General features: G+C 48.3%; 3 protein-coding genes and 1 pseudogene across 7 annotated transcripts; all 4 read left to right on the top strand.

Moving 5' to 3' along the window:
• Nucleotides 1–4,119: 4,119 nt before the first annotated feature.
• MTARC2 (mitochondrial amidoxime reducing component 2) lies at nt 4,120–42,236 on the top strand. 2 transcript variants are annotated; one of them, XM_030302653.1, is made up of 8 exons: nt 4,120–4,421; nt 10,325–10,498; nt 14,973–15,135; nt 16,106–16,246; nt 29,854–29,915; nt 30,003–30,074; nt 31,836–31,966; nt 41,341–42,236. In XM_030302653.1, exons 1-7 carry the CDS (start codon nt 4,135–4,137, stop codon nt 31,960–31,962), a joined length of 1,026 nt encoding a protein of 341 aa, XP_030158513.1. In that variant the 5' UTR covers nt 4,120–4,134; the 3' UTR covers nt 31,963–31,966; nt 41,341–42,236. The 2 variants fall into 2 exon arrangements, with proteins under 2 accessions (XP_030158513.1, XP_030158514.1); XM_030302654.1 differs by lacking the exon at nt 30,003–30,074.
• Nucleotides 42,237–48,289: 6,053 nt separating this feature from the next.
• MTARC1 (mitochondrial amidoxime reducing component 1) lies at nt 48,290–80,527 on the top strand. Of its 4 annotated transcripts, none has more exons than XM_030302394.1 (7): nt 48,290–48,704; nt 51,957–52,130; nt 57,795–57,957; nt 58,915–59,055; nt 63,296–63,357; nt 63,473–63,544; nt 79,330–80,527. In XM_030302394.1, the coding sequence occupies exons 1-7, from the start codon at nt 48,418–48,420 to the stop codon at nt 79,337–79,339; spliced, it is 909 nt and encodes a 302-aa protein (XP_030158254.1). In that variant the 5' UTR covers nt 48,290–48,417; the 3' UTR covers nt 79,340–80,527. The 4 variants fall into 4 exon arrangements, with proteins under 4 accessions (XP_030158254.1, XP_030158255.1, XP_030158252.1 ...); XM_030302395.1 differs by lacking the exon at nt 79,330–80,527 and adding an exon at nt 65,517–66,794 and having other exon boundaries at nt 48,291–48,704; XM_030302391.1 differs by lacking the exon at nt 79,330–80,527 and adding an exon at nt 70,032–71,148 and having other exon boundaries at nt 48,294–48,704.
• A 2,827-nt stretch (nt 80,528–83,354) lies between these two features.
• Nucleotides 83,355–83,470, top strand: LOC115505760 (annotated as a pseudogene).
• A 40,350-nt stretch (nt 83,471–123,820) lies between these two features.
• On the top strand, nt 123,821–130,093 carry HLX (H2.0 like homeobox). Its single transcript, XM_030302768.1, has 4 exons — nt 123,821–125,581; nt 126,319–126,498; nt 127,309–127,493; nt 129,238–130,093. Exons 1-4 carry the CDS (start codon nt 124,981–124,983, stop codon nt 129,718–129,720), a joined length of 1,449 nt encoding a protein of 482 aa, XP_030158628.1. The 5' UTR covers nt 123,821–124,980; the 3' UTR covers nt 129,721–130,093.
• Nucleotides 130,094–141,445: the final 11,352 nt, after the last annotated feature.

A 141,445-nucleotide genomic window follows, 5' to 3' on the forward strand; every position in this document is an offset into this window, starting at 1 on the left:
AACCAATCTCATTGGAATCATTGGTTCAGTCGTGATCATGTGCCATTTGACATCACATACTACTCATATCGCAAGACATCGCTTGTTTATCAAGTTAAAATTGGTTAGAAATGTGTCCTCATGTAGTGGACCACTCGCAGAACAAGCTACTCGCAATCCAAGGCTTTATTTTATTTTCTTATTTTTAGAAGATGCTCAAATACTTATAAATATCATGATGTCTGCAACCCATTTTGAAATGTTTTAGGAAAAAAAAAAATATATATATGGAAAGAAAGAGAGACAAAGAGAAATGCGGCAAGTTAACTACATATAATGTATACATTTGTTTTGTTTTATTTATTTTTCAGAGAAAGAGAGACAGAGGATGATGGGGGAGGGGCAGAGAGAGACTGGGGAACACAGAATCTGAAGCAGGCTCCAGGCTCCGAGCTGTCAGCACAGAGCTCAACGTGGGGGCTTGAACCTGTGAACCACGAGATCATGACCTGAGCCGCAGTCAGATGCTTAACTGTCTGAGCCACCCAGGCACCCCTAATCATGTATAATTTAGATGAAGGATTTATGTAATTTAGATGAAGAATTTCGATGAAGGTAGTTGTACCATACTTCTAATTTTTCTGTAGGTTTTTTTTTTTTTAAGGCATCTCTACACCCAAAGTGGGACTCGAACTCATGACCCAGAGATCAAGAGTTGGACCCTTCACTGACTGAGTCAGCCAGGCGCCCTTTTTCTGTAGGTTTGAAATATTTATAAATTGTAAGTTGGGATGAAAGAGAGACAGTGATCATCGGGGCAAAAAACAACTACCAGGTCCTATAAAAGCAGAACAGGGGAGAGAGGGACATGTACGTTGGCTTGGGAAGGAGCAGTTCAAGACGTTGTGAGGATGGAAGCCAGATTGTATGGAGTAGCAGGTGAGGGGTGAGAAAGACAGGGTCTGTAGACAATCCATTCAAAAGTGTGATTGTAAACAGGAGGGGAAGGGGATAGATCAGGGAGTGTTTGTAAATGATGGAAAATCCTTCTGTGTGTTTAAGTCAATGAGAGAAAGCTCCTGAAGGCTCAGGAGAGAAAGGTGATGATGCTGAGTCAGTAGATCCCAGGGCAGGCATGGGATCCCAGGCGCCAAGGCTGAGTGAGCCTCAGGCAGCAGAAAGCACATCCGACCCACCGAACAGGAGAAAGGGGAGAAGGGGCGCACAAAAGGGGTGAACGAGAGTGTGTACATTTAGGGGCACAGAGGGGGGGAGGGAGGAAGCCTTTTCTGATGATGCCTTCTGTTGCTCCAAATCTGGAAGCAAGGTCGTCTACTTAGAGTGAGACAGGGAGGAAGACAGAAAAGGATTTGAGCAGAGTGGAGCATAGTGGGCCCAAGAAATCACTGCTCAGAAACATGGGGCTGCTGGAGATTTGTTCAGTGACCCTCCTTTCCTGCGTGCACCTCCCATTTATAATTTCTTAGAGCTCTAATTGGGCCCCTTTGTGCTATCCAATAAGGACTTTTCTTGCCACATAAGGTCTTGGATCAAATCACTTCATAGATGGTTGGTTGCCTTACTGTTACTTCTGGTTTCATGGTCCGCGTGGTAAAGATGGATTCCTTCAACACAGGAGGCCCATGTAATAGCACGTTTGTATAGAAATAATCCCGAGGGGGCTATTTTCCGAAAGAGGCTCTGGGCGCTGCACCAGCACGGGTAGAGAGTGCTCGTGTTATCAGTTCCAGATTCACCTCTTCTGGCTGGGAACAGATAGACTAGATTTCGTATCCCCTCCTCCCTCTCTTATCCAGCTATACGACATCTGCGTGAACAGCCCTGAACACCGTCGAGCCTCTCGGCCTCTCTACTGATGTGGCTGTGTGCTTGGATGGGGGTAAGCAGAAGAGTCGTGCACTACTTCTAGGACCACCCCGTATAAAACCTGTCTCGCAGGGGCGCCTGGGGGGCTCAGCTGGTTAAGTGTCTGACTTTGGCTCGGGTCACCATCTCACAGTTCGTGGGTTTGAGCCCTGCTTCAGATTCTGTGTCTCCTCTGCCCCTCCCCCACTTGTGCTCTGTCTCTGTCTCTCAAAAAAGAAAAAAAGTGTTAAAACCTCCGACTCCAGAGCCTTGTTTTCTTTCTCCTTTCACTGGCTGAATTCGGAGGTCGTCCAGGGTCTAGATGAAGGGAGAGCAACAACCCAGAAGGTGCCTGGGTCCTTGAATGGCTGCATTGACTAGGGCTCCAGTGCTGGCCTGAAGCGAACTGGGATCTAAGCGAGAAATAAATTTGTACTTTATTAGACTGTTGAGATTTTTTGAAGTTGCTACACTATTTTAGCTTGTCTCACCCATAAGACCTGTTATAGGAGTTGAAGGTTGATTATCACCACACTCGATCATCTGATTTGCACATCTCCCCAGGAGAGATGTACTACTGGGTGGCCCTAATTAATATTTCTGTTGGTTGCTCTGTTGGCTGCCGGGAACCCATCTTCCCTTCGAGGGGCTGGCTGGACAAGGGGAATATTCACCTTTTAGACTCTTTTTTTCCCCCCTCTGCTTCCTGGGTCAGTACTCTAATCAACTGTGTTTTAGATATAGATATATCTATAGGTATAGATTTAGATATATATTTGGAGAGGGGGAAGTTCAGGTGGGGTTTGACTTTCACTTTCACAAGGAACAGTGAGAGGGAGCCTTTCTCCTCCAGCTCCCTTCCCTTCTCCAGCCTCTTCCCACCGTGGAAGGTGGCCCTCTTCCCCGGAGGGTGACTGATGCAGATTTGGGAGGTGGTTCATGGTTGCCTTCTTAAATGTTCCCAGAACTGTGCCACAATTTAAGAACCTTTTTTTTAACTTTTTTTTTTTTTTTTTTGAGACAGAGACAGACAGAGCATGAACGGGGGAGGGTCAGAGAGTAAGGGAGACACAGAATCCGAAACAGGCTGCAGGCTCTGAGCTGTCGGCACAGAGCCTGACACGGGGCTCGAACTCATGGACCGAGAGATCATGACCTGAGCCAAAGTCGGACACTCAACGGACTGAGCCACCCAGGCGCCCCCCTCCCCCCGCCTTTTTTTTTTTTTTTTTTATAATAAACAGCCTCAAACCTGAACTAGTCTAAGAAAATCCTCTGTTCACTAAATAGCCTGCATGAATGGAGTTGGTCAAGATGAACTACAGCCAGACATTAAAGCAGGGAAAACAAATCTTATTCAGTAACTAGTGACAGGAGGGTAAAGAGCTGAGATCTAGTGCCATTTGGGCAGAGGCGACTGGGCAGGTTAAAGGGAGAAGGGGGGGGGGGTGTGGCGCTCAAGTGAAAAATGACAAAAGGCTGTGTCTGCCAGCTGGCAATTATTGAAGACAGGATTCCGTCCTCCCACAGAGACCGGAGACAAGCCCTGTCCTTCTCGACAACTCTCTTTCAAAAGAAAGGCTCTCAGGTCCCTGAGAAAGACATTTCTGAGTTGCAGAAGATACATGCGCATCTCAGAGGGACAGAGGAAGGATTCCCACCTGTGAGCCCTTCTGAGCGAATGTTCTAGGACCTGGAGGTCAGGGGTGTGCCCTCAGATGTGGGCCGGAACAAGCAGTGAAGCGTCCTTGCAGCAGGGAGCTCTGTCTCGGGCAGGCATTTTATTGGAGGTGGGGGGCCGGGGTCACCCCGGGGACCGGGCCTCACCCTGCCAGAGGCCACGCTGGCCTTGGGTCCGCTGTCGGTGCAGAGGTTTCCGGGGAGCGGGTGGGGGGGGGGGCCCAAGTCCCGCAGTCCCCGGAGGGATCCGCCAGAGCAAGTAGTTGCTAAACGTTTCACAACCTCGCGCTCCTCCGCCCGCGGTTTTGCTTCCCGGGTTCAGTTGGGAGCGCGCGACCCGGCCGCCGACGGGCGCGCGCGAAAAGGGGCGTGGAGAGCGCGGGGGCGGCCCGAGGGGTGGTCCTGCGCGGGGACCGTCGCGGCGCAGGCAGGGGGCGCGCGCAGCGCGGGGAGAGCTGCGGCCTCGCGTCCGGTTACCGCGCGGCCGCCTGCCACCTGGGCGCGTGCTGCAGGGACTAGAGGGCCGGCGACCCGGCGACCGCGGCTCGTCCCGCGCGCCCCGAATCTCCAGCGCCCCGGCCCCGCGCCCGCGCCGGCTCCTGCTCCGCCATGGGCGCCGCCGGCTCGTCGGCCCTGGGCCGCCTCGGCCTCCCCGCGTCGCGCCTCCCCGCGCAGCCCCGGCCCGGCTGGCTCGCGGTGACCGCGCTGGGACTGGCCGCCGTGGCGCTGGGGACCGTCGCCTGGCGCCGCGCGCGGTCCAGGCGGCGCCGGCGGCTGCAGCAGGTGGGCACCGTGGCGCAGCTCTGGATCTACCCGGTCAAGTCCTGCAAGGGGGTGGCGGTGAGCGCGGCGGAGTGCACGGCCCTGGGGCTGCGCTGCGGCCACCTGCGGGACAGGTAAGGCCGAGCCGGGCCGAACCGGGCCGGGGCTGCGCGATACCTGCCGGGGATCGGGTGGGGGCCCGCTCGCGGGAGGGAGAGTAGAGGTTTGCCTCCGGCGTTTCCTGGGCTGCTTGTTGGACGCCTTGCCTTTGATCCTTTACCTGGGAAGGTCGGTTCCTGTCTTGTTCAGATTTGGAAAGGTAGGTAGGTAGGTAGGGGCAAACCCCTGCCCCTCTCTGGATGAGAGGTTCCTCCTTTGTAGAAGGACGGGGCTGACCTCGTCGTCTCCCAAGTCTCTTGCTAGTTCTGAACTTTCTGATTCTATCTTAGGTCTGTAGCACAGTGGTAGAAAATAAAATGCTATGAGCACTCGTGGGCGGACCGCAGCAACGCTGAAACCAAGTCTTGTTCAAGGACACTGGCTTTGGGCTTGCTGGAGTTTGTTCCTCACACGTCTCTAGTCCTGGGGAAGGTGCCTAGGAGACCCAGGAGGTGGGGAGATTTGACCCGCTTTCATACGTAATGAGCAGAGTGAAGTTTTGTGTTGGGGAGATGGGGTATGGGGGGCTGCAAACGTAATATTTGCCATTAAGGGAAGAGTGTGTCCCCTCTCTCCAGAGGCAGAGTGGTCCTCAAGGAAGAACTTTGGGTAAAGTTTCCACCCACATAAGGTCTGGCGCATAGAAATTTCATTTCTCCTCTCTCAGAAAAGAAAAAGGTATCCTGTCATTTAACTCATCCCAAAGGTGAGGCTACAGAAACATACTCCTTGACACAGAATTATGCAGGCTATCTGGAAGGCTCGCTCGATATGGTGAAGGATGCTAAACTCTAGAAAGAGTGAACAAGGAAGAACAGAATCCCCGTCTTTTGTTCGTTTCAGTTAAGATGCCTTCCTATCTGGGATGGTTTTGCTGTGGTCCTCTCTGTATAGGGAGGAGGAGGTTTGCGAGGTGATTGTTCAAGGAATCTTCTAGTAGCGGCCGTCTGCTGCCCTGAAGTCCCTCTACGACACGTGGATTCACTCTTCTCCGAAGACAGCTGTCTTTAACAAATGTGGATGCTCACAGCTTTGAAAAACTCCACACCCTGTCCTAGAGAAATATCGTGTAACTCTTTGGGAGTTTCCGTCCACCTCCTTCCGGATTTCTAATCCTGGAGAGATTTTTAAAACTTTAATGTCCTGGGAGTCCCATCCCAGACCTATGGGATCAGAATCACCAAGAGTGAAGCCGTCTCAAGTCGTGTCTAGATCTCCCCTGGGGAATCTGATTCTGTGATGAGAGGGTGGTGTCTGGGGGCCAGTAAGGAGAAGAGCTTGGTCGCAGCTTGTTCAAGCGTGACCGATTAGAAGAGCCTTCTTACTGCTGGGAAGACCACTTCACTTTAGTGATACTGGACACACTCCAAAAACAGCGAGGAGCGAATTCTCATGATGCACATCCAGAGAAAGTGGCTGTGCTACTTCCTTCCCTGCTTGAAGGACCGAAGTGATTTCTCAAGAGGGATTTCCGGTTCCTATCCGTGTCTCTTTTGATCGTCTAATGACTGTTTTCCCACTTCTGGATGTCACTGCTTTGCTGTGATTATTGCACTTTCAAAACAGCCCCTTTCTTCCGTAAATGAAAAAGAAACAACAACTTTGTTTTGAACAACAAATGCTTGGGGTTGGGTGCGGTGGTGGGGTGTGGAGACTGGGATGAGACAGGGCAAGGCAGGGGAACATTGACTCAGTGCATCGGATGCCTCAGACCCCGAGCTGAATCCTGTCACGTAGATGATCTTATGCAAGCCTCATCACAGTCTTGTGGGCTAGATATTATCTCCACTCTGCAAAACAAACAAACAAGCAAACAAAAACAAAACACAGTATCAGAAAGAATGAGCGTCTCACCCAAGATCACAAAACAGTTATGTGCTGGAGGGATTTGAACTCAGAGCTCTGTGGGTGCAGCAATCACGTCCTTTTTTCTGAAGGCAGTGTGATTTAAAAAAGCAAAGGTTGTACTGAGCCTCAGGAGACCCGGGCCCAGTGGTCTAACCTCCCTGCACCTCATTTTTGTTTTTCATTCACAAAAGAGAGGGGTTGGACTTGACGGTCTCAAAGAGACTATTTAATCTAGGTTTCATTTATTGAAGGATAATCGAAAGCAAGCTGGAAAGAACTCTGCTAAGTGACCGCTGTTCTCTCAACCTAAGACTTTCATAACGAAACTACTACTAGCCTTTAATGCAGGAAAAGACCTCTCGTATTTAATTCCATTTTGAACCTGTGTCTTTGGAACCCTTCTGAGAAGCTGGGTGGGTTCTTCCTCTCTAAAGGGCTCTGTGTCTCCGATTTCTAGAACTGTTTTGTTCAGAGCTCTGAACAGATCTGTGAATGTTTGGCTTGGGCAGCCTGAACTTTGAGCCGGTTTAGAGGCCGCCTAGCAGAATGCTGGCCTTGCCTGATTGGCACAGACAGGGGGAGGGTTGGCTGCCCTCCTTGACCTTGTAAATCCGGCTCTCTTTAGTGGGCATATATGACTCAGTCTTTTGTGCATCTGCTGTACCCCTGCTGAAGCCAGCCCTTTATGTTTTGTGCACAGACTGTGATCTCCTGGAGAAATGAGATTTCTAATTTATTATCCTGAGTGTCATTTCCTCCTGACTTTACCCTCCTGCTGTCACCGGGTCCCTGCTCCCCCCGCCCCCCCCCCCCCCCCCTTTTCAGGCTCAGGCACTTCCACTTCCCAGGCCAGTTTCTAAGTTTAGAAATAAGGTTTTCCAGCTGTCCTGGGCTCCGCTCTCCCACCTCTGTGGCTGTTCAGGGCACCGCTGGGGTTTTTTTTTTTTTTGGAGAATATGAGCTGCAGCCTCTGATTGATTCTTACACCACACACCCATGCTTTATGCGTAAAGGAAGGTGTTCGTTTTGGGACAACTTGGTCATGAAGAATCCACAATCCAGACTTAACGTTCTTTCAGATCTGGCAGAACAGAGATGATTGTTCATTCACTGGGCATCGTTTGTGTGCAAGAGATGACAAATGGCATTACCCCAGTGGACAGGGTAATGAGGGTGGTCGCGGTATGTTACAGGCAGCAGCGTTTTATCTTGGGTCAGTGTCTCTGTCCCGTCCCGGTGTTAGACTTCCTGCAAGCTGCCACTTGCCTTTCCGGTTGCAGCAGGTGGCGTAAAATGTCCAGCGCCGCCCCGCCCCCTTCTCACTGTGAACACCCAGGGGTGACCTCCTGTGCTGCAATACCACCGGCTGGAGCGCAGGGCGGCGCCTGTGAGCCCGAGGGAAGGGCTAAAGTGGAGGTGGATGGGGAAGGGGGGGCAGGATGAGAAAACTCAGCCCAGCGAGGGACTCGCTGTCAGAAATAACCTGCAGACACCTGTTGGGACATGGGTCTGGCTTGTGTGCAGATCTCAGAGGGAGTCTTGTTTGGTGCTAAGACTTGTGGCCAGTTCGGAGTGCCTGCGGTGGTGGGGTTGACCAGAGCAGGGTCACCCAGAACTCCGCACCCACGGATGAGGCTGGAAATAGGAACAGGGCCCAGCCCAGGGGGGAATGGAGCTGTAACGGAGGAGCAGGGATTCCCTTGGCCACAGAACCCCATAGGTGAGTAAGCCAGACAACCCTGGGAACCTTCTTTACCTAGATGGAAGGAGGCAGCTTCTCAGAGGGACAGAGCCTGCTACTGCCCAGCGTCACCAGCTCCGGGATGGGAACAGCCGAGACAGTTCCTAAGATGCCTTTGCACGGTCCTACCTCCCCTGCCATACCTGGACACCAACACGCATGCTGGTTAACAGGGCACAGGTGCCAGCGAGGGGGGAAGGGACACCACTAGGGTCCGGTGAGGGCAGGGACTGAGGTGTCTGCACTCTGAGATCAGACATCCTCATCAGGTTCTTGCAGGCGTTGCCACTTGGTTCCAGTCATATTTGGAAATGTCTCTCTTGGAGGAGCTGCCCCTCATTCTGGAAGGCGCTGTCCTTTTTGTCCTACTCACGTTTGGAAAGCCCCAGCTTTCAGCTGCTGCTTGTACATCAATGCCCGCAGAGTTCCTCACCCGCTGCACTTGTGTTCTGTCTAAAATGGGTATTGAGGGGCGCCTGGATGGCTCAGTCGGTTAAGCATCTGACTTTGGCTCAGGTCATGATCTCGCAGTTCGTGGGTTCGGGCCCCACATCAGGCTCTGTGCTGACAGCTCAGAGCCTGGAGCCTGCTTTGCATTCTGTGTCTCCCTCTCTCTCTGCCCCTCCCCGGCTCACACTCTGTTTCTCTCTCTCTCAAAACAAGTAAACATTAAAAAATGTTGAAAAAAAAGGATATTGAAACTTACTCTCTAGAGGGCAGAACGCTTTTTAAATTTTTTTCTTTTTTTTTTTTTAGTAATCAAAGAGTGTGTGTGGAATAACCCAAAACATATGCACTCTGCTGAAGATCAAAGCTTAGGCGACCTCCCCGGACCAGCCTCCCTTCCCCTTTCCAGCTTACCCATTCCCCCCACCCCCACCCCAGATAGGATGCAGTGTGAAAACCGAGGAGGCCGGAATAGCAGCTCTCTAGAGATGAGTCGAGTTCTGATCTAACTTGTGGTTTGTGAGAATTTTCATTCTCTGAATCAGAACATGTGCACAAGGAAGAAAGGCTAATTGGGGGTCTCCTGATGACAGATCTGAGGGCCATGGGAGGTTAAACAGAGCGGAGGCCCGTTTGCATCCTTCGGAATCATGAACATAACAAGAATCTGTCTAGGGTTCTAGATGACTTGGGCCAGCAGTTTTGGCCCCATCTGGTTCCACAGTGAAAAGACCTAGAAGACATTTCGCTTCGACCAGGGGCTCGGGGGAGTGTTGAACAGACACAGGGAAGTTTCTGACCAAAGCAAAGCCCCAAACTGAGCACCATAATTACTTAAGCGGTGAAGGGAAGGTCCCTAAATCAGCCTCATTTTCTGGATTTTTGGAACTGGGGATTTTCTTTTCTTCAAAAAAAAAGTTTTTTTTAACATTTTAAAATTTATTTTTGGGGGGCATCTGGGTGGCTCAGTCGGTTAAGCGCCCGACTTCAGCTCAGGTCACGATCTCGCGGTCTGTGAGTTCGAGCCCCTCGTCGGGTTCTGGGCTGATGGCTCGGAGCCTGGAGCCTGCTTCCGATTCTGTGTCTCCCTCTCTCTCTGCCCCTCCCCCGTTCATGCTCTGTGTGTCTCTGTGTCAAAAATAAATAAACGTTAAAAAAAAATTAAAAAAAAAAAATAAAATTTATTTTTGGGAGACAGAGACAGAGTGCCAGCAAGGGAGGGACAGAGAGAGAGGGAGACACAGAATCCAAAGCAGGCTCCAGGCACTGAGCTGTTCAGTACAGAGCCCGATGTGGGGCTCAAAGCCATGAACCATGAGATCATGGCCTGAGCCAAAAGTTGGACACTTAACTGATTGAGTCACCCAGGTGCCCCTTTTTATTTATTTATTTTTTTGATGTTTATTTTTCGGAGAGAAAGAGAGAGAGAGAGAGAGAGACCATGTGAGTGCACAAGCAGGGGAGGGGCAGAAAGAGGGGACAGGGGATCTGAAGTGGGCTCCATGCTGACAATAGCTTCAGTGCAACAAGCCTGATGTGGGGTTTGAACTCCTGAACCACGAGATCATGATCTGAGCCACCAAAGTGCCCCAAGAACTGGGGATTTTCACGCATTGGCCACATGTTCTCTCCCAGGGCTGTTTCTTGTAAAGAAGCTCCTTTTGGAGGCACCATGTTTTGGACCCAAAGAATTTGGCCAGGTCTGGATAATTGTCTGGGAAAAAATGGTTGGATCCTGAGTGCGGGCAGGGGGAGGGTTTTGGTGAAATAGAAAGCTAGACGGAAACCACTGAGAAGGGGGAAGAGGCTTTTCTGAGTGTGTTCTCATCTGTTCCTTGGCAGGTTTTGGCTGGTGATTAAGGAAGATGGGCACATGGTCACCGCCCGGCAGGAGCCTCGCCTGGTGCTGGTGTCCATCACCTATGAGGGTGACCGCCTGATCCTCAGGGCTCCGGGCATGGACCAGCTGGTTTTGCCGGGCAAGCTGCCTTCTTCAAACAAGCTGCATGATTGCAGGTGCGCTGCCTGGGGCCCCCGGGGACCTGCAGGGGACTTGATTTTCCTGCGGGCTTCTCCCTGCACCCTGTCTTGTTACAGTGTCTATAGTAGCTGATGAGTTTGGTCAAGAAAATATTTTTTAAAGATGTTTGGGGGGGCGCCTGGGTGGCGCAGTCGGTTAAGCGTCCGACTTCAACCAGGTCACGATCTCACGGTCCGGGAGTTCGAGCCCCGCGTCAGGCTCTGGGCTGATGGCTCAGAGCCTGGAGCCTGTTTCCGATTCTGTGTCTCCCTCTCTCTCTCTGCCCCTCCCCCATTCATGCTCTGTCTCTCTCTGTCCCAAAAATAAATAAACATTGAAAAAAAAAAAAAATAAAGATGTTTGGTTATTTTGACAGCAAGAGAAAGAGAGAGAGGGGTGGGGGAGGATTCCAAGCAGGTTCCATGCTATCAGCATGGAGCCCGACTCGGGGCTCAATCCCATGAGCCCTGAGATCATGACTGAGCCGAAATCAAGAGTCTAATGCTTAACCAACTAAGCCACCCAGGCAGGTGCCCCGGTAAAGGAAATATTTAAGAGGTTTGTCCTGGGCTGGGATCAATCCCGTGGTCAGGTGCGAGTGGATGAGGCAGAGAGCTGTATTCAGGGTCCCTGGGATTTGTCTTAATCAGGTATGCTAAGGAGTGCAGATGTGGAAATGACCGTGATGTGTAAGGACATACAGATCCCTGGAAACAGGCGGCTTGGCATGTCATAGAGGGCCACATAGAGGGACCCCAGGGTTGGTCAGGAGGTGGGGGCTGAGGTAGGGTGGGAGGTCAGGGGGAACGCAAGCAAGAGCCTTTATTGTGGTTTCCACAGGAGGTACCGGGCACGGCAGGATAAACAGCTTTAGGATTGGCTAGTTTGAGTAATTCCAGTGGGCTCTGGGGCATAGAGGTCCTGTCCCTGTTTGTCTGGTACCTGGCCCTGAGTATTCAGGCAGGGTGACAGTGGCCTGGAACGTCAAAGCAGACAGGGGAGGAGGCTGGGGTGGGGGCTCTGGATGGATTGTCATGCACACGAAAGGCACCCTTGCAGGTGGGTCGTTTACTACCCGTAGGAACTGACCAGACTCGGGAAGGACAGTTCCTTCCACGTCGGCAAGATCCCAGGATGTCAAAGCATCAAAAAGACAGGAAATACGAAAGCGTGATTGATACATATGGGGGGGGGGGGGGCGGACACAGGGCCGGTCTTTAGAGTTTGTCTCTGTTTATTCAAGTCGGAGGGGCTTCGCTTCAGCAGTGGCAGCCCGCCCCCAGCCAGGCAGACGAGGCGGTGAGTGGAGACTATACCAGCCGAATCTCAGGGTTGGGTGAGACGGGTGCAGGAGCTTCTCGAGGTGATGTTGCAGCCTCTCAGGTCTGGGATTGAGACTGAGGCACCTGTTGCACCAGTCAGATGTGGGAGATTCCCACCTCTGGCCTCCTAGACAGTCTCCAGCCCTGGGCTTCCTTCCAGTCTGTAGGACCCCTGCAGGGCTGTCAAATGCCACGGCTCATGGGAGCCTTGTCCGGTGCTGCCCGGAAGTCCTAGAGGCTGGGGCACTTGTCATTTTCAGCATGTGGAAATTGAGGTTGTCCATGGGTTCCCAAGGCTCAGAGGACGGCCACAGAGTGCTCCCTGTGCCCTGATTGTATACTTTTTCAAGCAAAGTGTCTGAGCTTAAAACTACCCTTCGGGGCGCCTGGGTGGCTCAGTCAGTGAAGCGTCCAGCTTCAGCTCAGGTCATGATCTCGCGGTCCGTGGGTTCCAGCCCCGCGTCGGGCTCTGTGCTGACAGCTCGGAGCCTGGAGCCCGCTTCGGATTCTGTGTCTCCCTCTCTCTCTGCCCCCCTCCTGTGTGTGCTCTGTCTCTCTCTCTCTCAAAAATGAATAAACATTAAAAAAATTAAAAAGGATGATGGAACATTTTGTGTCAAATGTGGAAGAGCGTGGATTTTGCATAACATTCTGGAAGAATAGGAGAAGCCGAGGGGTTACCCCTCGAATGGCTGAGGGGTAGGTACCGCCTGCTGCAGGGATGGGGGAGAAGGGACCAGTGGAAGGGCAGCGTTCGGGAATGAGAAAGAGGTTTCGCTGTTAGTATTCTCTTACCGACCGGCTGCTTTCTACTTTTCAAAGTGCCCACAGTAGGCTCACCTGGGGGACGGAAGCTGGGGGGCAGAAGCGTGTGCTCATCCACGGGTGTTGCTGTGAGGGGTTGAGGAATGTGCTGGATCCAGGAGCAGGTGCTCTGGGAACTGATGAACAGTGGGGTCGAGTCTGTTCCAAGTAATTTGTTGTTTGAGGAGACTTTTAGGGGCAAGGCTGAAGGCCAGGAGGGGACCTTGAGAAGGCTTTGGGACTGAATTTAGAATTAATCAGAGGTCAAGCAATGGCTCCCTGAAGAGGGGTTAGAGAGAGAGAAAAAAAAAAAAAAAGACCAGGAAACTTGAGAGCAGCATGGAGATTCGACAGGGGGCTGGAGAGGCCATTTGAAAAGAAAGTGAGTCTAAGGGTCAGAGTGGGACTGGGGACATCGGAGAGCACAGGGCTTTTTTTAAAAAAAAAATATTTTTTTAACGTTTATTTACTTTTCATAGAGACAGAGTGCGAGTTGGGTGGGAGATTGCGGAGAGAGAGGGAGACACAGAATTTGAAGCAGGTTCCAGGCTCTGAGCTGTCAGCACAGAGCCCGATGTGGGGCTCAAACCCACAAACCATGAGATCATGACTGAGCTGAAGTCAAATGCCCAACCAACTGAGCCACCCAGGCACTCCAAGCATCTGACTCTTGATCTCAGCTCAGGTTTTGATCTCCAGGTCGTGAGTTTGGGTCCCGTGTTGGGCTCTGTGCTGGGCTTGAAGCCTATTTGAAAACAAAAAGTAGGGTGCCTGGGTGGCTCAGTCAGTTAAGCATCTGACTCTTGATTTTGGCTCAGGTTGTGATCTCACAGTTCATGAGTTCGAGCCCCATGTTGGGCTCTGTGCTGAGTGTGGAGCCTGCTTAAAATTCTCTCCCTCTCTCTCCCTCCCTACTCCCTGCCCCGCCACTTTTTCTCTAATCATGAGTATACTCTTTTTCTCTCTAAAACTGTCTCTGGCGGTCTAGTGGTTAAGATTCGGCACTCTTATCTCTAAAAAAAAAAATGTGGACTATTAAAGAAGACCTTAACCATATGTTTTTAAAATGGATGGGAGTGGGTGTCAAACCACCATGGCATTTGGATTCCATTGCATGCTTTCAGGGCATAATTTTATATATTTGTATATTAGTATACATAATACACTTTATAATAATTTTATTTTTATCTTTTTAAGTATTTATTTTGAGAAACAGCACAAGTAGGGGAGGGGTGGGGAGGGAGGGAGGGAGGGAGGGAGGGAGGGAGAGAGAGAGAGAGAGAGAGAGATTGAGAGAGAGAGAGAATCTCAAGCAGCGCACAGCTTGATGCAGGACTCGAACCCAAGAACCTCGAGACCATGACCTGAGCCAGAGTCAGATGCTTAACGGTTTGAGCCACTCAGGCAGCCCTGCAATAATTTTATTTTAAATGTCAATATTTATAACTCAATGGAACTTATACCTTCCACAACAGATTAAACTTACCATAAAAATAGTTTACATGTCCACTTGCAATTCTGTGAGGGGTGCGTAGCTTTTAAACATTTTTTTTTAGTAGTGCTCAAGCAGAAAAAGCACTGTGTTATCTAATGGAATCTGTGCCCGCCTTGTGGGTGAGTACTGTATTATTATCTCCAGTTTACAACCGGAAACACAGCATCAGGGGAGTTGAGTGCTTGGCGTGAAATCACAGAGTAGAGCACGGTGGAGTTTCAGGTGCTGCCAGACTCCAAGCTCAGGCTGCATCTGCCACACCAGAGTCCCTTCTGAGAGCATCCTGCATCCGTGCTCCTCAAAGTGTGGTCCGTGGACCAGCAGCTTAGCCGCCCCGAAGCCTGTCAGGCATGCACAGGCTCAGGCTCCAGTCAGACCTTCTGGATCAGCGTGTGCATTTTCACACGATCCCAGAGATGTGCAGGCATATTAGGCTTTGAGAAGCTCTTCCCTGGAGCACATTCTGCAGATTCCCCTCCTGCTTCTGTTCGGCTTTGGCCGTTGGCCTGAAGACGTGCGGTCCAGCTGCTCTGTCTTTACAAATTTTTTTTGAATGTTTATGTATTTTTGAGAGAGATTGAGACCGAGCACGAGCGGGGGAGGGGCAGAGAGAGAGAGAGAGAGAGAGGGAGACACAGAATCGGAAGCAGGCTCCAGGCTCCGAGCCGTCGGCACAGAGCCCGACGCGGGGCTCGAACTCACGCACCGCGAGATAGTGACCTGAGCCGAAGTCGGACGCTCAGCCGACTGAGCCACCCAGGTGCCCCCAAGCTGTTCTGTCTTTAGCGCTAATCTCTCAGGGTGTTGAGGCAGGAGAATAACTCTGGTGTTCTCTTGTGACCCTTCCAGGCTGTTTGGGATGGACATCAAGGGCAGGGACTGTGGCGACCAGGCAGCTAAGTGGTTCACCAGCTTCTTGAAAACAGAAGCTTTCAGGTTGGTTCAGTTTGAAGATCACATGAAGGGAAGGTCATCGAAGAAAATTTTCTCTACCCTTGTACCGAATTACCAGGTGAGCTTACAGAGAGCTGCCCTTGGCTTCTGCCAGTCACCCCTCTGTGTCGGGCTTCCTTCTTGGGATCCCAGTTGGGAGAGTGTAGTCATGGCCCAGGGGAGGAGGACGGAGGGTGCGTTCTGGGCAGGTGTTGGGGACGGAGAGGGAAGGGCCTCCAGGTGGAGCGTGGAGGATAGATTGCGGCAGGTACCGTGGAGGGAGAAGCTAGGGGTGACCCCCAGGGAGGTGGGGGCTCGGGAGAAAACAGGTTGGGAAGGTGAAGTGAGAGGTTCGTTTGGGACTGAACCAGGTTTCCTAAAATTACGGAAGCGGGCTTTCTCCCGGGGCTCCCTTGGCCATCAGTGTGGTGTGGTTATTTCGGGCACTGAAAGGGTATCTTCTGAAGGAGGCCACCTCTGGGCCAGCCGTAGCCCAGAGACCACAGCCTTTGATTTTGCAGTGAGAGAAGGTTTAAAATGCTAGCCGCTTAGGCAGCCCTCCCCTTCCTCCCTGAACTACAAGCTTTTTGAATGCTTTGTTCACCGCTGTTTCGCCACCTAGAACAGTGCTCGGTACAGAGCAGGTGCTTAATAAATGCACGTGGAGTGAATGGGTGCCACCTGAAGAAATTATGGGGACAGTGTGGTGGATTGGCAGCCTGTTTTACAGCAGTGCTGTGGGAAGGGGGTCACTGCTGGGCGCTGGAGTGAGGAGCAGGGGGAGTCCTGGAAGGTGACGCTGCCCTGAGCCCTGGCTGTTGCCTTGTGTGTGTGTGAGGGGCGCCCCTGCGAGGCCCCGCGGCAGGAACCGGCCTGGCACTGACTTTGGCTGTTTCCAAGACCACGGGGTCTTCTCCCCTCATTGAACACCACTGTCCCTCTGCATTGTGCCCCCTGTACACACCACTTCCAGACTTTGCTTAGCTTTCTGTTGGGCTGAGGCATTTCACGGGCCAGTGAGGCCTGATGGTGCCATGTTCTTGGCTCAGGTGGCCTACCCAGACTGCAGCCCGATCATGCTCCTCTCGGAAGCCTCCCTGGTGGATCTGAATACCAGGCTGGAGAAGAAACTGAAAATGGACCAGTTCAGACCCAGCATTGTGGTGACAGGCTGCGATGCCTTTGAGGAGGTAAGAGGCTCCTAGCTTCTGTGCATTAAGCTCTAACGTGCTGATCAAGACGCTAACGGAACTGCTGTTCCCTTTACCCAGCGCCAACTCAGACCCTCCATGGGGTCTCTTCTTCCCCGAGACTTACCTTAACCTTGTGGAGTTGTGTCCCTATTGCTGCCACCATCACCTTGCTGGCCTCAGGGGTGCGCTGCTCACCCTTTCATGCCTGGGCCCCAAAGTGAGCAATCAGATCTCCACATTGCATTAAGTCTGAAATGAGGCTAGGCTGTATCATTATAGCTCAGAGATCACTAAAAGGAAATGAAGATGAAGAGAACAGCCAGGAGTGCCCAAGGATTTGAGATTCCTGGAAGGCCCAGACCCCAGAGTGGAGGCCGAGAGGATACAGGAGATCTGCCTTGTGAACAGGGCCCTGGAAACATTGTATGCCATGGCCTGAGTTCTCTCCCAGAGGACCCACATGCTCTCCTGCATGGCTGATGGCAGAAATTTCCACCCTCTCCAGACACAGCCCCTTGTAGCCCTAAGGGGACAAGCACATCAGAGCCCAGCTGTCCTGCAGTCTGTATGGAAATACATAACTGGGTGTTGCTCTGTGCTAAGAAATGTTGGCAGTCCTGTTAAACATTGGGGGTGGGCTAAGCTTTATGGACCCTGGAAGTAATGACAACAAATCCATTTATTGGGTGTTTCTGGGTACCAGGCACCGAACTAATGTATTACTTCATATCATTTACTCATTTGATCCCAACGACAACCCTGTGAGGTCTGTACTATTGTCTCCTTTCTATAAGGAAATTGAAGCTGGGAGGTATTACCTACTTGTTGGTCATGTAATGGATGGTTCTGGCATTAGCACCTCAGACTTGTAACTCCAGTTTCTGAGGTGTAGGAGTCGTGGTTCCAATTTAGAAATCCCAAATAGCTGACTCTGAGGGGAGAGGCTCTCCATTCATTGCCCCCTCGGGTGGCCACATTTCCCTTTGTGTGAGTAAAATGTGCCCCTATTTGCTGATAAGTGTTGTCCTTTAGAATAAACCTTTGTATTGAGGGGCCCTTGGGTGGTTCAATCCATTGATATCAGCTCAGGTCATGATCCCAGGGTTATGGGCTCCATGCTGAGCGTGGAGCCTGCTTAAGATTCTCTGTCTCCCTCTGCTTCTCTCCCTGGCTTGTGTTTGCTCTTTCTCTAGAAAAAAGAAAAAAAAAAAAAAAGAATAAATCTTTGCATCCAGTGTAGTATAAATTCTTTCATACGTAGGCACTTTATTGTTTGGTAATTTAAAAAATAGCAGTATATACAGAAGTTTTCTACTTGTTGATGTTATCCTGTCATATGTTATCTATTTCCTATAATTTCTCTTTACATTCATTAAAATGTTTTTCTTTTAAAGTTTATTTATTTTTTGAGAGAGAGAGAGAGAGGGCACAAGCAGGTGATGGGCAGAGAGAGGAGGAGAGACAGAATCCCAAGCAGAATCCCAGACAGAATCCAAAGCAGGCTCCAGGCTCTGAGCAGATAGCACAGAGCCCTATGTGGGGCTTGAACTCATGAACTGTGGGACCATGACCTGAGCCAAGGTCAAGAGTCAGATGCCCGGGGCATCTGTTGGTTAAGCATCCTACTTCAGCTCAGGTCATGATCTCACGGTTCATGGGTTTGAGCCCCGTGTCACGCTCTGTGCTGACAGCGCAGAGCCTGGAGCCTGCTTCAGATTCTGTGTCTCCCTCTTTCTCTCTCTGCCCCTCCCCCACTTGTGCTCTCCCTTTCTCTCAAAAATAAATAAATAGACATTAAAAAAAAAAGTCAGATGCTCAACCAACTGAGCCATCCAGCTGTCCCCAAAATGTTTTTTTTTTTCCCCCAAATTGATAATCTATAATGGGCCAGGCACTGTGGCTGGGAGCCCTGGATACAGAGGTGAAAAGATACAGATCCTACCCTTCAGAATTCCCTGATATGAGCAGAAGAGCCTCAAGGCAATGACAGCTTGGTGTGAGAAGAACTGTAATGCACATGCTTAGCCGGTGCCTAGGATGTTTAGAAGTAGAACTGCCTAAGTCTGCCTGTCGAAGGGGGGTGTGGGGGTGGGTCAGATCAAGCCACCTCGAAGCCATGCTGTGTATGTGTATAGCTGTGTGTGCTGTGCTCTGTGTGCCTGCAAGGGTGAGCGAGGGTCGTTGTGGGTATCAGAGGCAGCCAGTTGAAGACCTAAAAGCACGCGAGGCCATGGCATTGAGGGGTGCCCGGGAGCATTTCAGAAGCACAGAACTCTGGGGGCGAGAGAGAAGTGGCGGGAGGAGGCCGGACCCAGAGCTGGCCGGAGCCCGCCAGGCCAAGGGCTTTGCATTTTATATTGTGGGTCTTGAAAGCAGGTGATGGTTTTGAACAAGGAAGCAGTTCGTATTTATAGCCCTCAAGCAGATGTTACTGAGGGGAGCGCCGTGTGCCAGGCCTGCTGTTACTCCGGCAGCTCTCTAGAATGTGCCCGGAAGGCAGGGAGACCCAAGACTGGAACACCAGTGCGGTGCTTAATCGCCAGAGGGTCTTTTTGAAAAGCTGTAGATTAGTGGGCCTTCCCTGGAGCCCGCGTGAAATTCGTGATAAGGCCCATGACCGTGCTGGAGGCCCCAGCCCTCGGGAGTCTCATGCCTGCGGCTACAGATGAGGCAGGACAGGAGGGGACCTTGATGCTCTTGGGCTGTCGGCACCTTGAGGGAAGAGTCTCGATTTTTCTCCCCAGGAATAAATCCAGATTTTGTGGGGCTTGGAGTTGATACAATCTGGGGGGCTTCCTTCAGAAAAGAAAATAGCCGTTAGGTACAGGGCCTAGAAGGGGTCTGGTGCAAGAGAGGGGCCTAGCCTGCCTGTTTCTCCCCCGTGGTCTAGTAGTGTGCACGAGGGTGGAGCCCTTCGACGCTGCATGCTCTGCGGTAACGCAAGTGGCCGGGAATTGGATTAGAAATTAGTCCGTGGGGACTCCCGGGTGGCTCAGTCAAAGTGTCCGAAGTAAGACACGATCTTACGGATCGGGAGTGCGAGCCCCACATCGGGCTCTCTGCTGTCTGCGCGGAGCCTGCTTTGGATCCTCTGTCCCCCTCTCTGCCCCTTCTCCGCGCTTTCTCTCTCTCTCAAAAAAAGAAAAAACAAAAAAGAAATCAGTACATGAAGCAAAAATTCTGTCACAGGAATCCTATAATTGCTCCATCATTTTCTGAGGAATTTTATTTTAGGGAATACAATTTTTCTTGATTTATCTCTACTGAAGATACGAATTAAAAAAATTTTTTTTTAATGTTTATTAATTTTTGAGAGACAGAGACAGAGTGCAAGCAGGGAAGGGACAGAGAGAGAGGGAGACACAGAATTGGAAACAGGCTCCAGGCTCCGAGCTGTCAGCACAGAGCCTGACTCAGGGCTCGAACTCAAGAGCTGTGAGATCATGACCTGAGCCGAAGTCGGACGCTTAACCAGCTGAGCCACCCAGGTGCCCCTGAAGATACTAATTTTAGTAAGATTTTGAGCCAGGGGAATGAGAAGAAAAGATACTTTTTTTTTTAAGTTTATTTATTTTGAGACAGAGAGTGAAAATCCCAAGCAGGCTCTGCGCGGTCAGCACTGAGCCCAACGTGTGGCTCAGGGCTCGAACTAATGAACCGTGAGATCATGGCCTGAGCAGAAACCGAGAGCTGGATGCTTAGTCGACTGAGCCACCCAGGCGCCCCAAAAAGATGCCCTATGGCCAGATTCCTGGCTAAAGATTTTTGCTTTCCTGGAATTTGCTAAGAATTTTTGTTCTCCTATAACTTGTCAAAGTGAACCTAAGGCTAATGAGCTCATTAGGATGAGCCTAATCTCATCCTCCTAGGCAATTTGAGTAGGTGGAGCTTTATTTTTTTTAATTAAAAAAAATGTTAAGTGACCTTGTGTTCTCTGTTTTATTCCTGCATGGTGATGGGCTTTCTGACATAATACCTAAGGCAGAATACTCTTTTTTTCTTTATTTTCAAATGTTTATTTATATTTGAAAGAGAGACACAGTGCAAGCAGGGGAGGTGCAGAGAGAGGGAGACACAGAATCTGAAGCAGGCTCCAGGCTCTGAGCTGTCAGCGCAGAGCCTGTGACGCAGGGCTCGAACCCACAGACCACGAGATCATGACCTGAGCCGGAGTTGGACGCTTAACCGAGTGAGCCACCCAGGCACCCCAGGCAGAATACTCTTCTTTTTCTAGAAAAGTCCTCTGATGGTACACATTTTAAAAAACCCTTGGTATAAAATGATGCTAATGTTGCCAGTTTATTCTGCCTGAAATTAAGAAGCCCAATAATTAAGGGCCTGATGCATTAACCTGTCTACCCGGTGCAGTTATACAACCATAACCTTTCAATTAGTGGGACCGTATGAAATATTAATGATAATATTCATAAATATTTAATAGAGCAACTAATAATAAAAAAATAGCAAATCTAAGCATGGTGCAAGAAGTCAGGCCATTATTTATCGCAAAAATCCAGAGCAATAGTAGAATGCATTGTGCAACATTTACTCTTTGTGACCCGAAAAGTACTTTGTACTTTTTTCTACGTATCTCCCGAATAGTAAGCACATTTTCAAAGGTGGTGTCTCTTCGGCCAGTGCAGTGCGTGAGGGTTCTGGGAAGGCAGAGCAGTGGAATTTAAAAAGAGGACAGTTGACTAATGCTTCTTATCTGTGTGGTTGGCCATTGCAGGGGTCAGTGTTTCCCGAACTTTGCTCACTATTCTGGTGAACAGGACTTGGCTTTTTTTTCTTTTTTCCCCAGAATATGTTGTTCATATCCTTTCTCACTCCGCAGTATGGAAGAACTGGGGAGAGCCTGCCAGAGATTTGGTGTGTTCCCTGTCACTGTCAGTCTGTCACTTCTGTTCTTCCAGAAGCTTCCAGAGAGGTGGTAGGTCTTGAAGCCAGGCGGCTGTGGTTGGGTCCTGACCCTCATCACTCCCTGGCTGTGTGGACTGGGGGCTCTCAGTACGCTCTCCTTTGCAGCTGCTGAAAAATAAAGTTTTTGCAAACCATCATCCCCCACATTTTCATTCCCCCAAATCTGATTTGGGACGAGTTGGGATTTTATCTGGGGGCTTAGATTAGAAGTCTCCATCCTGGAATAAGAACGTCCTCTGCCTGGCTTCCGGGATTCCTGAAGTAGCAATGATAAGAACACCATATAAAACAGGAACAAAACAACAGTAACCACAACACTCAAAATCCTCACATGTGTATTAATTAAGTCACAGGCACTATGCCAGAGGTTCACATGTGGTATCTGGTTTTTTTGTTTGTTTCAAGTTTATTTATTTTGAGAGAGAGAGAGAGAGAGAGAAAGAGAGAAAGAGAGAAAGAGAATCCCAAGCAGCTTCCAGGCTCTGAGCCGTCAGCACAGAGCCCAGCTTGGGGCTCGAACTCACGAATGGTGAGATCATGACCTGAGCCGAAGTCGGACACCCAACCAACTGAGCCACCCAGGCGCCCCTATTTTTATTTCTTAAATATTTATTTATTTTAAAGGAGAGAGAGCACACACATGCACTAGTGGGGGAGGGGCAGAGAGAGAGAGGGAGACAGAGAATCCCGAGCAGGCCCCACAGTACTGCCCCGACGTGGGGCTGGAACTCACGAACCGGGAGATCACAGTCTGAGCCGAAATCAAGAGTTGGACGCTTTACCAACTGAGCCACCCAGGCACCCCAAGACTTTTTTTTTAGAGCAGTTATAGGTTAACAGTAAAATGGAGAGGAAATTGTGAAGATTTCCCATAGACTCCCTGCCCCCACATATGCACAGCCTCCTTCATTAGCAAAGTTGCTCACCAGAATGATACATTTTTTTTTACTAAGGATGGACCTACACTGACACATCATGGTCACACAAAGTCCACAGTTCACCTGAAGGTTCTCTTTTGCTGTGGTACATCCTGCGGGTCGGGACAAATGTATAATGACACCCCCAACACTGTAAAACTTGCAAGTGTTTTCACTGCCCTAAAAATCCTTTGTGTTCTGCCTGTTCACCTTCTCCCCGCCCCACCCCCACACCTCTGGCAACCACTGAGCTTTTTATAGTCTCTGCAGTTTGCCTTTTCTCCAATGTCCCATGTTTGGAATCCTACAGTATGTAGATTTCTCATATTGGCTTGTTTCGTTTGGTAATACGCATTTAAGATTCCTCCGTGTCTTTTCATGGTTTAATAGCTCATTTCTTTTTAGCGCTGAATAATTTTCTGTTGTCGGAACGTACCGCAGTGTGACGTATCCATTCACCTACTGAAGGATATCTTGGTTCCTTCCGAGTTTCGGCAGTTATGAGATGTCATGTTTCACGTTGGTTCAGGGTGAAAAATGTTCGGTAGTCATCAAAGAAGGTAGTGTTTTCACCTCTCTTTTTTTTTTTTTTTTTTAAACTTTTAACTTTTATTTATTTTTGAGACAGAGAGAGACAGAGCATGAACGGGGGAGGGTCAGAGAGAGAGGGAGACACAGAATCTGAAACAGGCTCCAGGCTCTGAGCTGTCAGCACAGAGCCCGACGTGGGGCTCAAACTCACGGACCGTGAGATCATGACCTGAGCCGAAGTCGGCCGCTTAACTGACTGAGCTACCAGGTGCCCCTTCACCTCTCTTATGGAGCTGTGGAAGCTGAGACTCGGAGAAGTTGAGTTACTTGCCTCACGTCGCCTAACTGACCTGTGGCCGGTGACGATTTGTGCTGTGGCATAATGTTCTTTGGCAGAAAGAAGTTAAGCCCAAATCTCATGTTCATGGACTTTGCTAGAAGCAAGCTGAAAGCCCCAAACAGTCATTTTTCTTTCTGAATGAATGAAAAGCACCAAGACGAGGCCTGAGGAATGTGGGTGCGGATTCAGGGGCCACACTCAGCCCCCCTTAGGCGATTCCTGCTTGCCTTTCAAGTGAGGGGACCCATGCCCTCGTCTGGGCTGCTTTCCTGACCTGCCCATTTTGTTAGGAGCCTCAAGCAAGGCCCTTGCACAAGCCTGTCCTTATTTACAAAAGCCAAAATGATGAAAAGGGAGACAGGACTCCTGGGTAGGGGGCAGAGTAACCCACGTTTCTAAAGGATTTGCTAGTGGAGTCGGTACCTTTACTTAAGGAGAGCTCCTTATGCATTTGCCTTTTTGTTTACATCTCAGTAACTTGAGGCGTTTACTCTAGAGACGTTTAGGGTCCGGAAAAGGGGGAGCTGAAGAATGGAAAGCCAAATCCTAGGGCTTCAGCTCCTTTCTGATCGCCACGAAATAAGAATACCTCTGTGGGATTCCGCATGGCCCCACGCTGCTTCGTCCTCCCCTGCACCCACCGGGCAAATGAAACACCCCCTGGGAAGCCCATGGCCCGGAAGATGAGCGGATGTTGGCTAAGAAGGAATGTGTTGAGGTCTTCCTGGGCAGCTGTTTCCAAACTGGCTACACATCACATTGGAGGGGTTTACACAGGCCTGATGCTGGGTCCCTGGGGCGGCCTGGGCAGAGGAGCCTTTAAGGCCACCCTGATGATTGCAGCGAGCAGCCAGGCTGCAGAGCCCCTGGCCTGGGGTCTTCCTGGGAGCAAGGTAATTACAGGAGCTGCAAGTGGATGTGCAGACCAGGGGGGCCACTCTGTGAGCTTGACCTTACTCCTCTCTGAGCACTCTTTTCTGATTTTATTAAGAGTTTTTTTTTTTTTAACGTGTGTTTATTTTTTTAACAATTTTTTTTTCAACGTTTATTTATTTTTGGGACAGAGAGAGACAGAGCATGAACGGGGGAGGGGCAGAGAGAGAGGGAGACACAGAATCAGAAACAGGCTCCAGGCTCTGAGCCATCAGCCCAGAGCCTGACGCGGGGCTCGAACTCATGGACCGCGAGATCGTGACCTGGCTGAAGTCGGACGCTTAACCGACTGCGCCACCCAGGTGCCCCTAACGTGTGTTTATTTTTGAGAGAGAGAGAGACAGAGCATGAGCGGGGAAGGGGCAGAGAGAGAGGGAGACACAGAATCCAAAGCAGGCTCCAGGCTCCGAGCTGTCAGCACAGAGCCCGACGCGGGGCTCGAACCCACGAACCTCGAGATCTTGACCCTAGCCGAAGTTGGACGCTCAACCGACTGAACCACCCAGGCACCCTTTCTAGTTTTAATTTTTTAAGGAACTTCCACACTGCTTTCCACAGTGTCTGCACCAATTTGCGTTCCCTCCAACAGTGCACGGGGGTTCCTTTTTCTCTGTATCCTCGAAGAGTGGCCATTTGCTTTAAAAGCTACCCTAGAGAATAGCCCACAAATACAGATGGTGAGGTAGTGATGATGGAAGAATAGTGGAGGTAGGAGTCATCTGGGGGACTCCCCCGCTCCCCACTCATCCCCCTCTCTCGTCTGCTGGAGGATTGTGAGTCTCAGTGTGGGCCGTGGGTGCTGAAGAGCAGTTCAAAGCCCCCAGGCTGCTGCCTTTGGGAATGGAACCGGTGGCTGCTTCTCCCCGACTCTGCTGTTGGTGGGTGTGGGGCCCCTTAGCATCCGTCTGGAGCTGAGCCTGAGGGGAGACTGGGGTCTCTCACGTCCACGAGGCACTGGAAGCCTCGTGGTTCTCACCTCCCTGAGAGGAGCCTGGGACAGGTTCAGCCGCATCAGCCCCGAAGAGTATCCAACCCAGTGCGTGCACCTCAGAGATGCACAACAGCCAGGATTCAGGGTCTCCCCTCTCCACTCTCGTAGCTTGTGGCTTCCGTTGCTTCCGTTCGGCGGCCTCCAGGGAATGGAAGCTAGCTTGGCAGAAAGGCTGAGGCTTCCGTCCCGCCCTTCTGCCTGGATTTCCCCAAACAACAAATTCCTCCTGGCACATTTATTATGCATGGAGGTTTACAGGAGTGTGTCTCCTTTGATTCTGTAGGAACATACACCAGCCAGCGTGTAACAGGAGGAGACTTACGCTTTCAGGATAAAACGCACTGCTTCTCCACCCAGTGTTCTGCAGCATACACGAGAAAGCCCGGAGAGAATCTGGAACCCGGGCTGCAGAGATGGGGAAAGCTTTTCAATGATTCAATTCAAGAATCTTTTTCAGATAAAGTTAATTTTTTTTTTTTTTTTTTTTGGCACAAAGGTAATTTCTTAAGTGTGGCTTACTCTGGGGACGCCTGGGTGGCTCAGTCGATTAAGTGTCTGACGTAAGCCCAGGTCATGATCTCACAGTTTGTGGGTTCGGGCCCTGCATCGGGCTCTGTGCTGACAGCTCAGAGCCTGGAGCCTGCTTCGGATCCTGTGTCTCCCTCTCTCTCTGCCCCTCCCCTGCTCGCGCTCTGTCTCTCTCTCTCTCTCTCTCTCTCTCTCTCTCAAAAATAAATAAACATTAAAAAAAGTTAAAAAAAAAAAAAACGAACCACTTCCTCTGTGGTTCTGTATTAGTGTATCTTTGAACTCTGCAATGACTCACTTAGCCATTTCTTTGTGATTGAGCCTGTAGGTGGTTTTCCATTTCCCCTTACATAATTAATAAGCAGCTTTGTAAAACAGTCTTTGTCTACATTTCTCAACTGATTCTTAAGAAAGGCTGAGTCAGAATTTTATTATTTATTTGTTAAAAATACCGTTTAATGTTTATTTTTGAGAGAGAGCAAGTAGGGGAGGAACAGACAGAGGGAGACACAGAATCCGAAGCAGGCTCCGGGCTCCGAGCTGTCAGCACAGAGCCCGGCAAGGGGTTGGAACTCACGAACCATGAGATCATGACCTCAGTTGAAGTTGGACACTTAACTAACTAACTGACTGAGCCACCCGGGCGCCCTTAAGTCAGAACTTTCAAGGCTTTCCGTATATATTGCCAAATTGCTTTGCAGAAGCATACTGATCATACCAATTTATGTTCCCACAAGCTGAGCAGAAGAGCGCCTTTTTTCTTATGCCCCTGCCAGCATCAATGCCTGTAATCCTTACTAAATCTGCAAAGTGAAAAGTTGCATCTCATGTAAATTGCTAATTCCTAGTGTATGGCATCTTGTGTTAGTCGGTGAAGGAAGTTTGGCTGTGAGGTGGAGTTTTACTTCAGCTAAGGAAACTTGTTCCCTGCAAGTTTACACATTGGCCTAGATTCTGGAACACTCATGCTTGCAACACGTTTATCGAGAGTTTACTGGGTGCTCGTCTCTGAGATAGATGCTGAAATTACAGAAATGAAGTTACTGTGTCTGACTGTAGGGGTCTCAGGACGAAGCAGGATCAAGGGCTCAGTAGCTGGATGGTTGAGGTACAGATAAGGGCTGAGATGTGTAACCACACTCGAGGGAGCCCAGAGAAAGGGACACTCCGTGCGTGGTATGTGTGTGTGTGTGTGTGTGTGTGTGTGTGTAGGAAGAATGCCACAGGGTTTCTTTTTAAAAAAATTTTTTTAATGCTTATTTATTAAAAAATTTTTTTAATGTTTTTATTTATTTTTGAGATAGAGACAGAGCATGAGCAGGGGAGGGGCAGAGAGAGAGAGACACAGAATCTGAAACAGGCTCCGGGCTCTGAGCTGTCAGCACTGAGTCTGTTGCAGGGCTCGAACTCACAGACCATGATGAGGTCATGACCTGAGCTGAAGTCAGATGCTTAACCGACTGAGCCACCCAGGTGCTCCAATGCTTATTTATTTTATTTATGTATTTATTTATTTATGTATTTATGTATTTATTTATTTTTTGTTTTGTTTTTAATGCTTATTTATTTTTGAGAGAGAGAGAGAGAAGAAAGGCTGTGAGGGGGGGAGGGGCAGAGAGAGACACACACACACACAGAATCCTAAGCAGGCTCCAGGCTCTAGGCTCTGACCTTTCAGCACAAAGCCTGACACAGGGCTCAAACTCACAAACCATTAGATCATAACCCGAGACAAAGTTGCACGCTTAACCGACTGAGCCACCCAGGCACCCCTAATTTTATGCATTCTCAATTCACACTAATTTTAATAAGGGGGTCTTATTATTTTCATCTAAGAAGTGAGTTACTAATTACATTTAAACTTGCTTACTGTTTTTTTACTGTAAGTAACCCTTTGCACCCAAAATGCCAGCCATGATCAGATTAGGATGAGAGTGATGTTATTATATAAAGTCATTAATATTTTCATAGGTGATTAGAACTGGGGAGCCTCAGACAACTTCTGTGAATGCAGACAATATGTTATTCTAAACTGGGTCCTGCAGTTCTCTAAGAGTGAAAGAGCAAGATTGAATCTGTTTTATTAAGCTAGGAACCCCAGCTGAACTTTCAGACTTTCCTGCCTCATATCATAGTCATGAGGTAGAGTTTCCACAGATCTGTGGCTTAAAATATGAAATTCACCATCCCTTGTACGAAGGCATTGGAAGGGAGGTACTTGAGGGCGAGCAACCCGCTGGGAACCCATGGGCTCACATTCTTTGGGCCACAGCACCCTCGTGTGGCCAAGTGTGGCCAAATCCACCCTTTTGGGCTGCCCCCAGGCCAGGGTAGCACTGCGCCCGTCACTTACCTGTGCAGAGGCCATATTACTGGTCACGCTCCTGGTGGGGGATGGTGGTGGAAGGTGGGGGGAGTGGGGGAGGTAAGGGGGGGGTGGGGGTCACATTCTGCCAGGTGAGCCACCTGTTCTGATTGTCTTGCAGTTTTGCTGTTCGCATAGGGCGCATAATAGGGTACAGAGATTCTGTTTGTTACCTGGTGATCCTTGCCTTTTACGAGGGCTGTGTAGTTCATCCGTCGACTGCTGGTTTGGAACACAGACTTTATTTTTAAAAATTTTTTTTAACATTTTATTTATTTTTGAGACAGGGAGAGACAGCATGAACAGGGGAGGGTCAGAGAGAGGGAGACACAGAATCTGAAACAGGCTCCAGGCTCTGAGCTGTCAGCACAGAGCCCGACGCGGGGCTCGAACTCACGGACCGCGAGATCATGACCTGAGCCGAAGTCGGCCGCTTAACCTACTGAGCCACCCAGGCGCCCCGGGAACACAGACTCTATTTCCTCACAGCACTGCTTTCATAAATGGTGGGTGGGAACCCAGGGCATCCACAGAGACCGCTTTACGTCAGCTGTGCTCGTATCCTGTAGGAGATTTGTGAGGTGGAAAGACCCCATTAGGTACTGGAGTGCCTTTCCTGTGTTTGCTAAGTCACCCCGCTAGGCCTGGGCGGTTAATGCACCCCTGCAAGAGCGCCAGAGCATGACTGGAACCTGGTTATCGGGGTGGAAGAGGAAACATTACGTGTTAGTCCCTCCCCACTGCTCTGCCCTGCCTCCAGCAGAAACTCTCATGTCCCCTGAGGGGGAGTAAAGGACCAGATGAGACGAAATGATGCCTCATTTCCTTATCTGGAGACTGACTTCTCACCAAATCCCTTGGACCTATGGCTTCCAAACCTCACTTGGGTTGAGAGCAGGAAACAAGTTCTCAAGGGACATTCTTATCGCATGTGATGCAATAACAGATGGCTCCCTGTTAGCAAGAGAGTCCTATAACATGCCCTCGTTATACGTGTGTGCTGTGTGTGTGTGTGTGTGTGTGTGTGTATGAGTATATATACCTATGTATATATAATGTCATCTGTATGATATCCATCTGTGTGTATATACATGTACATATGTGTATGTGTAGACGGATGAATAGAGACAGAGATTGATTCACAGGCTGGGTGGTTAGAAGCCCTGCCCTCAGAATCTGAAGTTTTCAAACCTAGAGAACATTTTGCAATCTCTGCAGGTCTGTGTTTCTTTGTGCAAAATGGGGATCATAATAGTTCCTTCTTTAAAGTTGTGAGGATTTACTAAAGCCCTGAGGCAGGTGTCGGCACTACCCACTGTTCAAGGGCGGGAAAGCAAGGCAGGGCCCGTGACTGTGGACTCTGCCCACACTCCCCGCCCCCAGGGCAGGCTGCCTCTCCGTGGATGTGGAAGTGTTGAATGTGTGAATCGCATAACTGACTTCCCCTGGGTGATGTCCCACTTGTCAAAGAACCATCAGATTTTTTTAAATGTTTAATGTTTATTTATTTTTGAGAGAGAGAGAGAGAGAGAGGCGGAGGGGCAGAGAGGGGAGGGGCAGAGAGAGAGGGAGACACAGAATCCGAAACGGGCTCCAAGCTCTGAGCTGTCAGCACAGAGCCCGATGTGGGCTCGAACTCACAAACCGTGAGATCATGGCCTGAGCCGAAGTCGGATACTTAACCAACTGAGCCACCCAGGTGCCCCCAAAGAACCATCAGATTTTAACTTGGCTTCCACTGTAGCTTAGCTATTAAGGACAAAGTGGGATTGTCTTGCAAGTTATACATTTCTCATTATATAAGTTGCCCTTCTAGTTCACTTATGAATCTCATGGCCAACTGTCCCCCAAATAAGGTCTGTTCTTGCCGTACTGATAGAGTCCGGTTTCTGAGACCGGGAGTGAGGAGCTGGATCCTGGACTCACCGATGTGCTGTGTTCCCTTTTGTCCCTTTGGGACATGTTTCTTGGTGTCTTGCTCGCTGCCTTCTTCTTGTTTCATAGTTGGTAGCAGCCAAAGAATAAACTGCTTTGAAGACTAATGAAATCACAAGATGACCTATCCTTTCCTCTTAGGATACCTGGGATGAGCTCCTCATTGGCAACGTAGAGATGAAAAAGGTTTTGGCTTGCCCCAGGTAAGCGTTCTCTTGAGAGTCAACCTCCGGGGTGTGGCACGTTCATTGGCTTGTGGCTCTACCTAGCTCTTGGTTTTTGAATGACAGGTGCATTTTGACCACTGTAGACCCAGATACCGGAGTGATAGACAGGAAGGAGCCACTGGAAACCCTGAAGAGGTAAACAGCAATGTGTCCAATGTACTTTTAATATTATCCCCATCCTAGAATTACCTGTGGGTGTAGGTGCCCTGTGTGAGCACCTTTCACTCCACCTTCTGGTTGGTATGTGTCTGTTAGTGGAAGTTGCCTTCTCTTTTTTTTTTTTTTAAATTTTTTTTTTTAACGTTTATTTATTTTTGAGACAGAGAGAGACAGAGCGTGAACAGGGGAGGGGCAGAGAGAGAGGGAGACACAGAATCTGAAACAGGCTCCAGGCTCTGAGCTGTTAGCACAGAGCCCGACACGGGGCTCGAACTCACAGACCGTGAGATCATGACCTGAGACGCTTAACCGACCGAGCCACCCAGGCGCCCTGTGCCTCCTCTTTTTTTATGGACTAATCTTCTAGTACTTTTTGCAATTTTTTTTTAAGTTTATTTATTTATTTTGATAGAGCGCACAAGCAGGGGAAGGGCAGGAAGAGAGAGGGGGAGAGAGAATCCCAAGCAGGCTCCGCACTGTCAGGACACAGCCCGATTCGGGGCTCAATCTCACAAACCGTGAGATCATGACCTGAGCCGCTATCAAGTTTATATATTTATTTTGAGAGAGAGAAAGCCAGCAGGGGAGGGGTAAAGAGAGAGGGAGAGAGAGAATGCCAAGCAGGTTCCAAGCTGCCGGCACAGAGCCTGACGTGGGGTTTGAACTCACAAAACCGTGAGATCATGACCTGAGCAGAAACCAGAGTCAGACGCTTAACCGACTGAGCCATCCGGGTGCCCCTCTCACATCAATTTTTAATAACATTCAATATGTATTTCTAAATTAAGACCTCAAATACTGTAATTATTTTTGTTTATTAGACTCAACATCAAGGAATGTGAGACTAATTGAAATTGTATAATGAAATATTAGAAATACTGGAACACAATGAGTTGTCAGTTTGTTTATTGAGGAACTTCTCTTATGGCAGGGTGTTTTGATATTTAAGGAATTTGGGTTGACTTTAGTTATAAATGCAGAACGTGTTTTTAAAACTAAGTTAACAGTTTTTGGGGAGGTGTAGTCTATTTTGTTTCCCTTTGGTCTGTTTTATTATTTGTTTTCAATGGGTTTAAGTTAGAAGAAGAGGGTAATGATAGACTCCCACTCTTTGGGGTCTATTATTCAAATATACAGTTGTTTTTTGATTTTTGAGATTCAGTTAGTTTTCTTTAGATAGGGCTTTAAAAAAAAAAACTTTGCCAATAGTCAAGCCCCATGCCATTTTTTTTTTATTAAAAATTTTTTTAATGTTTATTTGTTTTTGAGAGAGAAAGAGAGTGAGTGGGGAAGGGGCAGAGAGAGAGAGGGAGACGCAGAATTGGAAGCAGGCTCCAGGCTCCAAGCTGTCAGCACAGAGCCCAATGTGGGGCTCGAACCTACGAACTGTGAGATCATGACCTGAGCTGAAGTCGGACGCTTCACCGACTGAGCCACCCAGCCACCCCGTTTATTTATTTTTGAATGTACTACTTATTTTGAGTTACACATATAAGTTTTTTCTTTTTGGCCTCAAGCTGAAGCCAGGGAAAAATTGGTTAGACTCTGAGGATGCTTCTTGAAAAACCAGGATTATGTGCGGTTTGACTAATTGCCCCCAGACTTCTCTGTCCAAGGAGCAGAAAAGGCTTGCTGTTTATTTATAGGTCACCTGAGGATAAAAACCCGAATTCTGTTGAGAGCACTTAGATTCCTATTTCACTTTTGTGCCTGACGGTGAATTTTTGCTTCTTTCAGCTACCGCCTGTGTGATCCTTCTGAGAAGCAGATCTACAAGTCGTCCCCACTTTTTGGGGTCTATTACTCAGTGGAGAAAGTCGGCAGCTTGAACGTTGGTGACCCCGTGTATCGGATGGTACCGTGACATGGTATGGGGAAGGGCCGGCTTTGCTGCCGGAACGCAGCGCCTCAAAGCCATGGCCACGTTCTCCAGTGTTGACATGTTTTTCTGTTTTGCTGCTTTAACTCTTAGCAGAATGAGCGGTCTGGGTCTTGCTCTTGGGAGTTGGAAAAGTGCCTTTTCTTTTTCTTCCCTCAGCAATCTGATTTAGTCCAACTGGGCTTCTCTCATACTTCCCATTCGCTTATAAAATGCTGACGCAGGAGCCCCAGCAGAAGACAGGTAGATGTTCTCAGTTCATTGAGGAATAAGGAAATAAAGGTGAGCAGGTCACCAGACTTCTGTATTGATTTTTTTTTCTGTCTCTGTTAGTGAAAGGAAGGGAAGTGCTTCATTATTCAATATCAACTTGGAGAAAAACATTGAATACTTTTTGTAAAATTTACTAAAAATTTTTTTTAAATTTATTTTTGAGACAGAGAGGGAGAGAGAGAGAGAGAGGCAGAGTGCAAGTATGGGAGGGGCAGAGAGAGAGGGAGACACAAAGCCTGAAGCAGGCTCCAGGCTCTGAGCTGTCAGCACAGAGCCTGATGTGGGGCTTGAACTCACGAACTGTGAGATCATGACCTGAGCTGAAGTCAGACACTTAACCAACTGAGTCACCCAGCCCCTAAAAAATTTATTTTTAAAATATGATTTAAAGTTTGAAAAGTATCAGTGCATCAAGGTGCCTGGATTCTGAATCGTGAGGCATAAAATAATGTTCTCACACTGATTTCATCAGGCCAAATAAAACCTTGATGCCTGGAGCATAATGCCTGACCCCCAAATTATAGAAATAAAGTCATTTGGAAGACTTTCTCAAATGACTCTTCTCAAAAAACCAAACTGAGTTTTGAAAGTTACCTCATGTCTGAAACTCTTGACCATCCTTCTTTCTAATTCTGGCCTGACCTTCTCACCTTCTCGCTTGACAATCATTTTTTTTTTTTAATGTTTATTTTTGATAGACAGAGCATGAGCAGGGGAGGGGCAGAGAGCGATGGAGACACAGAATCTGAAATAGGCCCCAGGCCCTGAGCTGTCAGCACAGAGCCCGATGCGGGGCTTGAACTTACGAACCATGAGATCATGACCTGAGCTGAAGTCAGACCCTTAACCGACTGAGCCACCCAGGTGCCCCTCACTTGACAATCCTTGAGGACAATGTGGGGCAACAGTCCAGACAGTCTAGATCCAGCAGCGGGTAGACTTGGGTTCATGATCCTAGCAGCTCCATTTCCTAACTTGGTTGAGTTATTTAACCTTTTAGCCTCAGTACCCTTATCTGCAAAGTGGGAATACAGATAGTTCTCCCTAAAACAATCAAAGTGATTTTGAGGATTAATTTACATAAAGTTGCAGCATTGCAACAGAAATGTGGGGCATCTCAGGTGGGGGCAGCTAGCATGGGCCAGGAAGGAATTTACCCAGGGAAGAACAAAGGAGGTAGAAGTTTATTGAATACACAGCAAGGGAGCAGGGGCGAGATCCCAAAAGAGGGACTGTCTGCCACGAGGTGGTGGTGGTGGTGGTGGGGCTATAGTTATAGAGCAGAGTGATGGAGTGTGGGGACATGTGGAATTTCCCCCTTTTTGGCAGTGTTAGGAACTGTGCCCAATTTTAAGTAGATAGTTAGGGCTTAAAGCTTAACAAGCCTGTTTGCATCCAGCTCCGTGTTCGATGGGGGCCCTTTTGCCTTGTTCAAGTTTCCATAGCTCAAGCCTGTTGCCTAAAAGCAGGCTCTACAAGAAACATAAGAAATGCTCAGTAAATATTAGCCATGATTTTTATTGTCATCATTGCAAAGGGCCTCCTAGGAAGACTGGCAGAAGTCAGCAAAGGGTAAACATTCTTACCAGAATCAGCTCTTCTGAATCTGTCTGTAGTGCCCAGCTGAGAGAGAAAAATACAATTTCACGTTGCCCCTTCCTTTCCAAATCCAAACCTGTTGTTTATAGATCCTTTCTCTCCCAGGGGTAACCATTGCCTTTCTGCTTGTCTTGTTTTGTTTAACTGGTCTTGGCTTTCTGCCTGTCTGGAATTTGGGGTTGTTGGTTCTTTCTTTTAGCTGTCCTTGAGACTGACTCTAGCTTTGGGGAAGGTAATATCCATTGCCCCCTCATTGAGGACCATCTTTTATCCAAGGGGGGTTATTCAGTACTGCCAGAAATACTTCATGTTTATTTATTTTTGAGAGAGAGAGAGCAAGAGAGCGTGGGGTGTGGGGAGGAGCAGAAGGGAGAGGGAGACAGAGAATCGGAAGCAGTCTCCAGGCTCCGAGCTGTCAGCACAGAGCCTGACACAGAGCTGGAACTCACAATACGCGAGATCATGACCTGAGCTGAAGTTGGATGCTTAACCAACTGAGCCACCCAGGCGCTCCTGCCAGAAATATTTAAAATTCAAACTATAAACCAAGAGGGAGAAAAGCAAATTGGGGATAATGTAGTTGGATGCATGGATCAACCCCTACTATCATTTAAGTTGCAATCCAAATTTTTTAAGGAATTGAAAACAGCTGTCCTTATCTGACAGATCTTTTGCAAAATACAAGTCAGCTCTAGAGGCAATTCAAAATTCACCTGTTCCTTTACCAATCCCAAAGCTGTTCCTGTCTATTTCAAAAAGCCTATAAATTATTGGCCTAAGGAAACAAAAGTCCTTGGCAGACCTTCCATTCTTTCTGTGTTCCTTAAAGTTGTACACGTCTTATCATGTCTTTGAAATTTAAGCATAGCCCACAATCAGGTACCTGAGACTAAGGGGAGAAAAGAAAAAAGAAGAGAGGCCTTTTTGAAAATATAAACTACTCTAAGGGCACTTGTGCCCAAACTCTAGCAGGCCTCCTTAATTCCAGACACAGATACAAATCTTAAAGCTCTTTGTCAGCAATACTAGTAACTCTAAGGTTTTTACATCTGTGTGTTTTGTGTGTATGTTATGAATGTGACATATTTTCCTACCTCTGGATGGTAGTGCTAAAATTAATTTGTAAAAGAGCTCCATTTGGTTGGTGTGAAGGCAAGCATTTGTAAGGATTGGACATTCTAGAACTCTCAAAAAGATAGAAACTAACCCAAATGTTTTCCAGCTTCACGTGATCTGAGGAAATATTTGGTATTAAAGCTAACCCAAGGTTGTTGGTCTATTAAAATAGACATGTCTTTTAGAGTTATCAATATTAAATATAAAACTTTTGTCCTACTTGAGTTTACTAGCTAAATAAGTACTTGTTATCACTTAGAGGATTTGTAAACAAAAGCATAATAGCTTGGGAGAATGAATGAGTTCTCCTCATGTCTCATAGTTTTTGTGGTTAATCTTTTTCTTTTTTCTGTTTATTAATTTATTTTGAGAGGGAGAGAGCATGAGTGGGGGTGGGGCAGAGAGAGAGAGAGGGAGAGAGAGAAACCCAAGCAGGCTCCACAGCCGTCAGCATAGAGCCTGATTAGGGGCTCATCCCATGAACCATGAGATCATGACCAGAGCTGAAACCAAGAATTGGACGCTTAATTCTACTCAGCCACCCAGACACCCCTTCGCGGCTAATCTATACATAATTGTTGGGAGCTGTTAAAAAACAAAGTTCAACCAAATAAATTTGAAGATCTAACTAGCTTTATCAGGCAGCAGCCCATCTAGCAAGTAGTGGGGAGCTCCGAGGAGTTGTTCAAAATGGAGGGTTTTTATAGAAATGGTGGGGGTGGGGGGTGGGCAAGAAAGTTATTAGCAAAAGAAAAGGATAGTTCCAGGCAGGAACAGGAGGTCTTGACATGCAGATCACTTCAGCTTCCTTTGGGGGATGGAGAGGGCCTAGGTGGTGATTCCTTGGTCCCCATCAGAAAATTCCTGACTGATTCATTAAGACTACATTTCTGGGGCAATTAGATTAGGTTTTAAGCCTCAGTCTACTGACTTGAGGCCTTACCCCACGTGATACCATTTTGGGCCTGTGGTTTTCTTTGTAACAGAGCAAATGACTTAGATATAAATTTGATTTATATATAAATTTAGATATAAATTTGAAATACGAGCCTGTAGATGCAATTTTTCACAACAGTTCTATATTATGGTGTGTGTACTTACAATTAGTCTCCCCAAATCTTTTTGTAAACTGAAACAAGTTTTGCTAAGTTAAATTTCTTGAGTATCTAGATTATTTCCAAATGAGATAAAATACTGGAACATTAATGATTAAATCTAGGTTTATCTACTTTGGCTTTCTTATTACAGAGAAACTAAAAATAAATTTAGGTCTGTTAATAAGCATGTTTGTGCTTCCTTGGAAGGCTGTACTTTGAAAAAGCACATCATGGTGTCTGTTGTCAATCGGAGGGGGGCCCCCAAATGCGGAACGAATGATTAGGTGGAAGCTGGTGGAAAGGGCCATGATCAAGAATTCACCTGAGGCAAACAAACAAACAAACAAAACAAAACAAACAAAAAAAGAGTTCACCTGAGGCAGAACAAAGGTACAAGTTTATTGAATACATTTCAAGGGGGTAGCAGGAAGGACAGCTGAGGAGAGATTGTCTGCAATGAAGCAGTGGGCTGGGGCTGTTTTTATTTATTTATTTATTTATATTATTTTATTTTATTTTATTTTTTTGCTGGGGCTGTTTTTATTTATTTATTTTTTTTATTTTTATTATTTTATTTTTTGCTGGGGCTGTTTTTTTTTTTTTTTTATTTTTTTATTTTTTCAACGTTTATTTTTGGGACAGAGAGAGAGACAGAGCATGAACGGGGGAGGGCCAGAGAGAGAGGGAGACACAGAATGGGAAACAGGCTCCAGGCTCTGAGCCATCAGCCCAGAGCCTGACGCGGGGCTCGAACTCACGGACCGCGAGATCGTGACCTGGCTGAAGTCGAACGCTTAACCGACTGCGCCACCCAGGCGCCCCTGCTGGGGCTGTTTTTAAAGGGGGAAGAGGAAGAGGTGTGGCGACATGGAATTTTTCCTTTTTCCCTTTTTTGGTACCTGTGCCTGGTTGTAAGTAGCCTATTGGTCAGTTAGGGCTTATGGATATTTCGAGGTGGGTCACCTGATGGGCCTGTCTGTATTCAGCCAGGTGGTCGCTAGGGACCCTTTTGTCTTGCTCTCTCATTCCTGAAAGTGGCCTCTAGGGGCACTTGGGTGGCTCAGTTGGTTAAGCTTCTGACTTTGGCTCAGGTCATGATCTCATGGTTCGTGAGTTCAAGCCCCGTATGGGGCTCTCTGCTGTCAGCACGGAGCCCACTTTGGATTCTCTGTCCCCTCTCTCTCTGCCCCTGCCCTGCTCATTTTCTCTCTCTCAAAAATAAATACACATTAAAATAATAATAATAATAATAATAATAATAATAATAATAAAAGGGGCCTCTACTCCCATGTGTCTAGAAATTAAAAAATGTATTGGTAAATTTACATATCTAAAGAACACTGGTGTAACAGTTCATAATTGCTTACTGCTTAATTTTAGTTAACGTTTCTAAAGGTTAAAAATTTGAGTTCATATATATAATTAAAGTTACTAAAATTAATAAGAGAACATCTCCATATGCCAGGAATGTAGGGTGTGTTTTCAGTAACAGAAGGTCTAAGAAATAGAAATCTATTTTTTTTGTTGAGGGAAAAGAAAATAATTTTGTCCTAAGGTGAGGCTCATTGTTTAAAGAAGAAAAACATAGCACAAAATCAAAATGTAAAAAATAATAGTAACGATAAAGTTGTAGAAGGTTTGTGGAAAAGGAGTCCTTGAAAAGGAATTTTAATGTGGTCAACCTGGCTAACATTAAAATTAATTTATTTACAAATAAGTTTTATTTATTTATTTAAAACAATTTTTTTAACGTTTATTTATTTTTGAGACAGAGACAGAGCATGAACAGGGGAGGGGCAGAGAGAGAGGGAGACACAGAATCCGAAGCGGGCTCCAGGCTCCGAGCTGTCAGCACAGAGCCCGACGCGGGGCTCGAACCCACGGGCCGTGAGATCATGACCTGAGCCGAAGTCGGACGCTTAACCGACTGAGCCACCCAGGCGCCCCTACAAATAAGTTTTAATATCAAAACTAAGTTGGTGCAAAATTAGAATTTGGGGTTCTGTCTGTTAAAAAGACAAAGTTTTTCTTTTTTCCCCCTGGACTTTTGGTCTGCTTAAGTCTTTTTGAGCTGGAACATTCCTAACAGATTTTCTAATAAACTAATTGGACTTATCTGATACGTCACATTACATGAGAAGCATTGTCAAATAAGCAGTAATACTAAGCCTTCTTTATGTTGCACTGTAAAATTGTGGCAAGTGGATGAGGTCCATTGTTCTTCTGGAAAAAAACAAAAAGGCCCCTCATTGCCAGGCTTTTGCCACCTTGACGTCCTTACAACATGGCAGCGGTCTGCTCCTGACGTAGGAAAATTAAGGCAGGCAGACAGTGGCTGTAGACAAAATGAACAGTCGGAATTATGGGAAACCCAAGAAGGCCGCTTGGTTCTCCCTGGCTCCCTGACCAGCCCCATGTTTCATCTTTTGCGTTCTTTCACCCACCATAGTACATTTAAGATGACTCCAATTACACACAGACGTTGGTGGAGAGACATCTATAAAACTGCAAAAGTCTGAAATAAAACAAAACAAAATGAAACCGTTTTCATTCCCAGAGACCCCAGGCCTCCCTCTCCTAGACCCTCTGCACACCTGTACCTTGGAATCATTCGACGGCCAGTCGGTGTGGGTTATCAGTATGCCCCTTCAGAAAAGGACCAAAGAGGATGATAGACTTGAAGTATGTAAACCTCGAGCGTGTGACTATCGCAGAGAAAAAGCAAAAACAGCGGATCCGTGAATGCCGCACAGAGGGTCAACAGAAGGTTCGAGAACTACAGAGCACAGCTGACAGTGGTGCAAATTCCTTAAATTTTGAGCACAACTCTGTTAAGCTGAGGGTCTGATCAAGAAGGGGGAATTGTAGGGGCGCCTGGGTGGCTCAGTTGGTTAAGTGTCTGACTTCGGCTCAGGTCACAATCTCACCGTCCGTGAGTTCAAGCCCCACGTCCGGCTCTGGGCTGATGGCTCAGAGCCTGGAGCCTGCTTCCGATTCTGTGTCTCCCTCTCTCTCTGCGCTTCCCCCGTTCATGCTCTGTCTCTCTCTGTCTCAAAAATAAATACACGTTAAAAAAAAAAATTAAAAAAAGAAGGGGGAATTGTTAACAAGAAAACCACAGCCCCACAATGGCTTCACTTAGGTTAAGGTTTCAAGTCAGTAAACCAAGACTTACTGTATAACCTGACTGCAGTTTCAACCCCCCAGGAATGTAATTTTTAACCAGGCAACGTGGAATTTCCTGGTCAGTAGCAGCAAATTGCTGGATAGACCCCTTGCCTAAACAGGCGCACCCTTGCCTAAACAGCACATTCCTTGCTAATAAAGTCATTCCCTCCCCTCCCCTTTCCTCCCCTCCCCTCCCTTTCCCTCCCCATCCGTTCGTTTGTTCTTTCTTTCTTTCTTTCTCTCTCTCTCTCTCTCTCTCTCTCTCTCTCATCTTCTCTCTGCCTTTAAAAACCTTCCTTTTGTTTAGCACAAGTCCCCTCTACTTGCTAGATGTGATGTTGCCTGATTTATGAATCATTTAATAAAGTCGATTAGATCTTCCAGTTCACTCAGTTAAATTTTGCTCTTTAACACATGCGTGGGGTGGACCGGAGCCAAGAGGGGATGTGAAGGGCCAAGCAGGGGTGACAGCGTAAGACGTACGCAGGGTGCACGCTGTGGGTGTGGTGAGGGATGTGTGAGTGCCCAGACCCTTCACGTGACAGAGATGCTGTTGGCCACTGGGCCCCAAGCTCCCTTTCAGCTTTATTATCCAGCACTGCCCCCCGCCGCCCGCCCCTACACACCGCAGGCACTTGTCCTGCCGTCCATACCCCGGAAGCATAGAGAACTTTCTTCTCTGCTGGGCATTTCTGTTTGGCTTTAAAAATAATGGTAACGTTACTTATCTACTTTGTGAGCCTACTATGGTTTTTGCATTCTGAATCCTTAATATGACAGGTTGATTAAAGCTTTACAAAAATAGCAGTTAATGTTTGCACTGGGGTTACTTATCCATTTAAAATTTAAAACTTAATTATATAAGAGTTTACCTGTTCCATTATGAATGCAATATATGTTCCTCATGGTGGATTTAGAAAATACCAGCAAAGTTGAGGAAAGAAATCACCCCGTGTCACTGTTTAAAAATTTTATTCTGGAGGCGCCCGGGTGGCTCAGTTGGTTAAGAGTCCGACTCTTGATCTTGGCTCAGGTCATGATCTCACGGTTTGTGGGATCGAGCCCCACGTTGGGCTCTGTGCTGACAGTGTGGATTCTGCTTGGGATTCTCTCTGTCTACCCCTGCCCCACTCTCTCTCTCATAAAAATTTTTTTTTTAATTCTGGTTTTTTTTTTGTTTGTTTAATGTAGCCATAATTTGTGTGTGTGTGTGTGTGTATATGTAATATGTACATATAATTCATAATATATGCACGTATAATATATATCATACAGATATATATTGTATATCATATATGTATGCAGATATATATCATACATATATGATAAATATATGCAGAAGTATGTATCATACACATTTCCAGAGACCTCCAGCCTTTTCAAAGGTCATTCTGATGGCTTCATAGCATTACGTTGTAGAAATAAATAAGCACCATTTTAGAGTATTTGACACTGGGACTACATCCAATTTTGTTGTAAATAATATTATATATCTTTGTATGCAGAGTCACTTTCAAATCAAGTTTTCTGTAAGGTAGATTGCTAAAGTGGAATTATTGACTTGTGGGAAACAGACATATTCTTTAACATCTTGACTAATGGCTTTCTTTTTAATGTTTTTAAAATTGTTGTCTTAATGTTTATTTATTTTTTGAGAGAGAGAGAGAGACAGAGTGCAAGCTGGGGAGGGGCGGAGAGAGAGGGAGTCACAGAATCTGAAGCAGGCTCCAGTCTCCGAGCTGTCAGCACAGAGCCCAACGCAGGGCTCGAACCCACGGAGCGTAAGATCATGACCTGAGCTGAAGTCAGACACTTAACCGACCGAGCCACCCAGGCGCCCTTTGACTAATGGCTTTCAAAAGTGTTCTTCCCTCGTGTGCCACCTCATGTCATGTGAGAGAGATCCGAGCTCTGGGCCCTTGCCAGAACTGGGCGAGCCACTCAGTCTTAATAGGCTGCTCTTTTCCATTAAGGTAATTTGGCCCGGGACAAACGGGTTCACGTTTCCTGCATTTTAACTATATTGAGTGACTGTTCTGTGAGTGTGTGAGTTATTTATGACCTGTAGGAGAAAAAACCAAATAATCAGAGGTCCTTGTCATTTATTCAGGTTTCCACGTCCCAGAGGCTTTGATGAGGACTCTACCGACAGCTGCCAACACCACCTCGGCACGTCCTGTGCTACCCAGCCCTTGACCGTCTTCACCCTGGACCCGAATCTCTTTGTAACTTTTTGAAGTTACGCATGCTCCACGTTAATGCAGGAGAAGTATTAGAGGTGATTCAGCAATAAGGAGGTATATAGATTGGACGTAATGAGGACTCTTTAAATAAATAAAATTGTCTATGAAATTATTTGGAATGTTGCTCTAGCGATGACACTTTTCAACCCCTGACGTTAACTGTTGGTGAGTAAAGAAAGTCTAAAGAATCAGTCAAAACGCCGCAGATTTCTTTTTCCCACGTGTTTACATCCTCTCCCCTGTCGTTCGTGTTTTTAGGAGAAATGGGAAACAAGATCATTGTTTTCTGATGTGCCTTATACGTGTTCCCACAAATCCTTGATGTTGGCCTTCACACGGCGGTTGAATCCTGTCAACATTTGCTCATGTGTTCTGGACCCCAAATTAGGGAATCGGGTTGTACTTGAGTATGGAAGTTATTTTGTAGATCTTGTTTTCATTTTCGATTAGGCCCTATATAAAAGCAATTTGTCTGTAACCACCAGGTCCACTGCCTGGAATTTCAAGTATGACAAAGAAAACATGGGCCTTTAAAACGAATGGAATGTTGAGAGCAGGCGTGAGGAGCACGAGCGCATTTTTTTAGGTGCAGATAATTTTTAGGTACAAATAATCCGGTGAAAAAAAAAAAAAAAAAAAGAGAGAAATGAACTATTTTGGTATGACTAAACAAAAATCCTCACTGAAGTAATGTGTGGATGCGTTAACCCACTTGCAGTGTTGGGGCTTATTATTAATAAATGTGAATCTCAGTTGTACTTTCCCTTTGGTATTTCTGAGTCTGCTTCCGTGGCTTTTTTCATTCTATATTAGAATTTCAGTCACTGTCATGCATTTTTCTTGACCCTTTTCTGAGTAGCGTGGCAGAGAGCTTCCTTGCAAAGGAATGAGTGGACTCCACGGACGTTTACCTCCTGTGGTTGGTGGGGGTCGGGGTGCATCGTGAACGACACGATACACCTGAGGCATGACGGCCAGTGACGGCGAGGAGACTGGCCAGCGGCCAGTGAAGAGCAGCTCTTCCTTGTCTGGGTTCTGGGACTGAAATGAACCTCCATTCCCAGCACCCTGTGAGGAGAAAGGGTTAAGTTAGCTCTTTCCCCGGCTAAGGTTTGGAAATGATGACGTTGAAAAATCGTGCCAACTGTAAAGTCGGCCATTGAAATGGAGAAGCAGATTTTTCCTTTTAAAGTTCTGGAGAGGGGCGCCTGGGTGGCTCAGTCGGTGAAGTGACTTTGGCTCAGGTCATGATCTCGTGGTCTGTGAGTTCAAGCCCCGCGTCGGGCTCTGTGCTGACAGCTCGGAGCCTGGAGCCTGCTTCAGATTCTGTGCCTCCTTCTCTCTCTGCCCCTCCCCCACTCATGCTCTCTCTCTCTCTCTCTCTCTCTCTCTCTCTCTGTCAAAAATAAGTAAACATTAAAAATTTTTTTTTTAAAGTTCTGAAGAGAAAAAAATTTTAGAAGAGAGGTGCTTGGTTGGCTCAGTCAGAAAAATACGTGACTCTTGATCTTGCGGTCGTGAATGCAGGCCCCACATTGGGTGTGGAGATTATTTAAATGAATAAATAAATACAAATTAAAAAAAATTATGTTTATTTTTGAGAGAAAGAGTGTGGGCAGGGGAGGGGCGAGAGGGAGGGAGACCCAGAATCCCAAGCAGGCTCCGGGCTCCGAGCTCTCAGCACAGAGCCTGATGCAGAGCTCTAACCCATGAACTGTGAGATCATGACCCGAGCTGAAGTCGGATGTTTAGCCAACTGAGCCACCTAGGCGCCCCAATAAATACAAATTTAAAAAATAAATTTCTGAATAGAAATCAGGGAGGGGGATAAACAGAAATACACAAAATTAGTGCCCATGAGCTCTCTCGTCTGTGGAGAACGCGGAGGATAGGGGTGAGTCCTGTGTCATGCCGGGGAGTGTTGCCCTTCACTCTATTCTCATGGCACACTTCACCATCAATCAACATTTCTTCGTACGAAGCTAGATTTACTGAATCCCCTTCTTCTTCCAGCTCATTCCTAGAAGGAGCAAGGTCATTGATGTACCGTTAACAGTTGAAGCAATTCTGACCTCTGTACTCTGAACACAGTTCCTGGCTTTCACTGGAGTCAGGGAGGGAGAGGGTGACTTGGGATTGGAAGAGAGACTAGGACACATCGAATCTGTTTAGGCCTAAATAACTATGGTGAAGAACAACGCTCAAGGACAGATCTTCCCAGAGCACTAAAGGGCCCCCAGTGTGTATTGTCAACTGGGAAAAAGGATCCGCTGTGCTTTGGGGACTCTCCCTTTATCGATTTAAGATAATCTCCATTCGTGTGGGCAGTTTTCTCTCCTTCTCTCTCTCTCTCTCTCTCTCTCTCTCTCTCTTTTTTTAATGTTTACTTATTTTTGAGAGAGCACTAGCAGGGGAGGGGCAGAGAGGGGGTGACAGGATCCGAAGCAGGCTCTGCGTTGTCAGCACAGAGCCTGACATGGGGCTCAAACGCACAAACCGTGAGATCGTGACCTGAGTGGAGTTTGGACGCTTAACCGACTGAGCCACCCAGGCGTTTCTTTCCTCTTCACTTCTCTTTTCTTTTTTTTCCCCTAATCTTTGACAATTCTGGTGGATCTTGAATTGTACCGTCCTAACCTGACAGTGCCTCTCTCCTTGACCAAACTAGTCAGGTTCCTCTGAAGCCCCTTCTCCACTAGGCCTCAACCTTGACCCTGGCCAGGACTGCATAGCCCAGTTTAGCAAGAATCCTGCTAAATCAGTTGAGAGAGCACCTTCACCCTTGATCTCTGATCACTTTCATTATTGGATTGAGTTCCTCATCCACCGTTGCTGTGGAAGACCTCGGCCTGCCTTCAGCAAGAATCCTGCGAACTCAGTTTATCAAGAATCCTCCTACCCTTGATGGTCCCTGTTAAGTAATTTTCCATCCACTGATCCCCGCTCTCTGCATGTTGGCTGTAAATCCCCACTTGTCTTTGCTGTGTTCAGAGTTGAGACCTATTGTAATATCTCTATTGCAATTGCCTTATTTTTAAAAAAATTTTTATGTTTATTCATTTTTCAAAGACAGAGACAGAGCACAAGCAGGGGTGGGGTGGAAAGAGAGGGGGGGACACAGAATCTGAAGCAGGCCTCAGGCTCTGAGCTGTCAGCGCAGAGCCCTACGCGGGGCTCGAACTCACGAACTGCGAGATCATGACCTGAGCCGAAGTCGGATGCTCAATTGACTGAGCCACCCAGGTGCCCCCTTTTTGTTTTTATGTCTTAATTTTTTTTATGTTTTAATTTTTTATGTTTACTCATTTTTGAAAGAGAGCACAAATGGGTGGGGCAGAGAGAGGGGGTAATTGCCTTATTTTTTCTTATTGACATACAACATTGTATGTAAGGTGTGCAGCATAATGATGTGTGTGTGTGTTATGAAATGATCACAGTTAAGTCTCGTTAACACCCATTACCTCACACAGTTACAAGTTCTTTTCTGGTGTTGAGAACTTTTAAGATTTAATCTCTCAACAACTTTTACCTTCACAACACAGCATTGTCAACCATAGTCAATAGACTGTATGTTACATCCCCAGAAACCCATTTATCTTACGACAGGAAGTTTGGGTCTTTTGACACCTTCACTTGTTTTGCCCACCTCCCCACCTCCTGCCTTTGGCAAATCAGTCTTTCCTCAGTATCAACGCGTTGTTTATGTTTTTGTTTTGTTTTAGGTTCCACATGTAAATGAGATCATTTGGTATTTGTCATTCTCTGACTTATTTCACTTAGCGTAATAGCCTCAAGGTCTATGCACTTTGTCCTGAATGGCATGATTTCATTTGTTTTTAATAAGGCTGAATAATATTCCACTGTATACACACACCGCATTTTCTGTATCTGTTCATCTGTCCAGTGGATCTTTATGTTGTTTCCATGTCCTGGCTATTGGAAATAATGCTGCAGTGAACATGTGGGTGCATAAATCTTTTCAAATTCGTGTTTTCACTCTCTTTGGATAAATACCCAGAAGTGGAATTGTTGGAATCTATGGTGGTTCTGTTTTTATTTATTATTATTAGTTAATTCTTTTTTAAATGTTTATTTTATTTTTGAGAGACAGAGTGCGAGAGGGGGAGGGGCAGAGAGAGAAGGAGACAGAACCCGAAGCAGGCTCCAGGCTCCGAGCTGTCAGCACAGAGCCGGACACAGGGCTCGAACTCACCAACCTTGAGATCGTGACCTGTGCCGAAGTCAGATGCTTAACTGGCCGAGCCACCCAGGCGCCCTGGCAGCTCTGTTTTTAAATTTAAGGATCCTCCATACTGTTTTCCATGGTGGCTGCACCAATTTGCATTGCCACCAACAGTGTACAAGTCTTCCCTTTTCTCCACATCCTCCTCCCCAACACCTCTTTTTGATAATAGCCATTCCAACACATGTGAGGTGATACCTCACTGTGGTTCTGATTTCCATTTCCCTGCTGAGTGATGTCAAGTACCTGTTTGCGATTGTATGTCTTATGTAGAAAAATGTCTAGGGGCGCCTGGGTGGCGCAGTCGGTTAAGCGTCCGACTTCAGCCAGGTCACGATCTCGCGGTCCGTGAGTTCGAGCCCCGCGTCAGGCTCTGGGCTGATGGCTCAGAGCCTGGAGCCTGTTTCCGATTCTGTGTCTCTCTCTCTCTCTGCCCCTCCCCCGTTCATGCTCTGTCTCTCTCTGTCCCAAAAAATAAATAAACGTTGAAAAAAAAAATTAAAAAAAAAATGTCTATTAAGTTTTCATTTTTTAAAAGATTTCATTTTTTAATTTTTATTAAAAATTTTTTGATGTTTATTTTGAGAGAGAGAGAGAGCAGGAGTGCAAGTGGGGGAGGGGCAGAGAGAGGGAGACACAGAATCCGAAGCAGGCTCCAGGTTCCGAGCTGTCAGCACAGAGCCCCGTGTGGGGCTCGAACTCATAAACCTGGAGATCATGACCTGAGCCAAAGTCAGTAGTTTGATTTAGCCACCCAGGCGCCCCTTTAAAATATTATTTTTAGGGGCCCCTGGGTGGCTCAGTCGGTGGAGCGTCAGACTTCGGCTCAGGTCATGATCTGGCGGTCTGAGTTCGAGCCCCGCGTCAGGCCATGTGCGGACAGCCTGGAGCCTGCAGCCTGCTTCGGATTCTGTGTCTCCCTCGCTGCCCCTCCCCCACTCATGCAATGTCTCTCTCTCTGTCAAAAATAAACAAACATTAAAAAAATTTTTTTTTTAATTTTTTTTTTTTTTTTAACGTTTATTTATTTTTGAGACAGAGAGAGACAGAGCATGAACGGGGGACGGGCAGAGAGAGAGGGAGACACAGAATCAGAAGCAGGCTCCAGGCTCTGAGCCATCAGCCCAGAGCCCGACGCGGGGCTCGAACTCATGGACCGCGAGATCGTGACCCGGGCTGAAGTCGGACGCTTAACCGACTGAGCCACCCAGGCGCCCCTAAAAAAATTTTTTTAAAGTTTTATTTTTAAGTAATCTCTACACCCAATGTGGGGCTCGAACCCGAGATGGAGTTGCATGCTCTACTAACCGAGCCAGCCAAGTGCCCCATGCTGCTCATATTTAAATTGGATTTTTTTTCTTTTGCAATTTAATTGTAGTTCTTCATAATTTTTGGATATTAACCCCTTATCAGATACATGATTTGTAAATAATTTTTCCCATTCTGTAGGTTGTCTTTTCATTTTGTTGATGGTTTCTTTTGCCAGACACCAGCATTTTAGGTTGACTAGTCCCACTTGTTTTTCTTTTGCTTTTGGTGTCTTGTCACGTATTTTGGTGATTCTTGTGTCTGATGTAAGGTAAAGGTGCAGTTTCATTCTTTTTCAAGTGTCAGGATAATTAAACTTTTTTTTAATGTTTGTTTATTTTTGAGAGAGAGGTAGAGTACGAGTGGGGAGGGGCAGAGAGAGAGAGAGACAGAATCCAAAGCAGGCTCCAGGCTCTGAGCGGTCAGCACAGAGCCCAACGCGGGGCTCGAGCTCACAGACAGAGATCATGACCTGAGCTGAAGTCGGACACTTAACCGACTGAGCCACCCAGGTGCCCCAGGAGCCCCAGGAGCCTAATACTCTTAAATCACCTTGACCCTGATGACTGACCTTGTGGTTTGAAACATGACCTGATTTGAAAGAGACAAGTCAGTGCCTGCAGCGCCAGTTGGACATTCCCTTCTGCCCTGTAGCCTCCGGATCTTGTGCCGGTACCAACCTTCCAAACCGTCGCCCCGGGGAAGGCTGCCGGGAGGAGCGCACTGCGCCCTAAGCCCTGCAGAGGGCGCTCTCCGCCGCCCAGTGCAACTCTGACCTGCGGCTCGGAGAGCCCGGGCGCACCGCCAGCTCCCCGCCAGCCCCTGTTCTCAGGCCCTGCGCGCCTGGTCGCATCCGGCCGCCCTGATTCCGGCTCCCGCAAGCTCCCTGGTCCTGCTTGGCAGGCGGGGAGGGTGGTGGAGGTCAGCGGATACTCCGTGCCAGCCCTCCATTATCCCCAAGACAGGGATCTCCCCGCTGCCTGCTTTCTAATTTAGAAATCACGCTTTGTCCTGCAAACTTGGTATCTGACCATTTTACGTTTAATAAAAACCCATAAATACGTAAATAAAGAGGTCACTTGTAGCGGTAGCGGTCGTGGGGCAAGGCGCACCGCCTTGCAGCCGCAGGCGGCGGAAGGCGGAGGAGGCGGTGGGGCGAGGACCCTGCAGCAGCGGGGCCACCCCCTCCCACCGCAGCGCCCCAGGGGCCACCCCTCGGTAGAAGGTCGTGCGATACTGCGAGCGGCCCGGAAGGGGTTCGGGAGCGGCCCTTCCTTTGGGCTCCGGGCCAAGGGCCGCACCAGGCGGCGACCGCTCTCTGGACCGGTGGCGGCTGGGCGTCCGCGGAGGGCCCGCAGGAGCTGTCGCCGCCCGCGCCCGCGCCCGCTCCGCCATGGGCGCCGCCGGCTCGTCGGCCCTGGGCCGCCTCGGCCTCTCCGCGTCGCGCCTCCCCGCGCAGCCCCGGCCCGGCTGGCTCGCGGTGACCGCGCTGGGACTGGCCGCCGTGGCGCTGGGGACCGTCGCCTGGCGCCGCGCGCGGTCCAGGCGGCGCCGGCGGCTGCAGCAGGTGGGCACCGTGGCGCAGCTCTGGATCTACCCGGTCAAGTCCTGCAAGGGGGTGGCGGTGAGCGCGGCGGAGTGCACGGCCCTGGGGCTGCGCTGCGGCCACCTGCGGGACAGGTAGGGCCGAGCCGGGCGGGGATCCGCGGGGAGGGCTTCGGGCGGGGGCGGGGGCGGGGGCGGTCTGCAGAGTCCGCCTGCAGATCCTTCCTTCCCTTTCGATGGGGCAAGGACAAAGAGAACGAGGGGCAACTACGTCCCAACAGCCGACCCCAGGGGCCCGAGACCCAGGGCCCAAGTGTCCCGACCCGCTTCCCCGAGACGGCTGCATTTCCACCTCCCACGGGCGCTTTCACGTCTGCGCTCCTGCCGGGCAGTGGTCGGGGCGCCCAGGTGTCTGTCGCGTGCCCGACAACTTCTTCAACCCCATCTAGCAGAGGCGGCGAGCTTCCAGGGATTGGTCCCCGCCACATTAGTTTCATTAAACTGTCTCTGGAGAACTTGGGGGAAACTTGGGGCGGCGGAGCGCGGCCCTCAAAGGGCGCACCCAGGTGGAGCGCCCCTAAGGACAGCTGTTGAAGCTTAAGCTTCTTGCGGCCGGAGAAGTGCTATTGCCTCTGTTTCCCTAATGCGCGCAAGCACTCTTTTTATGAACAAAGGAACTGGGGTTCCGCGCCACCCAGCGGGGGAGCCAGGACTCTTGTTTTGTTTAGCACGTGGGTGCTTTGTGAAGACTCGTTTTATTAATGGCCTATCAGGGTAGTCACGATCTGCGTGCATTCCTGGGTTCAGCGAAGGTTGCAACGGCCCGGAGCGAGCGGCTTTGTTCTCTTCCGGGTCTGGCGTCAGGCCAGCCCGGGGCCTCACTAAGGCTGCGCATCAAGCTCTTCCTTCCACACGAGCCCTCAGCTCCTGCAAGTAACCCAGAACTGGGCAGGGGGGAGGGCTGTGGCCCGCCCCCGTCCCTCCCCCCGCCTTGCAGCAGGGAGGCGGAGGGCCATTCACGACATATGTGAGTGGTGAGCTCTGCATCTTTGCTTCTGGAAGCAAAGCGAGAATCCTAGATATTTCATGGTTTGTACAGAGGTCACCAACTCCGAAAGACGGTCCAATGTATTGAATTTGTTTTGTAGGCCCCGGAGGCAAAGGGTGTTGTGCTGTACCGACTGAGAGTATTTTCTGAGCTCATACGATAATAAATAATTACAAGAGCTGGCATTTGTGGCAGGCGCTATTTTTGTCATCATGGTACCGGCAAGCCTGAAGGAGAAGTGAGGGGCATAGAGGACTCCGTGTGATCAGTGCCAGGGAGCACAGAGAAGGAGCCCCAGAAACTCTCTGGGGTGGCCAGGAGGGTAAAAACCCCAGACTTGGGGGGAAGGTATACTGGGGGAAAGGCTAGTGCCCTCTGAGGGAATGACCGAAAGGGACTGAAAACGGAGATACAAGTACACCAGCGTTCACTGCAGCATCACCCACAGTAGTCCAAGGGTGAAATCAACCCACATATCCATCCACAGATGACTGGATAAACAACATGTGGTATAGACACACCCGGGAATAGTGTTTAGCCACAGAAAGGAACGAAGTTCTGATCCACACTGCAGCATAGATCTTACAAGCATTATGTTAGGTGAAATAAGCCAGACACAAAAGGGCGAATATTATATGATTCTAATGATATGAAATATCTACAGTAGGCAAATTCATAGAGACAGGATGTGGATTGAAGTTTCCCAGGGGGTCAGGGGAGAGGAGAGAGAAGGGGGAGTTATTGCTTAATGGGTTCAAAGTTTCTATTTGGGGTGACGACAAAGTTTTGGAAATAGATAGTGGTGATGGTTGCATAACATTGTGAAAGTACCCAGGGTCATAGAATTGTGCACCTAAGATAGTTAAGAACACATTTAAGAAAACAAATCTGTTTTCTGTTGATGGACACTTGGGTTGTTTCCTCCATCTTTCGGCGTTGTGAGCATTGCTTCTGTGAACATCACGGTATGCGTATCTCCCCTGTTTTCAATCCTTTTGGATGTACCGAGGAGCATGCCAGACATTTAATGTTACATATATTTTACCACAATGAAAAACATTTAAAAAGCTGGCCTGCGTGAGGGCGCAGGGGGTTGTGAATGGCTGGTGAGCAGCTGGTTATGAAGGGCCTTGCCTGCCTTGCTGAAGATTCAGGGTTTTATCCTGAAAGCAGGAAACATGGAGGGATTTGTCATGGGGGGGGTGGTGGAATTTTCTAGATTTGTAGTTTAGAAAGATCAGACCGCCATCATCACCTGGAAGAATTTTTACACGAAGAAGACTATTCATGTGCTGGGAGCAAGGATCTGGGGCAGGGCAGAGCTCTGACTGGGTCCAGGATGAGGGCCGATAGGCAGGCGGTTCAGGGAAGGGCTTCCATTAACCTTATTTTTCTCGTGTAGCTGAAACATCTCAACCATGATGACCCACTGGGGGTGGCGCACAGGAGCTTTAATGCCCTAATGTATTTGCCGTCTTTTAATCTTATGTCTGTGGATTCCAAGAGCTCGAGCTCACTTCTATAACTGTAGTCACTCGACCCAGTGAGAAATGATCAAAATGTCAATATATTCAGCTTCCTAGGCAGCTGAGAAATAACCCGTAGGAATGGCTCCCCTCCCCCCCCCCCGCCCTGCCCCGCACCCCCAGACAGTTTCCTGTTGCTCTGATCTCTCCATGTATCTTTTTTTTCTTGGAAGTACCTCTAGGTCAGGAGTATTGGGTTAGAAGAAATATCATCCATGGTGACAATAGACCTTTGAGCAAATTGCAGCATCCACAGCCCTGAATATTGAAACATTAATGTTTTAAAAGGCGGGGGTGGATTTGGCAAGGTAGAAGTGGCCTCGTGTGCTTCTCTGCGGAAGTCCACGCTCTGAGAACAATAGAGCCACAATCTCGTTATTGTGCTTCCTTCCGTGTGCCCTTCAAGTCTTTCCGGGAAATCGTTTCCTGTCGTCTCTCGGGGCACGTTTAACGAAAGTGGTCAGACCTTCTCGCAGTTGAGATGAAAGTATGATAACGTCTTTGATTTCTGTGCCATCAAGGAGCTCCGCAGGTTCTGAAGAGATTATATACATTGGATGCTTGAGTGGTTACCAAACCCTTTGAAATAAAGGGACAGACTCAGCCTTGCTGTGCTGTTGAGTTGATGTTTAGGACAGACAGACAGACACGCACGCGTGCGCGCGCACACACACACACACACACACACACACACACACACACACCAGGCTTACGGGGAGGAAATGAAAGAGGATTGTGCATGACCGGAGCTCCCGCAGTGACTGGATGCCTTTCACAGTGGGCCACGCATCTCTTGGGTTTTGAACATGGCAGGTTTTGGCTTGTGGTCAACGAGAAGGGGAACATGGTCACTGCTCGGCAGGAACCCCGTCTGGTCCTGATTTCCCTGACTTGCGAGGGCGATGCCCTGACCCTCAGTGCAGCCTACACGAAGGACCTGCTGTTGCCCATCAAGACACCTGCCACAAATGCCGTGTACAAGTGCAGGTAAGGGAAAGGTGTGTCATACTCCTTGCGTGAGTATTTATTCACGCAGTTTTAAGGGAGCGTGAACTAGGAGGAGTCCTGAGAAAAAGACACTGGTGATAATTAACCATTGATTGAGAACATACTGTATGTAGGGCCAAGTCCTCAACATCATGATGATGTAAACAAAGAGGAACAAGGAAGCAGCTTCAAAAAAAAAAAATGAAAGAAAGAAAGAAAGAAAGAAAGAAAGAAAGAAAGAAAGAAAGAAAGAAAAAGAAGGAAAAGGGGCAGCTGGGTATCTCAGTCTGTTCAGCATCTGACTCTTGATTTTGGCTCAGGTTGTGATCTCACGGTTCTTGGGATCGAGCCCCACATCAGGCTCTGTGCTGCTTGGCACAGAGTGTGCTTGGGATTCTCTCTCTCTCTCCCTCTCTCTCTCTCTCTCTCTCTGCCTCTCCCCTGCTTGTGTGTGCACATGCACTCTCTCCCACTCTCTCTCTTTCTCAAAATAAGTAAATAAACTTAAAAATAAAAGGAAGCAGCTTCAGAAATGTGTGTTAGTGTGGGGCTGAGAGACAGAGAAGTCCTATGTAGAAGTCCTATGTAGAAAACCATGGGAAAAAAGCGTATTCACATGTCAGCGAGAGAGAAATAAGGATAAAGGACAAAAATGGGGTGGGAGTGACAGTGGAAGATGTCCAGGAAGAGGTGAGATTAGATCTACCATTACCGTAGGACTTGCCCTATTTTGCCTGGAAAGACTGGGAACCTTCCACACCTAGGAAAGAAGTCGCAAATGTTTTTGTGAACTATGACATTTGGTACTAATGAAAGGAAGTTCTAGACAGAAAAGACACCTACGTCCAGAAGAGTGATCTGAGCCACACATGCCCAGGGGTCTGCATGTAGTGAGGGCACAGACTCAGCCAGGAGGTCGCTCTGTACAGAGGCTCGTTCCCCAACATTAGAAGGACTGCCAGGAAGTGATTAGTGTAGGAAAACTAGCTTCGCTTCTGAGAGCTCATGTCTAGAGTTGACTTTTTGTCCCATTATGGGAAAATTAGAATTTGGTCTAATTCTACTCTTGCCACAGTTTCTGCATGTTGAATTAAAATGCATTGTGGGGCGCCTGGGTGGCTCAGTCAGTTAAGCGTCTGACTTCAGCTCAGGTCACGATCTCGTGTTCCGTGAGTTCGAGCCCCGCATCAGGTTCTGGGCTCATGGCTCAGAGCCTGGAGCCTGCTTCCGATTCTGTGTCTCCCTCTTTCTCTGTCCCTCCCCCGTTCATGCTCTGTCTCTCTCTGTCTCAAAAATAAATAAACGTTAAAAAATAAAATAAAATAAAATAAAATAAAATAAAATAAAATAAAATGCATTGTGAATGCATTTTGTTTTTATGTAGTCCAAGCCTATCATAGAAAGTAACATCACAGCAAAAAAATATAGATCCGAGTTAGCTGAAAAGTATCTGAAGACCCCAAGAAGCTTATAAGATGCAATACGAGTATAGTTTTGACACTGTCTTAGAGTTTTAGACCTGATACGTTCTTATTTTAATTTTGATGATTTTTTTATTATAAACATAATACATATTCATAGTTGAAAAATTGCAAAATGCTAAACTAAAAAAACGGGAGTCAACAAAAACCTGTGAGGTAACTATAAATAATATTCCGTTGTTTTCTTTCTGTCTTCGTAGCTCATACTTGGAAAGAAACAATGTAAAAATAATATAAAAATACACAATTAATGTCATATTCTTAAGTTGATATGTTGAGTACCTTTTCATATTATTAAAAATCTTCAAAATAACAGTTTTCATGTTAGCATACTGTTTCATCCTGAGGATGTCCTAATATGCATTTTTTTCATTTTTTATTAAAAAAAATTTTTTTTAACGTTTATTTATTTTCGAGACAGAGGGAGACAGAGCATGAATGGGGGAGGGTCAGAGAGAGAGGGAGACACAGAATCTGAAGCAGGCTCCAGGCTCTGAACTGTCAGCACAGAGCCCGAGGCGGGGCTGGAACTCACGGACCGTAAGATCATGACCTGAGCCGAAGTCGGCCGCTTAACCGACTGAGCCACCCAGGCGCCCCTAATATGCATTTTAACATTTTAAAATGAGAGCAGACTCAGATGATATCAGAAATGAAAGAGGAGACATTACAACTGACACCACAGAAGTACGAAGGATCGTAAGAGACTGCAATGAAGAAAGCTCACCTGAAATAACTGGACAAAACAAAACAATAAAACAAAACCAGTGATTACTACCATCTACTGAGCACACCCGAAACCTGAGAATTGCTTTGGGGGATTTGTATCTATTTGTATAGATTATCCCTGACCCTCAGAAGAAGGTTGTGATTTTATCCCCATTTTACTATTTTTTTTATTTTTGTTTTTGTTTTATTTTTATTATTTTTTAATTTTATTTTTTATTTTTTAAAATTTACATCCAAATGAGTTAGCATCTAGTGCAACAATGATTTCAGGAGTAGCTGCCTTAGTGCCCCTTCCCCATGTAGCCCATCTCCCTCCCACCACCCCTCCAGTAACCCTCTGTTTATTCTCTATATTTGAGTCTCTTATGTTTTTCCCCCTCCCTGTTATTATATTAATTTTTTTTCCCTTTTCTTATGTTCATCTGTTTTGTCTCTTAAAGTCCTCGTATGAGTGAAGTCATATGATTTTTGTCTTTCTCTAATTTCACTTAGAGTAATATCACCCTCCAGTTCCATCCATGTAGTTGCAAATGGCAAGATTTCATTCTTTTTGATTGCCGAGTAATACTCCATTGCATATATATACCACATTTACTTTATCCATTCATCCATCGATGGACATTTGGGCTCTTTCCATACTTTGGCTATTGTTGATAGTGCTGCTATAAACATGGGGGTGCATGCGTCCCTTCAAAACAGCACACCTGTATCCCTTGGATAAATGCCTAGTAGTGCAATTGCTGGGTCGTAGGGTAGTTCTATTTTTCGGAACCTCCATATTTTTTGAGGAACCTCCGTACTGTTTTCCAGAGTGGCTGCACCAGCTTGCATTCCCATATCCCCATTTTATAGATGAAGAAACTAAGGCACAGTAAGAAATATCCTCCAAGGTCACTGGGCTTGTCATTTGTGGGAACAGGATTCACACCCAAGTAGGTCTACCTGACTCCTCTTTCTCAAACGTCGGGCATTTGCACAACACAACCGTGATTCATGCTGGTCACAGACCACCTCTCTCACGGTTGAACCTTGAATAATACAGGTTTGAACTCTCCATGTCCACTTACATGCAGATTGTTTTCAATACATACAGTACAGCACTATAAATGCATTTCCTCTTTAAGATTTTCTTAGTAACATTTTCTTTTCTCTACTGTATTGAAGGAATATGGTATGTAATACATAGAGCACACAAAATATGTGTCCATCAACTGTTTACGTTACTGTGGAACTTCTAGTCAACAGTTGGCTCTGCGTAGTTACATTTTGGAGGAGTCATCAGTTCTAGGTGGATTTTTGACTGCGTGGGGGGTTGGCACCTCTAACCTCCATGTTGTTCAAGGGTCAACTGTATTTACGTAATGTTTTTCTTCCAATTGATTCAGCTTAAAAACAAACAAACAAACAAACCTTAAATGCATTTATTTAAAAAGGGAACAGTATAGGGATACCTAGACAACTTTCCAGGTGGAGGAGTTAACTGAAATAATAAATATGCTATAAATGGAATGTTACCTAATTCTAGCTAGAAATTATTGCCCGTAGAGGTTTCTGGACCTGAGGTCTGTTTTTCCTTTTTAGAAAGAGATTATTATCATGTGTTGCTGGACATTCGGGACTTCCTATCATGAAACTGAGTAGAATTACTTTCTCTCTGTGCAGTTCACCATTCTTTCCTGTTGTACCCAAGTACTACCATTGTCTTGAATACCCACAGTAGCAGTGGTCCTACACTTTAGAAGCACTGGCCTATCCGAAGTGTTTCTTTCCTCTCTGCAGCTGTGAGATACGTATAACTCCCATACTGTCCTGCATGCTGTATATCAGGGAGAGCGGGGAAGACTTCAAATCCTATGCTTATTAGTAGCAATCAAATCAAATTAGATTATTATTATTATATTTATGTATTTATTTAAGTTAATTTATTTTTGAGAGACAGAGAGAGACAGAATGCAAGTAGGGGAGGGGCAGACAGAGAGGGAGACACAAAATCTGAAGTGGGCCCCAGGCTCTGAGCTGTCAGCATAGAGAGAGCCCGACTCAGGGCTCGAACCCACGAACTGTGAGATCACGACCTGAGCTAAAGTTGGACGCTTAACCGACTGAGCCACCCAGGGGTCCCTATTATTGTTATTATTAAAAAAAATTTTTTTAATGTTTATTTATTTTTGAGAGACAGAGTGAGAGCAGGGGAGGGACAGAGAGAGAGGGAGATGTGGAATCCAAAGCAGGCTCCAGGCTCTGGGCTGTCAGCACAGAGTCCGACATGGGCTCAAACCCACAAACTGTGAGATCACGACCTGAGCTGAAGTCGGACGCCCAACCGGCTGAGCCACCCAGGTGTCCCCTGTTTTTATTTTATAATGGGACATGTTTTGATGCAAATTTTATCTTTTTAGTTTAATTAAATTAATTTAATTAATTAATTTGATTTTATTATTTTTAAGCTTATTTATTTTGAGAGAGAGAGAGCCCGCAAGTAGGGACGGGGCAGAGACAGAGGGAGAGGGAGAACCCCAAGCAGGCTCCACGCTATCATCACAGAGCCCCACGCGGGGCCTGATCCCCTGAACTGTGAGATCATGACTCAAGCTGAAACCAGGGTGCTTAACTGACTGAGTCACCCAAGGTGCTCCCAAATTAGATTATGAGTATTATCTATACTGTTTTAGATTTCATAGAACATTTTCACATACATTGCTGAGTCTAGTTGTATTATCATCATACTGGTAAAATATAGCCGGACCCTATTAATAAAGACTTCTGGCTGCTATCCAGCTGCGTGAGCCAGATTTTGTAGTAATTTTGAGTTTACTTGATACTGATGCATTTGTTTTCCTCTGGAGAACTCAGTAGCTTTTCAAACATCCGATCTGATTTTATTCTCCCGTGCATTCCTTCCAGATAGGGAGGCACAGGCATGTATCATTCTATTGTAAACCTGGATAAAGCAAGGCTGGAAACTGTGACTTCATTTGTGTTTACACAGTGGTTCAGAGGCAGGACCAGGCTAAACTCATGTTTCCTGATAATTAAAGAATCACAGTGACATCACAGCTTTTCTTTCTTCTTCTTTTCTTTCTCCTTCTCCTTCTCCTCCTTCTTCTTCTTCTTCTTCTTCTTCTTCTTCTTCTTCTTCTTCTTCTTCTTTCTTTTAAATTTTTAATTTGAGAGAGAGAGAGCATGAGTAGGTGAAGGGCAGAGGGAGAGAGAGAGAGAGAGAGAGAGGGAGAGAATCTTAAGCAGGCTGCATTCTCAGCATGGAGTCCGACATGGAACTTGATCCCACCACCTTAGCATCATGACCTGAGCTGAAATCAAGAGTCGGATGCTCAACTGACTGAGCCACCCAGCTGCCCCAAGACATCACAGCTTTTTGATATGTGTAGGCCATGGTAGGGTGTCCCATGTTTTCAGAGCCATGACCAGTCTTTACTCCTGCCACTCCCTGCAGAGTGCACGGCCTGGAGATCGAGGGCAGGGACTGTGGGGAGGCTGCGGCCCAGTGGATTACTAGCTTCCTGAAGACACAGCCCTACCGCCTGGTGCACTATGAGCCTCACATGCGACCGAGAAGTTCTCACCAAATAATGGATGTGTTCCAGCCCACAGACCAGGTCAGAGGAGCATTCCTTGGCTTTGGCCTTCGGTGTGCCCTGTGGAAGGCAGGCTTCCTCAGGAGTGCACAGCAGTCATGTGCAGCCCATCGGGCAGGGCAGCATGTCGCTGAGCTCTCCTCTGTCATTTTGCCAGGCAGGTCCCAGGAAGCTTGGCCTGAACAGCAGCTGGGGATTCTAAGGAACAGGCAAAATTAAAGCCCTTCCTTTGGGAACTTCCTCTGTGTTTCTTGGTTTGGGGGACTCTTGCATTTTCCTGATGGCCATCTACCTTCCTATTTATGTAAGCCTTCCAGTGCCAACAGGGTTTCAAAACTTTTCCATTCTATTCTGTAATTGTATGTGGAGCTCAACCTTTTTACGGTGTGATTGCAATGGTCAGATCACGGTTGGGCAAACGAGTGTGGGCATGGAGATCCACAGACTTAAAGTGACTAAGTTGACCCTTATAGGAATGTAAGGATTCATGGTAAAAGGAGGGGTTGGTAGCACAATTCCTATGGCCATTAAAAAAAAATTACATATATGGTCAGTAAAAGTACTTGATGTTGATTTGCAGGAGGCATCAAAATAGGTATCCGTGGAATCAGGGAATATTTTTATCATCCATAATGAGGTCATGAAGCTCATCAGCACCGGAGAAGTTGAGCCTTAGAAAGGTGGAGTGACTTCCTCAAGGGGACTTGGCCAGTGGCAGCTTTAGGATCCCAAGGCCACGTTTTTTTTTTCATTCCATCATGTAATTCCTATTATCTGCAAGGCTCTTTAAGACTTCTGAACCACTGTGACTTTTCTATATAAAGAACTAAAGAAATACTTAGAAATACTGTGTGTGTGTGTGTGTGTGTGTGTGTGTGTGTGTGTGTTCCCCTGGGAACTGGGGAGGGGAGGGTTCCAGGAACTAACCACATATGACCTCTGTGTGCCACGTTCTAACCACTTCTGTTTCCTTCCCAGATTGCATACTCAGATGCCAGCCCCTTCTTGATTCTCTCTGAGGCATCTTTGGCAGATCTCAACTCCAGGCTGGAGAAGAAAGTTAAAGTGGCTAACTTCAGGCCCAATATCGTCATTTCTGGGTGTGGTGTCTATGCAGAGGTAACAGGATGCCTTCCTTTGCCCTTTCCTTGGATTTAACTTTTTGTTTTTTTTTTTAAGGTATGAAATTCTTTGATGTTGCTTTAGATTATTCCAAAGGATTCATGCGTCATTGGTGGTATGCTGGTCCATTCAGTTTTTCGAGTTCTTGAGCACCTTATTAGTTCAGACATCAGCACGGAGGACACGGATATAGATGAAGTGGAGGTGCTGGTGTACAGGGAGCAGTTCAGGGTCTGAGACTTCTCAGCGTAATTCCCAGTAGGTAGATTGGTTTTTGAGCCAAATTTATGTAGCATAAAATACGTGATGTGTGTGGGCCATGGAACAAAGGCAGGGTATACTCATGTCTTGTTGAAGTTAGCTTTCCTGTTCAACTGATGGTCCCTGGGGAAAGATAGGCATTTACAGTATGGCTGCTGCAGCGTCGGGGGTGGGGTTCCCCAGCTGGATGGCCTATAAAATTCTTCCAGTGCACCCTCAATCTGCCCTCAGATGCCTGCACTGTGGCTTAGCATGAAGGGCTTCCACGGTGTCACATGATTCTGGCAGCAGATTTACCTTTGTCATTGTCTTTGGATATTTCATTGGTTCTTTCCCTTGTTGACCATGAAGGCAGAGGTCGGTGGCCTAGAGGCTTGGTGAGTGGCAACCATCCAGATGTGGGTACTTGACAGAGGCACCAGCTCCCAGATGGGAATTCCAGAGTTCTGGTGGTGGGTGTTTGTAGATGGAAAGTGGAGGTAAAGGGCAGGGGAAGAACTGAGTCCAAGTGACTGAGTCTTACTCCCTTATACTCAGGGAGACGGATTCTGCCTTTCCGTCTTACTGTGAGGACGGAGCTAGGTGTGCTGAAAGAAGCAATCTAGGAAACGGAAGCCCACACTCAAACCCGAGGCTCTGAGGTCCGCCTCCAGCTTCCTTGCTGGCCTCTACATGACTCTGTGCAGGCTTGTGTACCTGCCTGGAGAATGGAGTGATCCTTTCTGCCTAGGATTACCTTACGGGTTTGTCAAAGGGTCAGGTTGGCTAAGGTGACTCGTAAAAAGTATAAGTGCAGTATCAGTCAGTGACGGGCAGTAAAAGTACCTCCAAATCCACTTCTGATGTTTTACGTCAAACGCTCTAAACATGCCACGCTTTCCAAAGATGGCAGGTCAGCTTCTAGTATGAGGCGGGAAACGTGCGCTGTCCCCGAGAGCCTGCCCTGGGCTGTCCCTCCACGTTCCACTGTGACAAGGGAGCTCATCTGTCCTTGTTCACATCCAGCACAGTTCAGCTGGACTCAGACAAGAGGGGAAAATCAGTGTTGGTTGCTTTTGATCGTCTCCTTGATATTTGTCTTGTACCAGTTGAGGCCAGGAAAGCAGTTTCTCCTGAGGGTTTTCCTTCTCAGAAAAAGGAAAAGGGTGGTGGCTTCCACCTAATGCTCACACTGTGCTTTGCAGCCTGGGGAGGTGAAGGTCATTATTCCCTTTTTATAAGGAGGAAGGGAGAGGCCTGGGGAGGTGACCTGGCTCGCCTGAGGCTATCCCGTGGCACAAAGTGGAGGAGCTGGGTCTTGAACCCAGACAGTACCATGTGCCAAAGGAACTCTGAGCATTCTAAGGGGCATACGTGAGGTTGGGACACCTGGGTTTGAATCCACCTGCTTCAATAAGTGGCTGTTTGACCCTGGACAAGTCCTTGAACCCCTCAAGGCCTTTGCTTCTTGCAGTTGTAAAAGGCAGATGATTTCAGCTCCCCTGATGGCAGCTGTAAGAATCAAGGTCTATACCAATCTGTGGAAAAGCTCTTAGAAAGTGTCATAGAGAGGTGGGGGATGGTCTCTTTCCTATAATCAGAGTGAAGGAGCCTGACTGAGGCATTCCCCCAACTGTGACCAACTTTAAGCTTCCTTCCCCTTTGCGATCCTTGTGCCCTGGGTCATGTTGATGACGTTTCCTGCCCCAAAGTTCTGAGATGGTCAGATGTAGATAAAATGAGCGGAGACAGCTCTCTCAGAGTAGGACCTCAGATTTACATTTGTTTGAACTGAATCTTGTTTTAGAGGCCCTCATTTCTTTATAACTCTGAGTGTTTCCTAGCTGGGAACATTTCACATTTTAAATTGGATGTTAATACAACACTGTGGCTGAGCTCATTTTATAATAACATGTCACTCTTTTTTTTTTTTTTAAGTTTATTTATCTATTTTGAGAGAGACAGAGACAGCCGAGTGGGGGAGGGGCAGAGAGAGAGGAAGAAGGAGAGTCCCAAACAGGCTCCACGCTGTCAGGGTGGTGCCCCATGCAGGGCTCGAACTCACCAAACCATGAGATCGTGACCTGAACTGAAACCAAGAGTTGGACACTTAACTGACTACAGTCGTATGTCACTCATTGCACGATGAGTTAGTCCCACTGGGTCCCCTGCACTGTGGAAAACAGGATTGAAGAAACATGGTTGTTTCTCCTAAGGCGATCAGATTGTGAACAGGCCAGCAAGATAGGCAACGAAGGTGGTGAATGCAGGGTGTTAGGTGACCACAAGGATGTTGTTAGCACCGACGGATTGGGAGATGACAGGGCCGCTAGGGGTCTGCTCAAGGCCCGAGTATCACAGGGCTCAGGGCTTGGACCCGCTTACATCTCTGGCTTTCCTTATTATGGAATTTTTTACCTTATTTAGTGACTCGATCCCCAACAGTTTCTAGTGCACATAAATTAATTAGTAATTAATTAATTTCCTAACAGAGCCCACATTTCTCTTCTCTTGGATCTTTTATGTTTTTTTATGACCATGGTGCCCCCTGGTGGACAAACACACACAGAACAGGCTGGGGCTTCTCTAACCCCAGGGGCCCAGCTTTTGTGGACCTGCGGTTAAGAGACCCATTTAATGCTTAAAAGCTGCAATACCTCCCTCTCTCTCTCTGCCCCTCCCCCACTTGTGCTCGCTCTCTCTCTCTCTCTCTCAAAAATAAATAAGAACATTAAAAAACCAGCTGCAATACATATAGCAAGAATGATATGCACTCTGAGAGTTAAATTTCTGAGTCTCCAGGTCTCTGGCTTGTGATCACACCGGACAGGGCAGGTTGGTTTTAGCTCATGAATTTTTGTCTTCAGCCCTGAGGCAGCTGGCACTTCTCTCCCAGGGTAAGAAGTTCAGGACTATGATTAGATGTTCTATGTCTCTTCAGTGTCTTCCTTCTAATTATTTCCCCAGTCTCCTCACCCTTCTTTTGTGCCTTCCAAAGTCTCTGTTCTGGAAGGTTCCATTCAAATCCTATCTTTTCCTTAAAACCTCCCCTGACCAGAGCAGCCTGAGGGCTTGTTCTTCTAAAACCTCCAGGTCAATTCTTGCCTGTGTAGTGGGTTTCTCTCCAATTTTTGCTTTCTCTCGAATTTTCTGGAACCCTCAAGAATATATTGATCATTAACTTTTCCTGTGTGTATGCCCTGTCTCCTCTGCTGGATTCGAGGGGGTGCTAGTCCATTGATTTTATTTGTCCTGAAAAGTAGGCACCAGTGACCCAGGCTGTGGGCAAATGCCTGGGAAGCTCCCTGCGGTGGAGCACATAAGGGTGTGGGGAGTACTCTTGATTTGTTCGTATCTGCAAGGGGAGATACAAGGTGAAAGTATCAGTGTCCTAAGGATCTAGGTCCAGCAGAGGCATGCATAGTTTAGAGTGACCCCCTGTCCATATCCTTTCTGTCACCCACACCCTCTGTCAATCCCAACCCCTCCATTCGCTCCTCCTTGAGTCCAATGGGATCAGTCAGGAAGGTGAGTTTCTTTTTTTTTTTTTTTTTAAGTGTATTTATTTATTTTTTAGAGAGAGCACAAGTGGCAGGGGGGCAGAGAGAGAGAGGGAGACACAGAATCCGATGCAGGCTCCAGGCTCTGTGCTGACAGCACAGAGCCCGACGCGGGGCTTGAACTCATGAACCACGAGATCATGATCTGAGCTGCAGTTGGACGCTTAACCGGCTGAGTCACCCAGGCGCTCAGGGAGATGAATTTCGACTGCAGTTTTATCAGTGAGAGCAGAGGGAGCATTTCACTATAGGGGCACAAACTGTCACAGGCAGAGAGAGGACAGGAGGGTGTGTGGCTTCTCGGGGCTGGTGTAAAAGTCTCCCATCTATGATGTAAGTGGCTTCATTAGGTGTCAGCTCATGCGAAGTCCCTACACAGATGTGTCACAGCTAAGGCTCGGAAGTGCCCCTATGAATTTTGTGCTTTGTCCCCGTAGGATTCTTGGGATGAGCTTCTTATTGGTGACGTCATACTGAAAAGAGTAACGGCTTGTTCCAGGTAAGGCACTTCCTTCCACCCCCGGAGTGGAGACGGTGGGAGGGCCGAGGTCAGCCTGCTTTGTCCCTTGTATGATGCTGTGTGTGTGTGTGTGTGTGTGTGTGTGTGTGTCCAGGTGCATTTTAACCACGGTGGACCCAGACACTGGCGTCATGAGCAGGAAGGAGCCGCTGGAGACCCTGAAGAGGTAGGAGCAGGCACCTTAATGTCTCTGGGAAGCAGAGAAAATAGCACGAACACACAGTCTTGAAGCCGAGGGGGGTCCTAGTGACTGGGTAATTGGGGAGATATTCCTGGGTGCCATGGTTCCCAGAATGTCTCCTTGCATAAATAATTATATTTCTCATTTAGAATTCATGATTCAAAGGAACCGATTTAAGAAGTGCACTGTTTAGATATTTTGGCGAATTTGGAACTGAGTATTTGATGATACCAAATGTTTATTAGGTGTGATAATGGCACTGTGATATAAGATAGATACATATATTTTGGAGAAGGGTGTTGAAGTAATTAGGGGAAATGACATGATGTCTGGGATGTGCTGTGTATTACTACAGCACACACACACAAAAAATGTCACATGGAAAACTGTGTCAAAACTTTGATAAATAGAATCTGGGTGATAATTATATGGGCATTCATAGCAGCATTTCTTTTTTTTTAATGTGTATTTATTTTTGACACACACACACACACACACACACACAGAGTGGGGGGAGGGGCAGAGAGAGGGGAACAGAAGATTTGAAGCAGGCTCTGGGCTGACAGCAGTGAGTGTGATGTGGGGCTCGAACTCACGAACCGTGAGATCATGACCAGAGCCAAAGTCAGACGCTCAACCAACTGAGCCACCCAGGTGCCCCATCAGCATTTCTACTTTTATGTTAACTTTAAAGTATTCATAATAAAACATTTTAAGTGAAAGATACAGTTACAGAGATAAGTTTAAATGGCATCGAAAGATAGTTAAAATAACACTGAGTTTTAAAAGCTGATAACGAAATAGTATGTATTTTTCTTTTTTTATTTGATTTTACTTTTTAAAATATATAAAGGCACATGAGTAAATAAAGGGCTGGAAGGTTTTGTTTTGTTTTTTGTTTCCTTTAGAGAGACAGAGAGTGAGTGGGGGAGAGGGGCAGAGGGAGAGAGAGCGAGAGAGACAGCGGGAGAGAGACAGAGAGAGAGATACAGCGAGAGACAGAGAGAGAGAACATTCCAAGCAGGCTCCATGCTTAACCTGGAGCCTGACATGGGGCTTAATCCCATGACCCTGGGATCGTGACCTGAGTTGACATTGAGAGTTGGACACTCAACCAAGCGAGCTACCCAGGCGCCCCCAGGACTAGAAATTTATAAACAAAAACATGAATGGAGGTGCTCTTGTGGTGATGGAATTATGAGAAAAAAATATTTTTATATGCAGTCTTTAAAATTCTTTTTAAATGTTTATTCATTTTTGAGGGAGAGGGACACAGAGTGTGAGTGGGGGAAGGGCAGAGAGAGAGGGAGACACAGAGTCTGAAGCAGGCTCCAGGCTCTGAGCTGTCAGCACAGTGCCCGACGAGGGGCTTGAACTCACGAACCACGACATGACCTGAGCCGAAGTCGGACGCTTCGGCTGAGCCACCCAGGCGCCCCGGGAGAGGTATTCTTGAAGTGAATAGCAAATGGCTGCTTTTCACGTGGGTTCCCACTGCTGGGTGTAGAGTTGCAGGAACATTCCAAGAGAGGTACAGACAGCCCAAGGCAGCTCTCATCATTTTGAGGGGCACTGTGGATTCCTCAGTGCTCAAAACAACGTTAATTAACTTTCTCACTTTAACTTAATATTTATTACCTAATATTAAGAACTTAATATGATAGAGGCATTTGAGTGGCTCAGTTGGTTAGCGTCCAGGTCTTGATTTTGGCTCAGGTAATGGTCTCAGCGTTCGTGAGATCGAGCCCCGTGGGGGGCTCTGGACTGTGAGCACGGAGTCTGCTTGGGATTCTCTCTCTCTGCCCCTCTCCCACTTGTGCGCTGTCTCTCTCCCTCTCAAAAATAAAATAAGCTTTAAAGAAGAACGTAATATCATAGCATACTTGAGAGTTGTATATTTCACTGCATGTACATTTCCCCCCCACCCCAGAAAAAGTAACGAAAATTTTAACTCTAGGACATGATATGCCAGCTGAACTGTGTAGAGGTGAAGTCCACTGATGTCCGCGAATTATTTGCAAATGCAAAAATGTACATATAATGAATTGAGGGATGGATACAATGGGATGAAGGAAATACAGTAAAGTGTTACATGTAGTGTCCAGGTGGTGAGTAAGTGGGTGTTCGCTATAAAATTCTTTTAACTTGTGTGCATGTTTGGGAGCTGTAATAATAAATACTATGTGTGTTGGAATATTAGTGAGGGGGGTGGGGTTTTGAGAAGCAGCAACGACAGACCAGCTATGCCTCCAAACGCACTCACTCATTCAGCGGCAGAACAAAGCAGAACTTGGTCTTCCTACTTCCTGTGGCCGTAAAGGAGCTGCCGGGAGAGGGGCAGGTGGCCGGGGAAACAGCCCTGTCCAGGGAGCCAGGGCTCCCGAGTGTCGGCCGGTCCCACTCTCGTGCAGGCCATGGGTGTTCTTCCCTCTGAAACAAGCCGTGTAGGACAGATCTGGATGATTCTGTGTGCAGACCAGCTGAGCGATTGTAGGAATTGACCCTCACCCTTTTTCTGTGCATCCTGTTCTCTCTCCCCCCCCCATCACGTGACTTGGTGTCTGTCACCCCCTCCCTCTGGATTTAGGAAGTGTCTCTGTTGGTGGGAACAGCCTCCTGCATCGGGAATCTGTGTTTAGAGAAGGAGGATAATTGACCCCCACACGGAGTGAGGACAAGCAGGCGGGGGTCGCGGGAACCAGCACAGCTCTCCCAGTGGTCTGCAGGCTTTCTGCAGCCCAGCACCCCCCAACCCCCCATGGCTCCTAATCCCCCCGGAGAGGGAGCAGCCCACCTAGGTGTCTTTCCCTGTCTCTGACGGGGATTGGAGCTGCCATAGAGGTAGTAATTTATGCTCTCCCCGGGACAGGTGGCCATAAATCTGGAAGAGAGAGGCCCGGCCTTGGGACGTAAATCACGGGAAGCGAAGCAAAGCAAACAGTAGCGTCCAGAACACCTTCCCCGCTCTCGGGCACGTCGCTCCGACGCCAGACTGCTTTGCGTTTTGCCGTGTCCTCAGGTGCCCCGGGGTGTGGTGCCTGCTGGTCCCCAGCGGGGAGACCTGTCTGCCAGCCTCACCCGCGGAGGCCTGGCGCCCGCTGGCAGAATGCAGGTGGCAGAGCCACGAGAGAAGAAATAGGTCAGACGCTGCGGACCATCCGTGGGCCAAACCCAGGGGAGCCTTTGCCTGCGAAAAGTTCACAGCGGGAGGCACAGAGCAGGAGGGGAGGTGGGAAAATACGGAGATGGAACTATTCTTTTCTTTAAGAAAAAAGATTTCTTTAAACATTTATTTATATTTTGAGAGAGAGAGAGAGTGGGGGAGGGGCAGAGAGAGAGAGGGAGACACAGAATCCGAAGCAGGCTCCAGGCTCTGAGCTGTCAGCCCAGAGCCTGACGTGGGGCTCGAACTCAGGAACCGTGAGATCATGACCTGAGCTGAAGTCGGGAGACTTGACTGACCGAGCCCCCCAGTGCTCTTTAATTCTTACCCTGGCCATTGAGGTAGTGGATTGTGAGGTATCAGAAGTGGCCTGTGCCCCAAGGTGGGGACCCAGAGGTGACCAGAGACCATGCTTGTAGCCACGGCCTGGGCATTGACCAGTAAACGAGCAGACTGGGCCAGTGATAATGGGCAGCAGCCGGCACCGGTTCACGTACTTTACAGGTGGCAGCGTTTCCAGTCACACTTACCCTTGCAGTTTGGAGACCTCTGTTGAAGTTAAACACGGGGGCTTGGACCTCCTGCTCGTTCGAGAAGTTGTAGGTTCCCTACTCATGAAAAAAGGAAAATGCATTAAGAAAGGAACCTTTAAATGCGTTTGCAATTTATTCATCCCCACCAAAAATTACATATGCGGGGAAGAAAAATCGTAGGCGACCCCCACAAGATACAGCACTCTGCCGTCTGTTGAACAAAGCTCGGTGTGCACGTGAATTTGCAGACCGCTTGCAGTACCCACTCATGCCCACAAGGGGTCGCCGATAAACTCGTTTATGGGGTCTTCCCGCGTCCCTGCGGGGAGGGGAGGGGGGACCGTGTTAAAGGGACCGGAAGGTGGGACAAGAGTGGGGGAGGGTTGTAGGGGAGCCCTGGAGGGCTCGACCCGCTGCCACAGCGCTTCCTGTTTCGATTCCGAGGCCCCGAAATGGACTGCCGCCTGCGAACCAGGTGACCAAACCTGCGCTTGTACAAACCAACCTTCTTGCCCCGTTTTGCGCTGTTTGAGGGGGCCGGGCTGCAAGGGGCCCTGCACTCTAAGTTACCTGGTGGGGGGAGTGAGTGTATATGTGAGTGGTTGATGGGAGAAGGCAGGTGAAACCCATGAATGGCCAAACCTTTGTGTAGAAGACTTAATAGCAACCCACTCAGTTTTTCCAGGCCTGTGTCCACACTCGCAAGGAATATAGATGACCAAGGATCAGTCGAATCCTGGGTAGGAAGCCTAGTGACTGTGGGTGGAGGGGCCAGACCTCGGTTCTCAGGCGCCCTTGGCAGTGAGCCGGTCAGGCAAGGTGCCTGCAGCCTGGCGAGGGGCCTCTGGATTTGATCCTGTCCAGTGGCTCATCTGCCCCCTCTGATCCGATGAACGAAATTAGGACCGGGTTGCCACAAACGGTTTTTTTTTTTCTTTTCTTTTTAAAGCACTGTAGAATAAAATTAATGTTTTCTATCAAAATGTTTTGGAGCGCCTGGGTGGCTCAGTCGATTGTTGAGCATCCGACTCTCGATTTCGGCTCAGGTCATGATCCCGGGGTCGTGGGATCGAGCCCCACACCGGGCTCTGCACTGAGTGGGGAGCCTGCTTGAGATTCTCTCTCTCTCCTTCTGCCCCTCTCCCCTGCTCCCGTCCTTCCTCCCTCTCTCCCTCTCTCTAAAAAAATGTTTTAAATAAGAAGGTGATGTAAAATTGGAGTTAGCTTAAGTACGAAACTGGAGGAAAACTTTCTCCCGGTTCAGGGGGGTAAGAGGAGAATCTCACCATGTTCTTCCCACACATCTGCCCCTGTGCCCTCCTGTGCTGCTCGTGTTTTCGGCCTGACGAAGATGTTCATACTGATTCGACTAGAGGGTTTCGCTCGCCAACACGTTCATCCATTCAACAAATGATTGTGGGTCACGGGTGACCTGTGAGCAGTACAAGGGAGTTTGCCACAGTCCCTGCTCTCCAGGGACCCCCCCTCCCCCCACCAATCTTGCAGACAGATAGACGTGTGCCTTGACTATAGGACAAGGCATGTGAATGTTCCAGGAGCCGGCAGGGAAAATCGGGGGTGGGAAAGATACTCCTGGCTGGGGGATCCTGGGCTTCCTTCTTAGGAGATGTGGCATTTGAGTTAGGCCTTGAGGAAAAGGTAGAATTATAACGCATGGGGAGGTGGACGAGGGGTGGTGTCCCACAGGAGTCTCTGAGCCAGTAAAATGCAAAGCAAGATGAAAAGACATGGAGAAAGGACACCTGAGTGGCTCAGTCAGTTAAGCCTCCGACTCTTGATTTCGGCTCAGGTCATGATCCCAGGGCCGTGGGATCACGCCCCGCCGCCCGAGTCAGGCTCTGTGCTGAGCATGGGCCCTGCTTAAGAGTCTCTCTCTCCCTCTGTCTCTCTGCCCCTCCCCCCCATTAAAAAAAAAGGACATTTAGTAGTCCATTGGAGAGCTACACAGGTTCATGTAAAGGGCAGAGGGGTGACAGGCTTGGAGAAGCTGCTGGGGCCAGGTAGAGAGCCTTGCACGCCCCGCTGAAGAGTTGGAATGCTATCTTTAGGCATCGGGGAGCCACTGACCGTTTCTGGGCCTGGGAACGACAAGACCAGAGCAAAAGGAAGGAAGTGGCATAGCTTCGTCCCAACCATGAATTGGAAGCCCCGCTGGGGGGGGGGGGTGGCGGTCGGAGAACGAGGAAAAGAGATGGGTTGGGAAGTTGTCACAATGGTCTGAGCATGCCGAGGGCAGGCCGGAGAAGCAGTGAGCCAAGGCGAGGCCGTGGCACAGGAAGAAGCTCAGGACTTGGCAGCTAGGGACAAGCGGAAGGTGAGGGGCAAGGTGGACTAGATGACCCCGGGGCTCCACGCCCAGGGGCTGGTAGGACAGGTGGTTCTAGTGACAGACACGGGGGAGCCGGGAGGAGAGCCGCCTGGGGCAAAGGAAGCTGGTAAAGCGTGTCTGAACGTCCCGAGTGCCTCATCTCGTAAGGCCGTCAGAGGGAACATTCCATGGAGAAAAGATGTGGGGGGCTGGGTGCCTGTCAGAGTTTGTGCTCCGGGTGGGCTGCTCCCCGCACGACTCCAGGAGGCGCCGTCCTGTCAGACTTTGATGGGGTTGGTGCTGTCTGGAGCCGGGCCCCGGTGGCTGTGGGTTGGGGACAGGGTGGGGGAGGGGGGTGGGCATTGACTTCAGCTGAGAAGAACCAAGAGGCCGTTTGAGCTCTTGCTTCTTCGGCCAAGACTCATCATGCTCTTTCTCCCATTGCAGTTATCGCCTGTGTGACCCTTCTGAGCAAAAGCTATACGGAAAATCGCCTCTCTTTGGGCAGTATTTTGTTCTGGAAAACCCAGGGACAGTCAGAGTGGGAGATCCTGTGTACCTGCTGGGCCAGTGACAGGAATCCTGTCCTGGAATATCAGATACCTTGAAAAAAGATATCGTCAGAGACGCTGGGAAGCACGCCTGTGGAACCGATACCTCAGCATTTTCTTTGGGTCTGTGACTTCCGGGGTTTTTTTTCTTTTTTTTTTTTCTTGCCTTTTAGACTTCTTTGTGCCTCAGTCCTTCCCAGGGTCCCAGTGCACAAAGCAAAGAAATAAGTCCTTGAGAGCTTAGTAGGACATCTGCAAGGCACTTAAATGACAAGGCAGAACACCGAAAATCCCTTGTTTAACTGTGATTGTGGAATCTGTTCCCCTTTTCCATTCACCTATCCAGAGGACTAACCTCCATCGTCTCATTACCACTCCGGAGGAAAGAGAAGAGAAAGAGGAAGAGTGGGGAAGTATGAAGAATGTTCTGGAAGAATGCAATGGAAATGACATAGCTCCCCAGATAAGGCTGGAGTGTCACATCCCTTTTCTCCCCAAGCCCTGGACTACATTTTGAGGAGGCATAAAGACCCTGATCTTCAGGAAACACTTAAGATGTCAACCTCTTATAGATCATCATGGAACTGGCACTTCTTCTCAGACAACGTCCACAGGATTGGATGGATCCTTCAATAGCACGCAGTGCCTCTGGGCTGTAGAACAGCAGAAATGTCATGGTGCAAAGTCAACCATTGAGAACAGCCGTTGCTGGCAGACGCCCACAGGCAACACGTGGAAAGCAAGACAGACACAGACTTCCTTGTCTTGAGACAAATGTCAAGTACATCTCATTAGTGATCCAAACGTTTTTCCCAACATAGGAGAGTGGGCGGTAGCCCCAGAGAGGGGAAGACCGCCGGTTTGCTGTTGTCTGAGACGCTGTGAAATGTTGCCCAGTGAAATAGTGGCGCCCCTCTTGGCGGATGAGCAAAAAGAAGTGGAAAGATGACGCCCCCTGGTGGTGGCGAATGATAGCTTAGCCCATGCTGTGGAAAAGATTGAAAAAAAAAAAATAGCTGTGATTGGGTTTTAATTTTCTATCCCTGATTTTTTTTTTTTTTTTTAAGGAAGTGGGGACACCCTCCAGGTACTCTCTGCTTCTCAGCTGTAAGTATTTGATTTCCTAAAAGCTCTCAGGAGGGTGGCTCTGTTGTCACAAAGCCCCCTGGGATCCTTGCTGGTCTCATCAACTCATGGCTGGGTCCTCCTCCTCAAATTCAGGGTGAGAAAGTTCTGGAGTCCGTGGATGAGAAGAAGCGTGATTTTGTGATTTGGAATGGGCCGCTGAAAACCTTTCGAAGGAGAAGAGGAAATCATGTCAGTTCATTAAAAACCGCTATCTAATCTTTCTACTTTCTAATGATTTAGCTCTAAGAGCTGAGGAACCATATCCTTCACTGCTGTTTTGTCCTTAGGAAGCTGACTAAATCGTGAAAAAATGTTCCCAAACTGTAAATAAACGGAAGCTACTCTAACTCGCTTCAGGTCTTACTAACTTCTTGGCACAAAAAATCGGACTTTGAAGCCTGACTGATGTGAGTGGGCGAAGCCGATAATTGTGCCGCCCGACCGGAGCTGGGTCTCTTACAGATGGAGCTGCTCACACACAGCTTCCCCAGGCGAACACCCATCTCCGATGGGCTGGCAAGCAAACGCGCTTTTCACCAAAAGCTGCGCGTTCTCCACGTCGGTTTTATAAAAGAGGTTAGTAATCGCTGGAATCTGGCCCGGCTCCGAGGTAACCTTGGAAGTCAACAGGTGCATCTATGTGTGTTTTCTGGTTGGTGATTCGCTGCAATTTGTTTTCTGCACCCTTGGCACGAAGCAGAGAGCGAAAGCGATTGGTCAGGTCACCTGGCCCGTCACCTTCCCCTGATAAATCCACTTTGTGCTGAAACTACAGGTAGACTGAGGCAAAAATAAGAGTTCGGCAAGTAACGTTACGAATGGGACCTTGGGAACCCGTGGTGCAATGCAGCCGGGAGTTAAGGAACCATGTGAAGACTGACTCTGAGAACAGCCAATAGTTACGCACCAGTGACAAACTCAAGGTTGGTTCGGTAGCTGTTCCTAGGGATTTGTGATCGGTGGCAAGCTGAATGCCTTCGCCTGAATTTCTAGCCCTTTGTAAATAGTAACATCCACTTCCCCAGCGACCCATTCTGTGTCAAAGGCCACACTTCCTGCAGACCCTGTCGTTGTCTGTGGTGCAGAGCAGCCCTCGAATGGAGGGGGCATGCGGACACCGTCGTTTGTCGGGGGTCCCCTTCTGCCCCTCAGGGTGGGAGGAAGATTCCTGTCTGGAGAGAGAAGTTCCAATGACCCCTAGAATCTCAGAGGACCTGCCAAGCTTTGTGTCAGTGAGATTTAAGAGCCATTTACTTGTGTTGATTTTATATTCAATGAATTGGTTCATGCCAAAGGCTGGGCTGATGCCTCGTTTGTGTTGGATACCGACCATTTGCACACAATTCCACTTGAAATATAGGATCAGGATTAGAGACCGTCACAGACCCTCAGAACGGTCTTACCGCCGTGGGCGATGGACATTCGAGGTCAGGCCAGAACGTCTACTCCTGCTGGGTGTTGTGTTTCATTCTAGGTGGCAATTTATGCTTTCATCGCAGCAGAGAATTAGCAGCCAAGAGCTGGAGATGCTGAGAAGGAGAGTTAGAGAGAGGCCCCGGGCAGGCTGCTCAAAGGCTCACGTTCATGGTTGTTCCACAGAAAAAGTGGGAGCTGCACGCCCAGGAGACAGGAGCAGCGACGTGTACACGCAAGGGCAGACAGAAATCAGGCTAGGCACGCTGGAAATCGGGCAGTTGTCCGGCACCGAGAGATCCCCTCCTCCTCTCTTTCTGCCCTTAGGGATGCAGGGGCTGGGTGAGGAGGTGCGCTCGGGGATCGCGGCCAGTTCGGTGAGACCGTGCGGAGGCCGGCCCAGCTTGTGACTTCGGGAAGCCGTCTGTGAGGCTGTGACCCACAGTAATGGCAGGCTGGAGCACCAGGCACGCGACCCCAGGACTCTGATAGGGTGACAAGTTGGAGCGGCCCATGACGGCGGAGAGTCCCTCAGATGTGCCGGAGAGGCTCTCACACCAGGCCGCGACTGTAGGTCTAGCCAGGGCGCTGGTGCCACCCCCGAACACGACGCTGCCCTAGGTCTTGTTGGTCCGTGAAACCCTGAAAGTTTGCCTGCAGGGACGCTCCTGAAAAGGCATTTCTTGGACCGGTGACTCTGGGAAGTCCCGCATACCTCCCTTCGGGCTTTCTTCACAGGCCCAGTAGCTCATGGGTCGTGCGGGACCTAAAATGAAGGATTCTGCTCGACACTGCCCTCCCCTACACTCTATACCTGACCCCCTCTCAAGAAATCTGCTCTGACCTCTAGATCTCTAGAGGGAGCACCAGCCAGGGGCAAGGAATCATGATTAGCAGGAATGGTGCCCTCCCGAGAAGGCCCAGCCACATGGAGGAGGCCTCTCTTGGGATGCTTCCTCTTGTCTTTTCTCTCATCCCTCTGACTGGGGCTGAAGGGTGGGACTGAGGCTTAAAGGTGAAAGGAGGTGTGGAGAGAGCGTCTTAGGCCAGCTTCGCTATTGTGGCGGACCTTGGGGAGAAGCCTTCCTTCCCTCTGGACTCATTTTCCAAACCTGCATTCATGGATGGATGGCGGGGATCAGGGTTGGCGGGGCGGACGCAGACTCTAGTCCTGGCCTTACGACACCACACAAGTGCTCCAGGATGCCCTCCGCACCAGCGAGGGGCACGATCTTTCCATCTGTTAGCTTTACCTTTCCCTGCAACCTCTCAGCTAGAGCTGCCTCCTTCTACTTTATTTGTATTATTATTATTTTTTTTAAATGTTTATTTATTTTTGACAGAGAGAGGGAGACAGGGCATGAGCGGGGGAGGGGCAGAGAGAGAGGGAGACCCAGAATCGGAAGCAGACTCCAGGCTCCGAGCTGTCGGCACAGAGCCCGACGTGGGGCTCGAACTCACAGACTGTGAGATCCTGACCTGAGCCAAAGTCGGACGCTCAACCGACTGAGCCACCCAGGCGCCCCACCTCCTACTGCTTTAAGCAGAACTACCCCAGGGTCTTAGTGCTTCTAACCATGCACATATACTCCCTTTATACCATGATGTTTAAAAAAAAGTTTTTTTGATGTTTATTGATTTTTGAGAGATAGGGAGACAGAGCATGCGTGATGGAGGGGCAGAGAGAAAGGGAGACACACACTCTGAAGCAGGCTGCGGGCTCCGAGCTGTCAGCCCAGAGCCCGATGTGGGGCTCGAACTCACAGACCGTGAGATCATGACCTGAGCCGAAGTCAGACGCTTCACTGACTGAGCCACCCAGGCGCCCCCCTTTACACCGTGATCTTATACCAGTAAGAGCACCGTTTGGTTCTACCACTTTCTTAGAAATGGACAAGTGAGTTTTGATAGTGCCTGAATTTGCTCAGTTTCAAGCAAGGGGAAGAATCTGGTTGAAGGATTCAACAAATGCTCTTGGAATTGGGATAATAGAAATGTGCCTGAGGTATCCCTTTGTCTGCTTTGACTGCAGCGTCTTCAGAGGAAGAGGCCCAGGCAACAGCTTTGGCCATGATCCTGGTCTCCCTCAAAACACAGCTGATAGGGGACTGGTGGGGCCATCTGGTCCCATCCTCTTGGGCCGAGCTCAGAAAGAGGAGTTGCCCTAATCACATTATTAGTCTTCCCGGACAGGCTGTAGTAACAAAAGGGGCTGAGAAGTGCCTTCTGATTTAACTTGTTCCAAGGCCAATTTTGATGGGTGGGTCAAGTTCAATCACGTTTGGATATTGACCAACCTAATCTATTCGCCCTTGGTGGTCGTCAGTCGGGCCCCCATACCTTCACAGGGCATTCTAGACTGCACTTCCTCCCACTTCCCTCATGAAGCCCACAGACCCTGATTCTTTCCCTTCCTTTCCTTCTCCGTACCTTCTACCAATCCCTGACCTGTATCTTCCGTAGTCCAGACTCCAGTATTGGCGGAGCTCAGTGGGACCTAAGTTAAGGCTAACTTCTAGCTCTGTCTTTGGGATTTGCTGGGAGTAAGGTAAAGAAAGTATTGCCATAATTATTTCTGATTAATATTTTTACACCTAATAAAGTCTCAAAGGGATTGTGGTCTAGGGGAGGGGCACCTTCCAGATGACCTTGCCCAGCAATTAAATCGGCTTGTTAGTTGGAGCCCCAGGATGGCCGAGGACAGCTGGAGAACTCTTCTTTGCAAGCAGCTCTGGTTAACATCAACCGGGAAAGCTCTCTGTAAACACATGAATAATTGATCGTCCAGCGCTCACATAGCTACTGAGGATCTGAGCCTGTATGACTCATTTGCAAGCCATTCCTGTCGTCTGGATGCCATAACATTGGAGGAATGATGATCGTTTCTTGGAGATTCTTCTGTGGCCAGAGTTGCCAAGACCAAGGCTGTAATGGTTTGTTATGATGACCTTTGTTATTCCATTAGGCTCAATTGCTTTAAAAAATGATGTGTGCATACTTTAGGAACGTTTTTACCCTTTACGTTGACCTGACATCATAGTTTATATTACAAAATGTATTAATGACAGAGGAGTGTTTTCATGTCCCAAGGACAAATTTTAACAACCATAATCTGCCCTTAGTCACCATAAATATAAATGTATTGGTCAAACAGATCTCGTTAATGTGGCCAAGATAAATGCAAGTCTATATTTTAAGGCAGTTGAAGTTCTAGAGAATATTTGGAGCTTTTTGTGGGGCTAAGAGATCTTGTGTATGTGCTATCAAAAGGCTGAGAAAATTAACATGTTCCCCCCTCTGGTTTTCTCTTTGGACTGATATAACGTCTTGGGATGTCAAGTAAGATTGTTCACATAGTTTCTGGACTCCATTAATGCCTGATGGGGTGAAGCTTAGTTCTTAAAGCTGTATTCTTTTCATTGTGCTCACAGTGCTTTTGAAAAGAAACAACGTATTTCAAGTCTTTAAAAAAAATTTTTTTTTTCTAAATGTTTATTTATTGTTGAGAGAGAGACAGAGGGTGAGCAGGGGAGGGGCAGAGGGAGAGGGAGACACAGAATCTGTGGTAGGCTCCAGGCTCTGAGCTGTCAGCACAGAGCCCGACGTGGGGCTTGAACTTACAGACCATGAGGATCATGACCTGAGCTGAAGCCAGACGCTTGACCGACTGAGCCACCCAGGTGCCCCTAAAGATTTCAAGTCTTAGCGATGTGTTGCTCAACGACATTTTTCTGTATTACACTGCGCCTTCAAGTTTTAATTATATTAGTGCCCCCTGCCCCACCATCTTGCTTCCTGTAGGAGGAGCCCCTTTTCAACAGATGTGAGGCTGACATTTTGCATCATTTTAGTTGACAACGTCTATACGCTGGCAGATGACCTTCTGGGCGCGGGCTGTAGGATTGGTCGAACGCTTCGTCTTCCTCTCTGTGACGCCACACTCAGAAGTGTTGGCCTTTGCTGGTGGTGTCCACATTTTAAGCTTCTCAGGCAGAAAATAAATCCTTGTTTAGAATCCTTTTTAATCGCGTTCTTATTTTGGACCATGAAAACGTGTTTAATACAGTAATGTCTCAAATGCTACTCTCTGAGAGAGCACACTGTTTACAGGGCTGAGTTCATCTCCCCTGGATATGGTAAACACGGAACCACAATTGAATTCTGTGTGGATTATGGTCACCTGGCAATGACCGAGGAGTACTTCAGATAAAACCATTTCCCCTTCTTCCCTTAGAAGAATCTTCTCTTCTGAATCTGCTGTAGTCCTTGTTAGCACCACACAATGGGCTTTTGAATCACGATTTTGCCTGGTTAACCTCCCTGGGATTGGGGATTGAATTCTTTTCTTTCTTTCTTTCTTTCTTTCCTTCTTTCCTTCTTTATTTCCTTCCCTCTTCCTTTCTTTTCTTTCTTCTTTCTTTCTTTCTTTCTTTCTTTTGGTTTATTTTTATGTATTGTGAGAGAGAGATAGAAAGCAGGGGAGGGGCAGAAACAGAGAGAGGGACACAGAAACCCAAGCAGGCTCTGCATTGTCAGCACAGAGCCCAACTCGGGGTTCGAACTCACAAAAAACGTGAGGTCATGACGAGCCGAAGTCAAGAGTTGGATGCTTAACTGACTGAGCCACCCAGGCACCCCGTGGGACTGAATTATTTTCTCAATTTCGTGGTGTGGAGATAGTTCCGTGATAACCTCCTGTGTGGCTTAAACCTTTGATTCATTTAGAAAGTGAGGCACGGATACCCATGTTCATAGCAACACTATTCACAATAGCCAATGGGTGGAAACCACCCAAGGGTCTGCCGATGGCCGAATGGGTAAATAAAATGTAGTGTATGTCCAGAGTGGAATGTTACGCAGCCTTAAAAAGGAAGGAAGTTCTGACAGGTGTCACAGCATGGACGAAGCTGGAGGACATTATGCTAAGTGAAATAAGTCACCAAGCCAGTCACCCAAGGGCCCAAACTGCACGATTCCGGTTGTAAGAGGTAGCTAGCGTCTCGGAAGCAGACAGTAGGACAGTGGCTTCCAGGAAGCAGGGGAGGGGGTGGGGGTGGGGACAGAGATTCAGTTTTGCAGGAGGAAAGAGTTCTGGGGATGGGAGTGGTGGTCGTTGTATAGTCGTGTGAACGTACTTCATACCACTGAACTGTATACCTCACAGTGGCTAAGAGAGTACATTTTAAGTTATGTGTATTGCGCCACAGTAAAAAAAAAAAAGAGTAATAGAAAAATTCGGGCTCATCAGAGAGTTGGAGCTGATTTAATCCAAACTGAAAGGCCTCTTTTCTCGAAACAGCCCAACGCTAGCCACTGAGGAACCCCACCCTCATCCAGAACATCAGAACTCCCCTCGCTGAGACTAAGGAGAATAAGAAATTGACACATAATGGCTTTAACCTCAGTCTTGATGGAGGGTGACATAATTTAACTTTGGACTTTACTTTTTTGTCTTAATTTCTTTGGACCTTAACTTATAAGGGGATTTAATTTTGAGCTTCAGACTCTCTGGTAATTATATATATATATATATATATATATATATATTTAAAGGTTTATTTTTGAGAGAGAGAGAGGGAGCATGCATGCAAGTGAGTGGGGGAGGGTCAGAGAGAGAGGGAGACACAGAATCCGAAACAGGCTCCAGGCTCTGAGCTGTCAGCACAGAGCCCGACGCAGGGCTTGAACCCACAAGCTGTGAGATCATGACCTAAGCTCAAGTCGGACACTTAATGGACTGAGCCACCCAGCACCCCGTAATTTAATATTTTGAGAGAAGTTCAAATGCAGAACATCTTATTGTTGGCATTTTATTTTTGGGGTGCCTTCATGATGTCATTGGATTAAACTGCATCATTTCTAATAGGTTACGTTGGTCGAGGAGGCTGAAGATAAACTGAGATGGAAAATAGAAGAGAATCTATATTTTCTGTCTTGACTACAGAAAGGCCTTGAAGAACACAATGTCCTGTATTGACCCATCTCAGAATCTTATGGGGGAAAAACCCACACTGCTTGCCCAGAAAGATCTATGATGGAGCTGTGGCTGGTGTTAGGGGTGCTGAAGGGTACTGTCCCACTTCTGGATGGCCAGAGGCATTGTGGGTAGACACGGTGGGTCCAAAGAACAAAAAATGGAAGAATTTCAGGGCAGAGGTGGCAACCTCCCTGTAATAAATTGCTTCACTATTACAATCACACTTACCCTTAATTTACCCCAAGGAAAGGATGTTAATTAGTCTTGGCCTCTCTCTGCCTCCTCACATCCCCTTACTCGGGAGAGATCTGATTGGGGGACCTGGGAGCCGCAGTTGAGCTCTGCCCCCCGCCCCCCTTCCACCTTGCTTCTTGGGCTCTGCTCATCTTCAAGGTGCGGGGTCCTGGGTGTCTTTGGGCCAGGTGGTGAGCTTGGCAGAAAAGCCCTGCCCTTGTTGGAAGAAACCCTGTAGTTTTGTCTAGTGCTGCCTGAGGCTGGATGGATGAATTCAACCCTGGGATCCAGTGAGAGAAACTCCATTGCTTCTATAATTCTGAAGCACATCCTCGCCAAGCGAACTTTTGTCAGTAATAAAACAGACACTGTGATCTAAAACGAGAGGATTTTTAAAAATCTAACCCATGTCCACCTTCTCGTTATGCCTTCACGCGTGTAGCATGTCATGAAGTCTGCAGAGCCCTGTCACCCGTACATGCTGTTTGACCGTCCGACGATCCAGGAAGGTCGGATGGATGTGAAAGCTTTCTGTGAGCTCCTTCGGTATTGTAACCACACTTTCCCTACCCGCGTCAGTCGTGTCTGTGAGGTTTGAAGATGTTAAGGGGCTAGCCTATGTTGTAGGCGAGTACAATTAGATTACTAGAATTAGATTATTAGGTTGATAGAAGTCGATGATTAGCTATGATTATTCACGCCTTCTGGCTTCTGGAAGTGTGCTGCTAAAGAATCAGTTGGCAAGAATTATTTCAAAGAGTGGTAGTATCTTTCAACTGGAAACTGGTTTAATCTTATAATCAATCTCGTTTTGAAACGTTTGCTTATGACTTAATGAAGGGACCTTTAAGATCAGTGTATGTAAGTCGCAGCGTGTCTGTGACTCACGTGGGAACCCTGGGTCAAGTGGATATTCCTGTATCTGACATGTAGGTGTCCTGATGTGGGTCTGCAGCGGGACTTAGGAAGTCCCATTTTTATGAAAACCCAACTGTCCTCAACTCTTACCTGATTTTCTGTAGACCAAGTTCTTACAATCCTCACCCTACTTTAGTGCTGATGTTCTCCTTAATGGTGGCTAAGGAAACACTGGAGTAACAGATCCCAGCTTTCTTTGAAACATGGAACTCACTAAGTACGTATAGTGCAACATGGACGCACACAGTTTGGATGATGGGTTTATACTCATCCAAACACACGGAGGCGCCTCCAGCCCTCAGGGGGCCAGAGTCCCCCTTCTGGAGGCAGTGGAGGACCATCTGTGCCCTGACAGAGAGTAGAGCTCTGAAGCCACCAAACCTCTGACCCAAGCCTCGGAGCAGTTGAGTTCACTGCCATGTCATTAACTACTCCTGAATTAATTTGCCAGGAAGGGGCAATGCTTGGGGTTTAAGAGTTGTTTACAAGTTGGGCAACAAACGCCATGTGCATGTGTGGGGGGGATGGGGGAAGAAATGAGAACGTATGCTTTGTAAGAATATTTGCTTCTTTTTTAAATCAATTAATGCCTTTCAATGAATCAACACATAAGAAGGAGGACCAAAATGCTAATAACATAAAGAGTATGGGAGCCGGTGGTATGGGTTTAAAAAATGTTTAAAGACAAGGTAAGGATGGGGCGCCTGGGTGGCTCAATCGGTTAAGCGTCCGACTTCAGCTCAGGTCGTGATCTCACGGTTTGTGAGCCCGAGCCCTGTGTCGGGCTCTGTGTTGACAGCTCAGAGCCTGGAGCCTGCTTGGGGTTCTGTGTCTTCCTCTCTCTCTGCCCCTTCCCCCCTCAAAAAAAAATAAACGTTAAAAAAAAAAAGACAAGGTAAGGATTAGTAATGGATGGGTAATTGCTACATTCTCGAAGGGCACAGGGAGATGCTGTGTGCCTACTGGTTTTTCTCTTTCTACCTCCCAGCCAAGCTTTGGAGGAAACCCTTTCCATGTGAACTGGAAAAGATGAATTTCAAGCTTCATTGAGAGCTCTAAAACCTTAAATCCTTCTTGAAAATAACCTGCCTCTCAGGAATTTTTGGTCCCCTCAAATTATAAAGCTTTTCCTTGGGCTGTGGAATGGCTGCATTATTAACTGTGATTACTTAAGTCTCTGAATAGAAGGATGTAATAAATCTGAAAGTATTTGTTCTGGTTTGTGACTAAGCAAAACTGTATAATATTAAATCAGATGTTGTTATAAACATATGAAATGGCACATTTTTTTCCAACTTGGGGCATTGTGGTACAAAGCTTCTGAGAACCTAAAAAAAAAAAAAAAAAGAAAGAAAGAAATGTTTTTACATTCTTGGGTACTGAGACGGGTTTCTGCTGGGTTTTCTTCCTTCTGAGCATGAATGCTAAATACGAGTGCTTCTGTTTAGATCTCTGTGTTTTCCCAGTGAGTTAGCGAGGTTGAGTCGAGGTGTTCTTCCTTCTTTGCAAGCTCTTCTCTGGGGCGGAACCGGTGACCCAGATCGTGTGTGTGTGATCGTGTGTGAGTCTGTTTGTGTGTCCATGTGTGCCTGTCGGGTGGAGAAATGAATGCAGCCGAGTACCCTGGAATGTTCGGGTTGGAAGGGCTCTTAGGCACGAGCTAGATCACCAGTCTCCTCATTACCCAGGACATGTTTTCAAACTTAGGTTCAAATGCGTGTGGGAGAGAAAGCCATACGAATCTGGGGGTGGGGAGGAATTTTGAAATCCAAGGCCAGGTTTCTAGGTTAGGCTCGGTGGCCTCTAGCTTTGTTAGGGAACAAGAGGCGTGACAGCTACATGACAAAACTGCAGCCGTCCCTGGGGGTCATCCTGGGCAATGACAGAGAATCGTGACCCTGGGGAAAGCTCCACGTTTGCCTCTGGACAGCGGTCATGCTGGCCTTCAGTTTCCACTGCAAAGTAGTGGTGCCCGTGTGTGGCATTCACCATCATGAGAAAAGAACCACAAAGAAGTCAACATATGGAGCGTTAAAAAGTGATCACGAGGGGCGCCTGGGTGGCTCAGTCGGTAACGCGTCTGACTTTGGCTCAGGTCATGATCTCACGGTCCGTGAGTTCGAGCCCCGCGTCGGGCTCCGTGCTGTCAGCACAGAGTCGTCTTCAGACCCTCTGTCTCCCTCTCTCTCTGCCCCTCCCCTGCTCGTGCTCTCTCTCTCTCTCAAAAATAAATAAACATTTAAAAAAGTTTTTCAGTTATTACAGTTTTTCTTGTGTTGGCACCTGTGGGTAATTTTTCTATTATTTTTCACAATTAGGATAATACATTTACATTAAAAATAGAACTATAGCCTCAGAATACTTGTGTACTTAATAATCACCTTTTACAAAGATGATTTAGGATATTAATAGAGTTCTACGAATTATTCAGAGCTGCAGTGTCCAGATGGTAGCCATTAGGGGCTGTTGACATGTGGCTGGTCCAAACTGAGATACGTTGTACGTGTAACGTACATACAGGATTTCAAAGACTTCGTGAAAATGAAGGAGTATAAGGTATCTCAGCAATCGTTCTTAAAATGATTACATGTTGAAGTGATAACAATTTGGATAAATTAGATTAAGTAAATTATTGGAATTCATTTCATCTGTGTTTTTTTTTTTTAATTTTTTTTTTTCAACGTTTATTTTTTTTGGGACAGAGAGAGACAGAGCATGAACGGGGGAGGGGCAGAGAGAGAGGGAGACACAGAATCGGAAACAGGCTCCAGGCTCCGAGCCATCAGCCCAGAGCCCGACGCGGGGCTCGAACTCACGGACCGCGAGATCGTGACCTGAGCTGAAGTCGGACGCTTAACCGACTGCGCCACCCAGGCGCCCCTGTTTTTTTCTTTTTTTAATTAAAAAAAATTTATTTGTTTTATAAAATAAAATATTTTCTAATGTTTATTTATTTTTGAGAGAGACTGAGTGCGAGTGGGGGAGGGGCAGAGAGAGAATCACAGAATCCGGAGCAGGCCTCAGGCTCCGAGCTGTCAGCACAGAGACCGATGTGGGTCTCGAACTCACAAACCTCGAGATTGTGACCTGAGCCACAGTCGGATGTTTAACTGAATGAACCATCCAGATGCCCCTAATTTTTTTTTTTGATGTTTACTTATTTTTGAGAGAGAGAGAGAGAGAGAGAGAGAGAGCATGAGCGGGGGAGGGGCAGAGAGAGAGACACACACACACAGAATCGGAAGCAGGCTCCAGGCTCTGAGCTGTCAGCACAGAGCCTGATGCGGGGCTTGAACTCACAGACTGCGAGATCATGACCTGAGCCGAAGTCGGACACCTTACCGACTGAGCCACCCAGGTGCCCCTCATCTGTTTCTTTTTAATGTGGCTACTAGAAAATCTATTTATTTACTTATTTATTTATCCTTAAGTAATCTCTACGCCCAACTTGGGGCTTGAACTTACAGCCCTGAGATCGAGAGTTGAATGCTCTACCGAGGGAGCCAGCCAAGCGCCCTGCTACTAGGAAATTTAAAATGACATATGTAGATGTTGCATGGAGGAGAGAAGCTTAGCATCCCCTTTGACAAGGATAGAAGAGGGGGCCTGCGCAGCACACATATAGTTACTGCCACCTACTTGGTGGCATCTAAATGTGGTTTTGAGAAAAGGAGAGTGACCCCTGAGTGGGTACCGGGTATCTATCCTTTTGGGGTAACAAACATGTTCTGAATAAACAGTGGCGTTGGTTGCATAATAGTGTGAATGTCCTAAGTGTCACTAATGATAAATTTTATGCTCGGTGTATTTTACCAACATAAAAAATCGCATATGTGTCTCCCGTTACACTTCTGTTTTCAACGTTTGCTTCAGGCGGAGAGGTGGGGGTGTGGCTTTGCTGAAAACAGCGTCTCTAGAAATAGAGAAAAAGGTGGAGAGAGGCAAGGACGGGCTGACGTCTGGTGGGAGCGGTTGGAACGCTTTTCTTCCGGGGCCCCTATCTCCTCATACTGCCTTCCTCTTATCTCACTCCATGTCCCTCCCCACTTGGCCTTCTGCCCGCTGCGGGGGGTTTCTCCCTGAGATGACTCTTTCCCTAAAATTCCTCGCAGTTTATGTGGCGTTAAGGAGTTAGGAATCTTGATGGTTGGAAATAGAAGACAGCACCCAGCTCGGGCTCAGCCCCTGCCTCCCAGATATTGCTGATGAAGAGAAAAAATAAAATCTTTTCTGTGCACTTCTGGGATCCAGCTTCTTCAGAGGGAATCCCATGAGGCGAACTGAGTGTGGTGTTGGAAGCCGGGACAGTGGTTGAGGGGGGTGGGGGCTCGGGGTCGGGAGGGGGTGGGTGGTGGTGAGGTTGGGGCCTAATAAAGGGCTGTGGGACATACTCTGTTATGGGTCTGGTCGCTGATGATCTCAGTGTCTCCATTTTGTGAAACTCTGCGGGGCTTGGGGCTGGGGTACTTTTCCGAACGCCCCGAATGCACATCCATAAAAGGTTAAAAAGCCAACAACACATCACCCTGTGAGGTGCACGCTCTTTTGAGTGGAAAGCTGACAGCTCTGGAGAGGGTGAATGCACGTTTCGTGAACATGGCCACCAGGGACCTGGCTTGACAAGGGCCGTCGGCAGAGGCCCAGAAGAGGGGGCCTTTGGAGGTCCTTCCCCGGTCTAGAGACCTGTGAGTGACCTCAGAAAATTCACCTTGGTACTTTATCTCCTGTCTCTCCATCTGGGGCATCCACGCTCTCAGAGACCAGGGCGGAGGGGTGTCAAGGGTGAGGTGTCGCTGACTAAGAGGTGGGCTGAGCTGTTGGTGTAGGTGAGAACTCTGAGGACGGTCGCGTTCGGAGGGACAGTCCCGGGGTGAGCGGGGCCCTGGCTGCAGTATCACCCACGGAAATCCTGGGTGGTGGTAAATCCCGCCCTCAGCCAAGTCTGGAGAAGAGATGCCGGGGAGCAGGGGGGGCCGGGAGTTCTAATGGGGGAGCTCGTTAGCCAGATAGCGGCTGGGGAGAGGCACCGGGGACGTGGGTTGGAGGAGAATAAGCGGAAGCGGGGAAGGAAAAATAAATAAATGAGATAAGCAGCTTCATCTGCTTTCTCCCTTATTACTCTTTGATTCTGTGCTGGGGACTGCAGTCCCCCCCCCCCCCGCCGCCCCCCCCCATCTCCTCTCCTGGAGAAAACAGCCTGGAGACTGATTTTGCAAACCAGGCCCAGCTCCTCCCTCCTTGCCCTGCACCCACCCCGCCGCAGTGAACTTCCCGGGCTGGACGGGCTTCCCAGAGCCACCCTCCTCCCCGGGGCAGGGGGTTCACAAACTCGGACCCCGCCCCCCCACCTCTGAAGTGCAAAGAACACAAGGCTGTACACGCAGGGGGACCCCCTCCCCATTCTCCCCTGCACCAGGGACACCAAATGCTGGGGTCACCACGAGGTAGCCAGGTCAAGAGAGCTTAGTAACAAGGTCGTTGGCCTGTGGGGAGGTTTCCCTTGCGTTGGAGCACAGCCAAAAGTGGTCCGACTGGACCCCTGCTGAAGCGCTCACCTCCAGGGGTCCGCCTGCCTGCTGGAACAGAAGGCTCCAGGTCCCAACATCATCATCGTCCGCTTTCCCTGGAAGAAACTCTGGCCCTCATGTGACAGGCAAGAGGGAACGGGCAAGTGGCAGGGAGAGCAGCCCGACCACGCTCCAGCTCTGGTTCCACTGAATGTGTGACCAGGGCTTTGCCGACCTCTGTGCAGACATCCATAGTAGAGGCATGATGTTGAGGGGAGGAACAGAGAGAGAAGGAGACGCGGAATCTGAAGCAGGCTCCGGGCTCCGAGCTATCAGCACAGAGCCTGACGTAGGGCTCGAACTCGTGGACCGTGAGATCACGACCCGAGCTGAGGTCGACGCTTGACCAACTGAGCCACCCAGGCACCCCGAGACTCACTTCTTCTACAGCAACTGACGCCTTTAGAAGTTTTTCTACGTTGCTTATTTGGACCCAGGCCAATGGACTCCCCCTCTTCTATACCCGCCTCCTCAAGCACACGCCTCGGTTTGGAGATGAGATGTGCCAGGGAACATTTGAGAGTGGAAGGGAGGCCAGGGGCAGCCATGTTGAACACCCGTTTACTGCTTCGCTGCCCTCTGAGTGTTGTCCATAAGATTGTGAGGTCCTAGAGGTGAGGATGAGATCTTGAAGCCATTCACTAGATACTTATGGAGAACCTACTATGGGTGAGGCACCATTAGTCATGAGCAACACAGACACAGGCATTGCAGTCATTAATGGAGCTGGCGGTACAGTAAGGGAGCCTGGCATTAACCAACGAATGACACAGGTAATTAATTGCAAGTGTGATGGGTGCTCTGAAGGGGGAAATGCAGGGTGCCAAGGGGGTGTTTTAGTTGAGTCCTGAAGAATAATGGCCTCAGCCCAGGGAAGGGTGTGGCGGAGGTTAGGGTCAGACGTAGGGAAAAGCATTCCCAGCAAACAGTCCATATGTCCACATTCCTCCATGAGAAGGGCGTAACACCATAGTCTGCCTCTCCCCATCCGACCCCCAGCCTCTCATCTCGACACCTCCGGAAGTCTGCAAATGTAGTTTCTTGACGGGACACAGAGAGGCTATGCTTTATTATGAAACCATCCCAATTTGTCCACTTTCTTATTATCCACGTAAAACTTGCCTGTTCCATGGGGCACCTGGGTGGCTCGGTCAGTTGAGCGTCTGATTTTGGCTCAGGTCATGATCTCACAGTCCGTGAGTTCGAGCCCCGCATCGGGCTCGGAGCCTGGAGCCAGCTTTGGATTCTGTGTCTCCCTCTCTCTCTGCCCCTCTCCTGCTTGTGCACGCTTTCTCTCTCTCTCTCTCTCTCTCTCTCTCTCAAAAGTAAGTAATAAACATTAAAAAAAAAAAAAAACACTAAACTTGCCTGTTCCTTTTTGCTGTCCCCTCTCAACCCCTTACATAAGTGACCAAAAGAGAAACCCGAAGAAAACACACACTCCCGGAGTTTATTATAGTTATTATGACCCAGACAGACTTGAAGACTAGAATTTAATGGAGTTTTTTCTCACATTCCCTGGGGGATTTGAAGGGCTTCCCCTGCCCCCCTCCCCCCCCCCCGCCACTGGCCATTGAAGTGGACGATAAAAACACATTCCTTTCTTAAAAGAAAAGAAAAGACCTTCTGAATTCAGAGTTGGTTATCCTAAAAGCAGAGGACTTGTTCCATATTTTCGTCTCTGTGAACCTATCTCTTCCCTCTCCTCCCCTTTTGATGTATTTCTCTGGTGGGGTAATAAGCAAAAGAGAGAAGTTTGGTTTTAGTCTCGGCTCTTAACCTTGCCGTGTGACCCTGGCTAACCCACTTTTCCTGTCTCAGCCTCAGTTTCTTCAAAGGCAAAACGTGAGGACCGATCACAGGACTCCGGTTTCTTTGGAGCGCTAACACTCCTCGTCTCTCCTGGGAGAACCTCAACAGAGAAGCAATTCAACCAGCAGCTCCCAGCCCCATCCTGAGAAGTCAGCATCGACTGAGAATCTCCTTTCTCAGGAGGGAAACTGGAGGCGAGGCCTTCCTTGTCCTCAAAGGTCACTTAGGCGGAGCCAATGTAAGTGTTAGCAAAGGGTGAGCTGCCCTCTCTCCAGCTTGCCTTGTCCCCACATCCACCTGTCTGCACTTCTACGGGCCTTTGGGACTCCAGAAATCTTTCCTTAGTTCCCCCAGCTATGCCTACTGTTCCCCACATGCATTTCCACCGTTGTGACCGTCCAGACCAAGATTGAAACACCTCCAGGATCCTCGTCGGTGACACAAATGAGAGAAGAGTCTGGGTGAGGCGCACAAGTTCACCCAGTATGACAGGTAGGGACACAATCACCTCTGGGCCTGCGCTCCATTGAAAGGGATCTAAGTTCCACGTAGCTCGGACCAGGTGGCATCATTCTGGAATAAGCATGCACTGTTTGCCAGAGAGTCCGCTGGTCTTTCAAGAGAATCGATATGTATATCTTTTTTAATTTTATTTTTTATTTTTTAAAATTCACATCCAAATTAGTTAGCATATCGTGCAACAATGATTTCGGGAGTAGATTCCTTACTGCCTCTTATCCATTTAGCCCCTCCCCCCCCCACAACCCCTCCCGCAGCCCTCAGTGGGTTCTCCATATTTATGAGTAAGAGAATGGATATTTTTAAGTCAAATGTGGCTCAGTTTCTAAAAATCACGACGTGGGCCAAAGACAAAAGTCCGTGGATCAGATTTAACCTGTGGCTGCTGGTTTTGCTACCTGTGTGTGTAGACACAGTATTTAGTCCTTTATACACTCTACCTGGTGTTTGCAAAACCTGTAATGCTTCTCTGTGCACTCATTCGTTTAATAAGTAGTTGCCACCGACCGTGAGCTGGTCCTGTGGAGGACGCCGGGGAGAGTAGGTGACTAAAATGCGACTCACTGGAAGTTTGAGACAGCAGTGCGAGCTGGAGGGGGGCCCGAGCTGGTCCACCGATTATTGCATAGCATTCGGGGCTGTGAGCAAGGGAGGGTCTTCTTGTGTTCTACTCCGTCTCTCTCAGCCACCGCTTTAGAAACACTTCGGTCCTGGGGCGCCCGGGAGGCTCAGTCGGTTAAGCGTCTGACTTCGACTCCGGTCACGATCTCGCGGTCTGTGGGTTCGAGCCCCGCACGGGCTCTGCGCTCTCATTGCAGAGCCCTACTTCAGATCTTCTGTCTTCCTCTCTCTCTCTCTCTCTGCCCCTCCCTCGCTCTCTCGCTCTCTCAAAAAATAAATAAATGAACATTAAAAAAAAAGAAGAAAGAAACACTTGGGTCCAAAAGCAAACAAACCAAATGCAAGGACCAGTTGCGTGGATCAGTTGGCTAAGAGTCTGAGTCTTGATTTCAGCTCAGGTCAGGATCTCACGGTTTGCGACTTCCAGCCCAATGTCGGGCTCTGAGCGGGCAGTGCAGAACCTGCTTGGGATTCTCTCTCCCTCTCACTCTGCCTCTCCTTTCCCCCCCCCCCCCCCCCCCACTGCTCTCAAAATAAATATAAATACACTGTAAAACCAAACCAAAACAAATTAACAACAACAAAAAGGCAAATGTGAATCGTTTCGAATTAGGCTACTTTATTTCTACCTTTTACCCATCACCCCCATTGCCTTCCCCCAAATGTGAAGAAGCAAAACCATGGAAACAAATGAGAAAAAAAAAAAAAAATTTATCTCTGAAAACCAAGGTCAGCATTCATTCAGGATGAGAAACCTAATTCCATTTAACAGGTGAGAGCTTTATTTCTTATTTTTAAAAAAGTGTTTTATTTATTTATCTTGAGAGAGAGAGGGGGAGAGAGAGAGAGAGAGAGAGAATCCCAAGCAGGCTTTCTGCTCTCAGCACAGAGCCTGATGCAGGGCTCAGTCTCACCAACTGTGAGCTCATGGCCTGAGCCAAGGTCAAGGGTCCGGATGCTCAACCAACCAAGCCACCCAGGCACCCCGAACGGATGGGAGCTTTAAAAGGCAGATTTTAGGGGCGCCTGGATGGCTCAGTTGGTGAAGCATCCAACTTCGGCACAGGTCAGGATCTCGCGGTTCGTGGGTTAGAGCCCCACGTCGGGCTCTGTGCGAAAGGTGCTTCGGATCCCCTTTCCTCCTGTCTTTCTGCCCCTCCCTCACTCGCACGCTCTTTCTCCCTCAAAAATAAATAAACATTTAAAATAAAATAAAGGGCAGATTTAAACAATCATTATTGGTAGAAAAACCATCGGTGAGGAGTCGGATCACCCGGCTTCCAGTCTACCTCTGCAACTGTGAGATCTTAAGCGAATGACTGACTCCATTGAGGCCTCAGTCTCCCCCCACCCCTGTAAAATGAGTTCTTTCTGACTTTCACCACCTGAGTGAGTCCTGGCAACCTGGTGGAAGGAAAACCTAAAGAAGGTATGTGGCCAAACCTACGCCTGCCTCCTTCTACAAGAGTGGCCAGAGCTCTGCTCTGCACAGAACAGAACGAGGGAAGGTGCAGTGGAAATCTCATGCCCTCCCCTCTTCCTCAAGAACGGAGAGACCGATTAACGCATATTGAAGCGCAACATAAAACGCAGACTGGGGGCGCCTGGGTGACTCAGTTGGCTGAGCATCTGATTCTTGATTGCGGCTCAGGTCACGGTCCCGGGGTCAAGCCCTGAGTCAGGCTCTGAGCTGAGCGTGGAGCCTGCTTAGGATTCTCTCTCTTCCTCTGTCCCTCTCCCCCACTCTCTTTAAAATAAAATTAAAAAAAAAAAATAAAAGAACAAACAGACCACACCAGAGTCCAGATGAAGCTCTTAATAGCACTTTGATACTTGGTATATTTGTTTTTTTTTTTTTTTTAATTATGTTTATTTATTTTGACGGACAGGAAGGGAGAGACAAAGTGCAAGCAGGGGAGGGGCAGAGAGAGAAGGAGACACAGAATCCAAAGCAGGCTCCAGGCTCCGAGCTGTCAGCACAGAGCACCATGTGGGTCTCAAACTCACAAACCGTGAGATCATGACCTGAGCTGAAGTCAGACGCTTAATTGACTGAGCCACCCAGGCGCCCCTTGGCATATTTATTTGGATTTTATTAGTTTTTTTCAGGCTGAAGCTCTGCACCTCTCCATTCATCCAGGAGCATTCTCTAACTGGGGCTTTGGGGATATCCATCAAGAAAAAGAGAGCAGGGGAGCAACGGGAAGTTTGGATGAAGAACTGAGAAACGCTTCCTTGGGGGAAGGGGAAATCTGGTGCCATCAATAATGCCGAGTCTATAAAATCATTTTCCTCTGGGGTTAAGAGCTTGCTGCATGTGCTATATTTATCAGTCAGTGAATCTCATTAGCTGCCTTGTTGAGAATTTCCACTTCCTATAGCTGACTATGTTTGGCCCATGACCTGTCATATTTCTCCTATGGCTACTATGTTGAGTTGCAACTATGAGAACTCATTTACCAAAAACAAAGCACAAATCCCCAACCAAACAAAACGTGGTAAATAACAAGTTTCTTAAACACCTGAAAAGGGTTAAGTGTTAAGAAAGTTGCTAATGAGGCTTTCACACCTTTTAAAGAAATCTCTCACCATCAGGGGTTTTCTAAAGAAGGTGGAAATTAAACACATTGAGAGCTTCCGGTTCCACAAAAGATGGTCACCTAGCACAGGGTGCTGGCTTCCTCCCAGAGCCCAGTCTTGGAGAAGTCAGAGGGAGTTGATGGATCCTGGAGCTTAAGAGAAGAGTCTAGGGATCATGGTGAGGGTGGGATACAGGAATGCAGAGTGGAAGGGGGCAAGGACAGGACATGGCGATTACCTCTAGGCGTCAACTTGACTGGACCATGGGGTGCCCAGACAACTTGGTCAAATGCTGTCCTGTGTCTGGATGAGACTAATATCTGAATCTGTAGATGACTAGGGAAGATTACCCTCCCCATTGTGGATGAATCAAAGACTTGAATGAAACAAAAAAGTCTGAGTTAGAGGACATCCCTTCTGCCTTACGCTGAGTGGGGACATCAGTGTTTTCTGGCCTTCAGACTTGAACTGAAATGTCGTTCTTCTCAGGTCTCGAGCCTGCCCACTTTTGGACTGAAGCTTACACCATTGGCTCTCCTGATTCTTAGGCCTTCAGACTTGGGCTAGATCACCACATTGGCTCTCCTGGATCCCTATCTTGTTGACTATAGGTCCTGGGACTTATTAAGCTCCATAATTGCAGGAGCCAATTCCTTATAATCTATCTATTGATCGATTGATCACCTATTCATTCTGTTTCCCTGGAGAACCCTGACTAAGGCACAATAGTTGTGCCAGGAGAGTACTTTCCAGTTGGATTTTTTTTTTTTAATTTTTTTTTAACGTTTATTTATTTTTGAGACAGAGACAGAGTATGAACGGGGGAGGGGCAGAGAGAGAAGGAGACACAGAATCGGAAGCAGGCTCCAGGCTCCGGGCCATCAGCCCAGAGCCCGACGCGGGGCTCGAACTCACGGACCGTGAGATCGTGACCTGAGCTGAAGTCGGACGCTTAACCGACTGAGCCACCCAGGCGCCCCTCCAGTTGGATTTTTTTCTCTCCTTCATATTAACTTAGATGAATCATGTCCACCACATGGACCTTACAGAACAACTAAAAAAATTGTGTATCTCAAAGGCAGCAGAATATGATCCTAGCTTTTGCTTAGAAATGTTAGTGGAGGCTAGCTAGCCCCCTCTGAGTACTCCCTCACTAAAACATCCCTGCTGATGGTTTTGGGTTTGGTGATGACCACAGAGAAAGATCGTCTCTGAAAAAGAGCAGGTCCAGGGTAGAGGTTCTAGGCATTTCCTGAAGGGGTAGTTACACAGGTAATGATTATAGTGAAATTGTAGCATGGAGAGACTCCCCATCTCCCAACTCACTTGGATGTCATGAAGTCTAGGGCTTTTGGAGTGTCCACTGGATTTAAATTCAGAAGAAAAAAAAGGGAGATCTCCAAGGAATACAAACATCATGAAAAAAAGGCCAAAAACTGAACAACATATACTAGAGGAAGCAGAATTAATGAAAAGGGAAGAATGGGAATGTAAAATAAACTTAATAAATATCTTCAAAGCCTTAATGAAGAATATTAAAAACATGAAGCAGGAACAATAACTTATGAATATGAGCCATATTTCCGTTTGGCAATCCTGAATATGAAAATAATAACAGTTGAAATAAAGAACTCAGTGGTTGAAAGTACTCCTTTTTTCTCCTTAATTTCTTGAAAACGTATGACTGTTTAAAGCAAAAATAATAGTACTCTATTATTATACTATTATACTACACTATTATACTATTATACTATATATACTATATATATATACTATTATACTATTATAAATGCTATCTATACTATATATATACTATTATACTATTATACTATATATACTATATATATACTATTATACTATTATACTATATACTATATATATATATGGTAGTACTATAGTATAGTAGTATATAGTATGTAGTATACTATACTATACTATATACTATACTATACTATATACTATATATATAGTATACTATATATATATAGTATATATATATACTATACTATATACTATATATACTATATATACTATATATACTATACTATATACTATATATACTATATATACTATATACTATATATATATAGTATGCTATATATATATATAGTATATAGTATAATATTATACTACATACTATATACTACTATACTATAGTACTACCATACTATACTATTATACTATACTATACTACTATATTATACTATTATACTATACTATTATAATAGTACTTATATTTTCATATTAACTCTAATATGAAAGGACAGATTAAAAAAACAAATGGGAGAAACAAAAAACAAAGAGCAAATGGTAGACCTGCATCCAACACATCAGTAATTAAATCAAATGTAAATGGACCAATTTCATAAGGAGAATTTGTGGGAATGGACTAAAAAAGCAAGACCAAACTACCTGCTGTCTATAAGAGAAGTACCTTAAATATAAGAACACAGATAGTTTGAAAGTAAAGAGCAGATGGTGATATACAATACAAACAATTCACATAAGAAAGTTTGAAGGACTGGGGCACCTGCATGGCTCAGTCGGTTGAGCTTCTGACTTCAGTTCAGGTCATGATCTCTCAGCTGGTGAGTTCGAGCCCTGCGTCAGGCTTGCTGCTGTCAGTGCAGAGCTTGCTTTGTATCCTCTGTCTCCCTCTCTCTGTCCCTCCCTCACTTGCTCTCTCTCAACAAGAAATAAACATTTAAAAAATAAAAATAAAAATAAAAAAGAGGAAGTTTGAGTGACCATATTAATATCAGGCACAATAGACTTCAAAGCAAGGCATAGTGTCAGAGATAAGAGAGGCATTTCATAATCACAAATGGCGAATTCATCAGGAAAACCTAACATTACCCAAAAGATGTGTGTGTGTGTGTGTGTGTGTGTGTGTGTGTGATAACAGACCTACAAAATACATTGAGCAAAAATCAATTGAACTAAAGGGAGAAATAAACAATCCCACAATCATAGTTAAAGATACTTTTACCTCTCAGAAGTTGATAGAACAACTATACAAAAAAATAATTAGGGATATGGAAGATCTGAATAATATTATCAACATATCTTGATCTAAATGACATTTATAGAACATTATAACTAACACCTGCAGATTTTGCATTCTTGTCACATGCACATGGAACATTTACTAAGATAGACTACATGCTGGGCTGTATAATTAGTCTGAATACATTTCAAAAGATCGAAATCTTACAGAGTGTGTTTTCTATAATTAGATTACAAATCATTATATAATGTATGTTACATATATACACATATATATAATTATATATATACACACATATATAATTACATGTATATATACACGCACTCACATATAATTACAGATAGATAGATCCTCAAAGGAAAGGCTGATTCCAGGGCTAGGGGAGGAAATTTCTTTTTATTTTTAAAATTTTTTTAATGTTTATTCATTTTTGAGAGACAGAATGTGAGTGGGGGAGGGGCAGAGAGAGAGGGAGACACAGAATCCGAAGCACGCTCCAGGCTCCCAGCTGTCAGCACAGAGCCCGATGCGGGCTTGAACCCATGAACCTCGAGATCATGACCTGAGCCAAAGTCAGATGCTTAACCGACTGAGCTACCCAGAGCCCTGAGGGCAGGAATTTCTTTTTTTTTTTTTTTTAAATTATTTTAACGTTTATTTATTTTTGGGACAGAGAGAGACAGAGCATGAACGGGGGAGGGGCAGAGAGAGAGGGAGACACAGAATCGGAAACAGGCTCCAGGCTCCGAGCCATCAGCCCAGAGCCCGACGCGGGGCTCGAACTCACGGACCGCGAGATCGTGACCTGAGCTGAAGTCGGACGCTTAACCGACTGCGCCACCCAGGCGCCCCTGTTTTTTTCTTTTTTTAATTAAAAAAAATTTATTTGTTTTATAAAATAAAATATTTTCTAATGTTTATTTATTTTTGAGAGAGACTGAGTGCGAGTGGGGGAGGGGCAGAGAGAGAATCACAGAATCCGGAGCAGGCCTCAGGCTCCGAGCTGTCAGCACAGAGACCGATGTGGGTCTCGAACTCACAAACCTCGAGATTGTGACCTGAGCCACAGTCGGATGTTTAACTGAATGAACCATCCAGATGCCCCTAATTTTTTTTTGATGTTTACTTATTTTTGAGAGAGAGAGAGAGAGAGAGAGAGAGATAGAGCATGAGCGGGGGAGGGGCAGAGAGAGAGACACACACAGAATCGGAAGCAGGCTCCAGGCTCTGAGCCATCAGCCCAGAGCCTGACGCGGGGCTCGAACTCACGGACCGCGAGATTGTGACCTGGCTGAAGTCAGACGCTTAACCGACTGCGCCACCCAGGCGCCCCGGGCAGGAATTTTTTTTTTTTTTTTTTTTTTTTTTTTAATTTTTTTTTTTTTTCAACGTTTATTTATTTTTGGGACAGAGAGAGACAGAGCATGAACGGGGGAGGGGCAGAGAGAGAGGGAGACACAGAATCGGAAACAGGCTCCAGGCTCCGAGCCGTCAGCCCAAAGCCTGACGCGGGGCTCGAACTCGCGGACCGCGACATCGTGACCTGGCTGAAGTCGGACGCTTAACCGACTGCGCCACCCAGGCGCCCCCCGGGCAGGAATTTCTAAGGTGAGTCCAGAGCATCTTGTTGTGCCAGAAAGTCAGGAAGCGTTCAACCAATAATTGGGATATGTCAAAATGATATTGAAGCTAGTTTGAAGTGGCTATCACTAACGACATCTGTGACAATTATATAATCAAAATAAGGAAAAACAGTAAAGGATTGAGCTCATTAAATACAATGAGAATCTACCAATCCATAGTGATACGAATAAATAAATGAATAATAAATAAATGTGGGTAAAAAGCAAGCTCTTTCTTATGATGGAAGGCACAGTGGAATTAGAAAATAATGGGGGCGCCTGTGTGGCTCAGTTGGTTCAGCGTCTGTCTCTTGGTTTTGGCTCAGGTCATGATCTCACGGTTTGTGGGATCGAGCCCTGCATAAGGTTCTGCACCGACAGTGTGGAGCCTGCTTGGGATTCTCTCTCCCTACCTCTCTTTCTCTGCTCCCCCCCTTCTCTTTCTTTCTCTCAAAATAAATAAATAAACTTAAAAAAAAAATCTTAAAAAAAAAGAAAATACTCAATGAACGCTAAAACTAATGACTGAAAGTTTGGAGAGGAACAGAATATTTTCATGGTGTCAAAGGATCTTCAAATATATTACTTATTATTCAGGAAGGAAAAATGTGCTCCTGTTATAGTGGCACCACCTTATATCAAGAAACCTTAGACAAGCCCAGATTGAAGAACATTCTACAAAAGAACTGTTCTGCACTTTTCAAAATGTGAAGCTTGAGAAAAGGGCTGAAGAAATATTCCAAATAAAAGGAGATTAAAGAGGGGGTGCCTGGCTGGCTCGGTCAGTGGAGCATGGGACTTTTGATCTCGGGGTTGTGAGGCCGAGTCCCATATTGGGTGTAGAGATTACGTTAAAAAAAGGAGATTAAGGAGACGCAAATTGCATGACCCTGGGACTGGGAAAGCATAATAACTTTATACCATTAGTGGGACAGCTGATGAAATTTGAATATGCACCCTGAATTATGCACTCAGTAACTAATATCCTGATTTTGATAATAAAACTGTGATACCTATGAGCAAGTTCTTGCTCTCAAGGAAAAAGGCACTAAAAATATTTAGGGAAGGGGCGCCTGGGTGGCTCAGTCGGTTAAGCTTCTGACTTCGGCTCAGGTCATGATCTCACTGCGAGATCATGACCTGAGCTGAAGTCGGCCGCTCAACCGACTGAGCCACCCAGGCGCCCCTCAAAATTAGAAATTCTTAACAAAATCTACGGAGAAAGAGTTGATTGTTTAGTAGGAGTAATTGAAATAGTGGAGAGCTCAAGGCAATCTCTGTCCATTCTTTTTTTTTTTTTTTTTAACATTTATTTATTTTTGAGAGAGAGACAGAGAGAGAGCTGTCAGCACAGAGCCCCGACATGGGGCTCGAACTCAGGAAAGGCGAGATCACGACCTGAGCCGAAGTCAGACACTTAACCAGCTGAGCCACCCGGGCGCCCCTCATCTGTCCCTTCTTAAGGGAACAGATAAGTCTAAGATGCTATGTATACACAAACGGTGGAAGACAATGTGGTTATCAGAATTAAAAATAGGTATACACAGGATGCGTGGGTGGCTCAGTTGGTTGAGCATCCAACTCTCCATCTCGCCTGGGGTCATGGTCTTAGGGTGGTGGGATCGCGTCCCGAGTCCGGCTCTGCACTGAGTGTGGAGCCTGCTTAGGATTCTCTTTCGCTGCCCCTCCTCCGCTCTCTCTCTTTCAAATTAAAAAAAAACCAAAAAACCAACATGTGTAGATGTACAACAACATGACTAGATTTTTATCATATACCGTCTCCTGATGAGAAACAGACTGAGGTCCGCGGTGAATGTGAGAATCAAACACACATGCACAGCGATAATACCGCGGTATTTACAAGTGCGCCCGGAATTAAGAACATAAATTGGATACCCTGGGGCCGGTGAGGAGAGGGAGATGGGAGTCGGGCTGGAGGAGTAGGGGGAGGAGGTCACACAGTAAAAGGTAACTAAGGGAGGGGACTTGCAAGCACTGATGATGAGGGTGTGACACGGCCGAGAGAGAGGTTTAGTTTCAACACCTGCCACTGTGTCCAACCAACTATCACGACAACAGCAAAACAAAGCAGAGGGTTGATGGAAGAAAGGAGAGGAAGTGCCGAGATGCCTCTTAGACAGAGTTTTGTTTTTTTTTTAAGTTTTTATTTATTTTGAGAGAGAAAGAGAGTGTGTGAGCATGCAGGGGAGAGGCAGAGAGAGAGAGAGAGATGGAGAGAACCCCAAGCAGGCTCCGTGCTGTTACGGCAGAGCCCAACAAGGGGTTCCGTTTCACAGAACCATGAGACCATGACCTGAGCCAAAATCAAGAGTCCGTCGCTTCACCGACTGAACCACCCAGGCGCCCCTAGACTCAGGTTTTTATTTGTTATTTCGTTCATACAACACATACTTACTGAGCACCAAGCACCTTGCCAGACGCTGGGTGAACGGTCTGGGTAAAGTAGGAACATTCTGGGCCCTCGCTTTCCCGTCCAGGACACTAAGCCGTAGGAGTGAGCATTCATCACGGGCCGCCGGGGAAGGCCCAGGGTGGCACTGGAGAGGAAGGGGTCCGGAAGAACCGCTTTTGGCTGAGTCTACACTATTCCTTCTGCTTCTGGGACTGCATCACAGGAACCAACTTTCTCGTTCCCTCTCAGTTTATGCTTCCTTGCCCTCTGCGGTATTTCCTCTTAGTTCCTGGTGTCTATAATGAAGCATCAGTTTTGTTTTGATAAATTTGATCTGTGAAACGAGCCCCACGTCTGTTAAGAGTGATCTATAGAATCGCGAGGCCGGAGTTGGGTCTAAAATCCCCTGGAGGGGTGCCTGGGGGGCTCCGTCGGTTAAGCGTCCGACTTTGGCTCAGGTCATGATCATGCAGTTTGTGGGTTCGAGTCCCGCGTGGGGCTCTGTGCTGACAGCTGGGAGCCTAGCACCTGCTTCAGATGCTGTGTCTCCCTCTCTCTCTGCCCCTCCCCCACTCCCACCCTGTCTCTCTTTCTCTCTCAAAAATAAATAAACATTAAAAGAATTTAAAATCCGATGAGCCTCACGCTTTTTGTACGTACCATTCGTCTGCCCCCGTTACTGTCCTTTACTCTAGGGTCTGGGGGACCCATCAAGCCCTTTCTGTGAGAATCTAGGCTCTTTTCATTCTCCTCACCCCTAACACTCCGTTACAATGAGTTAATACTTAAACAAAGATGTTCTAACATGAAGTCTGGAATGATTTATGTGCAACCTCCGACCCTTGGTTTCTCCCGATGCCCGCAGTGACGTCTAATCGGCACCATTGTCCGTTTCAGTAGAAGAGAAAAGAACTGAAGCCTGTTTACAAATCTTAGCATGAATTACTATAGCGTTTTGTCACTCATAGCGGCTCAGGATGCAACGAATGAGAATTACATTTTCCCACAGACGGTCTAGGATGCAAAACACATTGTTCATACTTCTGAAAAAAAAAAATGAAGGAATAATAAAAATAAGATATTGTGAGAGCTTTGAAGTGCTTCGGGGCACAATGGCAGGTTCCTTTGTTGAACAGCGGATTTTCCTAATGCCACTCAGCTAGATTCTTATCAAACACTTCTGAGCAGGAGACAATGAAAATGAGCCCGCGTGAATAAAAGAGCAGATGAGGAATGTGCTGTGATAAAGTCTGAAAGGAGGCGGGCAAGTGCCTGGGTCCTCATTGAAAACAAAGACCTGGAGGTGGGGAGAGACGCAGACTTTATCTTCAACGTTCTTTTTATAGCTCCGATGCAGAGCTGTTTTCCCTCGAAAATGAATGGAGTGCTGGGGAAAGCCGCGCGGCCTTGTTCCTTGGCCTTTTCCTTGTACCACACAGCCATTTGAATGAGTTATTTCTGAGTCACCCCACCGGGCAGGTCGTCATCAATATCCCCGCTTTAGAAGCAGAGCTTAAGCGATGCAGGGGTTGAGGAGTGACCCGGTAATGGGCCTTAAATATGTGCGGGTCATGTGGCTGAGGATGGGGAACAGCTGTCTTGGGTTCAGGGGAGAGGATGTGAGCAGAGCCTCAACAGGGAGGGAGGGATATGGAGGGAAAAGAGTTCTGGGTCTAGGGGGGGTCACGTTCCCTGTGAAATCGAGAAGCTCGGGGCGACTGGGTGGCTCAGTCGGTGGATGAAGCATCTGGGTCTGGCCCAGGTCATGATCTCACGGTTGGTTTGTGGGTTCAAGCCCCGCGTTGGGTTCCACGCTGACAGGGTGGAGACTGCTTGGGATTCTCTCTCTTTTGCTCTCCCTCTGCACCCCCCCCATTCTCTCTCTCTCTTTCTCTCTCAAAATAAATAAACTTAAAAAAGAAAAAGAAGTCTTCTGGGGGCAAAGATCTGTCTCCCATCTCTTGGCTTGTACCGCCACAGCGCTTACTAGATATCTATTCTCAGAAACAGATGCCCGATTGGTTGATTAATGAATGGTATGGACAACTACTTATGTAGGGATCTTTCAACCAAGACTAGAGATGCATTGTTCTTGGCCGACTTGATCTACTGAGATGAAGGACCAAATGATCTTACAAAGTCACTACTGTTTCTTGGGTTCCATAGTTAGCTCTTATCTCATCCTGGCCTCTTCAATTGAAAATTTGATCAAGTCAATACTTCTTGGTCTTGTGCTATGTGGAAGGCAATGGGCAAAGCTTTGCGTGCACTGCGGAAATGAATTAGTCATGACTCGCGCCCTCAAAAAAGGAAAAGGTGGATGGGAGAGAAAGAGATGTACATAACTTACTATATTACACCTGTTTCAGAATATGAGAAGTGGTATCTTAGCAATCAATCAAGGTTCATGAGATCATGGAATAGGAAATGATGCACTCAAGTCTGGGAACTGGGAAAGGAGTGACAATAATAACAAACTAACGTGACTATGTGCCGGGCAAGTGCTAAGTGCTTTACTTGGGTTATTTTCTATATTTTGTTCACATATTTGTTTGTGTGTTTATTTATTTAGACAGAGCATGCGTGCACACGTGGAGAGGGGCCCAGCAGGGAGCCCGATGTGGGGCTTGATCCCACAACCCTAGGATCACAACTTGAGGCAAAATCAGGAGTCGGATGCTCTACAGACTGATCCCCCTAGGCCCCCCAGGATGATTTTCTTGAATGCTTACAATAACGAAATATAGTAAGTACTAATGCTGTTTTCATTTCATTCATGATGATACGGAAGCAGAAAGTGAAGTGACTTACCAGCAGGCAGCAGAGGCAGAGTCAAAGCTGGTGGTTCCACAGAGCTCAAGCGACGTCTTGAAGAAAATGAACATATGTAGCACGTGTGGTAGTCCAGTCTCCGGGCCAGGTGTTCATACGGATAATTCGCGTACTTCTTGTGATAACCCTGGAAATTATATTGTTGTCTCCATTTACAAGTCTGAGACTCAGTGAGATTAAATGAACTGACCAAGTTACCTGGCTAACAAATATCATTTAAAAAAATCTTTTTTGGGGTGCGTCGGTGGCTCAGTCGATTGGGCGTCCAACTTTGGCTCAGGTCATGATCTCGCGGTTCTTGGGTTTGAGCCCCGCCTCGGGCTCTGGGCTGACAGCTGAAAGCCTGGAACCTACTTTGGATTCTCCCTCTCTCTCTGCCCCTCACCCACTCGTACTCTGTCTCTGTCTTTGTCTCTCTCTCTCTCTCAAAAATAAACATTAAGAATTTTTAAAAATCTTTTTTTAATGTTTATTCTTGAGAGAGAGAGAGCGTGAGCAAGAGAGGGGCAGGGAGAGAGGGAGACATAGAATTCAAATCAGGCTTCAGGCTCTGAGCTGTCAGCACAGAGCCCCACATGGGACTCAGACTCACAAACTGTGAGATCATGACCTGAGCTGAGGTCTGATGCTTACCTGACTGAGCCACCCAGGCGCCCCTGAAGGGGCATTTAAGCCCAGGAGGATATGGTCTCAATATATGTCATGTCCCCCAACTATCCGCAATGCTGACTGAAGAAAAAAAAAAAGTGGCCACTGGTCCCTGAGGGCCTCAGGAGCTCCAGGAAGGCAGTCATGTGTCACTGAAAGTCATCGAGAGATCTCAGGCACGGACCCTGCAATGTCTTCTGCCCACCATCGATCGGTGTATCCCCATAGATGAACCGCCATTGATTTACCTACAGCAATGGCGGACGTCAGGTAGAGCTCTACCATTTCCAAACTGGCCAAGTTGTCCATGGGGCACTTGTATCAGTCACCTATCGCTGCATAACAAATGATCACAAATGTAGTGGCTTACAGAAACACCTATTACTATCTCACAGCTGCTGTTGGACGTGGGTTAGCTGGGTCCTCTGCTCAGCGTCTCACAAAGCTACAGACAGAGCTATTGGGCTGTTGTGGTATCATCTGGACCTCAGCCTCCCCTTCCAAGTTCATTCAGACTGTTGGCAGAATTCAGTTCCTGGCAGTTGTAGGACTCCTTGACTCCTAGATGTTGCCCCTCTCCATGGGCAGTTGACGGCATAGCTTTCTGCTTCTTCAAGGCCAGGAGGAGAATATCTCTCTTCTGAGGAAGGACCGAGGCTTCCTTTGAAAAGGCTGTTCACTTGATAAGTCAGATCCACTTAAGACAATCTCCCTTTTGCTTGAGACTGACTGATTTGAGATCTCAATTGCATTTGCAAAATCTCTCCATCTTTACCTTAGAATTACCTTAATCACAAGAGTGAAACTCCACCCTGCTTACAGGGCCTGTCCACACTCAAGGGGAGGGGATTACATTGGACATGTCCACCCAGGAGTGGTATTTGGGGGCCATCTTAGGAGTCCGCCTGCCATGTGGAACTCGTTCCTGGTGCCTGTGGACGTGTTGGCCTCCTTCAGGTGAAAACAGGACTCCATCCCATCATGTAGGCAGGGCCGGCGCAGATTCTGTTCGTGAGCTACGCGCACTTGGAATTCTGTGTGTCCATTTCCTCTCATGCAGGGCTCACTTACCACCCATCAGTCAGTTTTGGTCATGGGTCAGCATTTCCAGTGCAAGATTTCATGGGAAAACGGCGACATTTATGTCTAAAGTTGATTTGGTGATTAGATTTGGCGATTATCTTTTAATTATCTCTGCTTCCCCTCTCCCCTATTGTTGTCGACAGTCAAGACTTAGTTGTACATATTATTTATTGAAAGAGCTAAAAAGGAAAAGGCCAAGGCTAACGCCAAATAATTGAAAGGAAGCAACATGTCTGAGGACATCTAAATGTCAATTGATGGAATCAGCTTCTAGACTTGAAGATTTTGTCTTTAAACAGTCTTGGGAAACTGCTATTCAACCAAGGAACTCTTATAAATGGAATTTGATTGCCTTTTCAAGGGTTGTCTATTGAGACCCTATCTTAAGTTTTTTTGGTTTTATTTTGCTTTGTTCTGTTTACCATTTTCACATACATACACTTAGCCTAAGAAGGGTTGGACAATAAAAAAGGCCAGGACTGTGACACTAACCAACTATGTACGAAAGCGATTTAGGGATTTCAATATCATTTAAAGACATCCAAGATTTCAATATCCTTAGACAGTTCATGCAATAGGGCTGCCAAAATAGAGACAACTTTTGGTCCAAAGTCAACTCTGATGGGGAGCCAGCTTTTACAGAACAAAACCAAAACCCAAAACCCCACCATTCTGCTCAAAAGCTGACCTTTACACTTTTTCCTCAAGAGTGAAGAGGGGTTAATGCCTACCATCTTCCCTGGCTTCAGAGCTAGCTCACAAAGGCTCGGTTCCTATAGCTGGGTGAGGAAGGTCTTGGCGAGACAGCAGGGCAGAGGGATTTTTGTGGACTTGACTTCTAGGCCCAGACTGGGACCAGGGTGAGCCTGGAATAGCTTTCGGTGCCCATCTCCTCCACATCACCCACCCGTTCCGAAGTCAGCCTTGAAGGCCTTGGTGACTTTAAATATCTTTCTGAGTCTGTTATGAAGCTGCTTATAAATATTACAAGAGATTTATCACCTCAGTGTGAAATTCTCTGATACCAGCAGGGAGTTTTTAAACACAACTGGCAACAAGAAGCATATGGTCAGAGATTCAAGTTACAGCTTTTTTTTTTTTTTTTTATTGTTGTCTGCCAAGGACAATATATTTTTTTTCCTTCTTCAAAATAAACATTGTGCAGGAATGTGCCTCAGCAAATGGCTGGGGTTCTATTATATTTCATGCAGCTTTCTAAACAATTTCCAACCCTGGGCTGGCCTAGTGTCAAACAGAAGGCGACCAACAATAGCAAAATCCCATTAAAGCCGAGAAGGTTCCTTCCTGAGGTGAGCCTGGCCAGAAATAGTCATCTTGGCTCATTCTCCACTTTGGCACCGGGGACTAATAATGCACGGTCTCCTAATGGAAATTATCTAATTTCATCCAAAAGTTCCTCCAGAGAGAGCGGGGCTGACGCACTAACAGTCAATATAACAACATTCTTCTTGAAGCTCTGAACAATGGGCCTTTGGAGAGACTGTGATAAACCACGTCAGACTCCGGACAAACATGAGTGTAAAAATAGGCATCAGAGGCATTGACCCAGCCACCTAATTTCTCAGGAGGGAGGCCCACAGAGGACGGTTTGTTCAGAGTGCTTGCGGGGAATACATCAGACCTGGTAGGAGAAGGATAGTGGAGAACGAAAGGAGAAGGAGAGAGAGAAAGAAAGAAAAGATAGAACAAGGTTAAGAATGGGGAGAAAATTAAGGAAGTGGCAAATGAATGGGAGAAGAGTTAATTCTCCATCTGTGGCCCAAAGTATCAGCAACTATATATGGCCGGTTAATACAAATCGTGCTTTGGGTACGATTCCCATAAAAATCAGAAGGCTGTGTTTCAAATGCTTTGTGCAAGGAACAGCCAGCAGGAAACAATGCTCCATTTAAAGATATATATTGGAGTTCTGTGAAACACACACACACACACACACACACACACACGAGTTCTATAACACTATATAATATATATTATATATCAAATGTACCATAACCATGTGTAACTAACTCTATTATCTATCTATCATCTATCTATCTATCTATCATCTATCTATCTATCTATCTATCTATCATCTATCTATCATCTGCCTATTAGTTATGTAAACTATCCCAATAGCACTTTTCTCACACCAACAGGATCATCCTGAAGCATAGAGCTGATTTTATGTTTTTCATGTTATTACTTGTTTCATGAATATTTTTAGCTGCGTGTCAATTTTAAGCTTTCCAATGATAGGAACTAGCTTGTGTCTGTGATGGTTATCTACATTAAGACAATGAGCATCAATTGAAATTGCTGGTTGATTGATCAGTTAATTATTGAGGAACAAAGTTTTGAAATGCTAGAAAATCTCTCATGTGTGAGCATTTCAAGAAATAAAAATTGGAAAATTTCTTCAAGATGAGTTAAGTCAGGGCTCAAACCTATGTCAACATTTCCACACCCACTACCCTTTCCTCTCTCTCCTCCCACCAACAAACTAAAAAATAGTCTGGGTCCTGGAATACAGTAGGGCTTTCCTAGACCACAAAGCCCTGAGATGGAACGATCACAAGAAATTCTTCTAGGGTCTGATGTGAGAATTTACAGCTCTAGACTAATGCAAGATTATATATACTTTGGCTGCATTCACAACACTGGAAAATAATAGTCAGAGACTGAATCAAGATGGCAGCTTGAGCTTGTGAGCTGGCCTTCCCTACTCCTTCCCAAATCCAGATATATATTAAATACACTGATAACACTTGTGTCCGGGGAGGGAAATTCTACGGCTGGGGAAAGCTGGAGTGAAAAGTCAACTCCTCTGAATATGTCTTTATTTCTTTTCAAGTTTGGAATATGTGACTATAACACTACCAAAAAATTTTAATTAAATTTAAATTAGAGTATGTATATAAGATAAAATGGAATTTAGAACCAAAGGCTAAAAGGAAAGGGAAATGGATTTATATTGATTAAAAGTATAGTCCACGGAGAAGTTGTTAACCTCAGCATCTGACAGCAACTTCAAAAAAAACCAAAATAAAACCAATAGAAATGCAAGGAGAAACTGATGAAGATACACAAAAATCAGATTAAGTATACAAAAATAAGTAACGATATAATAATAGCATTTGAATAACCTGTATATACCTAATAGATATATGTAAAACTTGGCCTTCACCAGTGACAACACAGATTATTTTTTAAAACATTACAAAAATTAGAACATATGTTGAGCCACAGAGAAAATTTCAACATATCCCAAAATAAATGGAATCATACAGGTTGCATTTGTTGAGTGCAATGCAATAAAAATAAAAATTGCCAAAAATGACTGTCACACACATATATTAGCCTCTCCACTTGGAAGATTTTAAATGTCTTTCTAGGTTCTTGGGGTTAAAAGTAAATCAAGGCTATTTAGAAATAAATGATAAGAAGTGAAGTTATCAGAACAAATGATATGGCCAAAGCAATACTCAGAGGAAATTTTGGAGTTTTAAAATGTATATCATTTAGGAGATATAAAGTTTAAAAATAAAGCATCCTGGGGCACCTGGGTGGCTCAGTTGGTCAAGCGATTGACTCTTGATTTTGACTCAGGACATGATTTCACAGTTCGTGGGATTGAGCCCTGCCTCGCTCTCTGCACTGACAGTGCAGAGCCTGCTTGGGATTCTCTCTCTCTGCCCCTCCCCTGCTCTTGCTTTCTCTCCCTCCCCCCCTTAAATTAAGTAAATAAACATTTAAAAAATAAAGCATTCAACTCAGAAATAATAACAATCACAAAGTTAAACATAAAAGAAGAGAAGAATAAGATGGAAAAGTATTAACATGCACACATATCGAAGCATTTTATTTAAAAACATTTTTTAATGTTTGTTTTTGAGACAGAGAGAGACAGAGTGTGAGTGGGGGAAGGGCAGAGAAAGAGGGAGACACAGAATCTGAAACGGGCTCCAGGCTCTGAGCTGCCAGCCCAGAACTCGATGTGGGACTTGAACCCACGAACTGGGAGATCATGACCCGAGCCGAAGTCGGATGCTTAACCGACTGAGCCACCCAGGCACCCCTAGGGAAGAGATTTCTTTATATACCTTGTACTGGTACGTCTTCCTGCCTGTGCCAAGAGGCTCTGTGGATGTGTCGAGGGTGCATCTTTAATGCTGTGGCCGGCAGTTTACGATAAAATTTTAGCCTTTACTTCCTGCTTTTGCACATCCTCAGGGTCAGCCAGAGATGGGAGATTAGGGCTCCTCAGATTTTCCTGAGCACATGCCAGCCTTTGCTTGTGTGCATGACCTTACAGATTCTCAGGAATATGCCAGAGCTTTATAAAGCTGCCTGGAGACCTCTTGTTCCCCGACTTAAAAAATTCTTTTAAAATTTATTTTAGAGAGGGAGAGAAGGAGAGCACACAAGCTGGGGAGAGGGGTGGAGGGAGAGAGAGAGAATCCCAAGCAGGCTGTATGCTCGGCACAGAGCCCAACGTGGGGCTCAATCCCATGACCCTAGGATCATGACCTGAGCCAAAATCGAGAGTTGGCCACTCAACGACTGAACCACCCAGGAGCCCCTCATTCCCGACGTTATAAAACCATACTTTGATCAGGTTCTTGTTTGCCCCAACTGTTATTGCAGATTCAGGTAGATGTGAGGTTAAATGATTGTTGTTGATCGTTTTGATAAATGACCCCAGGAAAAGGCCATTCACACCAAGTAAACTCTGAATCAGGTGAGATAAAGGCTACCCCTGTAAGTGGAAGTTTCTAGTGAACTGCCAGAGAGATCAAATAGTGACAATTGTCTGCGGATGGGACTTTTGGGGAACTCCAAAATTATTCAGCTCTAATGATTGCTGGGCTGCTAGTTTTCATGGTACTATAATTGCAAAGCTGTTGGTTTTCATGGCTACTCCATAACTGAAGAGAGGGGGTCAGAATGGGGTAAGCTAAAGTGTCATAAAGCTTGCTGTTATTAACAAGATCCAGCCATTGTATTTTATTTTATTTTATTTTATTTTATTTTATTTTATTTTATTTTATTTTATTTTATTTTATTTCTTCTATTCTATTCTACTCTATTCTTTCCAGTATAGTTAGCATACAGTGTTATATTCGTTTTAGATGTACAACATAGTGATTCAACAATTCCATATGTCACCCAGTGCTCATCACGACTTAATCCCCATCACCTCTTTCACCCATCCCCCCATCCACCTCACCTCTGGTAATCAATCATCAGTTTGTTGTCTATGGTTAAGAGTCTGTTTCTTGGTTTGACTCTCTCTCTTTTTTCTTTCATTTGCTCCTTTGTTTTACTTCTTTTTTTTTAAAGTTTTTGTTTATTTATTTTGAGAGAGAGAGAGAAAGGGTGAGTGGGGAAGGGGCAGAGAGAGAGGGAGAGAGAGAATCCCAAGCAGGCTCTGCATTGACCGTAGTGAGCCCGATGCAGGGCTCAAACTCACGAACCATGAGACCATGACCCAAGCCGAACTCGGATGCTTAACCGACTGAGCCACCCAGGTGCCCCTATTTTGTTTCTTAAATCCCACATATGAGTGAATTTATATAGCATTTGTCTTCCTCTGACTGATTGATTTCACTTAACATTATACCCTCAAGCTCCAACCAAGACTCAGCCAGTTTTCTCAAATAAATACTTCTCAAATTGTTGTAAGGTTTTGGCTGATTTCTAGAGTTCTGAAAAAAATTGACTTTGACTATTTTTCCCAATGTTCTTGTTGTTCTTATAAAGGGGTGGATTTTCAGAGGCCCTCAGACCCTCATTTTGCCTTCTTTTGATTTTCTCTGGGTTTTGTCTGATTGTTCTTTATAGGTTTTTGGCACGGCATATTTGGTAATGTGCCTTCTAAACGTCTCTGTCAAAATCACAGATACTGGTGTGGATCAGGACTGAGCCAGAAACACTTTGAGGCATATTCCTCAACCAACCTGTGGCTGCGTCCACTATTGGATGTCAGGCCCAGAGAAGTCAATCAACTAGCATCACATCAGTAATTCATATTTCACTGTCTTGTCCTAAAGTATGTTATGCAGCTACTGCTGAATGTTTTACTTATATCACAATATAGTTTTCCAGTGTTATTCCTCTTATTTTTTTTTTTTTAACGTTTATTTTTGAGACAGAGAGAGACAGAGCATGAACGGGGGAGGGGCAGAGAGAGAGGGAGACACAGAATCAGAAGCAGGCTCCAGGCTCTGAGCCATCAGCCCAGAGCCCGACGCGGGGCTCGAACCCACAGACCGTGAGATCGTGACCTGAGCTGAAGTCGGACGCTTAACCGACTGAGCCACCCAGGCGCCCCTATTCCTCTTATTTTTGAATCCTTTTCTCCTGCCTTATCTTTCTGCACAGCATTTATCACCATTAACACACGATAGATCTATTCACTTTTTGCCAGCTTCCCCTCTACAACGTATGCTTCTAGAAAGCAAGGACTTGTCTGTTCTGTTCTGCTAGGTTGCCTGCTAAAATTCTCTAGTTATCTAGGAGAGTTCCGGGCACATGGTGCCTGACTCAATAAATATTCGTGAAAGAACTGAATTAATTATTTATCAACTTTGGAAGAATAAATGTCATTAGTTTGACATGACTTGTTCTTTAAAAACAAATCCATTTGTTTCAAAGGAATTCTATCTGCTTTTCAACAAAGCAAATTATGTGCTTAATATTCTAGTCCAGGATTTCTAGAGAATAATATCATACTTAATAGTCTGAAGTTGAAAAATACTTTACAATTTGGCCTAATTTTTGCCTCTGGGCTTGGCACCTCTCCATTCCTAACAAATTCCCCAAAATAATAATTAATCTAAGATTATATCTGAATGCTTTTTAACACTTTGGGACATAAGGAATATGAGCTCAAGGACTGAATTTATTTCAAGTAACTGTTTTTTATTTTAGCATCTTCCATACTAAAGTGGATATAAAGGAGTGTATTGGAGTGAACTTCAAATCTACATTAGCTTTTTAAAAATTATTTGCAATTTCAAAACCATTCTTTCTTAGAAGACTTGAATAAAAAGTTGATTAACTCTGACTTCTCTGTTGTCTACTGATATCACACATTTTTCACTGAAGCCCGGTGCTTTTCCAGCCTTCTTTGAAGACATAGATTTAAAAGTCCTCTTTGTTGGGGCGCCTGGGTGGCTCAGTCGGTTAAGTGTCTGACTTCGGCTCAGGTCATGATCTCGCTGTCTGTGAGTTCTAGCCCTGCGTCGGGCTCTGTGCTGATAGCTCAGAGCCCGGACCCTCCTTCAGGTTCTGTGTCTCCTCCTTTCTCTGCCCCTCCCATGCTCATGCTCTCTCTCTGTCTCTCAATAATAAATAAATGTTAAAAAAAAATTAAAAGTCCTATTTGTTACCAATCACGCATTTTAGAAAGTTTCCCTGGCCTCTATCCTGCAGCCATACTCAGAGGCTCCTGCCAGTCATTTGGATTTGATCTTGGTAACTTGATGCGATTTAAAAATGAAAAACAACTGAAGGCTATTGAAGAGCCCCCACCTCCCTACACAACCATGTTGGCTTCTCTGGTGTCTTCCTTTCTTCCACTGGGGTGACCCACAGTTGTCAAGTCTGGCGTTTGCTTCGAGAATCTTCTAACTTCTCTGAGACATATTCCTTCTTACAGTCTCTGTCCATACGATTGAAGTTACATTGTTCACCTGGGAGTTCTAGAAACACCTACGTTTTTTCCCTTGTTATTAGGCAACGTCCAAGTGAACAAAGCACTGAGGTATCTCTGCTTCAGAGAAACAAACAGTCCTCATTCTGGAGCTTATATTGAGAGGATTAAGAAGAGGAATTTCTTGAAAATAATTCAATAAGCAAATTAAAAATAACATTACAACCCAATTCACCACACAGTTATATTAAACATATATTTCAAGGCAAACTGTAATGAGTTGTGACCACTGATCCTGGCTCATCATAGGGCTGGTTGCAGATTTTTGCCTGGGTGTATCTTAAGTATCACTGCCCCCTCTCTCTCTTTTTTACATCCTGGGTATGCTTAGCCCTGAGAGGGTGAACTGAGGACAGGTGAAACAGAAAATAAGCAGTCCCAGCTGCCAGGAAAGCTAGACGGGCAAGAAGATTGAGTCGACTGTTCTGCACACAGAAGCTGTCAGCTCCGACTACTGGTACAGGAAGTGACGTCACCAGAGAGGCCTAACAAGGAGGGAGGGGGTTGTCTCCCAGGTGTAGGGACTACAGCAACGGCCGCCAGGCGGCCGTGGTACTTGGATATCCAGGCCTGTATAGCAAGGCCCCAAGTTCTCCTGAAAGTTTAGGGACAAAGCCAAAGGGAAAAAAAAAAGAAGTCAAGGCAAGCCACAAGCTGGGAAAAAGGAAATAGGACCAAAAGTCATAATACATCTTCCATATATAAAAGTTCACAGCTACTAATAAGGAAAATATTAAGATCTCATCAGGAAGAAATGAGGGAGGGCCAAGTAAAGGCAATTTTGATAAAGGAAATTGAAAACAACCAAACCATGTGAAAATGTCAATTGTACCCAAGGCCGCATACAGAATTGAACAGTGGCCTTGAGAAACATCTTTACCCTGATAAGACATGTTTTGTGTCAAGCCACTAAATTTGGGGTGATTCGTTCCTCGGCACCGAAAACTAATACACCATAGATTTGTGGCCAATCTCAAGGAGGTTCTGGGCAAATACAGGGAGAAAACCAGATCTGAGAAAACCAGGTCTGACTTCATCAGTTAATATTTATGATCTAATAAGTAATTGCACGAAGTTGAGAAGTACACTGATAAGTCCTGTCAACTGAGGCTTCTGTTGACGCTGAACCTATGCTAAGCTCAGTATAAGCATCTACTTGCCCCTCATTATAAGCCTCAGTATAAGCCCCTTATACTGAGTATAAGCTCAGTATAAGCATCTACTTGCCCCTCATTCTCAGCTCTATCCTTGCAAATTTTTCCGAGGAAATACTGAGGATTCACTTAACTATTGAATATTTATTGGTAAAATAACAAAGCAGCTTAGGGGAGCAGACCTATCTCCCCAGTGTTTTGCTAACTCAACGTGATCCCTTCGATCCTGCTATTTATTGACACTGGTTACAACGCAGGACCAATGACACCAAGGCCTTTTGCATGTCCTGAACGGCCTCTACCAAAGACTGAGACTCACAGACTTAACAGAAACTAGGTGCATGATAGGGCTGTCAGGATCAACTAATACCATGTCAGGTTCATTTTTCAAATAAAAGATTGAGGCTGACAGTATTTGTTGGAATTTGGATTCAAAGCTGTGGACAAACTACTTTGAGGACTACATCTATATTTTTCTTTCTTTCTTTAAAGGTTTATTTATTTATTTATTTAGAGAATGCAAGTGGAAGAGGGGCAGAGAGAGGGAGAGAGAGCCTCAAACAGCCTCCGTACTCTCAGTACAGAGCCCTATGCGGGGCTTGAACTCACAAACTGCGAGACGGTGACTTGAGCCAAAGTCGGACGCTCCACTGACTGAGCCACCCAAGCGCCCCTATATGTATATATTTTTAATGTTTTTTTTTTTTTGACAGAGAGAGAGAGAGAGAGAGAGAGAGACAGAGCATGAGTGGGGGAGGGGCAGAGAGAGAGGGAGACACAGAATCCGAAGCAGGCTCCAGGCTCTGAGCTGTCAGCACAGAGCCCAACGCGGGGCTCGAACTCACAGACCGCGAGATCGTGACCCGAGCCAAAGTCGGGCGCTCAACCGACTGAGCCACCCAAGCGCCCCTATATTTTTCTTTTAAACTGTCTGGTATGTCTCATCTTCTGGGAATATTGGAGAAAGAGCACCCACAAAAATAGAATGCCTGAGACATTCCGCATGGAATGGCATCGGAAAAGTGAGGAGACGTGAGGACTGTACTGAGTGAGAAATGAGCTTCTGTAGATTTCTGGAAAAGGGACACTGAATACATATCATGAGGAGGAACTAATCGAGGTGACCCTCACAGCATAAGTGAGCTCAGTTTGAACTGTGAAAGAAACGGTAGGGGTAGATTTGTCAGGATAGACCTGTGGCAGCGGGGAGGGGAAAATGAACAGTTCCCGAGATGCGTTCTGGTTAGCAGTCAACCAACAAACAGTTATTGAACATTTACTATGTGCCTCGTGCTGTTTATGGGAGAAACAGCAGTGAGCCTGCAGATAAAGACTTGACCTCAGAGAGTTTACAGTCTGGTGGGGATAGACAGACAATAAACACGTATGAAAAAATAAATGCCAGAGTTCCTGGTACCTAGAAATGCACTGAAGAAAGTAAAATAAGGTGGTGTCATGGGGAGTAACGAGTAGGTTTCAAGGATGGTCTCTTTTGTAAGATAGCATTTGAGTTGAACTCTGACCGACCCAAAGTAGATAGCCGTACAAAACAGAGGCAAGGGTATTCTAAGTAGAAGGAACAGCAGGTGCAAAGTCACAGAGCTTCGTATGTGGCAGGGACAGAAAGGCCAGTGAGCTGAAATGCAATGAATGGGAGAGAATGAAGGGCAAGGAACTCAGAGAGCCCGGTGTGAGAGTGGTGCAGAGAGCAGACGTGATTAGGTGCGTGTGTGTCGGGGGGGGGAGGGGGGGGAATCAGGCTGAGTCAATGATGATGGAAGATTTCAGGTACGAAAGGCTGGAAAAGACTCTTGATCAGGATACTGCTGTTCAAGAGGCTACGGTGACTGGGAGAGAAGATTCTGGCTCCTTATCTCAAGAAAGAACAAGAGCAAGGAACGGCTGGGAGAAGGATGAACAAGGGCCCTTCGTGACCAAAAAAGCGGTTTCAAATCCAAGTTGCACCAATTAGTAACTGTGACGTTAGGCAGGTTACTTAATTGTTTAAAACTCCATTTTCCCCAGTAAATGGAAATCCCACAGAAAGCTCCTTTCTAGGTTTTTTTTTTTTTTTAATGTTTATTTATTTTTGAGACAGAGAGAGACAGAGCCTGAACGGGGAAGGAGCAGAGAGAGAGAGGGAGACACAGAATTCGAAGCAGGCTCCAGGCTCTGAGCTGTCAGCACGGAGCCCGACGCGGGGCTCGAACTCACGGACCGTGAGATTGTGACCTGAGCCGAAGTCAGACGCTTAACTGACTGAGCCACCCAGGCGCCCTGTAGGTTTGTTTTTGAAATCAACTGAGATAATATCTGTAAGAGCTTAGCAGAGCATCAGGCCCTCGTACTCACTGTTTTTATCTATCGAGGCATAAAGCAAGGAGTCTCTGAACCCAGAGGTGGCAATAGGTTTGCAAACCTAAGGAAAGTTTCAGAAGAGTCTCCATGACTTCAATGACTCAATTGTATGTGTAACAGGGGAGGGGAAAGAAGGGCAAAGGAAAGACGAGGGTCGAGGGTCGCTGATACCCTTTTACCTCCCAGCAGATCGGGATAACAGGCCAGGCCTGTCTGTGTGGAGGCTTCCTGCTGTCCAGGACGCCTGCTTCTGGGTGCCTGCAGAGAAGCCACTTAAAATCCACTCAGCCTTCTGGGCTCCTGCCTCAGGGGCTCCTCAGATGCCCCCTTTCCCGTGGAATTCTCCATCGTGCATGGCTGCTGTGGAAAGATGGGGGTGGGAGCCGGGGGTGGGGGTGGGGGGTTGGGCACTAGAGAGAGGAGGCCACATATGAGGCTGAGAGGCATTTTTAGGTCCCGAGGGTCATGGCTCTCAAGTTGGGTTCTTTGCTGGCAATCAAAATAGACCCCGCTCCCAAGCTGCAAAGGAAAAAGGTGACCTGAATGTTATGATTGAGGGCAAGACCGGAGAGTGAGCCGGTTTGGATAAATGCCTTCCTTGGACTGTTTTCCAAACCATACTTCATTGGTTGAAGATTTTAAATATTCAGGGTGACGCGCTTTGAGTAGTGCACAGGCACTGAATATAAACAGAGGGATGTCTTTTCGTTTGCACATGTGGATTGGGCAGAGTCTTGTGTCCCTCGCTGGGCTCTGATCACAGACGGCCCCATAGAAGGTGGGAGGCAAGGAAGTGTGTGCACCCAATGCTGGAGAGAGAGGTTTGGGCTCATGAGGAGGGTTCACGGAGCTGGGATTCTTCCCGACAAGGGTGTGTTGAAAACAGGGGCCACTTGAAGAGTTACTGTGTGTTTATCATGTAGAGAGGCAAACAAAGATGGCGAGTATCCACCGTGGAGAGGGTGGGACAACTGTGCACTCTGGCCAGAAGTCCGGGAAATGCAAGTTGAAATGATAATGAGATACCAATTGATGCCTATCAGGTAGGCAGGAGCTAAAAGGACCAATACGATCTACGGGTGGCGGGGATGTGGGGAATAAGGTTCATGTCATGACTGACAGCAGGAAGGTGATTTGTTACAGCCTCTTTAGAAAACAATCTGAAAACATCTACTTGAATGTATATGTGTGTATATACGTATATTGAAATATACACACACCCAGCTTCTCTCTATATATATATTTATAGAGGGAGAGGAAGAGGGAGAGAGAAACCAGTATATAAGGACCAACACACAAGGGTGCTTATTGCAAAAAAATATCACTGATCATGGGGGGAAAAAACCCTAAAACTCCGACAAGTGTCCATCAATATAGGAATGATATACTACCATACATTCACATTGTGGGATACTATGCAAAGAAAGGCAATGAGCAATGAGGGAGAAACTAAGTTAGAGCTCATAATTTTCAACAGGGAGGAACAAAGCCCTGGAAAGAAATGGCACAATAGTGAAATTTGCCAGGGGTGGCCAGGAGCCTCAGCAGCACACCGAATACCAGATGTTGATATCCAGACTCTCTCTCTCTCTCTCTCTCTCTCTCTCTCAGTTCTTCTTGGCTCCTCTCTTCGACAGGTTCCGTGCTCTTGATGGGCATCCAGGCACATGTTTTCCTTCGAACCAGTAATTCCAGGGAGAGGGAGAGATCCTCTCTCTCTTACCTTCTCCACCAACCTTGGAAAATGAGTCTGATTGGTTTCACTGCGGTCTCATGCATCTGGTTGCACGTATGCCTGTGGCGTACTCGTCCTGTGCAGGGTCCCGTGATCCACCACCCGCAGCTCTTGGAGGCAGTTCCCCAAAGGAAAAGGTGCCAGACAGATCAAAAGATAACAAGGAATGTGTAAAACACATTCCTATACTATTTATACAACTTCCCATAACCCTCAATTTTTCATGATACGGGCTGCATAGAGAAAAGGGGACCTTACCTAGTGCCTTCTATTTGTCTGTTTTCTATGGATACTACTATATAAAGCCAGACATCTCGAATAAGGGGAAGACCCATGTGTGAGAAAGCAGGCTCTCCCAGTAAACAAACAGCCCCCTTCAGCAGTTGGAACTAAGGAAATTGCCAAATTACAAGTAAAAGGAGTGGAGGGAGCATTGCTCCCCATTTCTCTGTCTATTGATTTAGTTCTTCACGTGGCCAGTGGAAGACAGGCAAGAGAATATGCGACATCAGTGGATGGGCGATCCGAAAACGAATCAACCTAGATGTGAAAGCAGTGAGCCAATCCATTATGTCAACCCTTAACTAGTCCACAAGTGTTTCCTGAGCCCCTAATATATATCTGGCACTTTACTAGCTTCCCAAACACAGGCCCTGTCCTCATAAAGTTTAGAGCTGGTTGTGGATAGGCGGAGGACAGGTCAGTGGACAAAAGACTGCAGATGTGATGGGGACCAATTCAAAGAGATGCTTGGAGCTCCGGGAGGGAGCAAGGAAGGGGCAGCCGTTCCTTAGCTGGCATCAAGAGGGGCTTCTTTAGAAAGTGTCCTGTAAACTGACAGCCGGAAGTGAGAGGTGGCCAGACAGAAGGGGCCTGGGACCGATGGCTGCTCCAGCGTCAGGAGACGGGGCCGGCACGGGCCCCACAGCAGAGAGGGCACGGTGCACTCACGGAATCTAGAGAGGGCTGGCTCAGCTCCCACACAGAGAGTGAAGCCCGCGGAGTTGGATGGGGTTGGGCAAATGGACGGGGCCCTAGCCCCGCAGAACGCTGTGATGTGTAGGGTTAGGGACTGTGTGCTGAGGGAGGTGGAAAACCACTGCAGGATTTCGGACGGAGGAGTGGTGTGCTTGGAAGTGAGTTGTTAATAGAGCACTGCGTTTGCAGACTATGGACCGGACTGAAGGGAGGCAAGAGGGGCTGTAGGGAGGTGGGTCAGGACGCTGCCATGATCGTTCAAAGGAGGGACGATGGTGGCCTGGACTGAGGAGGTGGCCAGGGGAGGGAGAAAAATGGAAGGGTTTTAATGTTCTCGAGACTTGGAAGACTGGTTGGATGTACGGAATGAGAGAAAGAGTCCAGGATGATGATCAGGTTTTGAAACAAACTAACTAACTAACTAAACCAAAAAAAAAAAAAAAAAAAAAAAAAAAAAAAAAAGTGAGGCACCTGGATGGCTCAGTCCGTTAGGTACGTTAATTTTTGTGTTTGCTGCCTGCTTCCATGATTTCTCAGCCAAGATTAAGCCTTCATTTAATAGTATAAGTCCTCATCTGAAATGTTGGTATTCTTGAAGTAAAACTCCTTTTTTGGGGGGATTTTGAAAACCACAACGAGCAAACAATCCAGTGAGGTCCATTAAGGGGATTGCAGGGAAGGAACTAGAACTAATAATGTCCTAAAATGGCAGTTGATTCTGTGATGGTGTTCTTCTCCATCACCTAGAGTTCTCACATTCAAAGTGAGGTGATTTCTCATTTTACTGGCAAAGTGCTGTTAAATCTCACCACGAAAGGAAAAGCAAGATTAAACATACCCTACTGGGGTTTTATTTTCTAAAAAGTGAGGGTATTGTAATACTATTAGGCTCTAAACTCTGCCTTCCTTAACAGGCTAGTGGCCTTCCCAACTCACCAAACTGTGCTTTTGTAAATATTTCTGTTTTGTAAACACTTGCCGTGTTTTGTAAATGGTTCCGAACCTAACAGCTTATTAACATGTCTTAATTACAAATAAATACAACAATTAGCCCTGGGCTCAAAAGTACAAACTCAAACACAACTGCTCACTTTGAAGACTCATGCATGTGTTGGTGGCATCTCCCAATACAGGAAGCATCTGGGCAAGAGAAAAACCATAAAGCTGGGTGTTAAATTAGCGACGGGTTCTTCATCTACACATTTATGATTGAACATGGTGATATTTGTGTTGGGATACAATATGTTCTTTAACAGGAACGGTTTAAAGCTGGTCTTTTCTGCCTGTCCATTCTACCTCCCAAGCATCTTTAAATTCTTCCCCTAATCTCCATCTACCCCCATCACCTGTGCTTTAGTTTGGGCCATCCCTGTGTGTCCTGGGACCAAAGTTTCTGAGGCCAGGCTGAGCTAGGTGAATACTGGTTAGCAGGAGAATCCCGGTCCCGCTGAAGTCTTCTGTAAATCCAGGCTCGCCTTTCTGCTTTTTTACGACTCTGATTCTCTTTCAAGACCCATAAAGACGAGTACCATAAGCATTTGCCATACCTATGACTCAGATAAAAGAGCTTCCAGCCATGAAATAGCTGTATCTAAAAGAATAACCGTATAATGCTTATACTCTTATATAACTATGAGCTTCAGGAGTGAAAGATTATTCTTGCTGTATAGTTCAACAAGGCACTGAAATCCTACAAAACTATTTGGTGCTGGTGGGAGAAAATAAGTAGCAGAGCTCCAGTGTGGGGAGTGCCCATTTAGAGCACTTGTAGACAGAGGACAGACTCTGGATAAACGGATACAGCATCTTCTAATCCCTTCTTTAGGGCCCTGCAAGGGGCCGTGTCCAATGCTCTTTATAATGCTGCGCCCTGGGTGCCCCACTAAGGTCTGTGTCCTTGTTTGTATCTTAAGCCCAGAACCTCCTCCTGGCTTCTCCTTGTCAAAACAGCTCCTTACCCTCAGGTATTTGCACAATGAGAAGGGTCAGAGACACGAATTCATAGTATGATGCCTCTTCTCTAAAGAAGGAATCCTCCAGGAGTTGGATTTCAGCTACTTTGAGAGGAAGGGGAGAAACATATGGTGAGCCCAGGGGCTGCCTGATACATCTGGTCACACATTCATAACGAAGTCGCCAACCTGCCCTTGCTTGACAGTGTTCTTGGGACAGCCTCGGTTCCTGGGTTAGACACAGTTCTACCCTCCGGCCTCTGCCTGAAGCCAGTGCACATTCTGATTGCGGGCAAGAGTTTTTCCTCTGAATGAACGGTTTCCCCTCAAGAAATTGGCGGAGCGGTATGACTCTGGTTGATGAGTCATAACATGTAGCGTCTACTCCCGGCAACAAACACCATTTCCTAACTATGCAACCTCGGGCGAGCCACTTAACCCCTCTGGGGAGCAACATCCTAAACCCAAACAGGGATAATCGTACCTCCTCTGCATCCTTACCCTTGGTTATTTTAAAGAACAGGTGAGATGATTTATGTGAACTGGGCTCGAGATCTGTAAAATGTAAGGTATTAGTCCGAAAGGGTGACCGCTTTCTCGCGGTCACTTTAAAGACGTAATACAAGATCTTTCCATATTGCTGGCAATATCGAGGGCAACAGCTGCTGGTGCTCACTGATTTTTAGAAACCTGTGTTTTCGCAAAAGGAAGCGTCAGCTTGCATCACAACAACGTTGCTGGCACAGGACGGGCACAGCCAGGCAACGATGTAGAGATGGCCCAGCAGGTGTCAGCAGAGAACCGGGTTTTGGTACTCCGCCGGCTCACCAAGGGGTGTAGGGGATGCTGGGGCCTGGTGGGGGCCAGACAGGGCCGGCAGGAGTCTGCCACCAAATGCAAAGCTGTCTCAATCCTGGTGGGGTGCAGGTGGGCAGATTGGGACAGAGGTGGAGACAACCCTCTGGCTCTGCCTACAGAGCTCTCATTGGCTCCAGGACCCTCTCCCTTCCAAGGGCCCCTTCCATTCCTGCCTTTTAGTCCCTCTCCGTCTTCGGAACCTATGCTATACTTTGGAAAACTTATCTCAAAGGAAAGAAAGGTTTCGTTTGTTTGTTTGACTGTTTGGTTAGGGAAATATAACTTTGGGAGTGATTTGCTTTTTCCCCTCTCAACACCGAAGTTGTTTTGAACGTATGATTTTCACCTACACCTCCTTCTCCTACCTTAACATTCAGCTCACTCACTAGAGACCAAACCCTGGCTATTAGGATCTGGTAATTTAGGCAACCCACCCAGCTTCCACAAGGCTAATCTGCTGAGAGTGTGCAAGCTCTCTCCCAGCTACCAAACAGAATCTGTTGAAGGAAGTACTAAATCTTATGTGCTAAAGATGGTCTCTCATAGTTTACTCTTCTGGGGACATGATTTCACTGCAACTATATGTGAGTCTTTGTTACACTGTGCCCTGTTGAAATGGATTCTACTATTAAGTTTTATGAGGTCTGAGGTCTTTCTTGGCTGCGTGTGGAGAAGGTGACTTGGAAAGACAGACAAGTAGCTCTTTGCAACAGGAGGAAACCCCAAACCGCTTGCTTGCTCTTCTGCTCGGTCTCTAAGATCCCCAGTGAGCACACGAGCATGTGCATATGTGTGTATGGGGGGGGGAGTAGTACACGTGTGTGCAGTGGTACATCCTAGTAATGGAGGGAAGGAAATAGGTGAGAAACTCTGTGAGAGGAAACCACAAATGGGATCAGACCCAGAACGTTATCTGAGTCTCTGAAGCCAGAGCTGTGGGCAGGAGGTCAAGGGCAGGGCCATGATCACATAAAGAGATGGCCACCTATGAGTCAGCCGCACCTGGGGAATGAGAACAGGGCAAAGGAAGAAATCCAGTGGCTATGGACCTTGTAGTGCTGTCACACTGTTATTTGCCTTTCCTACCCCATATCAAAGTCTAACTATGTTCCAAAAAACTTAGGAACTTTATTTAGTTCTGGATTAACTAAAGTCTCCAGGAAAGGGGAGTTGGGGTCTGCTTAAAATAATCCAAGGGGTGTGGGTGTGTGTGTGTGTGTGTGTGCGTGTGCGTGTAGTATCTAGAGTCCTCAACTCCAGTATGTAGCATCCACAAGGAACAGAAGTCCCATACCTACCACTAAATGTGAGGGCTGAGCCCCACAGTCTATAAATCTTCAGTTGGCAGAATGACGGCAGAAGATAAGCAGATTCCTACATTATTGGAAATCTCTCATATCTTCGGCTGGGTAAGCTAGGCTTCCTTCTCTTTTTAACTGTGAAATGTTTAGTGATTTCCTTCTTTGTCTTTGAAACCACGAGGTACTGTGATTGAAATATTTTCAAACATTTTAAGGGCCAGGGAGAGTCCCCAAGTCCACAGAGCAATTACCTAGCACATTATTTTGCCTAGAGTGTACCAGAAAAAAAAAAAAAACCCACAACAAAAGCAGATAGCAGATCTGGACAGCGTAAGCCCTTGTAGAGTTATGTCACTACAATAAACAAAGGTCAGCGTTCACTCTCTTTGAGCTTTTAGGCTCAGTTGGTGTGTATTTGTGTCCCCAGGTTTGGGACAAGAATTTGCACTGGTGCTTTAAATATAGAGGCTCAAGGGACAGCCAAAGGGTAAGGGGACCCCTCTCTTGCTTCAGTCAATGCAGAAACCTCTGTTTTCTGCCCCTTCTTTCAACCCTAGATGCCATCCCCATAAGCAAAAATGTTACATTATGAAAGGAATCTTATCTGGCATTGTCCATTCCCAGTATGGTGAAATAGTTTCTGGCTGGGTGTACCCAGCAAAAGGGGAGAGTGGAATGCATTACAGACAGCCATCAGAATTGATCAGAAACCCCAGCTATTGTGGCCTTTGAGTATAAACAAGTACTTCTGTTACTCTATTGTCAATTGTAATTTGCCAGCACGGCTTTGCGGCCTCAGACGAAATTGTCTTTACAGTTGCGCTTCCCCGAAGGCAACGCAGCCACATTTAAGCTCAAATTAATTCGCTTAAGGGAGGCCCTCTTTACTCCTGCTCGAGCCTGGAGCCTCGAGGCTACCAGGCCCCCCCGGGAGCCCTCGCCTCTGCCCCCAGGGCCTCCCCGCCCGTCTCAATTGCTCTGGACCAGTTCATTTCGCCACAGCTCGGAGCCGCTCGGAAAGCAAAGATTAAAGGGGAAAGTCGCAGCTGTATATTTATATTTTCATTGCTAGAAGGGAATTGATTTCCGCGCATTTATTTTGGTAGTTGTAATACACAAGGGCGGATTTGCGTCACCCGAGCAACTTGTCGGTGGAGATAAAGTTGCACAAATATTGAAAGGGGAAGTGCTAGGAGTCATTATAGAGTTTTTCTCCGGAAGAAATAAGGATTTCTGCAGTATCCTAAAATACTAAGGCCGCTTCTATTTTGAGACCAATCTCGCAGGCACATCCGCTCATTTAGTACGAGTTTGAGCCCATCAAAAAACAGGAGATGACCTGAACTCCGGCGAGCCCGGGGTTTCCTGCCGCTTTCTTGGTTCTGAGGGGTGGGCAGTAAGGAGGAGGGGAGTCAGCGGACTCAGAAGGGAGCGAGGGGCCAGCAGCGGCGAGACCTGATCCCGGGAAAGGGGTGTGTGTGGGGGGAGGTGGGGGGGGGAAGCAGGGGGTCGTTCCAAAGGTTTCCTTTTTTTGCGTTTCCCTCCAGAGTTCAGAGTAGGCCCGGGTGGCGCTGACGCGGTTGCAAGGGGGCCGAGGGCCTGGAAGAGCAGAGGAGAGCGCTCGCGAAGTTGCAATTTACAGCCAAGCCCGGGGGGAGGGGGCTTTCGGGGACACAGAGGAACGCGCGGCAGTTCTGCAGGAGTCTGCAGGAAAACCCCCCTCCGGGCCTTGCCTTCGCCAGTCCCGCCTGACCCCGCGCTCGAGGCCTTCGAATGCTGCAGACGCGGGTCGTGGATGCCTCAGGACACCCCAGGGGCGCGCGTTCCGCTTAGTCCGCACCCTGCACCCACCCGCCCCCTGAGGGACGCGTCTTGTTTGGGGGCGGGAGGCAGGGGTGAGGCCTGTAGAAACGTGAGTTTGAACTTAGGCCGCTGTTTGAATGTTTGCGGTCAAATTGGAATTAGAAGTGACACTAGAAAACACAAGAAAAAAGGGTGTATGGCCGTCCCTAAACACACGCGCTGGTGACCGGCCCTGGGAGCCTTGAAGTCACAGCGAGGCCGCGCCCTTGCAGCGGAGTCTCGCCAGAATCCCCGGCCTCGGCCTGAAACATCGCCACTGGAGCATTTCAAGGAGGGTCCAACGCCCCAAGCGGCTTATGCCTGTCACTCCTTTGCCTCTGGCTAGAAACAGAACTGGACTTCCTAGATCTCTTACCCCAGGTGCCCGTGTCCTCAGCAGATCCCACCGCTCCATTCCATCTCTGGAAATAACACCTCTGTCCTTGCTGCATGGAGGCAGGCATGTCCTTTAATAAAAGGAGAGAGGGAGACCCCGAGAGGGAGAGAGAAAGACCGAGAGGGGATGGGGGCGCGGGTAGGGAATGGGCGGGAGGCGGTGTTCCAGTGCTGACCGGACGGAAGTGATTGATCAGTGATTAATTACTTTCCAGGAGAAAGTCAAAAGCTTAAAATGACAGCAGCTGCAACAAAAGTCTAGAAACGACTAGAAATATATTTAATTAGCCCACATCCTGAGCCTTGACATAGGCATGGCGAGTTCTGTTGCCTCTGGGTTTGTTTGGTAAGACCTCTTGGTGCTGAAGTGAAATAAAAAATGTCACAGAAGCTTTACTGCAACTATATTAAAAGTTTTCTTGCGGGGGGGGGGGGGAAGAAATACCATAGAAGCGCAGAAGTTCTGTTAGGAGATGCTTATTAGGACAATCGAAAACAAAAGATTTCGTGTTTCATTATTGTTATTATTTTATTTTCTTCCTGAAAATGTGCAAGAAGAACTCATCTGGGTGGCCTGTGGTTTGTTTGGGAGAGGGGTGGGGAAATCCATTCTGACTGTAATTTAAAAGAGAACGAATTCTTAAAATAGAGATGTTGATGTTGCAGAAAACCCCCACTACACCCACCCTACGCTCTAAAGACCCAAAGCACGAATGGAAGACGTCGACTCCGCTTCGTCTTCTTTTCCGACCAGGCCCAAGGGGTTCCTGGGGAAACCGTCACTGAATTGAAAGTAGTATTTAACCCCAAGGAAATGTGCTCTTGTGGGCGCTTGCAAAACAATGGACCCCACGTGATCTGGGGCTGTGGTGGAGCTGAGAGGGTGACATTTCCTACAAGGTGCAGCAGAGGAGGGGACTCGCGTGCCGCTTTCCCGGGTTTCGGGACGGCGGCCTGTTTTGTTGTCGTCTGAGGCTCCCGGGAGGGTTTGGCTGAGACCAAGGGAGTCGTTCGGAGACATCCATCTTATTTTGTTTGAAAAGTTACTCGTCCAAGTTGTCACTGCGTGACAGCCTGGAATAAAGCTAATTTGCGACCGCCCCTCCTCTCTTCCCTGAAGGTCTCGGAGGCAGCAAGGCTGACGCGGTGCTAAATTGGGCGGGGACTCCGCGCCCCAGCTCTCCCGCGCCAGAGCTCAGAGCTGAGCAGCTTGGCAGCCGGAGCCCAGGAAGGATGAGGACATCGACTTTCGGGATAAAGGCTGAGTGAAGAAAAAATCAGGCCCGAGTGAAATCAGGAGGAGGGAACCCAGGGGGCCGCCTCCCCGTGCCAGGAGGCGGGCTTTGCACCCGTGAAAATACACGGGAGCACCAGCTGCTCTGGGCAAGCGCCCCAGGAGCGCTGGGACCAACTCCCCACGTCCGATGCCGGGTTGGAGCTGCAGAAGTTAGCGGAGGGCCACAACTCCCTGCAGCCGCCGCCCGGGCCCCTACGCGCGGGACCCTGCTCAGCCCACGCGGCAGCAGCAAACACTTTGGCGTGGCCGGGGGCGTGGCCGAGGAAGCGGGCCACGCCCCTCTTTCCCAATTCCCCTCCACTTCCCGCTCCCATTGGTCACGAGGATGGCCAATGAGCGCTCGGATCGAGGTCCTACCCTGGGTCTGACTCCGAAGCTCCTGCCAAAACTTTGGGAGTTTTTAGAGAGGAGTTTTTTTTTTTTTTTCTCTTATTACTTTTTTTTTTTTTAAGCTAACGGATTATTATTGTTGTTGTTTTAAATTTAGCTCGTAGGGCTTAGCTGTTTGGGTTTTCTTTCGGTGCCCGGCCCCTGTCTCCCCGGCTTCCCTGGAGTGTGCGGAGCCGCGGCCCCTGCCCGCCTAGCAGCTCCAGAGCCCCTCGCTCGCCTCCGGCCCGCGGGGAGCGCGGGCGCCTCGCCGCCTTTAAAGTGAGGCCAGGGGCCGAGGCTGTGACCGGCCGGGATCCGGGCCTCGCCTCCTCCCTCGGTGGCGCTAGGGCTCCCTGGCCTGTCTTCAGTGCGGACGGAGAAGCGAAAGCGGATCGTCCTCGGCTGGGCTGCCGCCGCCTCCGCGACTCAGAGCGCCCCTCCCCGCGCACCCACCCACCCAGCTACCCGGCCGGGCCCGGCCGGGCCGCGGCGGCGCTCGGCGCACCCAGCCAGAATGTTCGCCGCCGGGCTGGCTCCCTTCTACGCCTCCAACTTCAGCCTCTGGTCGGCCGCTTACTGCTCCTCGGCCGGCCCGGGCGGCTGCTCCTTCCCCCTGGACCCCGCCGCGGTCAAGAAACCCTCCTTCTGCATCGCAGACATCCTGCACGCCGGCGTGGGGGAGCCGGGGGCGGCCCCGGAGGGTCTGGCGGGGGCCTCGGCCGCCGCCCTCACCGCGCACTTGGGCTCGGCTCACCCGCACGCCTCTTTCCAAGCTGCCGCCAGATCCCCGCTTCGACCCACCCCGGTGGTGGCGCCCTCCGAAGTCCCGGCTGGCTTCCCGCAGCGGCTGTCTCCGCTCTCAGCCGCCTACCACCACCATCACCCACAGCAACAACAGCAGCAGCAGCAACCACCGCAGCAGCAGCAGCCTCCGCCTCCGCCTCCACCCCGGGCTGGCGCCTTGCAGCCTCCGGCCTCTGGGGCGCGGGGGGTCCCGAATCCCCCCCATAGCGGCTCGGCCCCGGCCCCCTCCAGCAAGGACCTCAAATTTGGAATTGACCGCATTTTGTCTGCAGAATTTGACCCCAAAGTCAAGGAAGGCAACACGCTGAGAGGTAGGTCTTGGGCTAGAGGCTGCAGGCCTCTGACCACGGCCCTGGCGCACTCCCAGGTCCCAGGGCCGTTTGGGATGCCTTTGAGTATTTTCACAATTAAGGACAAGTCGGTAAAAGGAGGGAGAAGAAAATGAATTGTAAGAAGACTGTGAAACGTTAGGTGTAAAACTCACCTGCTCTGCATTACAAAAAAAAAAAAAAAGTTTCCAGGGATGCTTTAAAAAACACACGTCACAGAATCATTATTCCTAAAAATCCGTTGGCATAAATATTCGCTGAAATGGCTATTCTCTGTCTCTTGAATCACATATCTAGAGAGTGAGCTATATTAATTTGACAGGGGAAACCCTTTCGGGGAACACTTTCCCTTCCATTTATCTGATTTCTAGTGAAGTCCCACTCAAAGAATGTAGATAAACAAAATCGCCCCTCAGCAGAGTGGGGGCTCCTTCACGGGGGAGGGTGGAGGTCTCCTGAAAGTGACTGCCTTTTGGCCGTTTTATATAAAGCCCTTCCTTGCTATATGTGTGGACGTGGACGTGTGCGCTACACATGGGAACATTTTGTGCATCGCCCCTTGGCCTCTGTCGGGGAGAGAGGGCTTTTGGGGTAGAGACAAGGTCTCTCGCGACTTTGCTGCAGGGAAACCGAATCGAGGTGGCAGGGGAGGGACAACTCAGCCGGAGAGTGTGGGTTTGCCCGAGGTGTAACCAGCTCTTCTTTTCCCTCGTCCCCAGACCTCACGTCCCTGCTAACCAGCGGGCGGCCCGCAGGCGTACACCTTCCCGGCCTGCAGCCTTCTGCCGGCCAGTTCTTCGCGTCTCTAGATCCCATTAACGAGGCTTCTGCCATCCTGAGCCCCTTAAGCTCGAACCCGAGAAATTCAGTCCAGCATCAGTTTCAAGACACGTTTCCAGGTACGGAAACCCCGCTGAGCGACGGCCTGACGGGGCGGGTCGACTGACTGCTCATTCAGGACTGACGCCTGGCGTGGCCACCGCGGTTCAGCCAACCCGGGGTCGGTGCAGGAGGCTACCAAGCCCGGAGACAGAAACCGAAAGAGTTCTCAGCTAGCTAGCTCACCCCTCGGTTGGCTCCCGGGGGCAGAGGGTGGGGGACCCAGGGAGGCCGTGGGCGGGTGGGGTGAAGGGGCTTTCCCTAGTCTTGCCGCCAGAGAGGGGCTTGAAAATGCAGCCAGAGGTGTTGTTTTTTAACATACACACAGTTTGGAATGACTTCAAACGCTTTGGCCAAGGAGAGGTTCCGTCGGCGCACACGTTTGCAAGAACTTACACACACACACACGCGCGCGCGCGCGCGCGCACACACACACACACACACACACACACACACACGAGAGTCAAAGCTGTCTTCTCTACATCCTAAGGCCCAACCGACGTTTTCGCCAAATCTTTTCATGCCCAAAGGCCGCGCATTTGGCTGATATTTTCCCTTTGGCATTAATCGATGAAGCTCCGGCTTCTCCATTCCACACTTGCTTTAGGCCTCACGCCTAAAGTCTCAAGAGCTGTAGGATTCCATTTTAGACAGGCCATTCCCAGTCTGCGCGAAGGGCTATCCGAATGCGGGGCGGGGTGGGGGGCAGATGTTAACGCAAAAACAAGTCTTAAGCAGCGCGGTGAGTCCCGGGCCCGCAGACCGCGGACGCGGCACTGACGCGGCCCTCCTGTCTTCTTTCTCTTGCCCCCGCTACCGCCTGGTGGCAGGTCCCTACGCTGTGCTCACGAAGGACACCATGCCGCAGACGTACAAGAGGAAGCGCTCATGGTCACGGGCTGTCTTCTCCAACCTGCAGAGGAAAGGCCTGGAGAAAAGGTTTGAGATTCAGAAGTACGTGACGAAGCCCGACCGAAAGCAGCTGGCCGCGATGCTGGGCCTCACCGACGCGCAGGTAAGCCGGCTCAGGCGCCCGCGCACCGCTCCCTCCGGGCGCGGCCTAGCCCCAGGGCTCCCTCCGCCCCGGCCCACTCTCCTTCTGCAGGGGAAACGCAGGGTCTTGAATTTCTCGAGACCTCGTACACGTCGAAACTTGAGGCAGGAGGAGGGGGGATGTGGGGGTGAGAAGGACGGAAAGAATAGCCCATCCCCAAAGATGTATGTCAACAACCGCAGCATGTTTATTTTGGCCAAAAGTCGAAAGAACAGCAGAGAAAGCGAATAGGCCGCAGGAGATAATAATTATGTACTCGACTGTAGTGCAATTCGCTGTAGGAGGCAATTTATTTCAGAAGAGATAAAAATCCAAAGTCAAGAGATTGTTGTTGGTCCCCCCCCTCCTTCCTCCCTCCTCCTCCTGCCGCTGGATTGTGAAATCCCCATTTGTGAGGAAGTGAAAACATCATTTCAAACGGAATTACTTAGTAGGGCGAGGAGTGCCCTTAGAGCAGAGCCACCACCGTCTGTCCGATTTTCTAACGGCACAGGCTCTCAAGAAAATCTCTGGTGGGGGGGCAGGGAGTGAGAGAAGGAAAAAAAAAAGATTTTCTTAGAATACCTAAGAGCATTTCAGCAGCTTCTGCCTACTTGGATTTTTTTTTTTTTTTGCAAGGCAATGGCGAATTGATCGTGTTTGAATTCAATTTTTTTCTTTTTTTCAAATTCAAGAATTGGACCTTTTTTTTTTTTTCCCGGAAATAGAAGAGGCACTTTGCTTCCACACCCCACAGCAGTGGCCTTTGCTCCCTGGGTGCTGAATGTTCTGAGTAGAGCAGAAGCCAAAAGCAGGCACCTTTTCATAGCTCCTTTAGGTTACCCCCCCTTTCTGTCCTCCATTACACAACTCCCCCCCCCCCCCCAGCACACACTGGAAGAGCCCAGCCGTTTTCCACCAGCTGTGGATGTTATTTTTAAAAGGGAAGCTGGAACTTGTGTGAACAGCACTAGGTCCCCCAGGGGATTGTATATATTTATATAGATTCTCCACCCCATCCCTACCCCCTTCTTCCACTCTGCACAGGTTTCATTCCAGCATTTTCTAAGCCTGCTGAAGGATCAGTTTATCCCAGGCAGGGGCAGGACTTTATCGGTTTCTGAGTACCTACCTGCCAAGGAAATGCTCTTCTGCTGAAGGTCCAGCGGTGCCCCCCCGCCCCCACCACTGAGACTAACTCTTTTGAACCCTCTTTCCCCTCTGTTCTCCCCACGGTTTCTCCTTAACAAGAACTGCTTTCGTAGAAACTTGCCTTGGGTAGAGGCAGTAGAGGGGCGGACCGGCTTAGCAGAAATTGTTAACGTTGGTTCACCAAACTCTTGAAATCATGGGTATATTTTTCTGGGCTAGGGGTCCATAATTTAAATCAGATTTTCGGAGAGCCCTGACTCGAGTCGGGCTAAGACGCATTGATTTGGAGCAGAAATCGTCCTTCCTCTGCTTTCCAACAAGCATCCAGGTCATTTCAGGATCAGGTCTGGAGGGCCACATTGTGAGAACCAGGCCTAGTGGGTTCCGCAGGCGAGGATCCCTGGCGAAGGCCTCCGTTTCCCGGGGCTGCCTCTCGGCCCCTGCGCCGGGCACAGGGCCCGGCCGGTGGCAGACAGCTGGGGACCGCGGCTCCAGGCCGCGCGCGAGTCGGAGTGCGGCGAGCCCGCGTCTCATCTCCGTGTCCCTTCTTGTCTCCCCACGTGGTGCGGCGCAGGTGAAGGTGTGGTTCCAGAACCGGCGGATGAAGTGGCGGCACTCCAAGGAGGCCCAGGCCCAGAAGGACAAGGACAAGGAGGCGGGCGAGAAGCCGTCGGGCGGCGCCGCGGCCGCCGACGGCGAGCAAGAGGAGCGGAGCCTCAGCCGCTCGGAGGGCGAGGCCGAGAGCGAGAGCAGCGACTCCGAGTCTCTGGACATGGCCCCCAGCGACACGGAGCGGACCGAGGGGGCCGAGCGGTCACTGCACCAGACCACGGTCATCAAGGCCTCGGCCGCCGGCGCCCTCCTCCCGGCCGGCGGCGGCGGGAGCGCGGGAAGCGGCGGCGGCGTTGGCGGCAGTTTCGGCTTCGGCAGCCTTGGCGGCGGCGGCGGCGCGGGTAGCGGCGGCGGCGCCTCGGAGCTGCTGCCCGCGCCCCAGCCCACCCTCAGCGGCGCTCCGCAGAGCCCCGAGCCCGCCCCGGCGCCGCTGGGCGGCCTGTAGACTGCGCGAGGCGAGGGGCCCCGGGGACGCGTGCCGCCCCCTGCCGCCCAGGGTGGGCCGGACTTCGCGCCTGCTTTGCGTTGGCAATGGGGCCAGGGCGACGCCGCGGCGGAGCGCCCTTCCCTGCGGTCCCACCTGCCCGTCGCCGCCGCGCAGGTGCCCAGAGCCGAGGGGGGGGGGGTCTCAGTGCCCCCGCCCGAGGCCCCCTCCCCTCCCCCGCGCCGGCCAAACACTTCTCCCCGGCCGCGAGCAGTTCACACTGTGAAGTGTTGGACGAAACAGTTCCTCCCCGCACTCGGGGCTGTGGCGCAAGGACGAGCTGCACATAGGACGACACAAACTTGTAAATAAAATGTTTACTACGGTTTGTAAAGGCCGCTCGGCTTGCTGGGGCGGTGCGGTCGTTAAGGTGGGGGATCTCCCACCCGGACCTCAGCCTCGGGGCGCTGGAGGCTGCAGCAGCTGGAGGTGGGAACTAGTACTTTCTGCGGGGGGGGGGGGTAGGAGGACGGGAGTGCAGCAAGCTGAGACCCGCCTGGCTGCAGAGATTGGCGTTGGGGCTTAGAGGTCCCTCCAGTTCCGAGGGCCCCTCGCACGTAGCCTGCGCTCACCGCCCGGAACCGGCGCTCCACCACCCTGAGTGTGGCCAGAGGACCGAGGTGGCCGCGGAATCTGTTAGGCCTGTCGGACAGATGGCTTCCCCACCCGGTCTCTGGGCCCCATGAGTGTGCCCGAGGGCTTTCCTTGGCTGGAGAGCCTGCTGAGTTGGAGTGGAGATGTCGGTGATGCGGGCGGGGTCAATTTAGCCACAGTCAGTACTTACAACGTGGCGCCTCAATGGCCGGAGTGGAGCTTTGAAGCAATTCCAACACAAACCGCTCCTTGGGCTTGGATGGCGTAAGGGGAGAAGGTAGTGTCCTGGAGGAAAGGACAGACAGATCACAGTGGTTAGGGTTGAAGGGCCAGGTCTGAGAAGGCTTTAAAGGTGCCCAAACAATCGTAGGCCAGTCAGGGAGGTGACCTGTCCGAGGTCACACGCAGACAAAGTCAGAACCGGAACTCAGACCTCCTGGCTCACATTTGCCCAGTGATGGGTCTACAAAACTGTATCTCCCAGCCCCATCCACTCACAATCTCCCCGGCAGTGAGGCCACTGCAGGTGCCCAGTGAGTCCCTCCCCAGCTCCAGCCCCAACAGCCAGGAGTTGAGAGGCCGTTTCCCCATCACACTGCAGCTGGGATGGACCATTTCAGGTTGTTTTGTTTTGAAAGGCTAGACAGTCAAACCTCTCTCCCAGACCTGTCCTCTCTGGGCTCTCTTTCCCTCGAAACTACAACAAGTCCAGAGTTTGTATAAAGCTCTTTTGGGAGATTTAAAAACAAACAGACTTCGCTGACAAACCTGACCCCGAGGGTCTATTTGACAAGGCTTCTTACAGGCCCACCATCCATGCCAAGATGTGGTTCTGTGAGAGGATGCTCTGTCGAGAGTGATGTTCCCCCAGAGACGCTGAGGTCAGCGAGCCCAGGACACGTCCCAGTCCCCAGGCTGGAGTGAGAAGGTTCTTAGTGGTTCCCCGATCTGGCTTAGCTCTTCCCCATTTTGACTCATTGACTTGAGCACAAAGACCTCCGTTTTAGAGCAGAGGCCCCAGAGATAGCCTTCTTTGGCCTGGCGTAGCGCAGGGGTGCAAGTCTGACCATCCCCTGCCCCCATCAACCTCCTAGCATCCAAGTGGAGCCGAACCCCTTGAGGAATGTGCACAGTTGGGGAGGGGGAGTGGCGGCGACCAGGGTGGTCCACTGTAGGAAAGAGAAGGGAAAGGTAGAAGGCTCGAAGGAGGGGCCTTAAGTTAAATGGGAACGTGAGCTGGCTATTATCTTTAAATGTGCCTAGAGTTTCCAGGCACAGCAGCCTCCATACCTGCTTGGGAGGGATTCCTTCACCACTCTGCGGGTCTTACCACCTAACCACAGGATTCTTCCTGTGCCCCAATTTTGCTTTCATTATGGAAATCACTTTCCTCTGACCCCTGAAATATTAAAATGCTGTAATCAGGACATCCCAAGGATACGGAATTTTGAGGCACTTAAACCCAGTGCTGGCATTCAGGAGAATAAGGCAGCAGCAAGGATACCTAGTTGAGGAGCTCAGCTGGGGAGGAGAATCGGACAGGAGCTGGTGCTTTAGACCACAAGGCCTCGGGGTGCCCACTGCCCTGATCTCCCTTCGCATTTCTCCTCCTGGGGCCCGAGTTTTTTGTTTTTTGTTTTTTAAGTAAAGGAAATGATCTCCCAGGGACTGTTAAATGAAATGATTTCAGGTACATTTCGGCCTTAGCACCACCAGGATCCGCTAGACCAGAGGTTGCAGCAAAGCTGGGGTACTGGGAAGGAAATGAACCTGGCAGCGGGCACCGGGAGGTGGCAGTGGGGATGCTCCTGGAGCGTTTCCTCCGCCACCCCCCACCTCTCCTTCTGGAACATTTCCCCCGTGAAATTCTAAGGGGCTTTACTCTAGGCGGTGGAGTTCTCGCACATTTTCATCAGGAACGGGGTATCACAAGTCCAGGAGAAGCTGGGGGTTCATTTGGAAGAGGAGCAGCCACAGGACGAAGAGTCGTCTCTAGGCCGGCCCGGCGGCGGAGAGGAAACACCGCATTTCGGGCCGCGTGGACTCGTCCCGGGACTGCTCCCTCGGCCCAGGAATTGGGAATTTTCCCGGTGGCGCTCGATGCTTGCAAGCGCGTCCAGGGAAGCTGGGCATTCTTGAACGAAGACCGAGATTTCTAAGGCGCGGAAGGGAAGGCCGAGCGCGCTGGGGCTTGGAGGCGGCGGCGGGTGCGCGCGGGCCCCGGGGCAGAGCCGAGCCGCCACCCCCGCTTGCGCCGCCCAAGACTCGCCCTTCCCGAAGAGCAGCCGTAACTCTGCCCGGGCTGGGCTCTGCGTCGCCGGCCGCAGTGGTCCTCGCGGCGCCCAGTCCTCGGAGCAAGGTCCTCGAGGCGCAGCCGGGACGTGCCGAGGGGTGGCGACCGCGCGTCTCGCTGGGACCGCGCAGCGCGGGGTGGGGGTGTGTCTCAACCCCCCTCGGGTGCACGCACCCCAATTACACACACAGGTCAAAGCGCCACATGCTCACAGAAGCGCCCAGGAACGCAGACCCAGACGGAGACACGAGAGACCCTGTCCTGGCCGGTTCGGCATTCTCTGGGCACAAACGCGCGAATAAAGTTCTCCCTTCTCCATTCGGCAAGGCAGAGTGAAGAGCCTCACGCCGTCTTCTTCGGCCACGGTTGGTGGCCGGGTGGGTGGGGCGCTGGTCTCCAGAAAAGCTTCCTTGCGCCAAGCCTCGCCGGCCAAAGCCCTGTAAGCCGGAGCCGAATTCCGCTCCAGTTGTCCGCCTCAGTCCAGAGCAGGCAGGACCTGGAGTCGGGGAGTTTGGGGGAGCGGGTGGCCCTCGCTGTCCTGTCCCCTTCCGGGGCCACGGCTGTCAGGCCCCGTGGCACTTCAAGGCGAAGTCTTGTCTCCAAGGGAGGCTCTGGCCCGCACACCAGCCAAGGTGTTCTCCAGTTCTCCTCACCCCACCGCCTCGCAAGGATTCGAGAGTAGCGTGTGTGTGTGTGTGTGTGTGTGTGTGTGACTTGCTCAGACTCTGGTTGTCACAAATCCCTGTGACTCCCTCCGCACCGCAGAGGGGACCAGTGGCTCTGGGATCTTTCCTGCGGCTGCTCCCTCTAGCTGGGGTCTAGAAGTGGGGTGTCGGCAGGAGTTTGAGGCCAGCACGGAGCAGGTGAGCTCTGAGTGCGCAGCCTGCTGGTCCCTCCTGTTCTAGGTCGTGGAAGCTAACCTAAGTGGAGGGTGACCCCAGATGCCCCTGCACTCGCAATCTCCGGGAACTTAAGGGGCCGCAGGGTGGGGCGGGGATCAGCACCTGGCATCGGATATCATGGGGGCGCTCCAGACTTGACTTTTAACCTGTGTGGCTTTAACCTGTTGAGTTCTACTCTATCCCCAGATCAGTCCCCACCCACCCCCACCCCTCCCACCCCCGCTTCCCCCCAAGCCCAAGCCAACTCAAACAGATCCCCCAGCATGCAGGGTGGGGCCTAGAACAGCTCTGGAGCAAGGTATGGGGAAGGGAGGCACGAGGCTGAGGTCCAGGCACCCTCCCCCCCCCGGGGGCGCAATGGTCTGTTTTGAGAAGGAAGAACCGGTTGAAAGACTGAGTGCTGGGCCCTCCCCATAGGACACGGTGACACTAAGTTAAAGAAGGTGGAGAGGACCCTAAACAGACAGGGCCCTCGCAACCCCCCCCCCCTTCTTTAGCCTCTGGCGAAGGAGGGCTGCACTCTCCATGGTCTTTGTGAAGATCCAGCTACTGGGTTTTATGGAGGACTCCAACTGTAGGTGTTCGGGCTTTGGGAGATGCACCTGGATTTAACTGTGCTCAGGCACGCATCTGGCTCCCAGTCTTTCCCTTTGAGGTCGTGACGGGATTGGCCGGGGTCCTGAAGACAAATGAACTGCCTTCTCTGCGGGTTCTCCCCACGCACGGGATATTAAAACCTGCAGCGGGCACCCTCCTCCCCCCACCCCCGCAGCCGCTCTTTAGATTTCCTAACTGCTACACGGGAGGCGTGCACTTTCCAAACTATTCCTTCCCCTCCAACCCCTCCATGCCCCCACCCCCGCCCCATCGGGGTTCTGAAAGGCTGGGCCCCCGCGGTGACTGGCCTGGGGCCTCCGACACCTCTGACAGGTGAGCTCAGAGAATGGGTGGTCCTTGGGTCCCTTAGATGTTCTGTCTTCTGTCATTTTATGAACAAGCATAGATGTCGCGGCAGGTGTGATTACTTCTGACTTCTTCATTTTAAGGATGGGGCAACAGAGGCTGGGTTCTTGACACTTGCCCGAGGTCCCCTGGGGAGTGAGTGCCAGGACTCTGATAAGGCTGTGGGTTTAGTGCCTCCTGAGGGGCAAAGGGAGAGGAGTCCTACCAGACACAATTGACCAACCAGATTCTGATCTGGATTGTTACAACTCAAGGGCTTTTTCACTTTTTTTCTTAACTGTTTATTTATTTTTGAGACAGAGAGAGAGCATGCATGCATGCAAGCAGGGGAGGAGCAGAGGGAGAGGGAGACAGAGAATCCAAAGAGCCTGGTGCGGAGCTTGAACTCACCAACTGAGATCATGACCTGAGCCTGAGTCGGATGCTTAACTGACTGAGCCACCCAGGTGCCGCTGAGTGGCTTTTTAAAAAGGGGGCATAAAAGGCGCTGAGACTGGGGGGAAATGTGGGCTCCAACTGATCCATTTGTTCTTCCTTTTGGTAGTCCCCAAGAGGTGTCCCTCCAGGAGTTGCAGGCCTGGGCCTCTCCAGGATTGATACCCCCACCCTTCAGCCTGTACCACCTATGTGGCTTTGCTAATATGTCTAAGGTCGGGCCACATCCTGCTCTTGGGACATGACATCATTCTTGAGTGTTTCTCTGTCTGGTTGCTGACATTTGGGATTTGGGACAGCACAAGGTGTCCGAGAGCTCATCATGCTTGTCGTGCAGCCACTGAGCTAACTCCTTCTCTCTCCCCCGGTCCTTAGACCTAGTCCCAGCCAGCAGATGATGCCTCCTCCTTTTGCACAGTTCTGGGTGGGTAACAGACCAGCCATAGAAGGTGGTGGAGGTGACAGCGGCTACACCACCTGACCCACGCCCAGAGCTCGAGGCTTCAGTGACCCCAATGACTATTTCTGGGGGGTTTTAAGTATGGGAAGAGGCTGGCATATGGAGCTTGGAGTTGAGGGTGTCAGAAGGAGCATGCTTGATCCCAACCCCAAAGAGCCCAAGAAGCGTTCATTCATTCACCAATTATTAAATGTGAGACCTTGGGAAATTGGCTTCAGTTTCTTCATCTGTACAATAGGAAATAATGTTACCTAACTTCTAAACCACTGTGAGAATGAATTGCATGGTAAAATGTTAAATGAGAAAGTGGATGGCGTATTATATTCCTTCCTTCCTTTATTAATTACAGTATTTACTACCTTATTAGTATTTGCACAGTTGGAAAAAAAAAAAAGGCAAGAAATCAGATCCTTAGATGGAGGCTCATGAATTCAGGGCAGTCACTGTGTCCCCGGGGAGGAACCTTTGAAAGAGTAGAGCAGAGTGTTTGGATACAGTGTGTCCACAGAGGTTGTGCTCAGACCCCTGGACTCTACGGGAAGACCAGTGGCATTTCTTCTTGGTCCTTCAGGCACTGCGCCTGGCGTTCTGTGCATACAGCAGGTGCTCAAGACAGCGCTTTTAGGTGTGGTTGGGAGTTTTCCTTGGGAGCTGGAAGGGGAAGGAGCCAGAGTTTTCTGACACTTCAGGTTTGAGGGAAACTTAAGTATCTGGGGTCCGAGGAGGGAAAACTGTGTGCCCACTGTTGAGGTCATGTCAGGACAAATGGAATTTGGGGAGTTCTATTAAGTTCTTAACTAACCGCATAGAGGGAAGTCTTCAAAACGGAAAGAGGATATCAACTGTCCTTTTAGCTGGGCAAAGGCACCCTTTGCTTCTTGAGGGCAAGGCTGGGCTCTGCCTTAGGGTCGGAGCAATTCTAGCACCTCGCACAGCGCTAGGTACGGGGAAGGCGCCTCAGGAAGTGTTTACTGAATAAATGAGTAGCACATTGTTGTGTCCCTTGTGGTTGCTGATAGTCCCAGTGGATCCTCAGGAACAACGTGATCGGTGGTTAGCACTGTGGACACAGGAAGAAGTGAGGTAGAAGGCGCGGGAACTACTGAGTGGTGACTCCGGTAGGAGGAGCGGACTTGGAAGTCCCAACTCATTGGATGAGGCTACACAAGGGTCCCGGACACTAAATCCGTCGCAGAAGAAGAAAATAAGTTCCCAAGCAGCGCTCCATATAGATGACGAAAGCGCTCGTTCGCGCACGTCCATCTGGAGAACGTCGTGCGCAGGTGGGCATCGTTGGCCCCATTTTGTAGGTTGAATGACTCGCCCACAGTCACCTCGCCAGCAGTCAACGCGAGGACCAGGACGGAAGCCGGAGACTGTGTGCTTTCCGGGGTGGCCAGCTCCGGGCGTTAAGATCCGCGCCGGCGTCTCTCCGCACAGTGAGCGAGCGGGCTGCTGTCACTGTGCACCTTGCTTTCTCCTTCTGCTGCGCAAAAGCGTCGGTTAGTTTCGCCGAGTTCCAGAGCTCCCCCCCACCCCCAACTGCTCACGACCCGTTCGCCTCTGGCGATTTCAGGGTCAGCAAATTTCAGCCGCGCTTGGATTTGTCAGGGCTGTTTATTTTTGTGTGTGCGAATGGGGTGAAGAGTGCACCCCGCACTTTCCTGCACGTGGTGCGAGCTCAAGAAATGAGCCAATGAATGAATGAAAGAACGAATGAACTAATGACCGCATAAGATTCCTTATCTCGCAGGCCCCACAGGCGTCTGGTTGAGGATCTGGCCATTTTCTGGATCCTTCTATGGAGACAATCGGAGGCCTCGCACGCCCTCCAAAGAAGTCGCTGCGCGGTCCGGCTCTCTCCGCTCCCGACGCAGACTGTGCTTGAAGCCTCAAGCCTTTAGGAGGGCGCCCGCCCCCCGCCCCGTTCGCCACTCGTTTGGGTCCGATGGAGGGTCCCAGGTCCTCTGTCTTCTTGGATCCCCAGCGCCCAGTCGGAGGTCAGCGACCTCGCACGGGTGGGTTCCGACGTCAGCCCCGCAGCGGGTGGGCTGAGCCCGGCAAATCTGAAAGTCTTCTCGGTAAGGCTGCCTTGGATCCCCCGCAGCGATCTAAACCGCATCCCTTTGTTCTCATCTCCCGCAAGGTTCCTGCCTCCTCCGCCGACTTGTCTCCCTTGGCGAGGGCGCAGTGGGTGAAAAACTAGAAAGGAAAGAGGAATGAAACTTTTCTATGACACACAATTTAAAAATGAATGTCGACCCACCGTAATGCAAATGTTCCCCTTTCTTTCGGTCTCCACTCTCCCAGTCCTCCTTCTCGCTTTGGGCATCCCCATCCCTTCCCACTTTTTGTTTCCCCCTCTCTACTCCTTGTGCCTGGGTCTTCCCTCATCCAGCGATTGTCCACCTTTCCACGTAGGACTTTCAGAGGAGCTGGGCCGCGCTGGCAGGGCTCGAGGGCAACCAGGGCAGGCGATGTGGTGCAGGGGCTGCTCCAGAAGTCGTGGGCTCCAGCCTCGGCTAAGACCCCAAATGAAACGAAAGGCAGTTATGTTGTTTGAAACTATTATTAAAAAACGAACGGCCCGTAAGATTAAAACAACAACAACGACCCGCGATGATGTCATCCTCATCAGAAGCATGGTTCGAGAGCCAAGAGAGATTGATGTGTCGGTGCACGTGAACCAGCCATAGCCTCGGTGTCATCTGTTAACACCATCTGCGCCCCTACTATGCACTGGCGGGTTCGGTTGGGGACCATCAGCGGCTCCAGAGGAGCAACAGGAAAGCGCCCTGAGGTGTGCCGGCCGAACCAACAGTTTTAGCTCTCGGAATCTTTCTTTCTCCCCTCTTTTCCCCTCTTTTGGTTTTCCCATCGCAGAGGAGTGGTCATGAGGACACCCATCCTGCCTTCTGAGTCCTCTCCAGCCCTCCCACTATGCTTCCCCATCTTCTCCCCATCAGTTTGCTCAGCGACCCTGGAGGCAGTTCAGTATCCCTTCTACATAGGTTAGGGGAGCATATCTAATACAGGGGACAGTCACAGCCTCGCGCACGGTGGCGCGCGCCGTTATGCTGGCAAACAGAAGTGGCGCTCAGTAAGCGAGAATTGGCATTAAACTCTCACCACCCTCACCGCCATTACATCGCTAATTTCTTCTGTTCGGAACGCGTCTTTCCTTGGAAATCACCCAGGGTGGGGGCGCGCAAGTGAAAACGGAGGAAACAGACGCAATCGTTTCCCACTTTTAAGGCACAAATTCAAAGTCTTGTATCTCATTTAACCTTCCCAGCAACCCTGGGCGAGAAGATGTTTTCTTCCAATCTTACAGATAATCCAGTTTGAGGAGCAGAGAGGCTGGGTAATTTGATCCAGGTACTGGCTGGCAAGGGGCGTGGCCAAGCCTCTGACCCCGAAGCCCACCGGTTCCTAGTTCCAATCCTGAAAGGGTGGGCTTCCCCGACTCCCTCTTCGAAGAAAAAGAAAAGTTCAAAGTTCAAAGAAAAGCTCTGCTCTCCTTTTTAGCGAATTACTCCATTCATTGTTTCAAATATCCACTTTACATTGTGAGAGTAGACTCCGCCGCAGAGAAATCCATTAAGCATCGTTCTGTTGCACCCCCAGAGAAAGCGCATGCTCGGTGTACCCTGTCTGGTGTACAAGGTTGATGACTGAAGGAGGGGAGAGTTCAGTACAAAAACATCTGTAAGCGAGGGGTCGCCATGAGCACTTAACTGTTCCTTTCCACCTCAAGCTGGGAAGCTAAGGTTAGTCTAGAAGCCACATCTTCCCCTTTCTGTGCTCCTAGTCACTCCCTTTTCTTTCCGTCCTCACCTGGCCTCCCGCTCTGCTGCCTCCCTCCACCTCCTCCTCCCACACTGCGGCCCAGAGCCTCGGCCGGGCTGTGACCCGAGTCCTAACGCTGCAGTGGTGTCCGTGCAGCGGCGGGACGGGATGCGACCGGCCTGGAGCTGCGGCGGGTCCCAGCAGCGCTTTGCCGCGGGCCGCAGCTCCTAGGGCCGGAGCGAGGGGCCCGGCGCCGGGCGGGGCAGGAAATTTATGGTCTGTGTATACTTTCTGGCTCCAGAGCCCCGCGCACCAGAAGGATGGGGCCCCGCGAGCCCCTGAGGCCGCGATCTGGGGCCGCAGGCGCCGCGGCCAAGTATGGTGCCCTCGAGTCTCTCCTTTCTGCTGCGCTAAGGCCATAAACCTCCCCGGGAGGGCGCGGCTGAAAACGAAAGCCCTGCGGGGAGGTGGGTACCAGCCTCGCCGAAGTTAACCCAGCCCGGTCAGCCTAGGAAACCGGCTCCCAGGCCTGCGTTCAGTCGCCCTGCGTGTCTAGACCGCCGGTGCGGCCGTGGCGCAGGGTGGGATTCCGGGCCCAGTGTAGGACTGCGTGGCCCCAAGTGCGGCTAGGTGACGGGCCCCGGGGTCCCCACGGCGCCAAGTCCTCCCGGCGTCCCGTCGAGGCCTGGCCTCGGTCCTCCGCCCGTGGGGCCAGACTTCATTCTATTTCTCGAGTGGGTCCGTGACAGAGAAAAGAGTCCATCCAAAAGTTGGGGGGCAAATGCGAGACTTCCTTGGGCCTGGGGGGCTGGAGGAGGCGCGAAAATGGTCCGGGGCAGACGGCCAACGCCCAGCAACACTAGAAGTTCCAGTGCTCCGGCTTCAATCCTGCCGGGTTAGCACGAAGCGCGTCCACGCTGTCTCTCCGAGGCCGGGCCACACCGGCGCACAGGAGGTGTGAGTTAAGCCGGGCAGCCAGAGAAGGACAGGTCCTTTCATTCATGTTGTCACCAGGACTGGTGTTCACGGAGTGGCGCCACCTAACGCAACCTCGAAGGACCGTTAGGCCTGAGCTTAACTAATAATATCGGGCACAACTTTTAATTTAAATAACGTAGCAGAGTTTTGCGTGCCTATGTGTCAGGCACTGTCCTGAGAACTTTATAAACATAAAGTATATACTTTATACTTTACTTATACTGTGTATACTTTGTATACAAAAGCTTATTTGCTTTTTATAAAATTCCAATTGTTGTGATTACTTGGATTATCCCCATTTTACAGACAAAGAAACAATGGCTAAGAAAGGTTAATTAACTCGCTGAAGGGCAGCCAGTTCGCAAGTGGAGTTGGAAACAATTTCCATCTCCTTCTCCAGGGCCTACATTATCTAAATCGTCTTTGGTACTAATGAAACCACTACTTATTTCGAATACATTAAGAGTCACGCAGGCGACAGCGGGCTGAATTCCCGCAGAGAGCCCGGGGGGGGGGGCGGGGGTGTGTGTGCAATTTATGCAACTCTTAGTCCTTCTCGGAAGGGGCTGGACACTCGCCCCCTCGCTGGGAGCTGCAAACCTCGGGGTCAGGCAAGCAGGGTGGCCCAGTCCATAAATACGGACCGTTTAGCAATTACCCCGGGGCGTGTTAATTGCGCTGGGAGGTAGTAATTGCGAGTCTCAGACAACGGCTTCTCTCCCTCTGCTTTCTTTTGATTTACCGTTGGGCCGGGTCTCTCGGGCCGGAAGATCTAGGCGAACCCAGGCTTGGCGAAAACGTGCGCTCTGGGATGCGCAAGGCCGCTCCCGCAAGTGGTGCGGGGCCTGCGCAGTTCCAGCTTCTCTTCAGGGACAGCTAAGGACTGCTGCCGGTGTCTTCACTCAGCAAAGGGGAGGTGGGGAGTCGCGTCTCCGAAGCTTCGGCACCTTTCATCGGCTTGCCCACTGACGGAGGTGGCGATTTATTTGAAAGTAGGAGAAGAGGTAGGAGTGAAAAATTGAGCAGGGTGGATTATGAAACAACGGAGTGAAAAGAAGAAGAAGAAGAAGAAGAAGTAGGAGAGAGAAGATGGAGATCATGAAAATAAGTGGAATTTTGCAGCATTTCTCACATTTTTCTAAAGGAGGTGGGCGGGGCTGATACAACCGGTTTGGGGCCGGGCCATAAATTAATAGATTTATTCCTCAATCAGGAAAAAGCCATTAAGATATTCTTGGCTTCGTCTGTGGGAAAATAATTTCTTTGATTGAG

Source organism: Lynx canadensis, chromosome F1 (genome assembly GCF_007474595.2).
Source record: "Lynx canadensis isolate LIC74 chromosome F1, mLynCan4.pri.v2, whole genome shotgun sequence".
Lineage (NCBI taxonomy): Eukaryota > Metazoa > Chordata > Mammalia > Carnivora > Felidae > Lynx > Lynx canadensis.

Excerpts from the sequence above, each read along its gene's own strand:
- MTARC2 (XM_030302653.1), top strand. The coding sequence starts at position 4,135 with ATGGGCGCCGCCGGCTCGTCGGCCCTGGGCCGCCTCGGCCTCCCCGCG. Across the intron at positions 16,247-29,853 it reads GCTGCGATGCCTTTGAGGAG|GATACCTGGGATGAGCTCCT; the intron begins GTAAGAGGCTCC and ends CTTTCCTCTTAG. Across the intron at positions 30,075-31,835 it reads CCACTGGAAACCCTGAAGAG|CTACCGCCTGTGTGATCCTT; the intron begins GTAAACAGCAAT and ends TGCTTCTTTCAG.
- MTARC1 (XM_030302391.1), top strand. The coding sequence starts at position 48,418 with ATGGGCGCCGCCGGCTCGTCGGCCCTGGGCCGCCTCGGCCTCTCCGCG. Across the intron at positions 52,131-57,794 it reads AATGCCGTGTACAAGTGCAG|AGTGCACGGCCTGGAGATCG; the intron begins GTAAGGGAAAGG and ends CACTCCCTGCAG. Across the intron at positions 59,056-63,295 it reads GGTGTGGTGTCTATGCAGAG|GATTCTTGGGATGAGCTTCT; the intron begins GTAACAGGATGC and ends TTGTCCCCGTAG.
- HLX (XM_030302768.1), top strand. The coding sequence starts at position 124,981 with ATGTTCGCCGCCGGGCTGGCTCCCTTCTACGCCTCCAACTTCAGCCTC. Across the intron at positions 126,499-127,308 it reads GTTTCAAGACACGTTTCCAG|GTCCCTACGCTGTGCTCACG; the intron begins GTACGGAAACCC and ends GCCTGGTGGCAG. Across the intron at positions 127,494-129,237 it reads TGGGCCTCACCGACGCGCAG|GTGAAGGTGTGGTTCCAGAA; the intron begins GTAAGCCGGCTC and ends GGTGCGGCGCAG.